Here is a 144,179-nt window from a genome sequence, read left to right on the forward strand (position 1 = left end):
AATAAAGCTTGCTAAAAGATGTTTAATAAAGTTACAGTTTTTCAAAAAAAAAAAAAAAAAACACGTTTAGAAGCATCAAAAGATGACCTTAACTTCTTTCTGTGTGTGTATGAAACACACATAGAAATTGAACTAAAGTTCGCATTTCAATCCTTCTTTGCAATATATTTCACTCTTTGTTTGCAATATGTGACTCGTTTTAGCTGAACGAATGTAGTGTTCCAAACCTCCTTTTATACCAATATGAGTGCACAAATGTTAATTTTGGGTTCAACACTAACTTCCCAACACCCGAAGGCTACAGAGATTGCTAAAAGTTTTGGAGGGCTACTTTTTATCCAAATGGTGCAAAACAATGGAGAGATGTGATATACAAAAGCACAACAGATACACATGGCTCGATGAAGATGCTAATGATGGCAATTGAGTGAATGAGAACTCCACTATAAGCTATGAAGCACGGGTATGGGTACGGGGTGCGAGTACGACACGACACGAGTATGTGGGTACGTGATTTTCCAAAAAAATGGGGTGCGAGTACGTTCGGGTACGCTGAATATAATAATATATTTTAATATTTTATTTTATATTTATAAAAAATTTTAAAAACAATTGGAAAGCAATCAAATAACAATAACATCACCAAAATGGAAAATTCTAATATTACTCTTCATTTCATAAGTGATTAAGTTCCATATTTTATAACATGAGGCATCAATACATCATTTATTTGAAAAAAAGTCTGTCACCAGTGTGTTGACCAGTGCCTAACAAGATAAATTATTTTTAGAGACCAAATTATGAGATTTTTTTTACCGGACTTTTGGGATTTAATAATGTTTGGACATGATAGATTTTATGAATTTTTAAAATTTGAAAAATACCCCACCGTTTGCAAGTTAAGAAAATTAAAATTTTGACCGGACCCTTTTTTGCGAATTTTGTACTACAACAGGAGAGTTGACTTTTTTTCCTTTTAGATTTGGATCTTGGAACTATTTTTAATAAATCCAAATGGGGTATTCCGTTATTTACGTGTAAATCTTAAGTAAATGGACAATCAAATAGTATTTACATGTAAACTATTTTTTACATGTAAATACTAAGTACAGTAAAGGAAAGACAAGAAACAGGAAGGGTTTACAAACCAGGTAAAAGAAGCAGGACGTGTCGGGTGCGCGTGGGTGCGCACCTCTAACGCACCCGACATGCACCCAGTACAAGAAAAAGGCTTTTTATTATTTAATTATGGGGGTACGTACCCGGGACGTACCCAGGGCGTACCCGAACGTACCCGCACCCCATACGTGTCGGGTACGGGTACAGGAGGCCCGGGAGAGTACCCGTGCTTTCTAGACTATAAGCAATAAATAAAGAAGATTCTAATTAATTTCTGTTGACCAATCCAAATTCAGATCAATCATCCCTAGACCATTTTATGAATCTCCTTCCTAATCATTTGTAGAGAGCTAGCTGTAAATTTTGATGAAGGAAAACCTTTTGACTGTTATTGATCAATAGATTTGATTTTTGGTTAGAGCTCAAACAAATTTTAGAGTCGCCACCTAAGTTTGAGTGACTAATTAGAACACTTAGTACAACTCCGCAAAGCTATGCATATGTCATTGGAGACAGATTTGTTCTCTAGTTATGATATTGGAAGGGTTAGGCACCAATTCTGTCCAACCTAGAAGTCGGTCTTTAAGATTTGTCAAGTAAATCAACTAGTCCTTGAAAATTGAGACATCACAATGGAAATTAGATATTTGTGCCAAAATATAGGTCCATCTCTGCAGCATAGATTTGACGTCAGTTAACAAGCAAGCAGATAATCTTGCAAAAGGAGCGGGGATGAGGAGATGGTCATCACAACATTCAGTTCGTAGGGGAAAGTAGGAGTCTGACATATGGACTATTCATAGGGGATGGTTGCCGCACAATGATACTCGAATCTAGAGCAGTTTTACCACGAATGGTGGGAAGGACACCTTAGGTCTCTTCCCAAATTCCAGCAAATAGTGGCTGGATAATGATGGAGATTATGCAGCCCAAATGGTAAGAGAGGCTACTTGTTCTCCCTGTACAGAGAGTCTTCTTCAATGCCTTATTTGTGTCTATCTCTCTTTTATCCAAAGCCGGCTCACATAATTGTTGGCTATATTGAGGAAGACATAAATTCCAAGGAAGTTGTTGCACCTTAGCTGAAGTGGTTAAGGCTTTGTTCTACATCTAGGACGTCGGAAGTTCAAGCCCAACTTAGCTACTAAAAAAAGACATGCATTCCTATACAGAGTCGTTGAAGGTTATCAACAGCAGTGCAGCTGATAATATTCCAGCTTCTGTCATTGCTATAAATTACTGGAGCTTACCAAAGGATGCTACTCTGAAGGATATTGTGACTGTGATAAGAGAGGGTGAAACTCACCATCTACGTCAACCACTTGGCTTCTAACATTCTCTTTCAGGGAAAGGAATTGAAGGAGGCTCTGCTGATTTTTTTTTCTCTTCTTCTATGGATAGAATACTTTATTAACTTGTATATATAGGACAGTGTGTAATGTATTGATAGAGTACTGTATCAAAGAGGTAGTGAAGGCGGTTTGGGGAGTTACTGCTGTAATCACTTTGAGGGATGACTTGTATCCATTGTTTGTATGTATTATGGCTGCTGTTTTTTAAATAAAATCTACTTAAGAACCATTATAGAAAGAAGGTAGTGAAGATATCATTTCCCTTTTGAGAACACAGAGGAAATCAATGTGGCAAAGCTGAGTTTTGAAGAACTCTTAAACCAAAATGAACATTTGCAAACTTGGGTGGCAAAAGTGAGGTTTTCTACTTCAATTTTCATTTCTCTCTGCACAAGTAAATCATAGAAACCATATTAATTAAAATTATAACCAAAATAATAAAAACAATCACCCCCCACAAATTTGCACTCCAGTATTCGCTATAGAAACTCCATTAGTATTTACATTACGCTCAATTTCAAAGCTATTGCTTTCTGAATCCCTCATGATCCCCTGGAACCTCAAAAAACATTAAAAGATAGAACATATCTTAAGCATTCTCTAGGAGCAGCTTATGGATTAATATACTCATTACAAGCTACTATTCATTTAGAAAGGATTCTTGAGAGAGAAACAAAGGGAGAGGAAAAACAGTTATCACTACCCACTAGTGTTAGGTGTTGTAGACCTGCTGGCCCATGCATCCATCACAGTATCCGGCGATGACGGAGTTTTCATAATCAGTCCGACATCATCAGATGTAACATCGACCTGCTCTACCTTCTTCGCCGGGTACTCATCACTCTCAATCCCTCTCAACACCTCCAAAACCTCCTCCATGGCAGGCCTCACGTCCCTGTCCTCTTGCAAACACCTAAAAGCCAACTCTGCCACCAAAGTAATCATCCTTCTTACCCCATAATCCGATTCGAACCCAAGATCCAGGTCCACCAACTCATGCAAGGCATGATTGTGGATCTTTTTGATTGCCATGTAAGCCAAATTGATCTCGTCCCGATGCCTAGAGACGTCCACGGCCGGCTTGGATGATATAAGCTCGACAAGGACCACTCCAAAGCTATAAACATCACTCTTGTCCGTAAGTTGGTAGCACTTGTGATAGTCAGGATCCACATAGCCAGGTGTTCCTTGTGGTGCAGTAGATACATGAGTGACATCCACGGGAAAAAGACGAGATAAACCGAAATCTGCGACTTTGACATGGAAATTGTTGTCTAGAAGAATGTTGTTAGTTTTAACATCACGGTGTATAATTGGATGTTCAATGGCATGGAGGTATGCAAGAGCACCAGCTGTTTCTATGGCAATACTCATTCGGGTAGGCCATGTGACAGGCCCAGTTTGTGCAAGGGCGCCATGGAGATGATCTGCCACGGTGCCGTTGGGGACAAATTCATAGACAAGGAGAAGCTCGCGGCTATGGCGGGAGGTGCACCCATATAGGGAGACAAGGTTCTGGTGGCGCAGGCTGGAGAGGATCTCAACTTCATTCATAAATTGTTCAACACGCTTGTAGTTGTTCTCGTATAGGCGCTTGACTGCGACAGAGCGCCCATCACGGAGCTTGCCTGCATAAAAATCAAACTCTTAGATAAATGACAAATTGAACAATGTAAATTTAAAGAAAAATAATTGTTGTGTTATTTAAGGTCTTGCTTGCAGACCCATTTGGGGTATTTTGTAATCTTAACTAATTGTGGAAGTTCTTGTCACGTAATCTAGGGCGATGATATTTTCACTCCCCCTGCAGTACGCATTCGCTCCCCTTATTAATGCTTTTTGACGTCAAATCAAGTTAAAAGGGGAGCGAATGCGTACTGTAGGGGGAGTGAAAATATCATTGCCCGTAATCTATTGATAGATGGATACTTCTACAATACTAAGTATAAGCAACAGGCCAAAGGAAGATAAACTGAAATAAAAAACGGATGTGATTGACATACCATAGTAAACAGTGCCAAATCCACCTTCTCCGAGTTCTTTAGAGTCGTCAAAATTGTTAGTGGCTTCTTCAAGTTCCTCATAGGTGAAGACATGGGTGTGGAAAAAGTTGCTGTTGCACTTCTCGAGGTCATGTTTGGAAGAGGGTTCTAAAGATTTGCTACTAGAGAGGAGGGCCAATGAAGTGGAACGGAAACGTTTCCGACGGCACCAAAAAAGAGCTATAATACATACTAGGAGGGCCCCAGCCCCTGTTACTACACCTGAAAGAGGAGAGATGATACTTAGAACCATTGTTTAATAGGTGTATTTGTCACCCCTTATTTTGATAGAGAAAAATTAAAGAATTGAATCACAAGATTTCAAATTACCAAGAAAATGAAGCTACTGATCAAAAGTATCAATTATTTTATTGGGGAACCATGAGGTTGATAGTATGGTTCGTAGGTTGTGGAGGGGAAAACAGAGGCAAATGGAAAATTAGGATATAAGCAGTAGAATACCTATAATGGTGTTGGTGTTGGTTTTTCGCTTCCCTCCGCTCGCTGCAGCTGCACAATCAGCATGTAATGAAGATTAGTAGAAAACCAAATCATGACTGAAATCTGGACCTCCTAGAACGTTATAACATCAAAGCTTGTTTAACTAAAACAAAAGAAGAGATCACAGAAAACAATCAACAGAGGCAATTGTGAATCCTGTCAAAACTGTCGATCTGACCATTTTATATTATAATGATTATCCATAAGCATATGCTCTCAGAAAAACCATCTATAACTATAAAATCTCCTTTGCGTTTTTCCAATTCTGCTGGTAACAATTGATGGTGTAGATATGAGAATCATATTTTGCAGAGAATAGGCAAGGATGTGAAAATGGTTTTGTTGATCATCATATGGCAACTGAAACTCTGTCTCCTCTAATATATACCTCCCTCTTGTGACACTTAAAACATTCAGGGAGAAGACCCCATTGAAGAGCAAAACTGAAAGCCAATAGAGAAAAGTGGTCATCATCTGACATGTATTGGTCAAAGAGTGGCAGTAACTCAATCATGGGAAGCTGGAGGACCTAGCAACTACACAGAAGACTGATTCGATGGAGTTTCTGCATGTAACATAGGTTGCAGCTTTTGCAATGAGAGAACATATAATTCTTCGCAGAAATCTTGAGGGAGCTTATAATGATGGTGCTTGAATTTGAAGATGAAGAGAAGTTGATATTTTTTTTAGGCCCCATGAAGGAAAAGATGAGGAAAATCTGATACGGATCTACCTTGAAAGATCCAGTGTCTTGCCTGTCATATAGAATTTTGTAAAGAAAGGCTAGTGTTTTAGAAGAGATGTAATTTCCTGGCATTTTATATGAATAAACTTGAATTTAATATCTATTGAGAAGATTAACTCTATACAAAATATGGAGGGACTGTCAGTTTCAAAAGCTTATCTATTGAGAAAGAAATATGGACCTCCAAGAACATTATAACAACTAAGCTTATTTAACTAAAACAAAATAAGTGATAACATAATTGAAACGACCAATTACTCCAAAAGCTTAAGCTGTTGGAGTAATTGGTACTTTCACATGGTATCAGAGCGAAAGGTCCTCAGTTCAAACCTCCTTGATAGCAAAAAAAATCTACATGCAATGGCCAAACCCAAAAGGGGGCCACATGTGCCATGTGTAGGCCAACGCTAAAAAGAGGGGCCACACGTGAGGGGAAGTGTTAAAGTATAAACGATTAAATAACGCCTTCTCCAATGGCTTATGGTTTTGGAGTAATTCGTCACACATGAAACAATAAACAGAAGCAATTGCACCATGCCAGAATCCTTTCGAAACTGCTGTTCTGACCCTTTTATGTTAAAGTAATTATACATAAGCACATGCTCTTGGAAGGACCATCTATAACGAAAAAATCCCATCTGCTTCTTTTTCAATTCTGCTGGAAACAAGTCAAGTGAAGGTGTAGATATGAGAAGCGTAATTTTCAGAGACATAGGCAAGGGTATGAAAAGGGGTTTACAGTTCATAATATGGCATCTGAAATTATGACTCTTCTCATCTATACTGCAATGACCTCCCTCTTTGTGACACTCAAAACATTCAGGAAGAAGACCCCATTGAAGAGCAAAACTAACAGCCAATAGAGAAAAGAGGCCATCATCTGATATGTATTGGTCAAAGAGTGGCGGTAACTCAATCATGGGAAGGTGAAGGAGCTAACTACACAGAAGACACTGATGTGATAAACTTTCTGCTGGTAATAGAGATTGTAGCTTTTGCAATGGGAGGATATAAAAGTCCTCAAAGAAGATGACTATGAAGGTGTACCATGGTACAAGGTTCAAGAATAGCCTAAGACGCTCTCAAAGATCCTTATATACCCCTGTCAAGCTAGCCGATTACGTAACTCAAGAGTATTGAGCAATATGAACTCCTAGGACTAGTACTCTATTTTTTGTCTATCCCGAGTCTTTGGATCTCCCTCTCTCATGCATCTGAGTTAGGTTTTGCTTCTTGTACTCATAAATGTAACAGTTTTCTTTTTATCTAATAAACCGGTAGGGGTCCCTGCCGAACACTAGCTTACCTATCAAAAAGAAGAAGAAGACAGATGAATTGAGAGGGGGCCAAGAGCTGAATCGTACCAGGAGACAATGCTGGTGGTGGGAATTTAGTGGGGCCCAAGAGCTGAATCGTACCAGGAGACGATGCTGGCGGTGGGGTAGGACACGGGAAGAAGTGATGCGGTTGGCCACTGCAGAAACAGGTTGCGAGTTCTTGAGCAGGAGCTCCTCCTGTTTTAGGAACGCAGAACCCACCAGAGGTGAGGCAATGGCTACACAGCTCACGCCCCACTCTCCATGTTACATTGAAATCCTCTTTCAGAACATCGCCAAAACTCACTTCTCCATGCTCCAAGCGATTCACACCGTCAGTACAAATCCAAACCGAGCTAACAAGGCAATTATCAAGACCCTTGTACTCATTTATTCGAGCCAAGGAAAAGTAGAAATAACTTCCGGGTTTTGTAAGGCATTGAATTTCATGGAATGCAGAGTTTTGAATCGGGGTTGAGCAGTTACTGTATAAGCTGATACTCTGGTATTGACCAGCAGGATAATCGAATAATAAGATATCGATGGTGGTTTTTTCTGGAAACAGAGGGCATGCCATTCCCATGAAATCTTTATCTGCAATCGTTAGGATCCGATTCTTGTAATCGATCTCCTTCACTTGGTATATCCTTGAACCAATCACTATCTGGGGAACATTGTTTGTGCAGGTGATTTCAAACCCTGGATAGCTGCAATTTGGAGGGCGCTTATCAACATGAAAAGGGTAACTAATATAAAGGGTGATGTTTCCACATTGGAAGGGAAAAGGTATACATACAGCGTCTTCTTGGGAAAAAGAAAATGGAGTAAATAGGAGGAAGAGAAAAGAAAATGGTAAGAGAAACTGATGCATTTGGAGAGACTTCCCAACTGGGTTTTCTGTCACTATGCTTTTTGGATCGATTTGCTATGAGAGATAGGCAGATAGCATGAGAAGATATGGAAAGGTATTTAGTGAAAGAAAAGAAATGGAAGACTGCAAAGAAGAGACTAAAATTCTACAGTCAAAATCTCAGTCAAGGATGGATTTTTCCACAAGAGAATAGGAAAGGCGTTTGGTTTGCAAATTTCCACGTAATTGAAGAGTTGGGAGTCTTTCCACGCGCCATTTGGCACGCGTAGGAGTGAATTTAACGACAGGGAAATCCGAACCGGAATTGGTATAGAGACCACATGTGAGCTTGGGAACTTTCTCTTCTCTAATAAAATGCTAAAATGACGGTCCCTGTTGGGCTCTTCCTAACGGATTTAGCCTAAGAGTGCCACGTGGATGTGGTGGGATCCTTTGATAGGACATCCTACTTTGATAGGATCCTTCGAAGACTGAAGAGACAGAGGGTACCAATGAGACTGACAGAGGATAAGAGTGAGAGGATAGAGAAAATTTCACCCATCTTTCCCTCTCAATACCATGGTTTGAAATTTCAGTTTCGGACCTAGCCGAAACCGAAATTTCGGCCAAAATTCAATAAAGGCAGTTGAAATGTTGATTTTTTGGGCCGAAATTTCTGTAATTTCAGCTGAAATTTAGGAAAGGAATAAAAAAAAAATTCCAAATTTAGCCAAAAATTGACGAAATCCCCGAAATTTTGTACGTTTCGCCAATTTCAGTTTCAGTCAAGACCGAAATCCGAAATTTCGGATTTCTTTCGGATTTCAGATGAAATTTAAAACCATGCTCAATACACGAGAAATTTTGGAGGAAAGAAGGCTGACACATGGCATTCCCTTTGTTCCGCAATGAACTTTCGAGGTGTTAGCAAACCAAAGGCATGATTGTGTTTGATCGGAAAAGACCCAATTTTCTATCTACTCTGCGGCTTTTTAAGGGATCCAACCGAACCCTAATTAGTTAGGATAATCCAGATCCTTTTTAGAAGGTAGATATAGAAAAAGCTTATGATAAAATTAGATGGGCAGCCAATGATCTAATTAGTACTAGAACGATACGGACTCTGAGAAGGGGGCACATGTAATCAAGGAGTGTATTAAGGTCCCACCCTAATGAAAATGAAGGTGGAAGTGTTGTCATTTGTAGGAATTAGGAAACGAGTGACTAGGAAAGCAAGAATTCAAATTCAGCTAGAACTTATTTGTTTCCAGTATCTCATTCTCGTTTTTTAGGTGAATTTAGCTTCAAAAGATCACCAACTTTAAAGGGTAATAAATGGCAGAAGCTGCTTACCTGTGTCGAACATAGGCCCATTACAGACGGCAAAATGAGGTCCATCTTTGCAAAAACAAAGTGCTGATCTATCATTCAATGGGTGGTAACCACAGCTCCCATTAGACTTCACGCATTCGCCGCACCACCCATCGCCTGCACTCCAACTGACATTAAAACCATCCGCCAAAACATCGCTCAGATTGCTTGTATCTTCCACCACACGATTCACACCCGTTTCCAACATTGGAACTAGACTAAGTCTGCAATTTATGAACAACCTCGCAATTTCATCAGGGACCTTTGACATCGTGTAGTAAGCATAGTTTCCATCACTTGTGTAGCATGGAACTTGCCTAAATCCCTCTGGGTATCCACCTTGAATCAGGTTTGAGCAGTTGTGGTATAAAGTGACGACGAGAGTTCTCTCAGAATATTGGAAGAGAGAGGATTCAATGGTGATATTTTCCAACGGCAGAGGACATGACTTCCCTATCAAATTCCTATTGATAACTGTTAGGGTCTTGCTCTCGTAATCGATCGCCTTCACTTCTAATGTCTTAGACCCGATTTGTGTGATAAGAGTTTCTTCGTCACAGGTGAGGGTAAACCCTGGATAGCTGCAATTTTGTGAGCGGCCTTGGACGGAGAAAGGATAACTGATGTTGTAGAGGATTCCACAGTTGAATGGGGTAGGTGCACATTCTATGTAACTTTCATCGTCTAACGAGAAGGACGTATGCAGGATGAAGAAGAGGAGGGAGAAGAAGAGGTGTGATGGCAGAAATCTTGGATTGATTTGGAGACACCCCATGAAGGGTTATCTCTGTTCCACGCTCTGTGCTATGGGGCAGAAGATGATAATGCATAGAGATAGAGAGACAGATAGAGATTTGGTTTTTTAAGTCAATAATTCAAATGAGAGAGATGAAGGTTGAAGAGAGGCGGCTATAGATTCGTTTATTCAAATGAGAAAGATGAAAGTTAAAAGAGAGAGAGGCGGCTATGGATCTTTCAAAGGACAAAAAACATGACTGTTAATCTTTTCGTTTGGTAGGAACCATGGGACCCCAGAAAAATAACAGGAAGCCATTACTTAATGTTGGTCATATTACATCTACAAGACATAGAACAACTCCTAATTCTAGTCGCTTTCGCCGGTGCAATTAATTTGTAAACAATCACTTTTTCTAGCTGCAACAAGACAGCATTTAGTTGGCGTGTAGTGAATACTAAATTGACAATTGTTATTTGAAAAATATTCAAGAAATATTCAAAGGGATGATGCCACTAGTAGGGCAGAGGCCAACACAAAATTACAAAGTAGTATTCAACATCGAACAAAACCTTGGATTCTCACAAGAAAATTTAGGGCAAAATAAAATTATATTCCATACGAAAAAATAACTTGTTTTTGTTAGAGTATGTATGCATATATATAGGAATTCCAAACTCGCCAAATCTTGTCAAAAATAGTAAAATTTACGAAAAAAAGAAGAAAAAGCATAAGGCTTTTAAAATAGCTTGTTTGTCCTTAAGTTCGTATAATGCTAGGGAAACCGAGAGTGGGACCAAACAAATTGATTTACACCACAACATCACGTGAGCCAGCCCTTAAGTTAAGGGAAATCAACACAAGTTCTTTTTTTCTTTTTTTTGATCACATGGCATATATATTCTCATTGCAGGTTCCCTGCTAGGTCGCACTCTAGGTCTCAATATCATTTTCCTCTCTTAAAATATTCCTTCTTAGGGGCCGTTTGGATACAAAGATTTTCGAATCCGGGATTTAATTTCTTTAGAATTGTAGCTAAGAGATAAGAGAAGAAGCGGACCAGCCGTCGTTTTTGACTCGTTTTTTATTTCTCGCCCTTCTTTTCGTCAGCAAGAGAGTAGCTGATCCTCCTATATTTCTAGATTTTAGAAATCTCAGGATGCAGGAGAGATATTTAAAACCTGGATTTCTCACTTAAAATCCAAGAAATGTTATCAAGACAGAGTACAACAGCTTGATCATGAACCCTCTTCTACATTGTTTTCAAACTAAAAACCTGGATTCTAAAATCCGGGTATCCAAACGGGCCCCTTTGAAAAGTTGGAATAAAAACTCTCGAATTGGCTAAGATAAAAAATTTACTAAAAATTTTAAAGATAAAAAATTTCCAAAAATAGTAACTTCGAACTAAAAAATTGGAATTTGACGCTCAAGAGTCGCTAACAGTGCTAAGCTGAGATGATTCCAAAGAGTCGGCATAAGCCCTGATTTCGTCGTCAGATCAAAAGTTATGGTGGTTTGGAGTTTTGATCTTGTCCATTAGCAAATTGTTCCATAGAATGTCCTGCATCAACTAGACTAATGGTGGCCAAGTTTTTGGTAGCAACAAAAAGATATAATCCTAAGTCCTAACTATGTTATTCTTCCTATGAAATGAGAAAAATGCCCTTAATTCTTTTTTATAAAAAATTATATGATTGCCTATTTAATTTTTATCAAATTTAGTGACAGAGAATACCCAATCTCAAAATGTCTTCTTTGTGTGTCTGTGTGTGTGTGAGAGAGAGAGAGAGTAGATTTACTCGAATTGTATCTCATGTATATTTCTACGGCCCTTTAAGATTAAAATATGACCCTGAAGTGCCATCATATGTAAGGGCTCATGGGTTCCACCCTAAGAGTAGTATCTATGGCACCCCACAAAGCATAGTGCATTTTCACCAGATCTTTTGATTCTTTTCTATCATTCAAAGTTAACTCAATGTAGAATGGTTAATATACCTTTGGAATTGAGACCAAAAGTTAGCAGAACTCTAACAGACAATCCAAAAACTTAAAACTTTCCTGTAAAGGGGATAACATCCAACTTCCTATTGTTCCCCCTCCTAGATACTGTATCTATGGATTAGATAAGAAATATGCTATGAAGGATTGTAATTTCATAATTATTGAATGAACATGCGATAGACCAGCGTCAAACCCCAGCTTACCTACCAAAAAAATGTTCAAATGATTCATGGATCATTGATTTTGTGGGTGATAACAACAATGGGATGATGAGATATGGTTATTCCTTGAGATACAGGAGAGGGGAGAGACACTTCTGTGACACGCTTAGAGCATGTCTTAGAAAATTGATGTTGTGGCATTTCGTCAAACAGATAGGGTGGAAGAAGAGAGAGTTGGGATATGCCAAAGTGTTTATAGATCAGAAGTGTTTAAACGATTCTGTAACAGTCCCGGTGAAATTAATGTCTACAATTATAACATGGGAGTTGCTAGGGTCCATCGCAAAAGGCAGTCCGCGGCTGGTCTGACATGACATGCGATAGACCAGCTGTGAAATGTCTTTTCCCACGGAGGCCAGGAATTACCTTATAACATTCTTACTAAAATTAAGAGACAAATAAACTACCAAACCCAATTGATTATTCATTCTTAAGAATAAAATAATTTGCAATTTGGTGGTATCCAAAGACGCCCTACACCAACAATGTCGGTGTATCCGAGCGCTCTGAAGTCTGAACATTGTTAGGGTTTTCATATAGCATTCCTCTTAACAATATTGGGATATGATTTAATCTCCCTTATTTTGATATTGGCACCTAATCTTTCTTTTATATTTCTCTCACGGGCGGTCACAGGTCTGAACAAGCTATAAAAAAAACTAATCACGAAAGCATGTAATAAATACCAAGGCAGGCAAAAGGGTCTAGAAGAGCTGGAAATGTATGGTGGAGATGATTATTAACCATTTGTTAAAGAGCAACTAGGAAGACACGTCCGTGTCTAGGAACTTCCTAAAAGCCCTTCTTATCACGGCACTTGCCTAATTTGTAACTGGGGGTTTGCTAGTGTCCATCGCATAGCGTGGTATGTTGCATGTCAGACCAGCCACCAAGCTCGCTTTACAGCAGCTTTTGTCTTCATTCATGAGGTGGCTCATCTCACATGCAATATACCATCTGCGATGGACGGTAGCAGATCCCATGTAACTAATAACCATTTTAGTCACAATAATGCACTCATATTTTAACAAAATATACAGCACGGCATTTTGTTAGGGACAAGTTTGACAAAACCGTGTCTTAGTATGTTTGGGCTAGGAGGAGGACAAGATCAGGGATCACAAATCTGACCAACCCCAGAAAAAGACCCACCCTTTGTGGCTTTGTGGTACAGCCGGGCCCACAGTCCTCAAAACGAACACGACTAACTTAAGACGTATGGGTCCCACTGCAAGCCACCCAAACAACGGTGTTCTCCTTCTGATGTTTTGTTCAGACCCGTCTCACCATTAATTCCCCCAATTCATCTAACACCGGAAGAAAACCAAGCGCTAAAAAGTTAAAAAACGTACCGACGGGACAAGTTCTGGGGTGCGTTCCGTTCTGGCAAATGCAAAGAAAATCCTCACCGGTGGTATTATAACCGCAATACCCCTGAGAGTCTTCACAGACCCTACAATTGATAAGCGGAGTCCAATTCAACAGAAATCCCCGCTGCAAAGCAGTCCAATTCAGCCCATTCCACACTGTCGCCATCACCGGAACCACCACGACCTCCTGGCAATCCCCATTCCAATCCAACGCCACCGGAACATTAGTCTGTAGAGCCACATAAGATAGTCGAGGTAAGTTCTCCAGACATGGCAGAATTTCTGCCGTAGGGAAAGGAATCGTAGTGCAATTGAAGAAGAAGGTAAGGTTCCAATCTTCCCTGTTGTATAACAAGGGCGTATTTTCAAGGGTGACGTTGTAATGCGCCCTTGGACAGCTGCCTGTCGCCAATTCAATATCGACGAGGGTTATGTAATTTTCTACGTAATTGATGTCATCAACGTAGTAATCATGGTTGAGGAGATTAAGAACAGTTCTTGACCCATCACAGGTGAGGCCGAGGTTTGGGTAACCACAGTATTGGTATTGGTTGGTTCCATTGTTGTGCCAGAAAGGATAGCTTATGTTTACACCTCCGCCGCAGCTGTAAGGAGTTTTGCACTGAAGGTAATCTACTGAGTCCCCGCAGGCAGAGGTGAGGAGGAGGAGGAGGAGAAAGACGATGAGTTGGGGAGATTCGGACATGGAAGAGAACATGGTTTGGAGGAGGGAGAGATGTTCTTCAGAGTTGGGGAATTATATTTTGTTTTGTGATCTGGTCAATGCCTTAAAAACAAAGTAGAAGTCTGTGGACGGACGGTGCAGTGCATCTAATATAAAATTGAGAAGAAAAAAAAAAGGTTGGAAATGATATTTCCACTCCGGTTTCTATTATTTTAAAATAGGGCTGGAAGTATCATTTTCTGGGAAGCCTACGCAGACCCAAAGGTATAGACGTTGTAAGGTGATGACGTCCGTTGATTTGGTCATGTGTTATTGATCCCATCCATTGATGATCTCAGCCCTTTGATCCAAGGATATTCTTTGGAGGATTTTGCGAAAAAAAAAATTGATATTACAGATGGGATCTCCTTTAAGAAAGTAGCCAAAACTAATTTAAAACGCGTGGGGTTGGAACGTCAGAACAATGTATTGTTTTTTATCGCCTAGCATATGTTCCGCGCGTAAGCTTAGAATATTTCTTTTTCTTATGGGACGAATAAATCAAGATTAGCATTCAAAAATCAAAACTAGTAGACGGCTTAGTTTTAAGTTCTCTTGCGGTGAACTTTTATTTATATACATATCAGGAATGGTAAACTGAAGGGAACCCTTCCAACAAAAAAGACAGTTATAAGAGTGCCCCGGTTGGGCCATCTCAATAAAATGGACAATTTTAAAATCTGTCCATGTTAACTTCCACAAATTGAAGGGTTAGGATGATCCCATGGAGATGATTTTTTGGGCACACCTTCTCTATATGTCAGAAACCCATCAAATGAATGGTTTGGATCACCCAAATAATAACATACCAGATAAGTTATTTGGACGATTGACCAGAAACACTGGCCGTTTGATTACGCAGATTTTAGAATCCGAGATTTCTTCAAAATTGTAGCTAAGAGATAAGAGAAGAAGAGGACCAGCCGTCGTTTTTTACTTCTCGCCCTTCTTCCCGTCAACAAGAGAGTAGGAGATGCTCCCATATTTCCAGGTTTTAGAAATCTCAGGATGCAGGAGAGATTTTTAAAACCTGAATTTTTTACTTAAAATCCAAGAAACGCTATCAGGACAGCATACAGTAGGTTGATCATAAACCTTCTTTTACACTGTTTTTAAATTAGAAACCTGGATTCTAAAATTCGCGTATCCAAACAGCCCCTTAACCTTATATAAACAGGTGGCTGAGAAAGACTGTGTTTCTGCGGAAGTCCCTAGCAAACCCCTATATACATATACATATAATTAAGTATATCTCCAATATTAATATATCACCTATATATTTTGATATATTGTTAAAAAAAAATTTAAATGTATTCTTTGGAAATATAGGGTTTGTTCGGCATGGCTTCTCATTCTCACCCGACTGAACTGGCAGAAATGGATTTATGGCAATCACTTATTGCCAAGCTGAGATGTTTTTGTCTTCTTCGTATCCTCACTTAAAAAAGCAGTGGGAGCCATTTTAATAATGGTTACTAAGCAAGTCCACAAGGTTTTAGGTAACCAATCCGATTCTTCCTTCTTGAAGAAACAGGTTGGGAGCAAATTTCCTGAAATGAGCTAAGCGAATCGATTTATTTCTTAATCTTCGCCTAAAGTCCTGATCAGGAATAGGAAATCCGCAAAACAGGATCAGGTTTGTCAAACAAGTCTTTTGTTGTTTTTATTAATTATCATATCTTATTGAAAGCAACCAATCTTAGAATGTAAGGCCAAAGACAAAGTCTTATTCCTTATCTTGAAAGTTATTTTCAAATATCTTCTGCATATGCTGTATGACTGTATGAGCAAGACCTTGCATTGCAAACGGGCCCACGTCATTTACCAATGGTGCAAGAAAATTATTTCTCATGGAAAAAGTTTCCAAAGAAATATGTTTCGTCTCCACGATTTAGAGGGAAATGGTATGGTTATGGCTTATTTAGAGGGATATTATTATCAATTGAAGGTCTTCTGTATAAAGCTTGATGAACTACATTTGTTCAAATTACTTTTTCCATTTGTAATCGAGCAGCATGGAAAAATTTGGCTTTTCAAAAATAATTCTTGCAATTCAAACAGGGCATAGTCATGTTGCATGACCATTCAAGGCTGTCCCATCTACCGTTTCGATACAGATCTTTTGTCAAACCTATAATAAATATATTTCATGATGTCCAGAAGCATTTCCTTTTCAAAGAAAAATTTGAACCGAAAAAAGGATAGAGAAATTTTCAATGATAGAAACTGTTAATTTATATCCTCATGTTAGGTCGGAAATCCATACAAAAACTTACTAAGGGAAGAACTTAGCCATCCATACTGTAGGATTTCAAATGGATGGCTGATAAAAATAAGAATGTTTTAAAAATTTCTTCAAATTATAAGGTTAAAATTGTCTTGTACATATGTGATTTTTGGTTCATTACTCACCGACCGTAGGGTCCAATGGATAAATAACTTAGAATGAGAGAGAGAGAGAGAGAGAGAGAGAGAGAGATGAATGGAACCTAGGTAAGGATTTAGTCTTCAGGGGTTTTGAAGGTCAAATGGACTCCATTGGACTCTTAAGTGACTCTTAGGGTCTTCGACTTTGTGTGAACATTTAAGACTCTAGTAGATTTTTTTTAGGGAAGGATATCTGCGCCAAACTGTTTTGCTAAACATGCGCTCCACTTGTCTGTCGTGTAGTATTTAAAGGGATGTCAGAAGATATTACGGTTCTCAAAAAGCTCTTAAAGCCCTTTAAATACTACACGACAAACAAGTGGAGCGCATGTTTATCAAAATACTTTGGCGCAGATATCATTTCCGTTTTTTTTATTTAAATAGAATTTAGAGTCATGCGTACATTGAAATCTTATGTTATTCATCAATTGGAGGTTTAATATTCTATATTTCATTGTTACCCTAAGGGTTTGTCTGTCTTAATTACTAATGGATCCAAATAATATTAGGGTTTTGGGCCCGCTAATAGATCCAAATACAAGTGGCCATTTGTAGGCCCCATCAGTACATAGTGGATAAAGCTCAAATTTCTCTTTGATATGTTTTTTTACTATATTAGAATATGCACTTAAAATGTGCATATACTACAAAATATAGCAATTACAACAAAATATATAAAGGGATATATACAGACAAATGAAGTTCAATCTCCTACTGACCAACCACTACACAAAGGTCCCATCAAGATTTACTATAAAACCACCTATTCTTTCTAAGCCAACTCTTCAATTTAACCTATTATGAAAGAATTAATAATAAGCTGGCAACTAAAATTCAACCCATTAAGGCAGAAATTTAGATGAAACAAACATTGAAATATGTCATTTCCAATGGCTAGTTGTGTAAACTTCCCACATCTTAACGGCCATATTATCTTGCATCAAAATATTTAACTCGAGTTGTTAAGTCTGTGTTTGAAATCTCTACTCAAAATCATAATCTCCATTGTTATTTGGAACATTATAAGGTATTTATTCCTGTGACTCATCAAGTGAGAGCCCATCACAACCACATTCCCTAGTCAAGAAATTATACAAAGCATAGCATGTCATTACTAACTTCACTTGTGTTTTGTTAGGATATGGCAGTACAAAGCATAGCATGTCATTACTAACTTCACTTGTGTTTTGTTAGGATATGGCAGTTGAATCTTAAATAAAGTGAAGCATGGTTTTAATATACAAATATTTGTTCACTGCATTTTTTTGGTGATGAATGATCGACGATGATTGAACACCTTTTTAAGATTTTTGTGGCCGTTGGTTTTTGGCACCATACACTTTCAAATGATAATGTGTACCATCATATGGGGCCAAGAACTTGACCTTATTCAGATTTCAGAATCAATGAAGAAAAACTTAGCTAGATAATTGAGCAGTATTATTATCTAAAATATATTTATTTTGATTTGTCTTAAAACAATAGTAATTTAGAAAATTTTACCCCCTAAAACTCTGAGACCATCATTCCTTATCAGAGCATCTTTCAGGATGCATGCACCATTCACATGCCGCTAATATAATTTGAGCGAGTTTCAATAAGCAAGTGTATCAACCCCATAGACCATAGTTGGAACACAAGTTCCGTCAATGGCCTCAATGTATCCCTACATTAACCATAAAATTAGTAATAATAGACTAGCATAATCATTAAAAATAAGGCTTCTAACATAAATTTGTTAATATCCATCTTAAAATAAGGATTCCAATGGGTGTCATTCAGGATTTTCTCAATCAGCTGGTGGGGGCTCGCCTCTAGGTAGGAGTGATGGTGGTGCCATGAAGCGACGTATGCTACCACTCGGCTCTCAACTCCACAGGGTGGATCGGCTGGTTCGGGTGTCCAAAGATTTCTCGGCACGTGTCATCCTCCCGCTGGCCGGTCGGTTTCATCTCCAACATCATGAAAACAGAAAACGTCGGCCAGTCATTTATCACTTCCCAAAATTCCATTGAAGGGAAATTTTGTCTACTTTATTGTATTGACTAGGTTGTGGTGGTAGAGAGTTACTAGGAAGACACTTCCATGTGGGGATCTGAGGGAACTGCTTGGTAGCCCTCCTTATACTGACTAGGTTGTGGGGTCTCTGTTGAGCTTTTGGTAGAAAATGAATTGGAATCAGCCCGAATAAGACCCAATTTTCTTAAGCTCAATCCGAATTCCCCCAAAAAAATGACCCAGGTTGCACAAGGCTAACATTTCTCCGAATAGAAAATGTGCAAGTCTCATGCACTAGGGCCCTGTTCGTTTTGTACTTTGAGAATTGATTTTAAGTCTAAAACAGGTTATTTTTCTCAAAATTAATCGCATTTGACACCGAGTTTAGGAAGCTTATTCCAAAAGCGCCTTTTCCACAAGTTAGAAAAAATTAATTGCGTGGCACAAGTGGTTGAGGGCTATAACCATTCAAAAAAAGTGGTTGAGGTCTATCAATTTTGGGTCCAATAATCAGTCTTGAGGGCAATGTTTCTTTTCTGTTCAGCCATCTGTTAACATTGCTTTTGAGAGAAAATCCAGCTGGAATAAATACTTGCTTTTCAACTTTTTTTTGTTTTGGTGAGTAATTTGGAGCTAAACACAACTGGCTTTTCTACTAGCTCCCAAAATCCAAAACAAACAGGGCCATGCTCTCTGTGTATAGAATTATTCTCCAACCACTTTAGAATATACTCATTGGGTTGGTTTGGGGCAAATGTTGTTTCACTCGATAAGGATGATCAGGTCAAGAAGTCGTGGAAGGTGGCTCCACTTTGATAGCTAATGGAGTAGCTAATTAACTGCCTCTATGGATACTCTAAAATTTAGGATTTGCTAAGCAATTTTGGGAAAGCCATTTTGCAGAAGAGAGCAGTCACCGCAGAGCCTGTGAGGCCCGTTCTCTCCTGCAAAAGTGAGCTGCAAAATGGCTTTCCGCGAAATTACCCAGCAATCTTATGTGAACATAGTTTCCAAGTTAATTTTACTTATATTGAGAATTATGATTAGAATAGTTTTATAAATGGCATAAAGGCTTTCAAAGTCAATAAAATTAGCTCCAAATTTACATTCTTTTAGCGGGGAATCATGTTTACAATATCATTTCAACCAAGGAGAAATTATTTGGAATTTGAAGAGTATTGTGATCAATAGATGTGATCACATGTGCATCAGAGACTGTTGGGTCCAAAACTTTTGGGGCCAAGGCCCAAGACGATTTTGTTAGCTATGGCCTGCGTGATGAACGGTCCCCGCCACATTCCAAAACACCAGTGGGTCCCACCTTGATTGACCTTAAGCTTCCATTTGATAACCCTTGCTTCGGATCCAATGGCCCTAAAAATCATGTCAATCATCCGATTTTAACATTCACTAACGATTTTTTTTGTACTTAGCAACGGTAAAAGTTACATTTTATTAGATGTTAGATTGCAAGATGGGCGTGATCTTTAGGCCATAAGAGATCCAACGTGAGTCCTATCAGATGTATGGTTCAAATCAATCAAAGGTGGGAATCAATATGTTGTCGTGGGTGCATCAATCAAACGTTTTCATTGATGCCTTCTTGAAGTAAGTTAGAATGTCTATCCTTCGATTGGGCAGTGATGTGTGGACCATGTTGATGTTGAATGGAATGGTTCTTACTTTTGAGTTGTTTTGGATTGTTTTGGAAAAACTCTCGACTTTTTAAATTCGCTTTGGAGCCGTTTGGATACGCAGATTTTAGAATCCGATCTGAATGTTATAGGGTTGATCCTAACCTTCTATAGATCGGAGGGTTAGGATCCACCTATGGAAATAATTTTTGGGGCACAACCTATTTAGGCTGTGGCCCATCTAATAAACAGTTTGGATCATCCTATTTTGTGGGCCATACTGTACATTTAATAAAGCGAGGAGTGCCATCATCAAAATACGGTTGTGCTGATAACATTTCCCTTTATTGTAATCCAATTATAATTTCCTCTTAAGTCCTTTGCCCGCATTGGTAAATAGCTTTTGAGTACTAGAAGAAAAACAACTATACCTGATAAGATTAGGTGAATGCGCAAAATTGTGGTCATTTTATTTCTATCTTCATTTTCTCATATAACCGAAGAATGGATCTCTCCTCTTTTCAGTCTTGCTCATTAGAGTTGATATTTGAATTTTTATTACCTACCAATCTTGTTCAGCAATTTGTTTACAAGTTTGTTCATTTTCACACTATGAGATTTTATATGCCATGTGTGCGTGAAGTCAAGTATTTTTCAAAAATTACAATGTGGCCCACTTCATAGGATGATCCAAATCGCTCATTTATTAGGCCACACACATAAATAGGCTCTGCCCCGCAGATAATTTACATAGGATGATCCTAACCCTCTGATATGCAAAGCGACTGCACATTATAGAAACCTCTATGGATCGGAGGGTTAAGATCATCACATGGAGATGATCTACAAGACATGGTCGTCCATCCTATGTGTCTTCATCTAGCATTTATTGGGTTCAAACTTTTCAATCCCATACATTCTAAGAGGTCAATCAAATGAATGGTTAGCATCACCTTTCAATACCTAATCACTCGTAAATGTACCCACTTCGATAGTTCCCCCTGTTCACAACAAACACAAAATCTTGCCTTTTAAACTGACCACACTAGCCCTAAAAAAATGATCACACATACTATGTCTTTGCCACAAGATTTTGGGGTATTTTGGACATTTCACATGATACTTCCATAAAAGAAACACTTTCCTTGAAGAGAAGAACCGGACACCTTTCCACTTCCCGACTCGACAGGCATTTTCATTTCTTTTCCCAACTCATCTTCACCACACACGTGCCGACATATAATCCTTATGATTATTACAACCGTGTCGTGATCTGAACACTTCAGGTCCCACCAATCACAACGAGGTTAAGTAACATGTTTAGTTAAAACCTAACCCATGATTAAAATAATAATACAAAACCTACTTTACCCTTTAATTCTAAATTAATTCTATTTTTACCATCTTCTTCTTCTTCACCCTGCAATTTATTCCAACATAAACTTAGGTATCAGTGCTCTCCATTTATTTCAAACCCTGATTTCGATTTCCACAAATTTTCTCTAATAAATCCTTCTCGATTCCTTCGTTTTCCTTTGCCCTTTTTCTTTCACTCCAAATCCATCAGAATCCCTCAAATACCGGCGATCCTTTCCTTCTACTTTCCGACTATTTCCTTCTTAGGGTTTTATCCGATTCTTCTTCTGTTTAAGATTTGGATTTCTCGAGCCAGAGAAAGGAGATTCTGATGCTCTGATAATCCGAAAGAATTCGAACACAACCTTTCGGTCGATCGTTTTGTTTCGATCATCCTCTTTAGAATTTTGAAGGATTGGGGTTTTCTGAGGAAATTAGGGTTTTGGTTCTGGAAATTAGGGTATTATAGTGTTCTGATAATCTGACAGAATTTACTTTCAGCCTTTTGTCCTCTCTAGAAGTTTGTAGGATTAGGGTTTTCTGTGGGAATTAGGGTTTTTTTTGGGTGAAATTAGGGTTTTTATTTGTTAGGGTTTTCGGCTGCGGAGATGTTAGGGACGGGATTACAGTTCGGACGAGGCCACGTTGAGGACCGATTTTACAATCAGGAGAAAGCGCTGCGAAATCATTATCATCATCATAACCCTAATTTGCAGAAAGCTCTGAATAATGGCGGTGTTTCCACGAAGGGCAAGGCTGTAATTTCGGACAATCACGAGCCCGAAAATCGAGCCGGATGTGAAGAGGCCGTGCCGGATTCTGGTCCAGAGAGAGCTCCTTGTAGTAACCTAGATCGGTTCTTAGAGTCAACTACACCATCTGTTCCTGCTCAGTATTTCTCTAAGGTTTTCATTTCTCTGTTTCTTTTTCATTTTATTTTTGTGGGTATTTTTCTTTTGTGTTGTTGGGTTTTATTTTAATGGTTTTGCTCTTTGTTTGATAGACGAGTTTGAGGGGGTGGAGGACTTGTGATGTGGAATACCAGCCTTATTTCACACTGGGTGATCTTTGGGAGTCATTCAAGGAGTGGAGTGCATATGGGGCAGGAGTGCCATTGGTGTTGAATGAAAGTGATTGTGTTGTTCAGTATTATGTTCCATACTTGTCTGGTATTCAGATATATGATGAATCGACTAGCCCGGCTGTCAAGTCAAGGTATCCATGTTTGTTGCATTCAGTGATGTTTATTTCAGTTTTGATTTTAGATTTGGGTTCTTTTCCTTTGATATATCAGTAATATTTTGAACATTTTGTTCTTTTATTCTGCTTTGTAATTGGTTACAATTGCGATATGTATGTCCTGTTGAAATGGGGTGTTGCTGCTGATAAGTGATTTTCTTTATAATTGATCATATTGTTGAGTTATCAGGAAGTAAATAATTGGGAGTCTTTTCATACATTGTTACCCTGTTGCCATTCCATATGACAGTTCAGTCCTAACTTGGAATGTTAAGTACCGCTAATTCGTTTAGATGTATTGGTTCAGTCTTGATCTTACTTTTTTTTTGAAAGATGTTATGAAAATGAAATAGTCTTGATCTTACTTACCAGATGTCATTTGGTCTACTGTTTTATTTTTATATTTTGGTTTTGGCCTGTTCTCTTTGTGGATATGAGGGTGAGTAGTTAGTGCCCTGCCTTCTAAATGTTGGACCATTCCAATTAGAGACCATAGAGATCGATTGCTGATTGAAAATTAGCGAGGTCTCATGTCAGGGTTACAGTCTCTAAATTTGCTCAAATTTTGCTTGAGTGCTTTGTTAATGGGATTTTAACTTTTAATTTTTAAATTTTTGTCTGGTCATGTGGATATGACTCAATTGCCCTGCCGGATTTGTGCTTTGTTTTCCATGGTTGGTTTAACTTGCTTAAGTTGTATTAGGTTTTGATATGCCTTTTATTGACCAAGAAAGAAAGAGAAGAGGAAACAAAATAACTTGTTTTGCAGATGAGTAAGCTATGTTGAAGGGTCTTAGATCTTGGATGGCCATTTCTTGAGGGAATCAACAATATGATATGGTTTTTGATTGATAACAGTTCTGCTCCTTGAACAAGTGGATTGGATGAGATGAAAAAAATATTTGCCACAGTTAGTTTCATATCAGAAGCTACCTTATTATGGTTATCTCCTTATTCTTTCTCTGTTGTGGTTCTGAGTTGTCTTTTTTTTACGTGCGAGTATTAGTTGAATTCAGCTCTCTTGTGTTAGTTTATTTTCAGTCCAGCACTCATTTAAATTGTGCATATGAATTGAATATTCTATTACAAAAAGACATGGTGAAGAGCTATGCCGCCTTAAATTATTAGTATGATTTCATTTTGTTCTTTTGGTTACTGGTTGGTTGACATGAATAAAGAGGATCATGCCTTTCCTAGAAATCGAAAATGATTAACTGTTAGTTGTTTTCATTTCTGAATTAGCTAATTGCAAGTGAGAAATGCTTTATTTAGAGAAATAACCAGAATAAAATGTAACGATTAAGAAATCGTAAAAAATGTTTTACCGGAATAAAATTTAATGATAAGGAAATAATAAAAATGTTTTTCTCTTTTCAAAATGAAAATTTGGAATTTCTTGTGAAAGATAAATGCACACTAACTTATGCAGCTGTGCTTTTCTCAAGATTAGTAACGCAAACCTATCGTTCGTAGATTACTTCCTTCAAATTTTGGACCATAAGTTTTAGTTTCAATAAAACAACATGCATTACAAAATCACAAATTATGACGCCCACCCTGACCTTATTGGTCACCGATAGACCTTGTCTTGGCTAACATACTGATTTATCAATTGTCCGTTTTCAAATACCCAATGCGCATCATAAATTGTTTTGAGAAAATCCAAAGGAGATTCCTATGGGTGGGGGGCAATGAAAAGCGCGGGGTTGCTTTGGTCGCCTAGAAGAAAGTTTGTAAGCCTCTTAAGGCAGGGGGCCTTGGATTTAGGAGGATTAAGGAAGTTAATCAAGCTCTCCTTGGTAAATGGCTATGGAGATATGGGGAGGAGAGGTCGCAGCCGTGGGCTAAGGTTATTGATAGCAAATATGGCTTGGCTCCTTGTCATTGGGAGCCAAGGGGGGATAGTTTGGCGCGATGTATTAAAATTCAAGGTCAAATTTTCAGAAGGAATAAGATTCATGGTTTGCGCAGGAGATCGCATCAGATTCTGGTTTGACAAGTGGTGTTCTTCCCTTCCTCTTATGGAGTCCTTCTCTAGGTTATTTGCCTTGGCCTCTTTTAATGAGGCGTTGGTAAAGGATTATATCGAAAGAAGAGGCAATTTGGTGATATGGCTTCCAATATTCAGAAGAAACTTCTTTGATAGGGAACTTGAGGAGGTGGGTAGGCTCTTGGAAACTCTGGAAAGGTGCTACATTAAAGCTTCTGGTGCGGACAGAAGAATATGGATATGGAACTCAGATGGGGAATTCTCGGTCAAATCCTTCTACCATCAGCTTGTATTTTGCCCATTACCTTCAAAAGTAGCCAATGAATGGAACATCCAAGCCCCGCTTAGAGTATGTTCCTTTGGATGGGCGTCGATTCTCCAAAGAATTCAGACGATTGACTTCTTGAGAGTTCGGGGGATGATGATCATTGATCTTGTGATCTATGCATTGAGGTTGGCAGTGGATCATATTCTCATGCATTGCAGGGTGGCCAGAGAAGTATGGAGCAAAATCCTATCTAAATTTGAAATCGCTTGGGCATTCCCAGAAAAACTGTTAGAACTATTGGAGAGTTGGCCTTTGGTCCCATGGAGGAAAAAAGAAAGATACTATGGAATGTATCCCTTCTTGTAACTATTTGAGTGTTGTGGAAGGAGAGAAATGCCAGTGTGTTTAAAGGATATTCAAAGGGATCGTACTACTTTTCAATAAGGTGATAGCTACTACTATCTCATGGGTGAGAATAATTCCATGTTTTAGAGTTGCCTCGGCCCACGACCTATGTTATGGGTGGAAGGAGATCTGTTGTGCTTCGGATAATGGTCCTAAGATTGTCCAAGTGTGGGAACCTCTTGTGCATGGCCTATTGAAGCTAAACTTTGATGGGTCCAGCATGGGGAACCCAGACCCATCTGGTATTGGAGGAGTTCTTAGGGTTGAACTCTGATATGTTATATGGGCTTTTACAGGCCCAATTGAAGTAGCAGATGCAAATGAAGCTGAAGTGTGTGCTATCCACAAAGGAATCAAGTTCTTAGGGTCTGAAGACTTGAATAGAGTTGTGGTGGAAGGGGATTCACTAAATGTGATAAGGTGGCTTAGCGACTCCCACCCTTATCCGTGGAGGTTTGCCCCATATTTTGATGAAACCTGAGATAAGGAAATGGGATCTTCAATTTCCTTCCAACATGTTAGGTGATTGGCTAATGAGGTTGCTGACATATTAGCAAGAGATGGGGTTGCCAGGGTGAGTGTGGAATTATTTGACTTCCTATCACCTTAACACCCTTCTCTCATTGCCTAGGTTCAGGCTTCCTATTGTATTTTCCCTGTTGTTCTTTGTGGTTCCTTGCTTGTATCTATAGACCTCCTCGGTCTCTTTTCCTTTTAATAGAATTGCTTACCATTCAAAAAAACATGCATTACAAAATTAGATTCAACAGGTCATAATAATCAAATCAGCCAAAGGTTTTTGTAGAAATTCTAATCTTTGTATTTCATTCATTAAATAGAAATTAAATAACCTAGGCAAGTCGGATACAATACGCCCAAAAGGAAAACAATAACTAATGGGAAATAATATCAGATCTCAACCGGATCCATAGTTTTAATACTTCCCTTCATCATTGTGGACTCCCCTGAGTCGACTCCCTTTTAACTTGGCGACGTTCCACATTTTGTCATTGTGTTCCGCATTTTGCCCGACAGAGTCAATAAAAAATCCTTTAAAAAATATCCTTTAACTCTCCCGAATTATGACCGCATCAACCTAGTACTCGACTGCGTCGTGCCAAGTCGACTAGGATTTTCTTCGGCTTCGTTCGGCGCCACATCTACTTCTTTAAACACTGACCAAATCTATAAAAGTCTACCTAACTATGGCCCTAATGATATCCACCGGAGTATTTTCTCCTTTTGATAACGTCGAAAGGAGCGTATTTTTTTTTATTTTTTAAAAAGATTATTCAAAACTTAAAAACTTGTAATGAAACTTCTGCGGATCTTTTTTCAAAACTTTACATCAAATCTACACTATACATGTGAAACTATAAATCCCTGAAACATCTTATTCTAATCAATTGTGAAGTCTTTCTTTACCACCTGTAATCCTTACCTATATTAACTCGTCCTCCCTAATCTCATATAACCCCACTCCTTCAATGAGGCTTATTAAATGTTTTATGTTCACTTTCAATGATGCTTCTCACACGCTCACTCTTTACTTTTTTTAGAGCTTATTGCTTCCCATATTTTCTCTTTTCTATACCCTTCGCTTCACACATTTGCTTCCCACTCTGGTAACTATGGTACCATCTCATTCTGTCTTGTGCGGTTTGGTTATCCATGAGTTATTTCTAGATCACTTATATAACAAAATGGGGGGAGCACACATCAATTCAATAGCGCATATTATTCTCATATAGATGGACAAACAGAATGGGTCAATCACAACTTGGAGAATTGCTTGAAATGCGTAGTTGGAGAGAGACCTCATCAATAGAATTTAATTCTATCCCAAGTAGAGTTTTCTTATAATAGTTCCATTGACTGCTCCTTTGAGACCATATGTGGTCTGCCCATTCCTCACGTCTTAGACCGTACCCATATACTGTACCCTGGGAAGCGCAGTCTCATGGCCGATAACTTTGTCTAATGTATAAAGAAGGTACAACAAGAGATGTTAGATAGACTGCGGCCGAGTATTGAGAAGTACGAGAAGATAGCCGATCGACATCAGAGAGATTCTCCCTTCTGCATTGGAGATCGGATGATGAAATTTCTTCGACGTGAGCAATTCTCGACTTGCGTGTAACTTTATCAGTACTGCGGAGACTTGCTAGTGCTCAATGACATCACTTCATTATCGTTCAGTATTTGCATCACTGATGTTAGGATGTCGGATACCCACCGAGGATTTCATAGGAGATATTCAGTTCATTGGCTTAGATGCCCTTTGATGGACTGCTCGTGGATGGATGAGGCTGAGTTACGATGATTTCGTGACCTTGTACCAACTCATTTCGGACGTTTATTCGACGGCCTCAAGTTCTTCCAACATGGGAGGAACTGATGTGATTTAACCTTAGGATTAGTTTGTTTATCGATAATTTATCTGTTTTATTTCACTTAGACACTTTATTTTAGTTATTTTAGTATATTTGACTGGACCTAGATGTTGGGGATGTCTACATCACTGCTCGTGGCCTCACTATCCTTAACCTTCTACTCATAGTTTTAAAACTCCCCTGCATCTGTGTCGACTCCCTCGAGTCGACTACCTTTTACATTGGCCACGTTCCGCATTGCGCCGCATCTACATCTGGCGTTTTGCCCTACAGAGTCAATAAAATCCCCTTTGACTCTCCTGAATTATGACCGCATCAACTGAGTACACGACAATCAAATGGGGGGAAGACCAGTCAACCAACTGTTGCTTCGGCATTCCACTTCATGTGCGGGCCGGATGAACGGTGGAAGCTTTGGGCAGCCTGTTCAGGTTGGTCTTGAAAATTGAAATGGAGGTGAAGGGGCCAGCATCGAATATGCCAGAGCCCAAGTATTCATGGCAGACTGGGCGCTCTTTCACTCGTTGGTGTGCTTCAAAGTAGACTACCGATAGTACTCCATCGGTGTTAGCGGGGAGTCTGGGGAAGAACTGAAGCTGGTGGCTAAAGATTCTAGAAGAGATAGGTTTTGTGCTCCGTTCACCGTGAACAGAGTAGGAAAGGAGAAAACTGCAGATTCCAGTTGTCTTGGTGGTTCTTATGCCGCTGAACTAGCGAGAAATCCGGCTCTGAGATGGGAAATCTCACCGGAGAAGATGAGGGGGGTGGTGCCTCAGACTAAGGAACTAGGAAGGAATGAGGACTATCAAACTGTCTATCGGGGTGATAGTGAGCAAATGTAGCCCGAGGGAATCTGACGGCCCAACGAGAAGCAGGGCGAGGCTGAGCATGGATAGGTTTGTGGCTGTCAGATCGGAAGGGAATATAATCATTCAAACACTGGCACGTTTTAGGAGCCTCTATTTAATGGAATATCGACACATTTGAAGTCTGCCTGTTGAATTGCCTGGGACATCTGCTTCCGCCAGTTGTTTGTAGGGTATAACTGGAAGGGCTGTCAGTTCTTCCATTTTTTTAGCAGAGAGATGCCCAAGTTGTGTTTGGTGCCTGGTGTTGCCAGCCGTGGGGTCGGGTTAGAGGAATCTGTGTACCGAGTGCTACCACCTTTAGACCAAATACAGTTTGGAAATGATCCAGGAGGATCGTGGAATGATCCAAGAGGATCTGTGTGGTTTAATGTGGGCCCTACTAAGGGCACAACACTTGGCAAAGCAAACCATAGCCCACATGTGGTTTGACAAAACATGCATGTGCATGTAGTTGTGAGTTTGCATGTAGGGGACGTTTGGATTTGGGTTGTGCAAATGTGTTGTGATGATTAGCCTCTATGCCATGTGGCAGGCTATGATTAGCAAGGGTTGCAACAAATTGATTTCATATCCTACTTTAATATCCTACTTTATAGGATTAATTATGTATGGCTATATCAAATCCTATTCTATAGGAAGTTGGACGTGAGCCATAGCCAAAAAAGATTGGGAGAACCTATTTTATAGGTCTCTATTCCTAAAAAGCAGGGGAGATAATGTAAAACAGATTATTCATTCCATGCTTTGTATTGACTTTAGGAAAGAGGGAGAAGGGACGTTGGCCCACTCTACATTATTTTGTGTCTGCCATTTTTTTTTTTCATTCTGAAAGAAGAATTTGATTTATTTTGTATTAAAGATCTGATTTGGGAAAAAAGGCTTGGAGGAAGAGATTTCTCCACCCTACATCGGATCAAATGGTATCAAAGCTCAAGTTCATGAGCATCCTGGAAGAAAGTGGTCTATGGTGACCACCCGTGCCCTGCGTAAGTTGCAAGGAGACGATTTCCCAAGCCCTCTTCAAACCGACAGGAAGAGATGATCGAAACCCATGGCTGATGATGGAGTAAACAACAGACTTTCTCAGATGGAGCAGCAGATCGCGAGTCTAACTGTGATGGTGTCACAACTGGTGGCGTTCAAAGAAACATCTACATCCCAACTTAGTGCGGATCTGGCACTCAATGACAAAGATGAGGCAGATCTAGCGATGAGGATAGTGAAGATGATGATGAAGGGCTACCACGTACTACTTGTAATACAAGTAGATCTCAACTCCATCCTTTCAAGATTGAGGCTAAAATAGAAATGTCTCTATATGACGGAAGAGTGGATGCCGAGAAGTTAGATGACTGGTTGGATCGATTGGAGACCTACTTTTCTATCTATGGCTACACTGACTTCCAGAAGGTGAGTTTCGCTCGCCTAAAGCTGACAAGCCATGCTTTGACATGGTGGAATGCCTATATGAAGCGGAATGATGTCTCTGAAGTGTGATGGAAGAGATTTCGAAAACTAATCAAAAAACAGTTTTGTCCGATTGTTTATGAGGAGGATCGTTGGATCAAATGTCAATACCTCCGGCAACGGTTCGAGCAATCCGTCCAGGAGTATACAACTGAGTTCCATAAGCAATCAATGGTGCTGGGAATTTCGGTTGATGAACACGATGTCTTGATGAAGTACATTGGAGGGCTACATGAATACATTAGGAAGGAGTTGAAGATGTTCTCAGTCAAGAGCATTGATGATGCCAGCGTGAAAGCAATGGCCATTGAAAGCAAACACAAGAAGATTGGGAAGAAAGAAGAGCGATCCAAAGAGAAGTATAAGGGCGAGGGGCCACGGCATAAATACAAAGATCCGATAAAGAAGCAAACTAACACGATTCGAAAGAATGATTGTGATCATTGCGATAAGAGTGGTCACGTGAAGGAGAAGTGTTGGAGGCTTCACCCTGAGCTACAACCGAAAAATAATCTGAAGGAGGACAAAAAGGAAAAAGGAAAAGCCACCCTAGCTGTTGCAGAGGTCGAGGAGTTGCCAGAACTACAGGTGGTTGATGAGAAGCTATCACTCGTGGCCAGGCCAACCGAATCCTTAGCGGAGACAGATCAACGGAACTCTTCCGCTTGAAAATCCAAGTAAAGAAGAGCATCGTAGGGGCCATTGTGGATCCTGGCAGTCAAAAGAATTTGATCTCTGAAGGGACTCGTTGTGAAGATGGGTCTAAAGACGACACCTCATCCATGTCCATACCCATTGGGGTAGATAAAAAAGATGTAGAGATGCGGATCACCAAGCAGTTCACCTTCAGATTTGCAATTACGGAAAAATACATTGATGATGTGACTTGCGAAGTAGTCCCTCTAGATTGTTGTCATGTGATTCTAGGCAGCCCTTACCTTTGGGATAGGGATGCAATCCATTACAGACGAATGCGAAAGTATCAATTCATGAAGGATGGAAGGGAGTTCATAATCCACGCAAGCCAAATTCCAGAAGAAAATGCCTCCCTAATTACTGCTACTCAGGCGAAGCGGATGGTGAATGCTTGCAGAAAGTTCGTATTACTAATGATACGACCAAAGGAGTCAAAATTGCAGTCTACAAAACTCTCTCTCGAATCATTGGATTCCAAGCAGAGGCCAATGGTGGAGGCTCTTTTGCAAAGGTTTGATAGTCTCTTACAGGAGGTGCAAGGGTTGCCGCCTAGGAGGAGCGTGGAGCATGATATACAATTGATTGCTGACTCTCCCTTACCCAATCTTGGGTTATACCGAAACTCTGTGGTGGAAAATGATGAGATCAAGAAGCAGATTCAAGCACTACTTGAACAAGGAGTCATCCAACCAAGTTGTTCACCTTGTGGATCACTAGTGGTGTTAGTACCAAAGAAGGATGGTGGATGTGCATCGACTACCGAGCACTTGACAAAATCACTGTTAAGAACCGGTACCACTACCCAGGATCGACGATCTATTAGATTAGTTGCAACCTGCGCAATTCTTTACAAAGCTAGATCTAAAATCTGGTTACCATCATCAGGTCCGGGTTCGAGAAGATGACACATGGAAGATTGCTTTCAAGACAGAGCAAGGATTATTTGAATGGCTAGTTATGCCGTTCGGACTCTGCAACGCTCCAGCCACCTTCATGAGGCTAATGAATGAGGTAGTCCGACGTTTTCTAGATGATTTTGTTATCGTTTACTTGGACGATATTCTGATTTACAGTAGAGAATGGGAAGAACATCTCATGCATGTTGCAAAAGTATTAGAGGTGTTGCAAAAAGAGAAGTTGTGTCTAAACTTAAAAAAGTGTGAAGTTGGTAAACGAACATTATTATATCTTGGGTTTATAGTGGGAGGAGAGTTGAAAATTGACCCCACTAAGATAGAAGTCATTACGAAATGGCCTCGGCCTAAGACTGTATTGGAGGTTAGGAGCTTTATGGGTGCATGTCAGTATATGCGGAAGTTTATTCGGCACTTCTCCCAGATAGCGGCACTTTTACATGCTCTCACTAAAGCCAACCAAAAGTTTGAATGGGGGAGGAAGCAAGATGATACGTTTCAGCTATTGAAGAGAAAGATATGTGAAGCACCCGTGTTGGCCTTGCCGAATTTGCAACGACCATTTGAGGTAGAAGCTGATGCCTCGGGTTATGCACTTGGAGCAGTCCTAATACAGGATGGGAGACCTGGCACTTACCATTAAGAGATGTTTAATGGGGCGGTGATGAATTATCCCACTTATGACAAGGAGCTCTTTCACTACATCAGGCCGTAAAACATTGGCGGGCGTATTTGTTGGGAAAAGAGGTAGTGGTCCACACAGATCACAAACCTCTACAGTTTTTGCAGACTCAGTCAAAACTGCAGCAAGCTCGGCATATGAAATGGATGTCATATTTGCAGCAGCTCAACTTGGTGATCAAATATAAGAAGGGGGTGTCTAATATGGTAGCTGACATGCTATCAAGACCTCCCCAGAGGAGCACGAGTAGTTTGATGGTTGCTTTGCAAATCCAACCACTTTGCCACGAGGAGTACTGGGAGATGTATGCGAATGATGATGATTTCATGTCAAAAATTGAGCAATTAAAGAAAGGACTACCCACAGACTTCTACATGAAGGACGGATTGTTATACAAAGGTATGCAATTATGTGTACCTAGAGAGGCAGATAGATTACAATGGATTAGAGAGGCCCATACGTCCAAAGTGGCAGGACACTTTGGGGTTGGGAAGACCACGTTGAACCTACGGAGTTATGTGGTTTGGCCAAAGATGCAACAAGATGTGTCTTGATTTATCAAGGGATGCGTGTTATGTAGTACATGTAAGCCTTCCAATCGGAAGTTGGGCTTATACACACTACTGCCTGTGCCTAGTCGACCATGGGAGAGCATCTCCATGGATTTTATTGGAGGATTGCCAAAGACCAGAGCTGGACATAACTACCTCTTTGTGATTGTGGATCGCTTCAGCAAGATGGCATGCCTCATTGCTTGTCGAAAAACAGTGACAGGTGAAGAAGCTGCGAAATTATTCTTCCACCATGTTTGGAAGAACATTGGATTACCATCTTCAATCATTTCAGATCGTGACCGTTGATTTCTAAGTCACTTCTGGAATGCGTTGTGGACATTGATGGACACTAAGCTAAAGAGGAGTACTGCCTTCCACCCGCAAACGGATGGGCAGACTGAGGTTGTAAATCGAACTATGGTGCATCTTTTGAGAGGCTACAACTCGAAACATCCAAAAACATGGGATGAGAGCCTGCCATATCTCCAGTTTGCTTACAATCGAGCTATTCATAGCTCTACCCAGAGATCCCCATTTGAAGTTTGTTTGGGATATCTTCCACAAAGTCCATTTGACCTTGAATTCACATTTGGAGATCCCCATAAGACAGGCAAGGAGGAGGAACAACAAGCTAAAGCCCAACGGTTCTTAGAGAAAATCCGAAGGGTTCATAAATTGGTGGAGGCACAATTGCAACGGACACACAACTGCGGTACAAAGAACGGCATGACCAACATCGAGTGAAATGCGATTTCAAAGAAGGGGATCAGGTTTGGCTACAACTGAGCAAGGAACGAATGAAGGGAGAAGCTAAGAAGTTGAAGCCAATCCGATATGGGCCCTTCAAAATCATTAAGAAGGTTGGTGAAAATGCTTTCCAACTGGACCTACCACCATACATGCAAATATACTCAGTGATCAATGCTGAAAATTTGAAGTTGTTCGAACCTTCCATGCTTGATGAGGGCCTTGAGCAAGAAATAGTAGTACCCTCACTCGATGATTTGTTGTTAGAAAAGGAGGATCCATTAATCGATGATTGTATTTTGGAGCGGAAGATTACTGAAGCAAGGCGGGGTAAAATTGAATCTTTTCGTATTGGAAAGAAGGGGCAGCTACCGAGTCGTGCAAAATGGTACAATAAAGAACGGGGGCAGCAAGACTTCCCCCATCTCCAATTTTGATTTAGCAGGAACTAAATCCCCTAACAGAGAGGGAGCCATGATCCAGGAGGATCGTGGAATGATCCAAGAGGATCTGTGTGGTTTAATGTGGGCCCTACTAAGGGCACAACACTTGGCAAAGCAAACCATAGCCCACATGTGGTTTGACAAAACATGCATGTGCATGTAGTTGTGAGTTTGCATGTAGGCGGCGTTTGGATTTGGGTTGTGCAAATGTGTTGTGATGATTAGCCTCAATGCCATGTGGCAGGCTATGATTAGCAAGGGTTGCAACAAATTGATTTCATATCCTACTTTAATATCCTACTTTATAAGATTAATTATGGATGGCTATATCAAATCCTATTCTGTAGGAAGTTGGACGTGAGACATAGCCAAAAAAGATTGGGAGAACCTATTTTATAGGTCTCTATTCCTAAAAAGCAGGGTAGATAATGTAAAACAGATTATTCATTCCATGCTTTGTATTGACTTTTTTTTTCTTTTAGAAAAAAAAAAGAAGGAAAGAGGGAGAAGGGGTGTTGGCCCACTCTACATTATTTTGTGTCTGCCATTTTTTTTTTCATTCTGAAAGAAGAATTTGATTTATTTTGTATTAAAGATCTGGTTTGGGAAAAAAGGCTTGGAGGAAGAGATTTCTCCACCCTACATCGGATCAGTAAATCATGAAGATTTAGCTGAAAGGATTTTGAGAAATGAAATAAATACAGAAACCCGTAGTAATTATGGGTGAATGCTAGGTTATTTATGGGAAATGACTGCTCAATGGGGCTTGACGACAAAGAAGACAAGGTTCCGGTTTTGTCCTAAAAAGAGTTTTGCTAAGCAGTAGGCTCGACAACAGTAGTAGATCTAGGGATGCCAAGAGGCTGAGGGTGCATAGAAGAAGAGTCAGACTGCGACCTAAACTTGTTTTCATAGAAGAAGAAAAGAGGCGGATCTATATCATTTATGGATCAAATCTGTTCAGAAACAGAAGGTAGCAACATATATATGCCATCAGTCAATAAGTAACAGAGAGAAGCGAGGGGGCGGAGAAGGCACCTCGATGCTGGGATCTGAGAGATGTTCTCAGATTGTGAGAAACAACCTACTCTTGTCGCTATCTGAAAGCAAGACATCAAAGGCTCCAGCTGAAAGGGGTTCAAACCAACTAAGAGGCAGGGAGCGCGAGGGGGCATTGAGTAACAGAAGGGAAGCGAATGACCAAGGTTTTAAATGTCGGTTTTGGTGTCAGTTTCAGCCACCACCGAAACTGAAATATTTCGGTTTCAGTGGAAATTTTGGCCAAAATCATGTAAAAATTTTGACAAAAATTTCAGTTTTCTTAAAATTTCCACTTGAAGGTACAAAATTTTGGTGGAAATCTTTTACATTTCGGTAGAAATTTTGTAAATAAGGATTTCGGCGAAATTTTGGAGAAATCATGTAAAAATCCGATTCAATGGATTTCGGCCGAAATTTAAAACTATGTGAATGACTGTCCGGAATCTGCTAGAGGCTCTCCTAATCCAGAGGAGGAAATAATCTGGAAATGATCTACAGTAGGAATACATGCAAGGAGGATCCTTTGGAAGCTGATATAAAAGTGGCCCTGAACGCGGCCGTCAATCAAGGTGATCTTGAATCCTGCGTTTGAGGAAGTGACTAGCTATCAGAACAAGAGGCTACGTCTGAAATGGGAAAGGATCTGGCAATTTTATTCGAAGACTATGAGATGCAGACTTGGTATATGTTGAATGACATTGAAGCCCGGGACAAGGGATATTTGTTTTTTGGAATATAAGGGGATTGAGAGCCGTTGAGAAACAGGTGGCTATTAAAGACATCATCGAAAGGTGTGGGATCGATATTATTGTTGTATTGGAATTGAAGGTGACTAGAGTAACAGATCATCTCATCAACAGCTTTGGGGCAAGAGAAATTGAGGATGGACCGCACTAGATTGCATGGAAACTGCTGAGGGAATCATTATAATGTGGAGGGAAGGCAAATTCTAAATAGAAGAGATCGAGAAAACGGACTTTTCACTTTTGATGTCGGTAATAAATACTAAAAGTAACACCAAATAGAAATTATGGGCGCTTTATGGTCCGTCAAGGGCCAGATTATGTATTCTATTTTGGGTAGAACTCCAAAAGCAGGGGTAATGCTGCGTACATCTAGCCCCTAGCCCTCCCCAGACCCCGCAATGGCGGGAGCCTCGTCCACTGGGCTCTCCTTTTATTCTTCCAAGAGATACATGATCAATAGAGGGTTCCATGGATCATTGGCTGAGACTTCAACATTGTAAGATTTCCCATGAGAGGAGTAGCCCAGGGAGAACCACAATGAGTATGAAGAAGCTATTGTGTCTCATCCAGAAGAGTGAACTTGTAGATTTGACTTTGGAGGGAGCCAAATTCACATGGTCGGATAATCAATCAAATCTTATACAATGAGGAGAGGGAAGATTCTGACTAGTCTAAGCTTTGGAAGACTATCTCTCCCCCCAGGGTAATGACGTTTGCTTGGACGTTGGTGAAAAGAAAAATCAATTCCTGCGATCGTCTTAGGAAGAGGAAGCTTCATCTAGCTAGAAAGTGCATTTTATGTAAAAAAATATGAAGTGTCTGGACCACCTTATGGTGCATTGTTCCTTTGATAATCGGCTATGGCATTCCATCATCAAGCACTAACTGAACACATACATAATAGACCTCCCTAAGGGTCAACATCAAATGGACCCTTTGTTTGCCCATGGACCCCACGATGCCAAATTTCGATGGGCCATGTCTCACGCATGCATCCCTTAATCAGACCCTAATCTGAACCCAAAGTATGCACCCTTGTGGTGTAGCCTTTTATGTTGGCTCATTCCCGTAGTGTAGTCTTCTTAGCCTTTGAAGCATTTGTTGTTTCCAATTGAGCAGCCTAGAAAGTTCAGATTGTATTTGCTTCTTTATCGTGTTAGTTTGCATTTTGCTCATTGAAGTATCTGTCAGTAACCACAGATTTTCAGGAAAAATCTTTATTTTCACATTGTTTTCTTGAATTGATTATATAAATCTCAAGTGTTGCAACTGTTGAATTCTGATGCCTGCCGTGCTTTTATAGACCTGCCCTTCATATTGTGGAAGATCTATGTTATCTTTCATTGTATGTCTTTTTGCTGGTATAATGTTCTAAGATTTGCATGTGGGTAAATTGTCAGTTATGATACATTCTCACTGTCTTGTGTATTTTCTATGATTTTAATATTTGTTTATGTCCTACCTTGGTTCCGAGCATTACAAACTGCAGTGAATTCATATTTTGATTTTGGCATCTTCTGTATGAACTCCACCGCATCTTGGCGTGGCAACTTGTGTATGAACTGCACCGCATCTTGGCGTGGCATCTTGTGGATAAACGGCGTTTTTTTTTTTTTCAAAAAAAAAAAAAAAGTTTTATTGGTTTGCCGTTTAAAACTTTTACAGTGGGAAAAACTCCGTTTTTTGAGGAAAACGTTTTAAACTATGATTTGGCCGTCACTTCGAATTTATTGCTGACTCACGTGTCCTACCGTGTCCGACACGACACGCGTGTCCACACGTGTCGACACTCCTTTGGACACTTCTACTTGTATTGCTAGAAGCCTAGAAGTGTTAGACTTAATGTGGGTGTGTGGACATATTTTTGTATAGTGTCAAGTGTGACATTCTGTTTTTTATTGAATATTGTGTTTACCTCATTTAGACAACTCGTATCCATGTTAAAACTGGACACACAAATCTATATCCACAAATCATGATTACATATACTTTCTATTTTAGTCGTGTCCCCGTTTCTAAAGTTTGGGGGTTTGCTGTGTCCGTGTCAGCAAGCGACACTCGTGTCCGTGTCCACAAATAGGTTTTAAAGGGTTTTGAACGTATTAAACACGTTTTTTTGGCCAAGTTTCCAAGTTTATCCTTGCTATATTTTGTAAATGACGAAGTTTTAAATGCATTTTTTGGTGTTTCAGTTTTTTTGACAACGTTTTTTTTTGAACCAATGCCATATTAAACTCAAATTTTTCCCGTCCTTTTTTTTGCTGTATCACGTTTTTACTAACTATGGGTGTGACAGGCCGCCAGGTGAAGAGAGCAACGGTAACTATTACAGGGATTCAAGTAGTGATGGAAGCAGTGATTGTGAACTTGAAAGCAGCACAAGGGATCAATGGAATAATCACCATGCAGCAAACAAGTCTACTCTTAGAATGGACAGATTGTCTTTGAGAGAAAAACACGCTGCTTTCCAAGAAGGCTTTTCTAGTGATGATGGTGAAGTTGGAAACTCTCAATGTCACCTCCTCTTTGAGTTTCTTGAACAGGACCCTCCTTACAGCCGAGAGCCTCTAGCTGACAAGGTAAGCTCCTTTTTTTTTTTAACCATATGGTAAGCTAATTCTTAAGGCGTCACTTTTTTCTGGTTGCATCCTTTCTTATTGTTCTAATGTATTCCTGTGTCACAGATTTCAGATCTTTCAAATGGCTTCCCTGAATTGAGGACACTAAGAAGTTGTGATTTGTTGTCACCCAGTTGGATCTCGGTGGCATGGTAAGACTTATTCACATACAGGCCATTATCTTCCTTAAGATTTAAAAAGGTATAGTGTATCATTCCTCTATTGGATTTGTTGCAGGTATCCTATATACAGGATACCGACAGGACCAACACTTAGAGACTTGGATGCTTGCTTTTTGACCTTCCACACTCTTTCGACGCCCATGAGAGGTAATCTACTTTTTCTATTTTTAATATTTTCATACTTTTAGGGCGACTTCAACATAGTCACCAGATATATCTTTAAGCTTAGTTGGAGATGATTTCATATAAGGATATGGTTAAATATCTTTTCGTGAAAATCTGTTCCAATCCAGTTATCAAAGAAGAAACATGGGAGGATTTCTGCTTGGAAATGGAAATCTTTTCATAGGTTCAGGCTGGATTTTCTAACTCATATTATTCTCTCTGACATTTTTGTGCCTCTCAAACTACTCTGCCAAATTCTTCTTGCTATGAACCGTGGATTCTGGACATATTGGTGCTATGTCATATCAGTAATTGGATATTTCATTTTCTCAATTTCATCAATTTATTGAGGCTGTTTTCGTAACTCCTCCTCTGTTTCCAACAGGCATTTCTCTCTTGTTGCTATCCATTCCATGAAATTTAATTGACCAATCATTTATTTTGTATAAATTTGTACATACATATTAAGAGCTATGATACCCAGATACGGATACTTACATGGAGGCGTGGCATAATATTTTCTTAATTTGGGGCACGGATATGGGTATACGAGTATCCATGCCATGAGATAAGACACCAAACGCCTATAAATAAACCGTTATAAAATTTAACTACATTTCATTTAGACAATGGAATTCATAATAAATATAAAATAGGATTTGTAAGTCATACTATAAGTTACAATTGGAAATCTAAGGCACTAACAAATAACAAAAATGAAAATAGAGATGCACGTTTGAAAAGATAGTTTTTTGAGCGGTTAAGTGTCAGTTAATTCAAATAGAGGGGCATATGTTTGAAACAAGATTGTTATTTGACCAACAAAAGTATCTATGAAGTATCTGACGGTAAGAATCCCTGTATCATTGCTTAAAAGAAGAAGATGTGTGCTGTGTTTTTAATTGATGACAGTTAGGCCTTTTTAGTCATCTCAATTTTTCTGTAGAGTTGTTTATTGCTTACTGTGAACTTTTTGCAGGTGCTGGAGATTCTCAGGGTCCTGTTGTCACCTATCCCCATGGTTTTGACAGTGCTCCAAAGATTTCTCTCCCTGTTTTTGGTCTAGCCTCTTACAAATTCAAGGGTTCCATGTGGACCCCGAGTGGCGGATGTGAACGTCAACGGGCAAGCTCCCTCTTGCATGATGCTGACAACTGGCTTAGATTCGTTCAGGTGGATCACCCTGATTTCCAGTTCTTTGCTTCGCACAGCACATGCTGCAGGTGAAACCAAAAGAATACTTCCTTTATCATTAGTTTCTACATGAACAATTCACCTACTCGTTTGCATGTGTCAACTGATAGTTGCCATGCTTTAAACTGTGAAAATTATGATGAGGTCGTACGGTGGGTGACTCTGGCGTGTTTTGACTGTGTTCAATGATTTATAAACATTACATTGCAAAAAAAAAAAAACAGCGAAAAAAGGATTAAAATGAAAAAAAAAGTCAAGATATTCCAGAATGGATGGAGGAAAAGGGAAACTCAAAGGAAATAAAATAAAAAAAGAAAAGAAAAGAAATGAAGAAAGGTACAGAAGAGCTTAAATCTCAATGAGAAGGAGATGAGCTGCTGTGCTGCAGCATGGGTAAGTTTCTTCTTGTTTGTTTGATTATGGGTTTACCTGCCTATATATATATGCATGAAATGTACTTTTTCTATGTTATGTGTATATTTAATTCAACTCTTTCAGGGGATTTTGATCTGTTGTATGTGGGCAAAATTCTATGCTGCCCATATGATATCGGTATAATTGGTTTAGGTTTACTTCTTTGTTGTTTGCCCACAAACAGGAAACAATGAAAGACTGACTGTAATGAACTAGTGTTATAAATTAAGAACTCATTTTAGATACTGCTTTGCTGTGTGTTCCCTTTGAGTCTGATGATTTCTTGCATGCTACACAGGAAACCTTTTATTAGTGTTATTTTCATTGGGGTGTTTCTATTTTTTTTTCTTCTTTTTTGTACTTTTGTCCAGTGATTCATCAATATCTTCATATGCAAGGAAGGCGTTGTGAATGCCTTCACCCTTATATTTTAACCGTGTTACGTCTACAAATTAGGGGTGCAACTCGGGTTGATTTTGGAATTTGGGTTGGCCTTTTACCATAAAATGGGATCTAGTTCGGGTTGATTCCAATTCATATTTAAGCAAATAGCTCAACCCAATCTGACCCAAGTTCGCCCCTGTATGAAATATAAGCAGGCATTGGGTTGAGCTTTTTCCATAAAATGTGGTCGGGTTCCGTTTGATTCCAATTCATTTTTTAGCAAAAAAATTCAACCCAATCTGACCCAAGTTCGCCCTATATGAAATATATGCAGGAATTGGAATGGAAAATGAACATGTGAAGTGTCTAGTTAGTAATTCAAATCTGTGAAATGGAAGGAAGAGAGAAGAGTTTGTGAAGGAAAATGGCTCTCCTGCTATGGTTTTTTCACTTTCACTTCTCAGCATATCTGAAGCAGGGACGGTGTGTTTTCTCAAATAATTACAAATGGGTTGCTGCTTAAAACTATTGTGCTGGATAGTTTTTAATCTGTGTGCCTAGGGGCTCTATTAGATTTCGAGAACCGATTTTAATTATTGAACTCAAAATTAAGGATAGCTATTTCATTGTAACTGCAAAAATAGTTAGACCACTTTAGAAACCATTTTATCTGCTTTCATGATTTTTAAGCTTTCAAACATTTAAGCCAAACCATTTTCATTTTTCTTTGAATGAGATATTTTTCTAAGTTCTAGAGAGATGGATAATTGGCATCCCATGGAGCGGTTCAACCCTAATTAATGAGTTTCAATGGCAACTAGCAACACCCATGTCCCTAAAACGCTCATTCTTTTTGTTTGAGAGGTGAAGATAATCCATTTGCATCAAGGCCCATTATATTGGTTGTCTAGCGATGGGCCCATCAAATCAATGGCCATGATCACTACATAGGGTTCAGATCCAAAATGGGGCCACCAACTCTCTAGTAGGTCTGCATTTCCAAGTAGTGATATTAACATTACCTAATTAAAAGTAAAAGACGAAGGGTTTAAGAGTTAAATCCATAATTTGGGATGCCTTACTGAGGCTTGTTTACCATACGATTGCAATTTGAGATTTATTTTATCCTTAAACAGACTTTATTATCCTCTGTTCAGGTTGATCTCTATCCTCGGATAAAATAATTTTCAAACCGTAGGCCCGAATCCGAGAAATGAGCGTGAAATTGACGTTACCCGATACGTTTCTATCTGAAACCAACGAGATATCGCGCATTAAATCAAAACCCCCTCTGAAAGACCAAAGAAAAGTAGCCGTTGCAAATTCAAACGAATAGTTCCCGTTGCTTTTTGCCCCCTTTCTTTTCGTTTGTTTTCTCTCATAAAAAAACACCCTGTAATTCAGCTTATTTCTGTAACGCTCCTCTCACTTTCTCTGCCATTTCTTCATTTCATTTCTCTCCCAACATCTGAAATATCACCTACATTTCAATAAACACGAATCTTACTGGTTTTTCTTGCTGATCTAGAAGATATACCCGGTGCAAGAATCGCGGTTCGAGCCGAGGCTTATCTTCAAAAATTCTGTTAGTATATCTCTCATCTTTCTTGTTTTTCTTGCTTAAAAAATGGACCCACGAAACTTAAAATGGAAACCCCATGGATTTTTGTACGGTTCTGAGGTTTTAGATCTGAAATAGAAAGAGGAAACCCTAGAATTAAAAAGAAAGTGAAAATGTAGTTTGTTATTTGGGTTTGTTAATTTTTTAGTCTATTATCAGTAAAGAAAAGATTAAAGAAATGCTCAAAATGTGAACAGATAAAAAAAAGAATTCAAAGAAAATTCAAAATCTAAATCAGATTGGGAATTTTGGTTTTTTTTTCTTTAAATGGGTGCTGTTTGGATCTCTACTATTTCTTTAGTTACTTCTATTTCGCTTCCGATTGAATGAAGATTTTCACCATTATACATTTATTCAAATAGAGAAATCTGCAACTTCTCATGGAGATCTGTTCATGTAATTGTGTTTGAAATGAAATAGATGAACCCCTAACTCTTTTTCATTAAGGTTTCGTTTCTTTCAACATAAAATGGTCATAAAAAATTGTTTTTACACCCATTTTACACTAAAAATGAGCATACAATTTCTTTTACTTCCATTTTCAATCAAAAGAAACGGAACCTGAGGGGTAGGGATTGCCTGAGTTTTCTGAAAAGAATAAAATGGGGTTTTTTTTGTGCTTTGATTTTCTTTTCTAAATTTCTCCCTCCTGAAATTCATTTTCGAAAATTTTCATTTTAATTTAATTCTATCTATTTTCTTTTCGTGATGTTTTATTGCGAGATTTCTCAGTGGCACACAGTTCTCTTCTTAGTTTCAATTTCTGAGAAACAGGGGGTTTATAAAAACATTCAGTTTTAATTTAATCTTCCATGTTTATTTTGTTCAACATCTTTCTACACACAATATCCCTTTTCTGCTATATTTAACCCTAGTCCTGTTCTTACAGAGATACCCCATGACTAGTAGCAGTTAATAAATAATCCTATTTCTTTTATTTCTGTAACAGATTTTGTTCTCCTACTAACAATTTTTGGAGACTCCAGCCTGTGGATTTTACTTGATCTTTAGATTGCAAGTAAACTGTTTAAGAAAGCCCTTGTATATACGCTTACGAAAATGACGGTTAGGACTCCCAGTACTACTCCAGCTTCAAAGATGGATAGGACACCTCTATCAACCCCAGGAGGGCCCAAAGTTAGGGAGGAAAAGATTTTTGTCACGGTACGTGTGAGGCCGCTGAGCAAAAGAGAACAGGCCCTCAAAGACCAAGTAGCATGGGAATGTGTTGATGATCAGACTATCCTGTTCAAGACTTCTTCACAGGAGCGTTCAAGTTTACCGGTTTCCTACACTTTTGGTAATAAATTCAACATCCCCTTCTAGATTTACGCTGTGTTAGAGATTTGGGTTTTTTTTTTTTAATATCCATTGAATCAAGTACCCATTAGATAGAAGTAGAGAATTTATGGATACAAAATGATGATTTTCTGTCAGATAAAGTGTTTGGACCTGCTTGTTTAACCGAAATGGTTTATGAAGAAGGAGCAAAGGATGTTGCGCTGTCTGCATTAACAGGAATTAATGGTAATATAAAGAGGGATTCTGTTTTTTTTAAAAAAAATAAAATTTAATAAGTGGTTTAATGTTGGAGTCTCATGGGTTTTTTTAAATCTTTCATCCTTTTCAGCTACAATATTCGCCTATGGACAAACTAGCAGTGGAAAGACATACACAATGAGAGGAATCACTGAATGCTCTGTAAATGATATATATCGGCATATATGCAATGTAAGTTTGAGTTAAACTTCTCATTGTTGTTCTTACATGATTTAGTTGATAAACGGAGTTGGATTGATAATAATTCACCATGGGATATTGATGTTCTCAGACAAAGTGACCCTTTCTTTCTCTGATTTTTATATTCTCTTGATATGTTCTCAGACTCCAGAAAGGGATTTTACTATAAAAATTTCTGCCTTGGAAATTTATAATGAGATAGTCAGGGACCTGTTAAATCCAGATTCGGGTCCGCTTCGGCTTTTGGATGACCCAGAGGTACTATATATGGAAAAACCATAAATGTGAATTTTTCATCTTTTTTTTCCTATACTGATTTTATGTATTTATTTGCATGTAGAAAGGAACTGTTGTTGAGAGGCTGATAGAAGAAACAGTAAAGGGTAGTCAGCATCTAAGCCACTTGATCAGTATTTGTGAAGGTATACAAATTAAACTTTAACATTACTTAGGAATACTGATATTTAGGGCATATGTGGCCAGCATGAAATTTTTTCAGGGAATATTAGCTTGCCAAGTGGTAAGACAGGGGTATAAAGAGTGGAGAGGGAGAGAAATGAGAGGGCAGGAATGAGGAAGTGGTGGAAAGTGGCTGAAAAATAGGAAAAATAAAAATCTATTTCGAGTATAGTTTTTCTTTTCCCTGTATAAAGAGTGGAGAGGGAGAGAATTGAGAGGGCAGGAATGAGGAAGTGGTGGAAAGTGGCTGAAAAATAGGAAAAATAAAAATCTATTTTGAGTATAGTTTTTCTTTTCTCTGTTTTTTCAGCTAATTCTCACTCTCTCCTTCTCATGCCCTCTCAATTCTCTCCCACTCCCACCCTCCTTGGCCCTCTCTCATCACTAGATAAACTAACATTCCATGGAAAAAAATTTCATGGCTGTCAAACATGGCCTTAATCTCTCAATATGTTATGTTTGTAATGCATATATCTATATGGGATTTTATGAATTAAATAACTGTTGCATAAGAATTCCATAATGCTGCCCTCTATACTAACTAAGATGTTTTGCAGCTCAAAGGCAGGTTGGTGAAACTTCCCTAAATGATACAAGTTCAAGATCACATCAAATAATGAGGCTGGTGAGTTTAATGACTAATACCCTCTTTCAGAGTGCTCATATAAAGGAATTTTTAGCATATGACTTCATCTAATTTTTTTTTACTGTTAATCCAGACCATAGAGAGCAGCCTCCGTGAAAATACAGGATGTGTAAAATCTTTTGTGGCCAGTCTGGTAATTTCATTTCTATCATCCATTTCCTACTACGAATTTTATGATGAGTTTTAGCTTGGGGATTTTAATTGCTTTTATCTGCTTTCTTGCAGAATTTTGTGGACCTTGCAGGAAGTGAAAGAGCTTCTCAGACACATGCAGATGGTGCTAGACTAAAGGAAGGATGCCATATTAACCGTAGCCTTCTTACTCTCACAACTGTAATAAGAAAGCTCAGGTCAGCGACTTTATTAGAGGGAATATTATTACTAAGAGCTAAATGACTAGGAAGATGGCATGATTTTAGAGGATGACATCACCATTAATAGGTCCAAATATGTCACACTATAAATATCAAGAATGCTGAAAAATAATAGATATTTCCTATTGAATCATTGGCTTATGAGTTGACTATTTACTATTTATTGCGTGCTCTGATGTTAAAACTTGACAATTCTTTTACCTTTGGCATAACAATTCAGATTCCATTTATCTGACTATGATATTTCTGATGTAGTTGATTTTCATTAACAGCTTACCATTATGTAAGACAAAATTATTAGGAAGCAGCATTTGTGGCTGTATTCTTTCTTTTAGCTCAAGAAATGCCCAGGTTTTACAACATATAGCTCTAATGCCTAGGTTTACAACATATAGCTCCATCATTATATTTCTCGACCAGTTGCGTGGTAGGCTTTACAGGCTTATCCTTGATTCAGGATGCTGTAAGAACATTATCTCGCAAGAGGCAGCACAGAAATTGGGGTTGAAAACAGTCCCACGCCCTCAACCCTATAGTTTGGCCTGGTTTGAGTAATGTGAATAAGTGATGAAGCAGAGCCTTGTGAACTTGTTGGTTGGAACTCATTGTTGGGATAATGTTTGGTGTGATATTATTGTTCCAATGGAATGCCAATCATGTTCTACTTGGGAGGCCGTGGTTTGAGTAATAGGCATGCGTTGCATGACAGGAGGAAGAACACTTAAAAATTCATGGCTCACTTTATACCTTGCAGAACTGCGCAACTAAGGTTGCAGATTTGTACTTCAAAGGAGATAGTTCGATACCATGGCACTCTGATAGCATCATTAGGCAGGGATATAAAATTCATAAGACACTTTTGGATGAGTAATGTGAATAAGTGACGAAGCAGAGCCTTGTGAACTTGTTGGTTGGAACTCATTGTTGGGATAATGTTTGGTGTGATATTATTGTTCCAATGGAATGCCAATCATGTTCTACTTGGGAGGCCGTGGTTTGAGTAATAGGCATGCGTTGCATGACAGGAGGAAGAACACTTAAAAATTCATGGCTCACTTTATACCTTGCAGAACTGCGCAACTAAGGTTGCAGATTTGTACTTCAAAGGAGATAGTTCGATACCATGGCACTCTGATAGCATCATTAGGCAGGGGTATAAAATTCATAAGACACTTTTGGATGAGTTTGTGAAAAAAATTAAGAACTGAACTTAAATGTCAGCAGTCCCTACCATTATTAGATAGATGGCTACACTTAAGTTATTAATAGAGGAGCCTGGGAATCTTATTGAGGACTAAGGTAAAATTAGTTGGCAACTGGGACCTTGTTCTTCCAAAGATCGTGTTTGCCTTCAACAAATTAAAGAACAGAACCCCACAGGTTTTCACACCTTCCAATTGGTGTTGGGGAGAAATCCACATTCATACTACTACCTCCGTCTATGATCAACTTAGAAACCTTCTCTCTGCTCTTTTCATCATGGCTTTAAATTTCCACTGAAACTGACATGAAACAACCGAAATGTTTCCATTTCAATCCCCACCGAAACAATACCAAAACTGAAATGCATATCAAAAATCAAAATCGTAAGTACATTAGTGGTATAGTATATCAGTATGTGTTACATAATTTTATTTATAAGAATTGCGTGTCATACATGGCTCATGGCTGTATACATATTCATATGAATTAAATGTGAAATATGGTATATATTGAATTATGACATGTGCGACAATGCGTGTTACTGGGTGTTTGATGTCATCGAACCATCATGAATGGCTTTGTTGCTTATGTGAAGATTTCAATGTGTGCAATTGTCTTTATTCTAGCACTTCTTGAAGTTTTATCTTAGACTTTATATGATTTCCAGCAAAATTTCCAACCAAAACCGAAACGTTTCCATTTCCGTAGTGACCGAACCCAAAATTTAAAACCTTGCTCTTGGCAAGTATGTGAAAGATCATTGCCGACAACCGATTGTCTTTTTCTTCCACTTTAGGTGCTGATAAGATACATCTTACAAGGCTTAAGAAATGACATGTCAATTTCTTCCTCAAAGTCTTAAAGTGGTCCATCCATTGGTTCAACTTCAACAAGTAGACTGATCTACATTCATATGTAAATTTGTCTTTGGACATTGTCCCTAGGAAGGTTCACCAGCCATAGTCTTACCTTTAAAATCAACCGCATTAGAAGGGGCTGGTTCGTAAGACAACCTCACTTAATTGCCTTTCCGGACGGCTGGTTCATGCATTGGTATACAGTCACATGCCTAGTAAAAGGTTGCTTTAAATCTCGCTCTATATCCAATGCTAGTTGAAAGGCTTGATCTGCACTACAGAGCTAATTGGATCTTTATCAATTTCACATCTCACATTCAATTCTTCAAACTTGTTTATGTACTCAGAAGAGTGACTAGGGATCATACATCCAATCATAGTAGTTGGCTGAAAATTATTTCTCCCTTAGCCTTACTTTCATCTCTTCCCGACTAGTTTGGTGGCTGTCCCGAATGATGAGTTTGGTTCTAAACTCCTATCCACCAAATCTAAGCTTGGCTGATCAACTTTATTTTATCGAATATGATCCGTCGGTCTTTCAACATAGCATACCATTTGAAATAATGCCAAATGGAAGCAAGCGAAGCCAATCAGCAAATATCTGATGATTGATTTTTCCTTCAATATCAGGTATTCTACTTGGAGTTTTTGAATAATATTATCCCTGTAATCTCTGCTGTCATCATCTCTTCCTTCAGTCAGTACTTCATGTGTCACCTCACAAAAATATTATCCTTGTTTCTAGCATGAAGTTGTAGGTGTCTCCCTCACAAATGGAGCATGTGACTCCATTGTAGGATGTTAGTTATCACCTAGTTTTGTTTGTTGAACTCTTGAAGAGAGACTATCTTCGTCATTTGTATCATCCAAGAAACATCTCTTTGCTCACCAGGTGTTATGTTTCTAGCTAGATGTTGGAAGCACTCCTTTCTACATTATAAGTCGATTTTACAGCTGTTCAATTTGTTGTCATCATCTCGTTGTCAATCTAATATACCTTCCCCTATCAGCTTGTCCACTTTGAGTAGCCATTGAAAAACAGTAGCTTTAACACCAAAGTTAGTGTGTAGGACAAGTAACAGAAGTTAAAATCAGAATCGAGAATTAGAAAATTACAGCTAAGTGGTTTGTTGTTCACAATGGTGATGTATATACCTTCCCCTATCAGCTTGTCCACTTTGAGTAGCCATTGAAAAACAGTAGCTTTAACACCAAAGTTAGTGTGTAGGACAAGTAACAGAAGTTAAAATCAGCTTGTCCACTTTGAGTAGCCATTGAAAAACAGTAGCTTTAACACCAAAGTTAGTGTGTAGGACAAGTAACAGAAGTTAAAATCAGAATCGAGAATTAGAAAATTACAGCTAAGTGGTTTGTTGTTCGCAATGGTGATGCACTTGTAGGAAATAAAGTTAATCAATCAGATTTACGAAATTTTGATTTGGAATAAGCTTGTTCCACTTTGAGTAGCCATTGAAAAACATTAGCTCTGAGACCAAAGTTAGTATAGGACAAGTAACAGAAGTTAAAATATAAATCTAGAACTAGTTAGTGTGTAGGAAAAACCTTCCCCTATCAGCTTGTCCACTTTGAGTAGCCATTGAAAAACAGTAGCTTTAACACCAAAGTTAGTGTGTAGGACAAGTAACAGAAGTTAAAATCAGCTTGTCCACTTTGAGTAGCCATTGAAAAACAGTAGCTTTAACACCAAAGTTAGTGTGTAGGACAAGTAACAGAAGTTAAAATCAGAATCGAGAATTAGAAAATTACAGCTAAGTGGTTTGTTGTTCGCAATGGTGATGCACTTGTAGGAAATAAAGTTAATCAATCAGATTTACGAAATTTTGATTTGGAATAAGCTTGTTCCACTTTGAGTAGCAATTGAAAAACATTAGCTCTGAGACCAAAGTTAGTATAGGACAAGTAACAGAAGTTAAAATATAAATCTAGAACTAGAAAATTACAGCCAAGTGTTTGTTCACAATGGTGATGCACTTGTAGGAAATAAAGTTAATCAATCAGATTTACGAAATTTTGATTTGGAATAAGCTTGTTCCACTTTGAGTAGCCATTGAAAAACATTAGCTCTGAGACCAAAGTTAGTATAGGACAAGTAGCAGAAGTTAAAATATAAAGCTAGAACTAGAAAATTACAGCCAAGTGTTTGTTCACAATGGTGATGCACTTGAAGGAAATAAAGTTAATCAATCAGATTTACGAAAATTGGATCTGGAATCTTTTGAAGGCTGACAATAAATATAGATGTAGGTTTCAGCAATTACAGAACTAAACATAGATCTGAATCTCAACAACCAAGATCTGAAAACAGATCTGAAAATTTCAGTGACTATCGATCCTAATTACAGCAATTTAAGATCTACAAATTTCACCAACTATAGATCTGCATTTCAGCAACTGGGATCTTCTGTTCACTAGACTAGAATTCAACACAGACAGATCTAAAGTGGATCTGATCTTTAAAGAGCAGGGCAGATCTGAATTTCAGACTAAATAGGACAACCGAGACAATTACAAGTATACCAACAACCAAGATCTGAAAACAGATCTGAAAATTTCAGTGACTATCGATCCTAATTACAGCAATTTAAGATCTACAAATTTCACCAACTATAGATCTGCATTTCAGCAACTGGGATCTTCTGTTCACTAGACTAGAATTCAACACAGACAGATCTAAAGTGGATCTGATCTTTAAAGAGCAGGGCAGATCTGAATTTCAGACTAAATAGGACAACCGAGACAATTACAAGTATACCAACTAAACAAAAGCTAGCTAGGAAAGCTTGTTCTAAGTTCTAACACAGCTAATAGGTTGTTACATTTTGTGAATCATAGAGAACCACATGAGAGTATTAATCTGACCTTTCTTTATCATTCTTTTGTAGACTTTAAGAGGTTGATTTGCTTGATTCCCATCACAGATGCAGTGCACCATGTGTAAGACAAGAATGAGGAAATTGAGTGGATTGCTGAGTAAGAGCATCCGAAGGCTGAGAGACGATCTCAATGGAACCGGGATCGACAACAAACAGATGGATGTGTGCATGTTGTGCCGTGAACATCACACATGTGTAGGCATGAAGAATGAGGCGTGGATTTCCATGACATCAACATGATGTCATGTTGACTATGCATAAGCATGATGTCATGGTGACATGGGCATTCAAGTTGTTTGGTTGGATATTCTACAACCAGGAATCTATCTTAGTTTCTTTAAAAAAAAGAATTCTAGTTTGATTAAGATTTGGAATTCAAGTATGTTTAAGGTATTGGGCCAATACCTTAAACATACTTGAATACCTATATATATATATATATATATATATATATATATATATATATATATATATATATCCACCCCAGAAGGGAGGTACCTTTTGACTTGCATGAAAATTTGGAATTGGAGTTGGAGCTTAGGAGAATTCTAGGAGCTTGTCTTCTCCTTTCTTTTACCAAGACTTGATTACTAAAAGTAGTAGATTCTTAATTACTAAAAATAGTAAGTTGGTATAAGTCTATATTTACTAAAAATAGTAAGTTCATACTAAAATAAGTTATATGAACTGAAATTGATTCTCAACCCCTTCAGAATCTTTTGTTTTCGAATTTGGGAATTGGCGATACATGAATAATTATCCAACATCACTTCCACCGTGCTCAAACACACATTAAATATTTATAGGAAAAGTATAGATAAATAATTGGAGATACATGAATAATTATCCAAGGTCACTTCCACTGTACTGAAACACAGATTAAATATTTATAGGAAAAGTATAGATCATTATGAAAACTTCAAAATAAAGTCATATTAATGTACTAATCTGGTTTTATATAACTGGTAACTGTATTTGATACTTGGTGGGTGCATTTGGACGGTCCTTTAATGAGTCAATAATCCTTTGATTTTGATAATGGGCTTTCTTCTACTTGCAGTGGCGGAAAGAGAAGTGGTCATATACCATACCGGGACTCAAAGCTCACACGTATATTGCAGCTTTCACTTGGTGGAAATGCTCGGACTGCGATTATATGTACCTTGAGTCCGGCGTTAACCCATGTTGAACAGTCACGAAACACTCTCTCCTTTGCTACCAATGCCAAGGAAGTCACTAACACGGCCCAAGTAAACATGGTACTACTTTTTATCTCTTTGGGTCACTTCTAATTGGTTTTCACTCTCTGGTTTGTTTGAATATCTGAAACTGTTGTCTTTCCAGAACGGTTTCCCCAATACCATCTTATCTGACCTTTGTTTTTCAATCAGGTTATTTCAGAGAAGCAATTAGTGAAGCACTTGCAAAAGGAGGTAGCTCGACTTGAAGCGCTCTGTGCCCCGGAAACATCTGCGGCATCTTCAGACTCAGAAGCTATATTGATGGAGAAAGAGTTGAAAATTCAGAAGGTATATATACTATATACTACATTATTATGTAGATATCAGGATTGGAGATTTCTTGAAATGGGTCGAGAGATTAGGAAAATTGTACCCATGACTGTTATCTTTTCTGCTATCCAATGTTCAGATGGAAATGGAAATGGAGGAACTAAGGCGACAGAGAGATATTGCGCAGTCCCAGCTAGATGAATTGCGTAGCAAAGTGCAAGGGGAACAGCCAGTATGAGTCATCTCTCTCTTCCCCCTTCTTTTTTAGTTCCATTTTCCTGTGATCTGCTCTCTGTTTTTTAATTTTTATTTTATGTCTATTTCAGGGGTCTAAACCATTAGGTGGAGTGGCTAAATGTCTTTCATTTTCCGGACTTTCTTCTCCAAACAATGATGTGAAGGGGCTCGTTCGGGGCGAAAGAACGAGAAATACAATGGGGAGGCAGACCATGCGGCAATCTTCCACAGCTCCGTTCGTGCTTAGGCATGAAATTCGTAAACTTGAACAGCTACAAGAACAACTTGGAGAGGAAGCGAACCGAGCTTTAGAAGTGCTTCAGAAAGAGGTTGCCTGCCACAGGCTAGGTAACCAAGATGCAGCTGAGACTATTGCCAAGCTCCAAGCAGAAATAAGGGAAATGCGTACTGTTAGACCTACAACAAAGGAGGTAAATGTTGGAGATGTGGCTGCGGACCAGAGTGTTAGTGCAAGCCTCAAAGAAGATATCACTAGACTTCATTCACAAGGAAATACCATTGCTAATCTTGAGGAGCAACTGGAAAATGTCCAAAAGTCTTTAGATAAGCTGGTGCTGTCACTTCCGAATCAGCCTAATGAGGCGAGTTCTAAATCCAAGTCCCAATCAAAGAAGAAAATGCTTCCATTGACCTTGAGTAACAATTCCAACAGACATATTATAAGATCTCCATGCTCACCTTTGTCGTCAACAAGGCAAGTGTTGGAGTCTGAAACTGAGAATAAGGTTCCAGAGAGTGATGAAGTTGTGGGCCTCGGTGGTGAGGGTTTGATAGGTTCCGAGAAAGCTACTCCAACCAAGAGTGAAGATGGTGGAGATATCTCATCAAGGGAGGGCACACCATGCTACAGGCGCTCAAGTTCAGTTAACATGCGGAAAATGCAGAAAATGTTCCAAACTGCAGCTGAGGAGAATGTTAGGAGCATTAGGGCATACGTCACCGAACTGAAGGAGCGTGTTGCTAAGCTTCAATACCAAAAGCAGCTGCTTGTTTGCCAGGTTAGTTAACAAACTATATGGGAAAAGTGTTTCTGGTCCATTATCTGGTCAGTCGACCAAAAATAGATTGGGCCCACATTGTTTGGGTGATGCAAACCATTCATCTGTTGGGGCCCTGACATAGATTAGGGTGTGCCCAAAAAATCAATCTCCATAGGATCATCGTAACCCTTCAAATTGTGGAAGTTCAAATGGAAGGGTTTAATACTATGTTAAAGTGTTGTTATCAAGTCCTTAATTTTCCATTTCTAATGTGTTTGTGTTGTTAGGTGCTGGAACTAGAAGCAAATGAGACCGAGGGATATGATCCGGCAGAGACCGATGAGAATGCATCTGAATTTCAGAGATCCCCTGCTTCATGGCACTCCATGTTCCTAGAACAAAGGCAGCAGATCATTCAGTTATGGGACATATGCCATGTGTCTATCATCCATCGAACGCAGTTCTATATGTTGTTCAAAGGCGATCCAGCTGATCAAATATATGTGGAGGTAGAGCTGCGGAGATTGACTTGGTTGCAACAACACTTGGAGGAACTTGGTAATGCCAGCCCAGCACATGTTGGAGGAGAACCCGCAATCTCTATATCCTCTAGGTACTAAAGTGATATCCTTGTATTTTTATTATTCACAGAGGAACTAAAGTGATATGCAATCCAATCTAAACAAATTTTCTATCTGTTTGTTTGTCTGTTTTTTTTTGGTGCAGTATGAAAGCATTGAAGAATGAGAGGGACTTCCTTGCAAAGAGGTTGAACTCAAGACTGACTCCAGAGGAGAGACAATTTTTGTACATAAAATGGGAAGTGCCACTCGATGGAAAGCATAGGAGGCTGCAGTTAGTCAACAAGCTATGGACAGATCCGCATGACTCTAACCATGTACAGGAAAGTGCGGAAATAGTGGCCAAGCTCGTCGGGTTTTGTGAAGGTGGTAACGTTTCGAAGGAGATGTTTGAGCTCAACTTTGTCCTTCCAGCAGATAAGAAGCCATGGCTTTTGGCATGGACTCCAATATCAAATCTTTTAAACCTTTAAGAGCCTTATCTTTTAAATCTGTACACACCCATTGCACACTCCATATCAATGGTGTGGATGTGTGATTGCACTGCGGTTCGTTGTACATAGGTAAGTAATTTTTTTGGGGGACGGGGTTCTATTGGGTATTTTTCGGCCATTGTTGTGGCCTAGTATTAAAATTTCCTAGGAATTTGAACTGTCTGCATGAGATGGAATTCGATAAATAATTCAATTTGTTCTCTCTTTCATTCCATATTAAGGAGGATGCCTTCTTCCTAGATGTTTTTTGGTTCTGTGGCTTTCAATTTTCAAGATAAAATTTGCACAACTTTTCTTCGCGCCATTTTCTTCCTGCATCAAAAAACACTGCATCCCCAATTATTAAGATTAGTGTTCAAAACTGTCGTAGATTTCTTTACATGTATATTTCAACTACACTTGAATATCAATGATAGAGACGTTGAATCTGTACCTTTGGTTCTAAAACGTCAGAAAGAAGCCCATTTCTCGGGAGGTTGGTCAAATTTCTTATGGCAATTTCTTGAAAACATTAATGCATGTGTTTGAACCACCTTGTCTCTCCTCCCCCCCCCCCCCCCCCCCCCCAACACACACACACACACACACACACACACACACACACACCTAACTTGGTAATTAATTTATTGTGCAATTTCCTTATTCGAGGTAGAATGAAATATGGATCCTGAAATCATTCATAGTTTATTGGTTTTGTTGAAGTACATACATCAGCATGTTAATGATTCTTCCAATCTTGGAGCAAGAAAAGGTTCCTTGCACTATCATTTGTTGATTCTCGGAAATGGAGTAGCTTTGAGAAGTTTTAAAGAGAAGCCATACCAACCTTTATCATTAATGAACTGTGTAAATTCTTTTGCTTCCATGTCTTTAGGTGGGAATGTTCGAAAGGCTCCGCAAATGTTTTCTAGACACTGGGGTTTAAAGTGATGTTAACAAGAGGAAAAATGATGCCAGATAAAATTAAACAGCCATGTTAGCCATGAGATCGATTGGGCATGGGCCAATCTTAGGGCTTCATAAATTTTCATGTGCTGGGCATGGGCTAAGCAACACCATTAGGGCAAGTCAGGGAGAAGAAGTACGCAGGACAAAAGACATTTATTAGTGTTTCACCATGGGAATTTTCAATGGCCCTGTTTCTTTTGGATTTTTGAGAACCGATTGTGAGTCCAAAACTGATTATGGTACTCAAATTTACATTTAATTTTGAGTCCAACAATCAGCTTTGGGGTGAATTGGTTTGCAAAATCGTGAATTGGTTTGCAAAATCCAATACAAACAGGGCCTAAGGCTGTAAGAACATGAAATTCGATCCATTGAAACATAAACTGCATTTCAGAATTGAAATTAGGCTTCTTTTGGATGAGCTCCTGTCATGGCGAATGCAAGATTGAATGCTTATAGTGGGTGATGAAATCACAATAATAACTAATAATCAAACACCATTTTAACACCCAACAGACCTTATGCAGTAAATAAGCTGAGATTTACATACCAGCAACCATTTACAGGACCCAACAGCTCTGCTACTTCAGAAGGACACAATACTAACTAGATGAAATATAGAAATGATTACAAGTGTATTTCAGTTGGTAAATATTACCCAATATAAAATGAGGCACTAGATGCTCCTAATTTGGCTAGACGACCGCCAAATCATTTGCGCTTGGAATGATAGAAAAAGAGACAGTACCTTATCTTTTATCCCATCCATGAGACTGTCTAGTACTCTAGTCTCCATAGCCTGTAGCAAATCCCTTTAGCCCACAAAATTGTGTTAGAGGAATCTCTTTCTACTTACATCAGCCCATAATACTAACTAGATATATGGTGAAAAGAAAAGGGTACCTTCCAAATGGATTCAACAGTTGGGAAATGGAGTGTTACATGTATCTCCTACCCTCCTTGCACTGGGGTTGTTGACATACCTCTGAAGGCCTGGGTCCTGGAGGTACTTGCAGAGGCAAGGTCTCTGTTGCTGAAACTTGTTACAACACTCTCTACTGGGAGGAGAAGAGGTCATGATGGACCCCGCGCACGGGCTCAGTTCTAAGGGATCACAAGTGACTGATATTGAAAAGGGTGCTTTGCAGAGAAGCAGCACCAGTATAACGGAAGCAACCAAGTATGATACTTTCATCTTCAAACAACCATGGAAGGAGTGGAGGAAGAAGACGGGTATATGTGGTTTGACTTGCTCCCACTTTATAGGGAGAGACCAAAAAGATAAACACTGAAGTTATGGTGCATAATGAACGAAAAGGAGATGGGTACTATGTGGTTTGGCTTGCTACCCACGTCATAGTAAGATACCAATGTGGTTTGGCTTGCTACCCACGTCATAGTAAGAGACCAAAAAAGAAAACAACAAAAGTATGGTGCATATGGAATGAAAAGTCTCCCTTTTGTATACAAGTTTTATCCTGCCGTGTTTGGATGGGAAGGAAAAGATTTGCACGATTTTATTTTATTTTTGGCAAAAACCTTTTCTTTTCGCAATTTAGGGGTGCAACTCGGGTTAGGTCCGGTTGGATTGGGTTGAGGCCAACCCTAGCCCAACACGAGATAGCATTCCCTCAACCCAAAAGAGACCCAACCCGAGCCTCAGGTTGAGGATGGTCAACACTAACCCAGCTCGCCTCTAAATCTCTCAAACCTAACCCAGCCCATCTAACCTGAAATTAGGTCGGGTTGGGTTGGGTTCACCTAGAGCCAAAAAGACTAAATACAAAGGAGGAAAAATACAAAGAAGAGATCACTAGACTTCATTCACAAGGAAATACCATTGCTAATCTTGAGGAGCAACTGGAAAATGTCCAAAAGTCTTTAGATAAACTGGTGCTGTCACTTCCGAATCAGCCTAATGAGGCGATTTCTAAATCCAAGTCCCAATCAAAGAAGAAAATGCTTCCATTGACCTTGAGTAACAATTCCAATAGACATATTATAAGATCTCCATGCTCACCTTTGTCGTCAACAAGGCAAGTGTTGGAGCCTGAAACTGAGAATAAGGTTCCAGAGAGTGATGAAGTTGTGGGCCCCGGTGGTGAGGGTTTGATAGGTTCCGAGAAAGCTACTCCAACCAAGAGTGAAGATGGTGGAGATATCTCATCAAGGGAGGGCACACCATGCTACAGGCGCTCAAGTTCAGTTAACATGCGGAAAATGCAGAAAATGTTCCAAACTGCAGCTGAGGAGAATGTTAGGAGCATTAGGGTATACGTCACCGAACTGAAGGAGCGTGTTGCTAAGCTTCAATACCAAAAGCAGCTGCTTGTTTGCCAGGTTAGTTAATAAACTATATGGGAAAAGTGTTTCTGGTCCATTATCTTGTCAGTCGACCAAAACTAGAGTGGGCCCACATTGTTTGGGTGATGCAAACCATTCATCTGTTGGGGCCCTGACATAGATTAGGGTGTGCGCAAAAAATCATCTCCATAGGATCATCGTAACCCTTCAAATTGTGGAAGTTCAAATGGAAGGGTTTAATACTATGTTAAAGTGTTCTTATCAAGTCCTTAATTTTCCATTTCTAATGTGTTTGTGTCGTTAGATGCTGGAACTAGAAGCAAATGAGACCGAGGGATATGATCCGGCAGAGACCGATGAGAATGCATCTGAATTTCAGAAATCCCCTGCTTCATGGCACTCCATGTTTCTGGAACATAGGCAGCAGATCATTCAGTTATGGGACATATGCCATGTGTCTATCATCCATCGAACGCAGTTCTATATGTTGTTCAAAGGCGATCCAGCTGATCAAATATATGTGGAGGTAGAGCTGCGGAGATTGACTTGGTTGCAACAACACTTGGAGGAACTTGGTAATGCCAGCCCAGCACATGTTGGAGGAGAACCCACAATCTCTATATCCTCTAGGTACTAAAGTGATATCCTTGTATTTTTATTATTCACAGAGGAACTAAAGTGATACTCAATCCAATCTAAACAAATTTTCTATCTATTTGTTTTTTTGTTTTTTTTTTTTGGTGCAGTATGAAAGCATTGAAGAATGAGAGGGACTTCCTTGCAAAGAGGTTGAACTCAAGACTGACTCCAGAGGAGAGACAATTTTTGTACATAAAATGGGAAGTGCCACTCGATGGAAAGCATAGGAGGCTGCAGTTAGTCAACAAGCTATGGACAGATCCGCATGACTCTAACCATGTACAGGAAAGTGCGGAAATAGTGGCCAAGCTCGTCGGGTTTTGTGAAGGTGGTAACGTTTCGAAGGAGATGTTTGAGCTCAACTTTGTCCTTCCAGCAGATAAGAAGCCATGGCTTTTGGCATGGACTCCAATATCAAATCTTTTAAACCTTTAAGAGCCTTATCTTTTAAGTCTGTACACACCCATTGCACACTCCATATCAATGGTGTGGATGTGATTGCACTGCGGTTCGTTGTACATAGGTAAGTAATTTTTTTGAGGGACGGGGTTTTATTGGGTATTTTTCCGTCATTGTTGTGGCCTAGTATTCGTTTAATTCATGATGAATTTTCTTAGGAATTTGAACTGTCTGCATGAGATGGAATTCCAAAAATAATTCAATTTGTTCTCGCTTTCATTCCATATTAAGGATGTCTTCTTCCTAGATGTTTTTTGGTTCTGTGGCTTTCAATTTTCAAGAGAAAATTTGCACAACTTTTCTTCGCGCCATTTTCTTCCTGCTTGAAATTACGATCGCCCTTGTAGTCAGGCATCAAAAAACACAGCATCCCCAATTATTAAGATTAGTGTCCTAAACTGTCGTAGATTTCTTTACATGTATATTTCAACTAGACTTGCATATCAATGATAGAGATGTTGAATCTGTATATATGGCACCTTTGGTTCTAAAACGTCAGAAAAAGCCCATTTCTCGGGAGGTTGGTCAAATTTCTTATGGCAATTTCTTGAAAACATTAATGCATGTGTTTGAACCACCCTGTCACCCTCCCCCGCCGCCCCCCTCCAATAGCTCTGCTACTTCAGAAGGACACAATACTAACTAGATGAAATATAGAAATGATTACTAGTGTATTTCAGTTGGTAAAGATTCCCCAATATAAAATGAGGCACTAGATGCTCCTAATTTCGCTAGATGACCAGCCAAATCATTTGCAGCACCTTATATACTTAGATCTTTTATCTCATCCATGAGACTGTCTAGTCTCCATAGCCCGTCGCAAATCCCTTTAGCCCACAAAATTGTGTTAGAGGAATCGCTTTCTACTTACATCAGCCCATAATACTAACTAGATATATGGTGAAAAGAAAAGGGTACCTTCCAAATGGACTCAACAGTTGGGAAATGGAATGTTACATGTATCTCCTACCCTCCTTGCACTGGGGTTGTTGATATACCTCTGAAGGCCTGGGTCCTGGAGGTACTTGCAGAGGCAAGGTCTCTGTTGCTGAAACTTGTTACAACACTCTCTACTGGGAGGAGCAGAGGTCATGATGGACCCCGCGCACGGGTTCAGTTCTAAGGGATCACAAGTGACTGATATTGAAAAGGGTGCTTTGCAGAGAAGCAGCACCAGTATAACAGGAGCAACCAAGTACGATACTTTCATCTTCAAACAACCATGGATGGAGTGAAGGAAGAAGATGGGTATATGTGGTTTGACTTGCTCCCACCTTATGGAGAGACCAAGAAACACTAAAGTTATGGTGCATAATGACTGAAAAGGAGATGGGTATATGTGTTTTGGCTTGCTACCCACCTTATAGTAAGAGACCAATAAGAAAACAACAAAAGTTTGGTGCGTATGGAATGAAAAGTCTCCATTTTGTATACAAGTTTTATCCTGCCGTGTTTGGTTGGCAAGGAAAAGATTTGGAGGATTTTTTTTTGGGAAAAACCTTTTCTTTTCACAATTTAGAGTAGGGGTGCAACTAGGGTTGGGTTGGGTTGGGTTGGATCGGGTTGAGGCCAACCCTAGCCCAACACGAGATAGCATTCCCTCAACCCTAAACAGACCCAACCCGAGCCTCGGGTTGAGGATGGTCAACCCTAACCCAACTCGCCTCTAAATCTCTCAAACCTAACCCAGCCCGTCTAACCTGATATTGGGTCGGGTTGGGTTCGGGTTCACCTAGGGCCAAACAATAAAATACAAGGAAAAACCATAACAAAAAAAAAGAAGAAGATAAAATTAGAGGATGGAGATCGGGTTTGGGTCGGGTCCGGTTGCCAAGGCCTCAACCCTAACCCAAACCGAAACTAAATCGGGTTAGCTTTTCCCAACCCAAGCGTAACCCAACCCAAGGAAGCCAACCCAACCCGAGCCAAAATTGTGTTGAATCCGTCGGGTTCGAGTTGAGCCCAACCCAAGTTGCACCCCTATTTTAGAGGAAAATAATATGGTTATGGTTAATTTAGAGGGATATCACCATAAATTGAAAGTCCCTCTAAATAAAAATTGAAGAGGGATGGATCATCTTTTTCCTCATGTCAAAAAATGTGTAAAATGAGTAGGGACCTAAATTATGTTTCGGTTCCAAAGAAAATTCCTGCAATCCAAACATTAGACTTGAAAATTCCAAAAACTTTTGACCGAAGAAAATTCAGAAAGAGGAAAACTATAAAAAACTTTCCAGGAAAATATCACATTCCATAATTTTCTTTTCCCTAGATCCAAACATTCCCTTAGGTTTTTTGTTTTGTAAAGACGTCCCTTTGAACCTTCTATAATGTAATAACATCCTATTAAACTTAAAAAACAATGTAACAAACTAGTTGCTTTTTCCATAATTTTAAAAAATACCCTTACTGAAGGATGAGAAATTTTTAGGGATTCTTTGGATACCTCTAAAAATTATTTCAATTTAATCTTTTACTAGCATCCCAAGAGGCTTTTAATTTACAAAATATTGGAATATTGGAAAAAGCCTAAAGATATTGTGAAGGGTATTATAGTTGTTTTGCCAAAATACGAGCACATTATTCTCAATGTTGGCACAATCATTTTATAAGAAAATGCTGATGGGTTCATTTTGGTAGAGTAAACATATGGAGAAATTATATGGTGGGGCGGAGAGAGAAAATATCAACCCCCTTGATTTTTGGAGAAATTATATGGTTGCCGACTGTGAAATCACAAGGCAGAGAGAGAGAGAGAGAGAGAGAGAGAGAGAGAGAGAGAGAGAGAGAGAGAGAGAGAGAGAGAGAGAGAGAGGAAACCTGCCACCTTGATTTTAGATCTAAAGAAAAGTCAAAAGGGGGGGCTTTTGATGGATTTAAAATCAAGGGACGGGTGTTTTCTCTCTTCGACCTTTACATGTAAAGGTTAGCCACCATATAAAATCTCTGATTTTTTATGAAAGGGAAAGTCGAAAAAGAGAGTTTGACCTGGATAAAAAATCAAGGGAGTGAGTTTTTTTTCTCTCTGCCCTTGTTGTTTGACGGTTGGCCACCATATAAATTCTCAAACATATGAATAGTTAGTCATTAACGATGAGTGTACTTTAGATTTATTTAAAAATGAAGGGCTTAGCTATAATTTCTAAGCTCAGGAGGATGTTATTGCACTATAGAAGGTTCATGGAGACTTCGTTGTAGAATATCCTGTTTTACTTTTACAAAGAATCATAGGCAGCTCAAAATTTACTAAGAGAGAGAGAGAGAGAGAGAGAGAGAGAGAGAGAGCACAGGATACATGACATTTATTAAGTTTCCCCGTTGGAATCTTGGGCCTGTTCGTTTCAGATTGTGACAACCGATGGTGTGGGCCCCTCAGATTGTGACAACGGATGGTGTGGCCCCAACCAATTTTTGGCTAAAAATTAATCAGTTGGGAAACACACCATAGGTTGTCACAATCTGAAATGAACAGGGCCTCAGGATTTTGAGAACCGATTGTGAGTCCAAGACTGATTATGAGGCTCAAAATTATATTTAATTTTGAGTCCAATAATCAGCTTTAGCCTGAATTGCTTATCAAAGTCCAAAAACAAACATGACCTAAGGATATAAGAACATGAAATTCGATCCTATGAAACATGGACTGCACTTCAGAATTGAAATTAGACTTCTTTTGGATGAGTTCCTCTCATTGCGAATGCAAGATTGAATGCTTGGCAATAATAATTAATAATCAAACACCATTTCAACACCCAACAGACCATATGCAGTAAGTAAGCTGAAATTCAGATACAATGACACCAATGCAGTACCCATTAGCTCTGCTACTTCAGAAGGACACAATACTAACAAAAGGGTCCCTTAAAATCGATTCAACAGTAGGGAGGTAATGGAGTGTTACATGTATTTGATACTTCCTTTGCATTAGGGTTGTTAGCATACATCTGAAGGGCTGAGTACTGGAGGTACTTGCAGAAGCAAGGCTTATGTTGCTGCAACTTACTGCAACACTCTCTACTGGGAGGAGCCGAGGTGAAAAAGGCCTTTGCGCATAAGCTCATTTGTAAGGGATGGCATGTGACCGACATCGAAACAGGTGGTTCGCCGAGAAGCAGCACCAGTACAACAGAAGCAACAAAGCATGTTACTTTCATCTTAAAACAACAATGATGGAGGGAGTGGAGGAAGAAGATGGGGAATATGTAGTTTGGCTTGCTACCCACTTTATAGGGAGAGACCAGTAAGAAAAAAAAAACAGAAACTTTGGTGCTTTTGGAATGGAAAGTCACTGGAAAAACCGACTTAGCGAATCGCTTCCACATTGGCTTGCTTCAATCTCAAAAGCCAACCGGGTCATGTGTTCTTCGTTTATGCTCTCGACAATCTCAACAGTGGAGAAAACTGATATGATTGCCTTTTCTTTCTTAAACAGAAAAGACAAGGTTAATGCAATTATTAAAACATGGTTGTGCCAATATCAGTTGCCTTTTTTTTTTAGAAAAAAAACTTTCTTTTCACAATTTAGAGAAAACTGATATGATTGTGGTTAATTTAGAGGGAGATCATCAGAAATTGAAAGTCTCACTAAATACATGTTGCATAGGAATGGTTGAAGTTATCTTTTTGTCTTTTGTAAAAATTGTAGGGATCATTCAAAAAAAGTGAAAAAAGATTAAGGACTAAGAAATATGTTTCGGTTCCAAAGAAAATTCCTGAAATTTAAATTTGCCTCTAGGTTTTTTGTTTTGTAAAGAAGTCCCTATGAACCTTTTATATTGAAATAACATCATATTAAACTTAAAAAAATTGTAACTAACTAGTAGTTTTTTACATAATTTGAAAAATACCCTTACTTAAGGATGAGAAAATCTTTAGGGACTCTTTGGATACCTCTAAAAATTATTTCCATTTAATCTTTTACCCAAATAGTAGCATCCCAAGTGGCTCTTAATTTACAAAATATCTGGAATATTGGAAAACAAAACTGAAGGTATTGTGGAGGGTATTATAGTTGTTTTGCGAAAATATGAGCACATGCACAATCATTTTATAAGAAAATGTTGATGGGTTCATTTTGGTAGTGCAAAAATATGTATAGTAAGTTATTAAAGATAAGGGTATTTTAGATGTATTTAAAATGAAGGGCTTAACTATAATTTCTAAGGTTAAGGGGATGTTATTACAGAGAAATTATATGTGGCCGCCCTTTACATATAAAGAGAAAATATCATCCCCCTTGATTTTTTATCAAGGGGAAAGTCAAAAGGGGGGTTTGACCAGGATAAAAAATCAAGGGGGAGAGTTTTTTCTCTCTCTGCCCTTGTTGTTTGACGGTCGGCCACCATATAAATTCTCTGTTATTACAATATAGAAGGTTCATTGAGACTTCCTCGAAAAATATCCCGCTCTACTTTTACAAAGGCTAAAAATTTTCCACTACAATAATTGTGCCTAATCATGAATTTTAATATGGGTCTATCGATGGAAAGCAAATCATTATGATGAGTGGATTGAGTAAGTAGGTCCATCAAAGTATTAAGATAAGGAGTGGTTTGAATAAGTGGCTCAATCAAAGCATTAAGATAAGACGTGGATTGATTAATTAAGTGTGCCTTGCAATCTTTTTAGGTTATAGGGAAGGATGTTTGAAAATGGAATGGATAAAATGGTGTGTGTGTGTGTGTGTGTGTGTGTGGAGGGGGGGAATGGGATAATTTGCCCCATGTAAGTCCCCACTCACCCTGTTTTACTTTTTTTAATGGTCGGTGCCACAGCCCCACTGAGAGGTACTTGATCGGTCCAACGTGGTTACGGCCACGGCCACGGCCACGGCCACTACCCCTTCCCCAACTGGAAGGTAACGTTACTCAAGGTACCACATGAACTATCCCAAGGTTGCGCGTTCGACCTATCTATTTGACCACATACCAGTGCCACAACCCACTGCCAGGTAACGATATCAAAGGTACCATGTGAACTATCCCAAGCATATGGCCTAGTCTAATAATACGCATGGTCAAACCACGACCCAAAGGCCAAAACCAACTCCATGTAATTAACAATATATTGAGAAAAATTATATGAAAATGATTTTTGGGATCATCCTATGGAAATGATTTTTGGTGCACAACCTATTTACGTGTGGCCCACAAATGGACGGTTTGGATCATCATATGGAGTGGGCCATACTGTACTATTTAAAAATCAAGTGTTCGCATGACCACCCATCATATAATTTCTTGTATATTATAAATATTTCCACCACATAAACATGCACACATGCTTGATCAAATTTTCAAAAATACAATATGCCCAAAATATGATTTCTTCTAAAACATGATTTCAAAAATACAATTTACCCTGTTGGAAGTCTGAACCAGAGGTTTTTGGAGGATTTGTTTTCAGGATCCGGGCGACCAAACCTTCAAACGGGCGCCGGATTGACCTCTTTGGGAACATCTTAGGTATACTCTGTGAGATTGACATTATTGGTGTGATGTATTGGGAATGCCCATACTATTGATTTTTGGTAATTGAGGAATATAGTAAGGAGGACATCGAACTCCAATGGAGGTGAGTAATAAGGAACTTCTCTAGTAGTTTTTGACTAAACTCTTTTTCTATATTAATGATTATTTGCCCTTGTGTACCCAACTTGATTTGTACCTTTCCGTTGGCAATCCTTGGGTCTAGCATGCATCTGTCTGTCAATGACTCGTATTTCATACTTTGTAAGATTTGGCCTACCATCTTATGACCACGATGTGCTAGACGTATTGCCATATTACTTTTGATACCCTCAGTATACATTGTTTATTAACATGCAAATGAACATACTCTATGTTATTGTTGCATCCATGGTTTTAAATTTCGGTTTTGCTAAAATTTCGGACTTATCCGAAACCGAAATTTCAGTCGAAATCTTGAAATTTCGGCCGAAATTTGGTACAAGCGCATGAAATGGCTGATTTTTAATTCGAAATTTCAATCGGAAGTTTGTAAAGGAATAAAAAAATTAACATTTATAAAAGATTTCGCCGAAATTGCTTAAATTTCGACCAAAATTTTAGAAATTTGTAAATTTGGGCTATTTCGGTTTCGGAACATTTCGGTCTTGACCGAAATCCGAAATTTCGGACTGATTTCGGTCTGAAATCTGAAATTTCATATTTCGGTCGAAATTTAAAACCATGGTTGCATCGTTTGATTGACATTTCTAGAGAGGCTGAGGCTTAGGCTTAGGTTCAATTTGTGGGGTTCACGGCATTCAGAACGATCGCAACCGTTCGAGTAGATCAAGCAGCGTTGTTCCTTGATTTCCTCTTCAAAGAGGCATTTCTTTATATTTAATTAACATAATTAACTAATTTAGACTCTAGGAACTTGGGCAAAAGAAAAATCGAAAAGAAAATTTAAAGTTCTATGCATTTTTTGTTCCGCTGTACATAGCGATCTAACCGCTGCAACTTATTGCAACACTCTCTATTGGGAGAACCAGAGGTTAAGATGGCCCCCACGCATGAGCTCAGTTCTAAGGGGTCGCATGTGACCGACATCGAAACTGGCGTTTCACCGAGAAGCAGCACCAGTATAACAGAAGCAGTAAATTATGATACTTTCATCTTAAAACAACCATGGAAGGGGCCGAGGAAGAAGATGGGAATATGTAGTTTAATTTGGTCTGTTACCCACTTTACAGGGAGAGACCCATGAGAAAAAAATTAAGGATTGCTTATGAATATGACATGGACTCCTTGTCTCATCTTTTTCTTTCCTAGAGAATGATGTCATCTCTCTTTCTCTCTCCTCCCTCCCCATATTTGGTAATGACACTCCTAAATTTTGACGGGCATTTTAGGAATTGTAGGGAAAAAAAAAAAACCTATCAAATACTGTTGACTTCGCTGTTGGGATTAAAAAGCTCATAGGATAAAAATTTTACTGGCAACCAAACGGAGCTAGCAAACACGGAACGGAAAGTTCGGCACCGGAAAACCCAACTTAGCGAATCGCTTCCACATTGGCTTGCATCAATCTTCAATGGGCGTCTTGTGTACCTCATTTATGCTCTTGGAAGTAGAGAAAAAATGATATGATTGTCCTTTCTCTGCAGTAGTTTTCTCTACTGATATGATTATCCTTTCTTTCTTATCAAGCTGTCAAAGTTTATTACAGTTCCCAAAAAGCCGTTAGAAGCCAATTAAAAAGAAAAGACAAGGTGAGTTAGTGCATTTATTAAAACACGGTTGTGCCAATATCAGTTCCTTTTTTTGGGAAAGAAATTCTTTTTCACAATTTAGAGAAAACTGATATGATTGTGGTTAATTTAGAGGGAGATTATCATAAATTGGAAGTCTCAGAAAAAGAGAAAAATGATTAAGGACTAAGAAATATGTTTCAGTTCTGCAATCCAAATTTGGCCTTTAGGTTTTTTGTTTTGTAAAGAAGTTCCTATGAACCTTCTATATCGTAATAACATCACATTACACTTAAAATTGTAACTAACTAGTTGCCTTTTACATAATTTGAAAAATGCCCTTACTTAGGGATTCTTTGGATACCTCTAGAGACCCACTTAAAAACGGGCAGTTCATCGGAGGGAGTCACAATCGGTTGGGTTGGGTTGGGTTGGGTTGAGAGAGTGATGGTTCATTGGAGGACCCACTTAAAAACGGACGTGACGGGGTGGAAGGTCAAAGGAACAAAACTTGGCTCCGAACCGGTCTCGAGGAAGTTCCTCCAAACCCTCTAATAGCAGGGGTGTGGAAATATCAAATCCATGGCTGCTTTTTATTTTCAAAAGGAATTGATATTTCCACACCCCTTGCTATTACACTAGCAGCAAGGGGTCTGGAGGAACTTCCAAAATTTATTCAGGTCGAAGGGCGGATTTAACATTATAAGGGATTCTTTGGATACTCCTAAAAATTATTTTCATTTTATCTTTTACCTAAATAGTAGTATCCCGAGTGTCTCTTAATTTACAAAATATCTGGAATATTGGAAAACAAAACTGAAGGTATTGTGAAGGGTATTAGAGTTGTTTTGCCAAAACATGAGTACCTGCACAATCATTTTATAAGAAAATGTTGATTTGTTTATTTTGATAGTGTAAAAATATGCATAGCTAGTTATAAAGATAAGGGTATTTTAGATTTATTTTAAATAAAGGGCTTAACTATGATTTCTAAGGTTAAGGGGATGTTATTACAATATAGAAGGTTCATGGAGACTTCCTTGTAAAATATCCCATTCTAATATTACAAAGGCTCAAAATTTCCACTACAATTATTGTGCATAAGTGAATTTTAGTACGGGTCTCTCGATAGAAAGCAAAGCTAGGGTCTCCCGACCCACTCCGCAGGGCCCGTCCCTTGGAGATGCCGAAAACGTGTCTACACAGGGAGAGAGAGAGAATCCACATATATAGCCCATAAACTTTTCCTCCCTTTCTGACGTAGGATCTCATTGTAAACTATCACGCCCCGAACTGGGGATCACCACAGCATCGTGCGCCCATGACCCAACCACACGAGCGCATGAGTCCAAACAGATCAAATCATCACCTATACCACAAGACAGATACGCAGAGCAATTTCAAATTTTATATGAAATTAAATACCATTAAGTTTTACATCCAACCATCACAAATACTTCCAATTAAAAGGTTCCAACAATAAATGAAATCACCAATAAATCATTTGTGCTAAAGTCTCTAAATAAACGAATATGAGATAATTGTCTAAACTACTCCGCACTCGCCCCAATCCCGCGTCATATGCCATGACTATTCTTCATGATCTGAAAAACATAGATATATTGGAATGAGCGAATGCCCAGAAAGTACCAAATCCCTATAATAGGTAGATCAAGCATGCAAGTAAAATATGATCATAAACACGATAAATCATCACAGATATATACATATGTCAAATCATACATCATGGAGAGAGAAATATAGACAATATTTTCCAGTGGTAAGTCAAACCAATATGCAATAAACATCAAAACATATAACAAGCAATTATATCGCTTAGACTTCACCATGGTCATTGCCACAACCCCATTGGCAGGTAATTGTTCGGTCCAATGAGGTCACAGCCAGTGCCACAACTCTAACTGGCAGGTAATGATACTTAATGTACCAAGGGAACTAACCAAGGCTTACACATTCGACCGATCTACGTGACCATGTACTAGTGCCACAGCCGTACTGGCAGGTAACAATACTAAAGGTATCACGGGAATATCCCAAGCATGTGGCTAGTCTAATAATATGCATGGTCAAACCATGACCCAAAGGCCAAAACTAATTCCATGGAATTAATAGTATATTAAAATCAGTAAATCTTTCCACTTTCAAAAGTATAATATGCCCCCAGAATATAATTTCTTCTAAAACATGATTTCATGAATACATATCAAAATACAACATTTGAACATATAATCACGAAAACACAATAACACTTAAACAACATGGGTTCAAACACCCTGGTATAGAGATAAGGTACTTATATTGATCAATTTCTTTCGAAAGTGAAAATCCGACAATTGGGATGATTCAACTCCTAACAAATGGACGGTTTGGATCCAACAATCAATGGTTTAGATCTTTGAAGAAGGTGGACATCATAAAAGGGTATTTTTTAAAAAACAAATCACTTGTACCCTCCTGGTTTGAAGATTCAACCTGTTCATTTGTTGAGCCCATCTAAAGTGGACCCTCTTGGTTCGAAGATCCAATCCGTTCACTTACACTTTCCCACTATTTTTTTTTTTAAATGCCTAGATACAGACATCATATAAAGCATATTTATTAGAAAATTCATTGTGGCCCACGTTATTCCAAAGTTCAAACACTTTGGGGCCAATGTAAATAGGCCTTTTCCTAAAAATCATCCTATATGATGATCCAAACTCTCCCAGAGGATGATCGGAGGGTTTTGATCATGGAGATGATTTTATGTGCAAGGTCTATGTTTGGCAGATGAAGTGGACTATGATTTCGCTATCATACTTACTAATTACTTGCCAATGGCCTCGTATGACTGATTGAAGCAAAAAAGGACCGGTAGTTTAAATTGTATGGACAAATCTTCGCCAATTGGATGGGTAGGATTAATCTATCAATGATATTGCTAATTGAGGCCCATCTACAGTGGGCCCCACAAGATTAATAATTCCCCTCATTTTATAACGTTTGTTTTTGGTTGGAAAATACAATTTTTGTAAGCCCATTAAGTCTATCTTTCAAAAAGTTCTATACAGCTTACACCATGGGATGATCCAAACCGTCCATTTGATGGGCCACAACGTATATAGGTTGTGCCCAAATGGATGGCTTGGATCATCCCCTGGTGTAAGCCGGACATTACTTTTTGAAAAATACTTGCTGAAAAAAATAGGTCGTTTTCCTTTCATAAATACTAGTAAAAATGAACGAGCCATGCAGGTACTATCCATTTAAATTATCCATTTAAAATTGTACATACCACATCATAGGTTGATCTAAACCGTCCATGTGATGGAACACAACATCAATAGGTTGTGCCCGTAAAATCATTTCCATAGACTGATCCTAGCTAGGGTGAGCATTCGGTTTAAACCGAACCGAATTAACCGAATTGAGCAAACTGAAATTTTTTCAGTTACTTAAATTTCTAAACCGAAACCGAACCGATTTGGTGATGAACCAAACCGATTTGGTGATTACGGTTGTTCGGTTTTTTCGGTTCAAACCGAATAGTGAGTTCTAACAGAGTCCAAGCTTTTCAAAAAAATAAGGAAGAAGAAGAATAACCCATGAATAAGCGGATAAACTGTTCAGGTTGAGTAGCTTCTTTGGTGAGATTGCTATGTACCGACCTCCTTTTTCCTAGCCGGTGCTTGAAAAAAGGAAAAAGCGACGAGTTTGAAACTGCGACGGTTATCGCCATTTCTATGCCGGATTTCTTCAGAGCTCCGGCATTAGTAAGGACAACATTCTGTTTCGTCATCTAATAAAAACCAAAAACCCAGTTTGATTTTACTCCAATGCTTGATAAAAATCAATAGGATAGAGCTTATATATGAGAAAAAATAATACCTTTCTTTGCTCTGTTTGTTAAAGTTTCAAATGAAAAGAAAAAAACCCTGCACTTTCTAAGAGAAAACAGTTGGAAAATGGAGAAGAGAAGAAAGCTCTGGGCTTCTTCTTCTTCATCGTCTTGGGTTAAGAAAACTAGGGTTATTATGATATATTCTCAATTCACCCATTTTACTTGGGACACCCCCTGACAGCCACCACTTTGAATATCATACTCAACCTCTGACAGCCACCACTTTTGAATATTATATTCACCCCCTGACAGCCACCATTACTAATGACTACTCTTTTATTATTTTTTATTCTAGTGGACCTAGTGGTGGCACTTTGAAAGTTTGAATATCATATTCATTATTCACCCCTGACAACCACCACTTTGAATATCATGTTCACGCCACCATTATCAACGCCTATTCTTTTAGCCTTTTTTTATTCTAGTGGACAATCCTCCCCATTCGGTTTTTCGGCTCTAACCGAATTATTTTATAAAAAACCGACACCGAAACCGAAAACCGAGATTTAATAGAAATAGGAACCGAAACCGAACCGAAATATCATTTAACCGAGCCGAAATAACCGACTGAATTCGGTTCAGTCGGTTATTTCGGTTTTAACCGATTAATGCACACCCCTAATCCTAGCCCTCCAATTTATAGAGGTTTCCATGATTGTTGTTCCTCTTAAGGTGCCCAGAATTCGTCAATTTTTTTACAGATGTCCTGTATTCGTAATGTCAACATTTCTGTAATTTGACCCGCACATAGTGAATGAGGAAAAGTAGTATTTTCGTCATCGTTAGGGGTGCAACTTGGGTGTCAACTCGACCCAATTCGGGTTGGGTTGGGTCGGGCTGACCCGATTTGATATGGTACCAATTGTTGACCACCTCAGCTCAAGCCGAGTTGTTTTGGATTTTGAGAACCAATAGTGAGTCACCAATAATAATTTTTTAACTCTCAATCGGTTCTCAAAATCCAAACCAAACAGGGACTAACAATTAACAAAGGGAAATATTACCCGCACTACTATATTTTGATGATCACACTCCTCAGTTTATTCAAGTACGGTATGGCCCGCAGCATAGGATTATCCAAACCGTCCATTGTGGGCTGTGGAGACTATTTCAATGTTGAAAAAGAAAAACACACATATACAGAACTTCTTCATATGGAACCCAAATTCGGGCTTCGGGTCAGGTCGGGTTGCCCGACAGCCCAACCTGATTTCCAATTGGGGTTGATTTTTCCCAACCCAGCCCAACCCGCTTTACGAAAAGCTTAACCCAACCCAACCCAAATTCAGGTTGAACCCGTCGGGTTCGGGTTGAACCTGACCTGCGTGGGAACATCCAAGTAACAACGACGGTTTGAAATTATATATAGTGCTAATGTCCTCTATGAGGTATATGTGGACCCCGATCCGAGGACGGTGAGGGAACGGGTCCCTAACACCCTCGGATCTCCACAACGTGAAGGATAGCTCTACCAAGGAACTCTCGAAATTGTTGCCACCTCACAGCATAGCATGAGTGGCGATATAAAAAGAAAGAGATACATCCTGATCCGGAGCCAGGGCTCGAAACCAAGATATATCTAAAAATAACTCAGAGTCGCCATCCATGGACACGCCATGGAACCAAAACAAATGCTCTGTTTGCAATGGATAACCAGAGATACAAAAGGTCCGTGCCTGATGACGAATGGAGAAGGTCCGAAGAGCGCCCCCGATTCGCCCGAGTGCGAACACTTGGTCTCTTATGCCATTTATTATTAACCTTGAAGAGTTTCAAGCGAAAATCATATGAAATGGGAACACGCATCTCCGAGAAAACGTCTATCTAATCATGCATGTCTCGGAGATGAAAATAAGCACACACAAAAGAATCGAAATAAATGTCACCTAATGATAACTAGGTTATGAGTGACATGCCTAATGGGTGTCTAAGTTCTGATGTGCAAACACATGCAAGCTACAGCTAAAGGTATAAGATCAGTACAAGAGAATAAGAAAACACATCAAAACATACAATAACAACACAGCAAATCCTAAGACTCTAAATGATTAAGCCCGAGTCCTCGGATGGCCTAGTATTCATCAAAAGAAGCTTACGTATTCCCGCCTCCACGAGAATCAAGGCAACGTAGTTCTTCGCACCTATTCTAAACTAGGATGCCTAAGACACCTAGACCTCTATCTTAGACTCGATCTAAAAGACCGGACTAGTTATTAAAGTTTCTTATACGATTATTTAAATTCCAGTGAATTGTGAATTTTAGGACGCCCTATATGCCCTAACTAAATGCAGATTAGCCCTAAGCTAATGCAGGTGGTTCCTACAACCTATGTGTAACTAGGCTGTGCTTCCTAAGGAAAACCATAGGATTGCTAACGCATCTTAGACCTAGTCATCAGTCGGCGATGTGAATCCCCAACTGACCGGATAGAGGCGCAACAGACTCCTAACTCTAACACAAACACAAACAAAACACACAACAATCAAACAACATACCAAGGACGAAACTCTTAACTCTAAAACAAACGCAAACAAGCACATAACAAATCAAAGACTAAAACTAAAGACAAACCCCTAACTCTAAAGGAAGATTTTTTGAAAACAGGTTTATGAAATATTTTTGTACTTTTTTTTAAAGAGTTTGAATGATTTATTTACAAAGGTTTGGCTAGACCTGGGATAAGAATCCCAAGCTGCACTACGTACCTCGTGGAAGAGGATCAAGCCAACGTAGTTCGAAACGAACTTTCCTAATTAAAACCTGACAATCCAAATAATTTAAGGGTTTTAATATTTTTCAAATGTTTTTTATATTTTTAAAGCTTTCAAATGTTTTTTGAGTTTCAAATTTCTAATGTTTTTGGATTTTAAAGTTTTTTCCAATGTTTCGGACCTTTAAATGTTTTCACTCTTAAAGGGAACACGCAAGTAACACCACAAACTAGGGCAAAGCCCTAAATCCAAAGGGGAAACCCCGAACAAACAACAAGCGTCTCATAGAGACGAACCACGACATGCAAAGAAGTGCCCCAAGAACAGAGAAAACAATCTAAGATCCCAAGCAGGGAAGGCTCTATATGACTGAGTTAGTCTCTAATGGAAAAACTCCTAACTAATAACACTAGGGAGGGAGTATAAATGAGTCAGAGACTCTCTAATAACACTACCAGGCCAAAGACTCGCTCTAAAAGAGGAGGCCACTCTATCATGAGGCTATGTAAGCCTCCTAGAGGGAAAACTCTCTATATGAGACAAGGCTTGTCTCTGAGACACAAATGACGTAAACAAGGATTCTGATGAGATTGGGCAAGTCTCCTATATACAAAGGAGATGAGCGCTACTTGGACTGAGCAAGTCTCCTAAGGATAGGCTTGGGCTAGCGCCTTCATCGCCAGCACATTCTCTTTCTTAGCATAAATAGAATGTGCTCGGAATAATAGGCTCAAACATCGAGCTCTATGATTCGAACATCCTCTGATAAGACGGCTAAAGTAGTAAAATCGCCTTGTCCATAATTTAAAGACGGCTATACTTTCACTTCTGCAACTTCGGATTTTGCAGAGCCGGGCACTTGCGAAAATATTCCCGCTCTCTACGCCGGACAGCAATCATGTCAACACTCTTGTTAGTGTCTTCAAGAATATATAAGGGAGAACTATTGCAGAGATAGTGTATAGAAAACCAAAACTCATCAACAACCAAAAATAAAAAATAAAAAATAAAGGATGCACAACGGCTGAAATCATCCAATCTATTAGGCTGGTCATAAAACCACCTCGAATAAGCCTGATGTGATGCGCTAGCTAATAAGCTTTTGGTTGACACTCTTCATACTCTTCTTGGAACCTGAAATGATCCTTTTTTTTTATAACACTATACCCATTTCAATCTCTGCTGCCTCACTAGCCCATGATAATAATCACTTCCACAGACTACATTCAATTCCATCTTCCATCTCATGACTAATTTTCACGAATTGAAATAAGAACTTTGAAAAGATTTTGAGGAACCAACCTAAAAATAAATAAACTGAGACATGAACGAAGACTGACATGACTTAAATTCTCTTTCCATCCTGGGCTTCCATAAAGGGGAAATGATGCCAAAGCAACCATGTTTTGCTAGACACTAACTCCCCTTGCCTTTTAATGCTGGAAGAGCTGCCAGAAGGTTCTATCCACCATTGTGAAAGGGGCAAGCCACACGAAACAAGCTAACATAGTGCACTCAATAAAACATGTCTATGTTACGATTGTGTTGGCATTCTTTAAACATAGAAAATCAAACAACCTACAGACCATGGGTTAACAAGATTTGTATTACGGATGAGATCAAAATATCTATCATTTTAACTATCTTGCTATTTTGTTGAACAGGCCTGAAGATCTTTGAAAAGAAATTATGAGCACATACAACACTCGGGATAAATAATTTGTTACTCTAAGCATGCAATTTCCAGAAAACAATTCAAGTGATAATTACAATACATTCTGCTTTTTATGAAGAGAAACAACATTTCGTAGCATAATTATTTTGACCGAAATATAAAAATTCTTACCAGAATGAAAGAAATTCACTAGCTAATCAATTTTAGCCAAAAGAGATAGCAAGATCTAAGATGTTACCTGAAATGTCAGCCGAGAAAAATGAAAATTAGACTCTGAAATACTTGAAGTTGGTGAAATTGCCAAAGACAAGACAATGAACAGATTCAGAATCTGTTATAGCAAATTTTCTGCTAAAATTCCTCGGAGAAGATGGGATATGGGTTGGGGTAATGGGATTTGGAAATGGGTTTGGTATATGTGGGTTTTGATGGCTGTTGGGAAGAGAAATGGAGGTAGGAGAAGAAAATGGTGGAGGAGGTGTTGGAGAAAATGAAGTGGGGTTGAAGAAGGTTTGAAGAATATGGGTTTAGGTGATGGGGTTTGATGGCTGTTGGGAAGAGAAATGGAGGTAGGAGAAGAAAATGGTGGAGGAGGTGGTGGAGAAAATGAAGTGGGGTTGAAGAAGGTTTGAAGAATATGGGTTTAGGTGATGGGGTTTGATCGGTTTTAATGGGGTTACCAGATTCCGGTGGGTTATTGCCGGATTCCGGTGGTATGGATTTTAGTGGGTTGTGAAGAAGAAGAGGACGGTGGAAATGGGTTTCAGATGGGAATGGGTTTTGGATAAAACAGATGATTGTGGTACCCTGATCCCGCGAGAGGGGCGTGGGGCGAGCCGCCGCGCTCTCTTCTCTTGGTCTCTCGTATCCACGTGATTGGCGTGTGCATTTTAATATTGATTTGAATTCATCTTTCATGTGAACTTGGGATCACTAAGGCAATCCGAACTCCACACGAAAGAGAATGACAGAGTCGCCACCTAGATGTGGGATCTAGGACCCGAAATTAACCAGAAATCTAGACTCGCTACCTGGTTACGAGAATGGAAGGTATGGGGAGTTATCCGCCACATGCACCATTCTTGCCCGATAATCGGTCTTCGATTCCAAAAGCTAACTCTTTTAAATTTATTTTAAATGGCTCATTCAACTCTATGTTAATGTGCGAACTAAGTGATATGCATCCTATGATCTAATTTCAATGTGAATCCTAGATGTGTATCTTGATTTATTAATTTGTCTGGATTCAATCTAAGTGAAAGTTCTCCTAGAATTCTAATTTCATGGAAAGCCCTAAATGATTTGATTAAGCATTTACAAGAAAATTAATATACAAAACACCACAATTTGTTTGTGGTGCTGTGGGACATGATCCCGCGAGAGGGGCGTGGGGCGCGAGCCGCCGCGCGCTCTCCTTTGGTCTCTCGTTCCACGCGATTGGCGTGTGTTTTTTAATTGTTGATTTGAATTCGTCTTTCCTGTGGACTTGGGATCACTAAGGCAATCCGAATTCCACACGAAAGAGACTGACAGAGTCGCCACCTAGATGTGGGATCTAGGACCCATAATTAACCAGAAATCTAGACTCGCTACCTGGTTACGAGAATGGAAGGTATGGGGAGTTATCCACCACATGCACCATTCTTGTCCGATAATCGGTCTTCGATTCCAAAAGCTAACTCTTTTAAATTTATTTTAAATGGCTCATTCAACTCTATGTTAATGTGCGAACTAAGTGACATGCATCCTAGAATCTAATTTCAATGTGAATCCTAGATGTGTATCTTGATTTATTAATTTGTCTGGATTCATTCTACGTGAAAGTTCTCCTAGAATTCTAATTTCATGGAAAACCCTAACTGATTTGATTAAGTATTTACAAGAAAATTAATATCCAAAACACCACAATTTGTTGTGGTGCCGACTCGCGGGTGGTATGCCGTCAGACATCCAAGCTGCCTACGTACCCAAGCCTCACTGGGATCAGAGTCGACGTAGTTCGGTGCACCTAAGCTAAGCTACATATGCCTAACTCAACTAAGACACCGACCTAGACGGGATTGACTGTTTCAACAGTTTTAAGAGAAGTTGTTTAATTCAAGTTGAGGATTTTATTATCTTAGGATTTCATCGAAGATGCTATATGATTCTTATCTAAATGCAAGTTGTCCCTTAGACTAATGCAGGTTAGCCTACATCCTAGTCTACTAGGCATGTCTTAGGGAAAGATGAGGTGACTAGTGTAACTAGACCTATGGTACGGTTGCTATACATAGCAAGCGTCCGTGATGAGGCTGGACTCCTAACTCTAGGACTCCCTAAAACTTAGGACACGACACAACACTAGTGTTCCTAAATTGGGCTCTAATGGTTCTTAGATTGGAAACCATAATCCAATGGTTCCGGAAGACTCGAGACAAATCAATTCAAATTCTTGAAGTTAATTAATTTCAGATTTCATGGATTTTCGATTTATGGACACTTGAGGATTACCAATGGTTCTAGGGTTCACCAATTTCGGCCCAGAATAGCATCCAAGGAAGGGAATCGTGCGTTCTTTCCTTGCGCAATTTAATACTTAGGTTATAACATCTTATTGCCTGGCATATCTCAGGATTTCCGTGGACAGTAACCTCGGAGCCAACAACATGCTATAGCTTAAGTATTCAAATTGTCAAAGATCGGTTGCAATTGGGATACGATTATGGATGCACTGGCCATTTTTCCAGGAAAATCTAAAGATCCTAAAATTTCTGTTTCAATGGATTAAGGAGTGAACATGTGACAAAATTTAAGGTTCTTTGGAAATTTTCACAATGATTTTTAATTAATTTCGAATTTTCAATGGATTTTATCAATTTTAAGCATATGAGTGATTTTACAAGTGAAATTATTGCAAACAAATTCGAAATGAGTTGAAATTTCTACAGCAGCAAGATATGATGAAATGTAGCTTACGGGAAGAGTTTTACAGATTTTTACATTAAGCTCATATTTAATTTCGATTTAACAATTGATTGACCAGATTGCACAAATAACACAGAAACCACTAGAAATATGAATCTAAATTCAATGAAATTTCTACAGTAATAAGATATAAGTAAAAATAACATACGGAGAAATTTTCATAAATTTTGGAAACCATTTACTATCAGTTTCAGATTTTTTAATTTTCAGACCAGATTATGAATTAACCCTACATCCCATATGAAAACAGATCCAAATCACTTGAAACTTTTACAGTAACTAGAAATGTGAGATTGAAGACTACTGTAAAAATTTTAAGAATTTTAGTTGTGATCTGATGTCAGTAACAATTCCTTCAAAAGCTGGTAAATTTCAAAGAAAGCATAAAATAATATACCAAACAAATTCTACAAATTCTCAAAATTTCATGGTAGAATGTACTGGTATCATATTAGTTTCCCACGAAATTTCATTAATTTTGGAATTCATTTAGTATATATTTTATTTTCGAAACACTCATGGAGATCATGATTTTGAGCATACATATTTAATTTTCAACTAAATCCAATTAAATACTAAAAATCATGCAAATATACCAAATAATTCTAGAAAAATCTAAAAATTAAGTACCTACCTGTGATCGAAATCCTCGTCGAATCCGAGAGCCGAAAAATTCGAAAATCGCACCGCCGCTTGATCCGCTTCCGCTTTCTTTCTCTTTTTCTTTGTTTTATTTTCTTTTATATTTTTTTTTATATGGAACAAGGGAGAGAGATGGGGAGAAACAAATAAGGAGAGAAAGTAGATAATGATAGTGTGAGAGTGAGAGAGTGAGAGATATTGAGGGAGGGAGATATTGAGGGAGAGAAAGAGAAAACTATCCAAAAACAATGTGTTGTTTTTCTCCTCTTTTCTTCCTCTCATCACCTCTCTTTATATAGTGAAAAACTTAGTGGAGAGGTGGAAATAAAAAATGAGAATGGTGGGTGTGGTGGAGAATAATGGAATATATAATGGTAATGGTGGGAATTGTGGTGGGGAATAATGGAATATATAATGTGAATGGTGGGTGTGGTGGAGAATAATGGAAATAAACAATGGTAATTGTGGGAATGGTGGTGGGAATAATGGAATATATAATGGTAATGGTGGGAATGGTGGTGGGAATAATGGAATATATAATGGTAATGGTGGGAATGGTGGTGGGGATAATGGAATATATAATGGTAATGGTGGGAATGGTGGTGGGAATAATGGAATATATAATGGTAATGGTGGGAATGGTGGTGGGGATAATGGAATATATAATGGTAATGGTGGGAATGGTGGTGGGGATAATGGAATATATAATGGTAATGGAGATAATGGTGTTATTTTAAAGGGAAAAATGAAGTTAGTGGAAATGGTAGAGAAAGTTAAGTCATGCTAATGGTGAGTCCCACATCAGCGGGTTCCGCACAAGCGGACATCAGCGGGCCCTACACAAGCGGGTCCCACATCAGCGGGTCCCACACAAACGGGTCCCACATCAGCGGGTCCCACACAAACGGGTCCCACACTAGCAGGTCCCACACTAGCAGGTCCCACACCAGCGGGTCCCACACAAACGGGTCCCACACTAGCAGGTCCCACACTAGCAGGTCCCACACCAGCGGGTCCCACACAAACGGGTACAAATTCTCCCTAGTTTAGATTTTTCTGAATAATCCTTCTCAACATTTAGCGGGAAAATGCGAAACACGACGGAAATGACCAAAAATATTTAGAAATGTAACAAACGGATGCGGGAAAGAAAGACATTGGAAAACCGACGGAAAACAAACCCTAATTTCTTTATCGATTAAGGTAGAGCAAAATGGGGTGTCTACAGATGCCCCTCTTTGGTAGAGATGACGTAGTCATCGAATACCAAAGTCAAAATGACAGAGCCATTTTGCGTAGCTTTAATCGACAAAAGACTCTACACAAAACGGAGCCTAGACGCAAACATTTACTACCTAATGCAAGACCCTAAATGAAATCCTAGAATTAGAACATAATAAGAAATCCTGATGCGGTGCCGTTCACAAACGGGCAACGAGAGAATGAGATACCAGTTTCGAATGGATTCCGAAGAGAAAGAACAAAGATCGTTCTCAAGCGGTTTTTAAAAGAAAATGAGACATCTTTCACAAGCGGGCTCAAGGAGGATAAGAGACCATTCACAAATGGACTCAGAAAATGAGGTACCGTTTACAAACGGGCTCAAAGAGAACACGGGACCATTCACAAATGGACTCGAGAAACGAGGCACCGTTCACAAACGGGCTCAAGGAGAACATGAGACCATTCACAAATGGACTCAGAAAATGAGGTACCGTTCACAAACGGGCTTAAGGAGAGGACGAGACCATTCACAAATGGACTCGAGAAACGAGGCACTGTTCACAAACGTGCTCAAGGAGAACATGAGACCATTCACAAATAGACTCAGAAAATGAGGTACCGTTCACAAACGGGCTCAAAGAGAAGACGAGACCATTCACAAATGGACTCGAGAAACGAGGCACCGTTCACAAACGGGTTTAAGGAGAACATGAGACCATTCATAAATGGACTCGAGAAATGAGGCACCGTTCACAAATGGGCTCAAAGAAACAAGATAGCTTCAACCACGAAGAATTTAGAGATTTTTCATAAACTTGAATTTGACGTAGGATTGGATTTGATGAATTTTTGATTTTTCAGAAATAAGGCAGCGTCCACAAACGGGCTCAAGGAGGACATGAGACCATTCACAAATAGACTCAGAAAATGAAGTACCGTTCACAAACGGGCTTAAGGAGAAGACGGGACCATTTACAAATGGACTCGAGAAATGAGGCACCGTTCACAAACGGGCTCAAAGAAACAAGATAGCTTTGATTGATGAACTCAACAACGAAGAATTTAGAGTTTTTTCATGAACTTGAATTTGACATAGGATTGGATTTGATGAATTTTTTTATTTTTCAGAAATAAGGCACCGTCCACAAACGGGCTCAAGGAGGACATGAGACCGTAAATGGACTCAGAAAAATGAGACACCGTTCACAAACGGGTTCAAGGAGAAGACGAGACCATTTACAAATGGACTCGAGAAAAGAGGCACCGTTCACAAACAGGCTCAAAGAAACAAGATAGCTTTGATTGATGAATTCAACAACGAAGAATTTAGAGTTTTTTCATGAACTTGAATTTGACATAGGATTGGATTTGATGAATTTTTGATTTTTCAGAAATAAGGCACCGTCCACAAACGGGCTCAAGGAGGACATGAGACCGTAAATGGACTCAGAAAAATGAGACACCGTTCACAAACGGGTTCAAGGAGAAGACGAGACCATTTACAAATGGACTCGAGAAAAGAGGCACCGTTCACAAACAGGCTCAAAGAAACAAGATAGCTTTGATTGATGAATTCAATAACGAAGAATTTAGAGATTTTTCATGAACTTGAATTTGACATAGGATTGGATTTGATGAATTTTTGATTTTTTTGAACTTAATGAAATCGAGGATGTTATAGATCGTGCCTGACAAAGATATCGGAAACTAGGACTTTGACGAATGATGAAACGGCAAACCGAAGAACCATTACTAACAAGAATGGATTAGAAACACTTTTATGAAACTTCAACAAGATTTTTCTCAAAGAGACTGCTGGTCTTGTCTTTGGGGATTTGGATGACTGAAACCTTGAACAAGACACTTGAAATTGGTAATCTAGAACAACGGCTCTCTTGGATATAATCATGGAAAGGTGGGACTTGCCTCTTGATAGGTGTTTAGATAAACATTTCTTGACCAGGAAAGTATTTAACTAACTGGAAGGAAATTCTGAATTTTAACGGTTCATCTTTCTGAGAAATTGGCTCGACCATCATTGCATCTGAGGCTCTTCCAAGCTTAAGATGCCTTCCTGGGGTATGATCTTTTTACGGAAGCTGGGCTTTCTGATGTTTCTACTTCTGAACTCTTCTGAGTTGATCATCTTTGAAATGAAGCTGTTTGACTGGATTCTCAAGCTCTTTCAGGTACAATCGCAGGGAGCTGACGAAGCCGGGCCTCCTTCACCGAGACAGTTGCATCATTTGGACATATGGATGACGATTGACTCTTTTTAAATAGAAAACTTAGATAAAAGGCACTACTCAAAGGATTGAGGAGCTCTAAAGGAGTGAACATAGAATAACAACGATTGATTAACTACACTGACAGACACAGTAATGCTTCTGACTTAGTTAACGTTTTATTTGGTAAGTCTATCCTTTCAAGGAATATTTTTTTCAATTGGTAAACACTGGACTTTTTCCTTAAAACAGTAATGCCTCAATGATTTAATTACAACTCCTAGGATTGCTTAGCTCCAATGCCCCCAGTTTTGAGGATGTCACTTGAATTTATTTGAACTTCAATTGATCTTCAGTCCTGATACCGGCTGTAACCTTCTTATAAATTTGCTTGAACTTCAGTTGATCTTCAGTCTTGATACTGGCTGTAGCCTTCTTACAATGATTCTCTTACCATGACCAAGTCACCTCTTCAGGGTTTTTAACTTGGCGGACCGTGGTAGCCTTAACTTTTGCCTGAACCGTCTTTCTAGGTTTTCGATTCAGCAGGCTATCCCCTTAGCTTTTGCCTAAGCCGCCCTTTCGGGTTTTCAACTTAACAGGGGAATGATCTTAAATTTTGCCTAAACCGCCCTTTCAGGTTTTCAGTCTAGCAGATCTTCAAACTCCATTTTTTTTATTCATCATCATTTTTTTTTTTGTTTCGGGACCTAGATCATTAGTTCTGAACACCGGAAGGACTTTATAGGTAGGATAGGGCTTTTCAAAGAATGGCTTAAGGTTCAACAAAGATTTCGACCGAACCTGTGAATAGGTTGCCTACATATCCCAAGGTAGGAATCAGGTCGTGTATAGTTCAGGGCGAATGCCCCTAGTTTGAAGATAAATTGTTCGAAAGTTTATTGATTTTTCTTTTTTTTCTTCTTTCTAGAATAATTGACTTCTCTTCTTTAGGAACTTGTCCCCTTTTTTTTTTTCTGAAAGGATTGAATTTCTTTTTTTTTTTGGATTGATTGAATTGCTTTTCTTTTTTGAATTGACCGAACTCAGTTTAACCGAGCTGCCTACGTACCCCAGTGTAGGGATCAGGTCTCGCGTAGTTCGGGGCGAATGCCCCTAGTTTGATGGGTTTTCAAGAAAATTTCATTTAGGCTCGAAGGGTTTGCAAACCAGTATTCTTTTGACGTTGGGTTCTGATTTTGGGATTTATTCGGCCAAAGGAGGCCTTCCGATGTTCAGATTGGGAGTCGATCTAGTTTACTAGAGTCCCTCTGGTACTGATTATTTATTTTTTTATTTTCTTTTTCTTTTTTTTACGGAGTTTGACGGCATTTCCAGGTAAGAGATAATATATCTTCTTCTTTCAAGATTCTAATACGCGCCTTCGACTTTCATAGAGCAAAACTTGTTCTTCGACATCCTCCATCTATGGATTTGTAACTCTTGATATCTGATGATCACTTTTCAATGCTTGCTCTTGAACTTCTTATCTCGAATTTGATGGCTTCATGTTATGAATTTGAGAACCAAGGTCATCGATTGGAAATATGAAAGTTGTTTCCACTCCATGCCCCTTGCATAGCATATGATATTCACTTCATTCTTTCTTGAACCTTCTATCTGGGTCTTTCTCTTGGCATTAATGGTAACGCTTACCGGACCATCTTTTTATCCTCAAAATGGGTTTACCAATTCTTCACACTCTTCAGAGGGTAATGTATTTTCAATCGGTATTTACTGGATCAAGGTTTTAGTGCCAGTGTTTACCACTTCAATTTCATCTTTGAAAGGCTGAGATTGGCGCTCCTCCTCTTGTTCAAGTAATTGCTGTGACTCAAGTGGAGTTTCGTCAATTTTGTCCTCATTTGAGGAGGGAGTCTTACTTTAAGATCAGAAGCATACTTAAGAAACAGACACAAGTGAACTATTGAAACTTGAAATTTTATTTAAAGGAAAGGCTGTTACATCTGACGACCTATCCTGAACATGCTCAGGATTCACAACTCTGAATAAAGAGAAAAGCAAACGATAACTTGCCTGGACTAGGCATTAACCTTGAACTGTAGAACCGGACTCAACAATTGTACTGACCATGATGGCTGACTCAAAATAAAATAATAAACGACTAAAACTTTAACTGCCGCAACTGTCTAGCTTCGGAGGCTCGGCGAAAGCTGGCTCATAAATGGTACTTTCAACTTCTGATTCTTTTCATTGCAACCGGACCTGTGCCCCTTTGAACCTTCAGTTATTTAAGCATTGCGAACGGCTGGCGGCAGTACTGCATGATTTGATAATGGGTTATTGGTAGCAACGGGACTTGGCTCAAACACAAGGCTTTTATTGTCGAGCAACCTCTGGATTCTGAATTTTAGGGCAATGCAATTATCAGTGAGATGGCCAGAATTTCTATGGTATTCGCAGTGTTGATCTGTTCGCCAATTTGCTGGTAAAGGATTAGGAAGAGCCCTAATGTCGGGCAGGATTATGCGACCTGAGGCTAGACACTCCTTGAGTATCACAGATGGTGGAAGAGGGAGAGGGGTAAATTCTGTCTGGGCCTGTGGCCGAGGTGCGACAGCAGGTTGGGTATAATCCATCACCATGGGGTTCTGAGGTTTTGAAGGCTGAGGCTTGGAGCGGGAAAGGTTATTAATTTCAGCTGATGGAGGCTTCCTGAATTCTTTGGTATTCGGGTTACTTCGGTTGAACACACCTTGAGCCATAGCCTCCTCTATTTGGGTGCCTGCCACGATAAAGTGTTTGAAGTCCGGATAATACTGCAACGACATGTGATACAGGAGCTGGGGGGAAATATTTTTCATGATTATTTGGACCTGCTCTTCCTCAGAAGGGCGCTCCATCATCTGAGCTGCTATTCTCCTCCATCTTTTCACAAAGGTCAGAAAGGATTCCCTCAAGTCTTGCTTTGTCCTTTCCAAATCCTTTCTGGTGATTTCTGTCCCGTCATCATATTTGAATTGCCTGATGAACTGCTCGCCGATATCCTTCCATGTCCTGTAACGAGTCTTGTCCAAGACCATGAACCACCTCCTGGCAACCTTGGTTAGGGAAACCGGGAACAATTGAGCCATTTGCTCAGAAGATAAGCCTTGAGGCTGACACATGATGGTGAACATTTGCAAATGTGTGATTGGACAACCCACACCATCATATTTATCAAAGTCCGGCATTTGAAAATTGGCTGGGAGACGGATTTCTGGGAACAGTGTGAGGTCACTTGGATTGAAACCACCCTGGTCCTGAAACTGAATGTCCTGAACCTTCCTGGTAAGACTTTCTAATTTCTCCATAACTACTTTATCAACCATGGACTGAGAAGGCCTGCTGCGATCTTCGCTGTATTGCTCTTTTTCAAAATCTTCTTCAGTTTTGTCAGGGATAGGAATGAACACTGGCTGGGCAGGTGCGGCTGAAGTAACTGTATGGTGCATGGACCCTTTATCTTTGGACAACGATGGCCCCAACTTTTCAGAAAGCTGGGCCTTGATAACTTGGTTCTCTTCTTTGAGTTCTTGAAGCTGCCGGAGAATCAAGGTGAGAGTATCGGTAATAGCAGCGGGTGGAAGACTGTTGTTCTGGTTTTCTGCCATTGGGGAGGATGAGGATGGGAAAGAAGGAGATGCTGGGGTCCTCAGAGAAGGTGGCGGGGAGACAGATTTCCTCTGCAATCGAGAAGAGATCCGAACCCAAGGAATAGTAGGGTTAGCTATGGTGTTTAGTGCCCTGTCATGGAAATAATGAACACGAGGTATATGAGCTTGACATTCATGGAGTGTTTCTTCTCAATGACTGAAAAATATTACACATTTAAGCAAGTAATTGGGACAATAGAATGAATCCAAATGATGAGGGGAATGCCCTTAGTTCAAGGATTATGAGAGTAAACTCTGAAGGATTTAGCAGAAATATTCTTGAAAAAGGTAGCCCCTAGAGGAGGAAGAGATCAAGGGTACAGGCAAGATTGGATCATCAAGATTGCACGATCAAATGATTGAGACACAATTTCCGCCAATGAAGACACAATCGAATCCCACAAGAGACGAATGATAGACACATGATCAAAATGTGAGATTGCATAGGATTACTTTCAACGGGTAGATCAAGAATAACTAATCCTATGAGATCTTTGGAAATGATGGGATTTATATCCTAACCCCAAAGGAAAAGTTTTTAGTCTTCGCACATTTTAACAGTGTTACCTGAAGGCATCAACCCTAATCCTAATCTAGCGGAGTGGAGAGAGAATCTCGACTCATGACTTTGTTTGTGTACCTAGGACCGATCGTAGCCATTGGAAGATGGACTACGGCCTAATCTAGACACAAATGGGTAAGATATCCTAAACTAGGCTCACACATGTGGTGCACATGTGTTCGTATACTGCATGCATGTGTGGGTTAATCTAGGGGTAAGGCCAAGAGTCCCCTTAGCGCGAATCCATGTTCGATATACTGTACCAGTGTCCGGCGTATCAGTACGTGAACAAGAGATCCGTTTACGCACCATAAAGGTACTAGGCTAAGGGTGGAATGCTTCTCTAGCACAGAGGCACCAGGTGATGAAATCCCAGTCAACCATGCTAGATAACACTCCGGGTTCCTAAAATAGGACGTGTGTGCATGTGAAATGCAAGGGTTTAGATGCAAGTGATGTAAGTGTGTGCAATAAGTTCGCGCAATCTATGATGCCTTCAGGTTTTGTTAACTTAAGTTCGAGTAAAATGTGATGAGAAAATAAAACGAGACAAACTAATCTAACAAGTATAGAGTTTTTATGAGCCAGTTAAATTAAATTCAAATGAATTATCTTTTGAAATTTTAATGAAGTTAGGTGGTCCCCAGCAGAGTCGCCAGACTGTGGGACATGATCCCGCGAGAGGGGCGTGGGGCGCGAGCCGCCGCGCGCTCTCCTTTGGTCTCTCGTTCCACGCGATTGGCGTGTGTTTTTTAATTGTTGATTTGAATTCGTCTTTCCTGTGGACTTGGGATCACTAAGGCAATCCGAATTCCACACGAAAGAGACTGACAGAGTCGCCACCTAGATGTGGGATCTAGGACCCATAATTAACCAGAAATCTAGACTCGCTACCTGGTTACGAGAATGGAAGGTATGGGGAGTTATCCACCACATGCACCATTCTTGTCCGATAATCGGTCTTCGATTCCAAAAGCTAACTCTTTTAAATTTATTTTAAATGGCTCATTCAACTCTATGTTAATGTGCGAACTAAGTGACATGCATCCTAGAATCTAATTTCAATGTGAATCCTAGATGTGTATCTTGATTTATTAATTTGTCTGGATTCATTCTACGTGAAAGTTCTCCTAGAATTCTAATTTCATGGAAAACCCTAACTGATTTGATTAAGTATTTACAAGAAAATTAATATCCAAAACACCACAATTTGTTGTGGTGCCGACTCGCGGGTGGTATGCCGTCAGACATCCAAGCTGCCTACGTACCCAAGCCTCACTGGGATCAGAGTCGACGTAGTTCGGTGCACCTAAGCTAAGCTACATATGCCTAACTCAACTAAGACACCGACCTAGACGGGATTGACTGTTTCAACAGTTTTAAGAGAAGTTGTTTAATTCAAGTTGAGGATTTTATTATCTTAGGATTTCATCGAAGATGCTATATGATTCTTATCTAAATGCAAGTTGTCCCTTAGACTAATGCAGGTTAGCCTACATCCTAGTCTACTAGGCATGTCTTAGGGAAAGATGAGGTGACTAGTGTAACTAGACCTATGGTACGGTTGCTATACATAGCAAGCGTCCGTGATGAGGCTGGACTCCTAACTCTAGGACTCCCTAAAACTTAGGACACGACACAACACTAGTGTTCCTAAATTGGGCTCTAATGGTTCTTAGATTGGAAACCATAATCCAATGGTTCCGGAAGACTCGAGACAAATCAATTCAAATTCTTGAAGTTAATTAATTTCAGATTTCATGGATTTTCGATTTATGGACACTTGAGGATTACCAATGGTTCTAGGGTTCACCAATTTCGGCCCAGAATAGCATCCAAGGAAGGGAATCGTGCGTTCTTTCCTTGCGCAATTTAATACTTAGGTTATAACATCTTATTGCCTGGCATATCTCAGGATTTCCGTGGACAGTAACCTCGGAGCCAACAAATGCTATAGCTTAAGTATTCAAATTGTCAAAGATCGGTTGCAATTGGGATACGATTATGGATGCACTGGCCATTTTTCCAGGAAAATCTAAAGATCCTAAAATTTCTGTTTCAATGGATTAAGGAGTGAACATGTGACAAAATTTAAGGTTCTTTGGAAATTTTCACAATGATTTTTAATTAATTTCGAATTTTCAATGGATTTTATCAATTTTAAGCATATGAGTGATTTTACAAGTGAAATTATTGCAAACAAATTCGAAATGAGTTGAAATTTCTACAGCAGCAAGATATGATGAAATGTAGCTTACGGGAAGAGTTTTACAGATTTTTACATTAAGCTCATATTTAATTTCGATTTAACAATTGATTGACCAGATTGCACAAATAACACAGAAACCACTAGAAATATGAATCTAAATTCAATGAAATTTCTACAGTAATAAGATATAAGTAAAAATAACATACGGAGAAATTTTCATAAATTTTGGAAACCATTTACTATCAGTTTCAGATTTTTTAATTTTCAGACCAGATTATGAATTAACCCTACATCCCATATGAAAACAGATCCAAATCACTTGAAACTTTTACAGTAACTAGAAATGTGAGATTGAAGACTACTGTAAAAATTTTAAGAATTTTAGTTGTGATCTGATGTCAGTAACAATTCCTTCAAAAGCTGGTAAATTTCAAAGAAAGCATAAAATAATATACCAAACAAATTCTACAAATTCTCAAAATTTCATGGTAGAATGTACTGGTATCATATTAGTTTCCCACGAAATTTCATTAATTTTGGAATTCATTTAGTATATATTTTATTTTCGAAACACTCATGGAGATCATGATTTTGAGCATACATATTTAATTTTCAACTAAATCCAATTAAATACTAAAAATCATGCAAATATACCAAATAATTCTAGAAAAATCTAAAAATTAAGTACCTACCTGTGATCGAAATCCTCGTCGAATCCGAGAGCCGAAAAATTCGAAAATCGCACCGCCGCTTGATCCGCTTCCGCTTTCTTTCTCTTTTTCTTTGTTTTATTTTCTTTTATATTTTTTTTTATATGGAACAAGGGAGAGAGATGGGGAGAAACAAATAAGGAGAGAAAGTAGATAATGATAGTGTGAGAGTGAGAGAGTGAGAGATATTGAGGGAGGGAGATATTGAGGGAGAGAAAGAGAAAACTATCCAAAAACAATGTGTTGTTTTTCTCCTCTTTTCTTCCTCTCATCACCTCTCTTTATATAGTGAAAAACTTAGTGGAGAGGTGGAAATAAAAAATGAGAATGGTGGGTGTGGTGGAGAATAATGGAATATATAATGGTAATGGTGGGAATTGTGGTGGGGAATAATGGAATATATAATGTGAATGGTGGGTGTGGTGGAGAATAATGGAAATAAACAATGGTAATTGTGGGAATGGTGGTGGGAATAATGGAATATATAATGGTAATGGTGGGAATGGTGGTGGGAATAATGGAATATATAATGGTAATGGTGGGAATGGTGGTGGGGATAATGGAATATATAATGGTAATGGTGGGAATGGTGGTGGGAATAATGGAATATATAATGGTAATGGTGGGAATGGTGGTGGGGATAATGGAATATATAATGGTAATGGTGGGAATGGTGGTGGGGATAATGGAATATATAATGGTAATGGAGATAATGGTGTTATTTTAAAGGGAAAAATGAAGTTAGTGGAAATGGTAGAGAAAGTTAAGTCATGCTAATGGTGAGTCCCACATCAGCGGGTTCCGCACAAGCGGACATCAGCGGGCCCTACACAAGCGGGTCCCACATCAGCGGGTCCCACACAAACGGGTCCCACATCAGCGGGTCCCACACAAACGGGTCCCACACTAGCAGGTCCCACACTAGCAGGTCCCACACCAGCGGGTCCCACACAAACGGGTCCCACACTAGCAGGTCCCACACTAGCAGGTCCCACACCAGCGGGTCCCACACAAACGGGTACAAATTCTCCCTAGTTTAGATTTTTCTGAATAATCCTTCTCAACATTTAGCGGGAAAATGCGAAACACGACGGAAATGACCAAAAATATTTAGAAATGTAACAAACGGATGCGGGAAAGAAAGACATTGGAAAACCGACGGAAAACAAACCCTAATTTCTTTATCGATTAAGGTAGAGCAAAATGGGGTGTCTACAGGTGCCGACTCGCGGGTGGTATGCCATCAGACATCCAAGCTGCCTACGTACCCAAGCCTTACTGGGATCAGAGTCGACGTAGTTCGGTGCACCTAAGCTAAGCTACTTATGCCTAACTCAACTAGGACACCGACCTAGACGGGATTGACTGTTTCAACAGTTTTAGGAGAAGTTATTTAATTCAAGTTGAGGATTTTATTATCTTAGGATTTCATCTAAGATGCTATATGATTCTCATCTAAATGCAAATGGTCCCTTAGACTAATGCAGGTTTGCCTACATCCTAGTTTACTAGGCTTGTCCTAGGGAAAGATTGGGTGACTAGTGTAACTAGACCTATGGCACGGTTGCTATACATAGCAAACGTCCGTGATGAGGCTGGACTCCTAACTCTAGGACTCTCTAAAACTTAGGACACGACACGACACCGGTGTTCCTAAATTGGGCTCTAAGGGTCCTTACGACGGAAACCATAATCCAATGGTTCCGAGAGACACGAGATGAATCGAGATGATGAATAGTGTGAGGGAATGGGAAAGATAGAGAAAGGTGCGACTGAACTTGGGAGTGCCAAATTGCCTACGTACCCCGTGATGGGGATCAAGCCACACGTAGTTCCACTGGGGAGGTTGCTTGGATTTTGGAAAACAGGTTTGGTATTTGGATCAGGAATCGGGTTTGTATTTGAGCATTGGACTTGAGATTCAAAAACATTGATATAGCAATGGGATTTTGGAATTGGGAATTTGCATCAAAGAATTGAGCATATTGGAATCATCAAGGGTTTGAATTTTCGGAATTCAAAGTGGGCGGGCTTATGAGATTCGGCCAAATGGATTCAGACATGCGACTCGGATTGTGTTGGGATATGACTTGGTTGGATTGGGTTAATGGTTAGGGTCAAGTGAGTCGGGTCTAAGTTAGGAGCAAACCCGAGACTTGCCATGGTCTAACTAGGAGGAAGCAGGGTACAAACCAGGGTGCGGACCAGGGTGCACCAGGGTGCGAACCAGCAAGGAACCAGGGTGCGAACCAGCAGGGAACCAGGGTGCGAACCAGCAGGGGAACCAGGGTGCAACCAGCAGGGAACCTGGGTGCAACCAGCAGCGAACCTGGGTGCAACCAGGGTCTAACCAGAGTGCGAACCAGCAGGGAACCAGGGTGCGAACCAATATCGAACCAGGGTGCGAACCAGTAGGGAACCAGGGTGCAACCAGCAGGGAAGCAGGGTGCGAACCAGTAGGGAACCAGGGTGCGAACCAGTAGGGAACCAGGGTGCAACCAGCAGGGAACCAGGGTGCGAATCAGTAGGGAACCAGGGTGCAACCAGCATCGAACCTGGGTGCAACCAGCAGCGAACCTGGGTGCAACCAGGGTCTAACCAGAGGCTAACCAGGGGGAAAACAGACCCTACATGCTTCCTAACATGGTTTTTCTTTTAAAGTAAAAGATATGCATGAAAACAGACCCTACATAGAATTGAAATAAATGCCTACCTCTTTGGAAACCCACTTTGTGTTTGATTTTTCTTTGATGGTAATTCCTTGAAGATGATTCCTTGCTTGATAATGACTGCTTTTGATATATATCACCCAACGTATAAAATCACCCGATCCGGCAAGGATGGCCGAACCCTTGAAGAGATGAGGGAGAGGGATGAATTTTCTAAGAGAGGGGTTCTTTTTCTTCTTTTTCTTGGATGGTGGGATGAGAGGGTATTTATAGGAGAATGGGATAGGAGGTTAGGTGAGGTTAGGTGAGGTTAGGTAAGGTTAGGTGAGGTTAGGTGGTTAGGTGAGGTTAGGTGAGGTTAGGTGAGGTTTGGATGGTTAGGATGAGAGGAGAGGTTAGGTGAGGTTAGGTGAGGTTTGGATGGTTAGGATGAGAGGAGAGGTTAGGTGGTTTTGGATGGTTAGACCCAGGTCAAGGTCTGCCATTGATCTAACGATTTACGGAAATCGGGTCTCGGAATGGAATCAGGGTCCGGGCTATGAAGTGACCCTAGCTTATTTTGTCCCGATTGATGATCCGTAAAGTCAGATCAAGATATTAATGACCTAAAACATATAAATCAATGATAGAGGGGGTTCTCACATGGATTTAACACACTAATTTATTTGTTGATTAAAACAAAACAAAATGGGGTGTCTACAGATGCCCCTCTTTGGTAGAGATGACGTAGTCATTGAATACCAAAGTTAAAAATGACAGAACCATTTTGCGTAGCTTTAATCGACAAAGGACTCTCTAGACACAACGCACCTTAACATAATGCAAAACCTTAGATGAAACCCTAGAACTTGAATAATAAAAAAAACTCGATGCGGCGCCGTTCACAAACGGGCAATTAGAGAATGAGATATCATTTTCGAATGGATTCTGAAGGGAAAGGACAAAGATCGCTCTCAAACAGTTTTTAGAAGGAGATGAGACGCCGCTCACAAGCGGGTTCAACGAGGATAAGAAGCATTCCCAAATGGACTTGGATAATGAGGCACCGTTCACAAACGGCCTCAAGGAGGATAGAAAACCATTCACAGATGGACTCGAGAAATGAGGCACCGTTCACAAACGGGCTCAAGGAGAAGACAAGACCATTCACAGATGGACTCGAGAAATGAGGCACCGTTCACAAACGGGCTCAAGGAGAAGACAAGACCATTCACAAATGGACTCGAGAAATGAGGCACCGTTCACAAACGGGCTCAAGGAGGACGATACCATTCACAAATGGATTCGAGAAAAGAGGCACCATTCACAAACGGACTCAAAGATAAGACAAGACCATTCACAAATGGACTCGAGAAATGGGGCACCATTCACAAACGGGCTCAAGGAGAAGACGAGACCATTCACAAATGGACTCGAGAAATGAGGCACCGTTCACAAACGGGCTCAAGGAGAAGACGAGACCATTCACAAATGGATTCGAGAAATGAGGCACCGTTCACAAACGGGTTCAAGGAGAAGACGAGACCATTCACAAATGGACTCGAGAAATGAGGCACCTTTCACAAGAGGGCTCAAAGAGGACATGAGACCATTCACAAATGGACTCAGAAAATGAGACACCGTTCACAAACGGGTTCAAGGAGAAGACGAGACCATTCACCAATGGACTAGAGAAATGAGGCACCATTCACAAACGGGCTCAAGGAGGACATGAGACCATTCACAAATGGACTCAAAAAATGAGACACCGTTCACAAACGGGTTCAAGAAGAAGACGAGACCATTCACAAATGGACTCGAGAAATGAGGCGGCCCCCGTTCACAAACGGGCTCGAAGAATTTAGAGATTTTTTATGAACTTGAATTTGACGTAGAATTGGATTTGATGAATTTGAGGAATTTGAATTTGACGTAGAATTAGATTGTATGGACTCGAAGAGAATGGAATAGCGTATTTTTACGGAGTTCCAAAGAAATGAGTTATCTTATTTGTATGATGCTCAAAGGGAATAAGTGAACATTTTGAATGGACTTAGAAGAGAATGGAATACCATATTTTTACGGAGTTCCAAAGAAATGAGGTATCATATTTGTATGATGCTCAAAGAGAATAAGAAAACATTTTTGAATGGACTCAGAAGAGAATGGAATACCATATTTTTACGGAGTTCCAAAGAAATGAGGTATCATATTTGTATGATGCTCAAAGAGAATAAGAAAACATTTTTGAATGGACTCAGAAGAGAATGGAATACCGTATTTTTACGGAGTTCCAAGGAAATGAGGTATCATATTTGTATGATGCTCAAAGAGAATAAGAGAACATTTTTGAATGGACTCAGAAGAGAATGGAATACCGTATTTTTACGGAGTTCCAAGGAAATGAGGTATCATATTTGTATGATGCTCAAAGGGAATAAGAGAACATTTTGAATGGACTCAGAAGAGAATGGAATACCGTATTTTTACGGAGTTCCAAGGAAATGAGGTATCATATTTATATGATGCTCAAAGAGAATAAGAGAACATTTTTGAATGAACTCAGAATGAAATACCGTATTTGTACGGCTTCCAAGGAAATGAGACATCATATTTGTATGATGCTCAAAGAGAATAAGAGACCGTAGTTGTATGGACTCGAAGAGAATGGAACACCATATTTTTACGGAGTTCCAAGGAAATGAGACATCACATTTGTATGATGCTCAAAGAGAATAAGAGAACATTTTTGAATGAACTCAGAATGAAATACCGTATTTGTACGGCTTCCAAGGAAATGAGACATCATATTTGTATGATGCTCAAAGAGAATAAGAGACCATAGTTGTATGGACTCGAAATGAAATACCGTATTTGTACGGCTTCCAAGGAAATGAGGTATCATATTTGTATGATGCTCAAAGAGAATAAGAGAACATTTTTGAATGGACTCAGAACAGAATGGAATACCGTATTTTTACGGAGTTCCAAGGAAATGAGGTATCATATTTGTATGATGCTCAAAGAGAATAAGAGAACATTTTTGAATGGACTCAGAATGAAATACCGTATTTTTACGGCTTCAACTTCGGTTGAGATGAATTAATGAATTTGACAATGAAGAATTTGGAGATTTTTCATGAATTTGAATTTGACGTAGAATTGGATTTGATGAATTTGGGGAATTTGAATTTGACGTAGAATTAGATTTGATGAATTTTGGGAATTTGAATTTGACGTAGAATTGGATTTGATGAATTTTGGATTTTTTATTTTTTTTTGGATTTGATGAATTTTGGATTTTTTTTTTTTTGAACTCAATGAAATCGGGGATATTATAGATCGTGCCTGACAAAGATATCGGAAACTAGGACTTTGACGAATGATGAAACGGCAAACCTTAGGAACGAAGAACCATTACTAACAAGAATGGATCAGAAACACTTTTATGAAACTTCAACAAGATTTTTCTCAAAGAGACTGCTGGTCTTGTCTTTGGGGATTTGGATAACTGAAACCTTGAACAAGACACTTGAAATTGGTAATCTAGAACAACGGCTCTCTTGGATATAACCAAACTAACTGGAAGGAAATTCTGAATTTTAACGGTTCATCTTTCTGAGAAATTGGGTCGACCATCATTGCATCTGAAGCTCTTCCAAGCTTAAGATGCCTTCCTGGGGTATGACATTTTTATGGAAGCTGGGCTTTCTGATGTTTCTACTTCTGAATTCTTCTGAGTTGATCTTCTTTGAAATGTAGCTGTTTGACTAGATTCTCGAACTCTTTCAGGTACAATCGCAGGGAGCTGACGAGGTCGGGCCTCCTTCACCGAGACAGTTGCATCATTTGGACATATGGATGACGATTGACTCCTTTTAAAGAGAAAACTTAGATGAAAGACACTAGTCAAAGGATTGAGCAGCTCTGAAGGAGTGAACATAGAATGACAAAGATTGACTAACTACACAGACAGACACGGTAATGCTTCTGACTTAGTTAACATTTTATTTGGTAAGTCCATCCTTTCGAGGAATTTTTTTTCAATTGGTAAACACTGGACTTTTTCCTTAAAACAGTAATGCTTCAAGGATTTAATTACGACCCCTAAGATTGCTTAGCTTCAATGCCCCCAGTTTTGAGGATGTCATTTGAATTTGCTTGAACTTCGGTTGATCCTCAGTCTTGATACCGGCTGTAGCCTTCTTATAAATTTGCTTGAACTTCAGTTGATCTTCAGTCTTGATACCGGCTGTAGCCTTCTTATAATGATTCTCTTACCGTGACCAAGTCACCTCTTCAGGGTTTTTAACTTGGCGGACCGTGCTAGCCTTAACTTTTGCCTGAACCGCCCTTCTAGGTTTTCGATTCAGCAGGCTATCCCCTTAGCTTTTGCCTAAGCCGCTGTGGTACCTGATCCCGCGAGAGGGGTGGGGCGCGAGCCGCCGCGCTCTCTCTCTTGGTCTCCCGTACCCACGCGATTGGCGTGTGCATTTAATTATTGATTTGAATTCGTCTTTCATGTGAACTTGGGATCACTAAGGCAATCCGAATTCCACACGAAAGAGACTGACAGAGTCGCCACCTAGATGTGGGATCTAGGACCCGAAATTAACCAGAAATCTAGACTCGCTACCTGGTTACGAGAATGGAAGGTATGGGGAGTTATCCACCACATGCACCATTCCTGCCCGATAATCGGTCTTCGATTCCAAAAGCTAACTCTTTTAAATTTATTTTAAATGGCTCATTCAACTCTATGTTAATGTGCGAACTAAGTGGCATGCATCCTATGATCTAATTTCAATGTGAATCCTAGATGTGTATCTTGATTTATTAATTTGTCTGGATTCAATCTAAGTGAAAGTTCTCCTAGAATTCTAATTTCATGGAAAATCCTAAGTGATTTGATTAAGCATTTACAAGAAAATTAATATACAAAACACCACAATTTGTTTGTGGTGCCGACTCGCGGGTGGTATGCCATCAGACATCCAGGCTGCCTACGTACCCAAGCCTCACTGGGATCAGAGTCGACGTAGTTCGGTGCACCTAAGCTAAGCTACTTATGCCTAACTCAACTAGGACACCGACCTAGACGAGATTGACTGTTTCAACAGTTTTAGGAGAAGTTATTTAATTCAAGTTGAGGATTTTATTATCTTAAGATTTCATCTAAGATGCTATATGATTCTCATCTAAATGCAAATGGTCCCTTAGACTAATGCAGGTTTGCCTTACATCCTAGTTTACTAGGCTTGTCCTAGGGAAAGATTGGGTGACTAGTGTAACTAGACCTATGGCACGGTTGCTATACATAGCAAGCGTCCGTGATGAGGCCGGACTCCTGACTCTAGGACTCCCTAAAACCTAAGACTCCCTAAAACTTAGGACACGACACGACACGACACCAGTGTTCCTAAATTGGGCTCTAAGGGTTCCTAAAGGAATTTTGAATCCACCGGCTCTTGGGAATCTCGAATTCTTTTGGGTTTGTGGAAACTTTTAGAGTTTTCTTGAAGCTTTTATTATCTGAAGGTATTTAGTGTGTTTGGTAGCTTTTAAAGTTGTTTATTTAGAAGGTTTTAGTTTCATTTGAAATTTTTAGTGGTCTTTTGGTTAATGGCTTTTAACGGATTTTTATCAGTGGATTTTAAATGGGTGAATTTTAGTTTTGTTAATTTTAGGTTGGATGTACTTTAGATTAATGTCTTTCGATTTTGGTTTGGAAAATGACGTTAACACAACCAAGTTTTGACAATTGCACAAATTCGACAAACCATTGACCATTAAAAGATCTGACAAATGCAGCCCACTAAAACTGTCGTAACTCTTTAACCGCTTGGCCAAATTCAACGTACAAACATGCGTTGGAAAGATCTTTTATAGGGCTACAACTTTGTAGTTCTCCATTGTTTGTAAATCTGTGATTTAGAGGTTCGAATTTGTGTTGCAAACAAAAGGACAGCAACATTAAACTGGAAATGCCTAAAGGTGTGCCGCAACCATTTTGGACTTAACTTTTTAACCGCTCGCTGTCTGATCTAGCACGAATACTCGTTGGAAACGGCACGAAAATATCTACGACTTTGTAGTTAACCATTTCCCACGATTCTGTTGTTTAGAGGTCGAAAAATCTGTTTAAAGTCTAACAGCTAGCACTATGACGGGAATGATATTGGCACCCCCATGTTTTCTTTTGATAGTTCTTATTTTTTTAGTGATTAAAAGACGGTGAATATGAAAAATGGCTTGAATGGGCCTGAGATTAGATTCAAATGGGATGTTTGAAAAAGGGGTTGTTTTTATCTACTTGGCAAGGTGGGGTATGAATATTGGGTTCTTGAGATTGAGTGGGGGCTGTTGTTATCAAATTGGAGTGGGGGCTGTTGTTATCAATTGAAAGATGGAGGTTTTGTAAGCCAAATTAAATGGGTTTTGATAATTCATGTAAAATTCAAGTTTTCTTTCTTGTAAATGTTCAAAATTTTTAATGAATTGTTTTCCCAAAAGAAATCTAAATTCCCTAACAAGCCAATGATTTCAACATCCCATTGCAAATAGGTTCTAATGACCCTAACACATTAATTATATTTAGCATAAGTGAGAACATGACCAAGGCCAAACTAGTACAAAATTAAACATGACATCAACCAAAATATACGCAAAACAACACTCAATCCTACAAATATAGAAAAGAAAATAAAATTCCAAAAGACATACCTTTTTGTAGACGATATTCCATGCAAACTTATGGAGAAGAGGGATTTGGTCTAGAGAGAGGGCTTGAATTTTCTAAGAGAGGGGTTCTCTCCTCTTTTCTTTTTTTTCCTCCTTTTCTTTGGTGAGATGAGAGGGTATTTATAGGAGAATGGGATAGGAGGTTAGGTGAGGTTAGGTGAGGTTAGGTGAGGTTAGGTGATGTTAGGTGAGGTTAGGTGAGGTTAGGTGAGGTTTGGATGGTTATGATGGGAGGAGAGGTTAGGTGAGGTTAGGTGAGGTTTGAATGGTTAGGATGAGAGGAGAGGTTAGGTGGTTTTGGATGGTTAGACCAGGTCATGATCTGCCATTGATCTAACGATTTACGGAAATCGGGTCTCGGAATGGAATCAGGGTCCGGGCTATGAAGTGACCCTAGCTTATTTTGTCCCGATTGATGATCCGTAAAGTCAGATCAAGATATTAATGACCTAAAACATATAAATCAATGATAGAGGGGGTTCTCACATGGATTTAACACACTAATTTATTTATTGATTAAAACAAAACAAAATGGGGTGTCTACAGATGCCCCTCTTTGGTAGAGATGACGTAGTCATTGAATACCAAAGTTAAAAATGACAGAACCATTTTGCGTAGTTTTAATCGACAAAGGACTCTCTAGACACAACGCACCTTAACATAATGCAAAACCTTAGATGAAACCCTAGAACTTGAATAATAATAAAAACTCGATGCGGCGCCGTTCACAAACGGGCAATTAGAGAATGAGATATCATTTTCGAATGGATTCTGAAGGGAAAGGACAAAGATCGCTCTCAAACAGTTTTTAGAAGGAGATGAGACGCCGCTCACAAGCGGGTTCAACGAGGATAAGAAGCATTCCCAAATGGACTTGGATAATGAGGCACCGTTCACAAACGGCCTCAAGGAGGATAGAAAACCATTCACAAATGGACTCGAGAAAAGAGGCACCGTTCACAAACGGGCTCAAGGAGAAGACAAGACCATTCACAAATGGACTCGAGAAATGAGGCACCGTTCACAAACGGGCTCAAGGAGGAAGATACCATTCACAAATGGATTCGAGAAAAGAGGCACCGTTCACAAACGGGCTCAAGGAGAAGACAAGACCATTCACAAATGGACTCGAGAAATGAGGCACCATTCACAAACAGGCTCAAGGAGAAGACGAGACCATTCACAAATGGATTCGAGAAATGAGGCACCGTTCACAAACGGGCTCAAGGAGAAGACAAGACCATTCACAAATGGATTCGAGAAATGAGGCACCGTTCACAAACGGGCTCAAGGAGAAGACAAGACCATTCACAAATGGACTCGAGAAATGAGGCACCGTTCACAAACGGGCTCAAAGAGGACACGAGACCATTCACAAATGGACTCAGAAAATGAGGCACCGTTCACAAACGGGCTCAAGGAGAAGATGAGACCATTCACAAATGGACTCAGAGAATGAGACACCTGTTCACAAACGGGCTCAAGGAGGACATGAGACCATTCACAAATGGACTCAAAAAATGAGACACCGTTCACAAACGGGTTCAAGAAGAAGACGAGACCATTCACAAATGGACTCGAGAAATGAGGCGGCCCCCGTTCACAAACGGGCTCGAAGAATTTAGAGATTTTTTATGAACTTGAATTTGACGTAGGATTGGATTTTTTATTTTTTATTTAATTAAGGATTTGGATTTGATAATTTTTTTTTATTTTTGGAAAATGAGGTACCGTCCGCAAACGGGCTCAAGGAGAAGATGAGACCATTCACAAATGGCCTCGAGAAAAGAGGCACCGTTCACAAACGGGCGGCTCAAAGAGGACATGAGACCATTCACAAATGGACTCAGAGAATGAGAAACCTGTTCACAAACGGGTTCAAGGAGAAGACGAGACCATTCACAAATGGACTCGAGAAATGATGCACCTTTCACAAAAGGGCTTAAAGAGGACATGAGATTTTTCATGAACTTGAATTTGACGTAAGATTGGATTTGTTTGAATCGGGGATTGGATTTGATGAATTTTTTTTATTTTTGAGAAATGAGGTACCGTCCGCAAACGGGCTCAAGGAAAAGACGAGACCATTCACAAATGGCCTCGAGAAAAGAGGCACCGTTCACAAACGGGCTCAAAGAATTTAGAGGTTTTCATGAATTTGAATTCGACGTAGAATTGGATTTTTTTTTAATTAAGGATTTGGATTTGATGAATTTTTATTTTTGGGAAATGAGGTACCGTCCGCAAACGGGCTCAAGGAGAAGACGAGACCATTCACAAATGGGCTCGAGAAATGAGGCACCGTTCACAAACGGGCTCGACGACACAAGATAGCTTTGATTGATGAATTCAACAATGAAAAATTTAGAGATTTTTATGAATTTGAATTTGACGTAGGATTGGATTTTTTGAATTGGGGATTGGATTTGATGAATTTTTGATTTTTTGAGAAATGAGGCACCGTCCACAAACGGGCTCAAGGAGGACATGAGACCATTCATAAATGAACTCAGAAAATGAGGCACCGTTCACAAATGGGCTCAAGGAGAAGACGAAACCATTCACAAATGGACTCGAGAGATGAGGCACCGTTCACAAACGGGCTCAAGGAGAAGACGAGGCCATTTGCAAATGGGCTCGAGAAAAGAGGTACCGTTCACAAACGGGCTCGAAGAATTTAGAGATTTTCCATGAACTTGAATTTGACGTAAGATTGGATTTGATGAATTTTTTATTTTTTTGAACTCAATGAAATCGGGGATATTATGGATCGTGCCCGACAAAGATGTTGGAAACTAGGACTTTGACGAATGATGAAACGGCAAACCTTTGGAACGAAGAACCATTACTAGCAAGAATGGATTAGGAACATTTTTATGAAACTTCAACAAGATTTTTCTCAAAGAGACTGCTGGTCTTGTCTTCTGGGGATTTTGATAACTGAAACCTTGAACAAGACATTTGAGATTGGTAATTTAGAACAACGACTCTCTTGGATATTAACATGGAAAAGCGGGATCTGCTTCTTGACAGGTGTTTAGATAAACATTTCTTGACCAGGATAACTAACCGGAAGGGAATTATGAATTTGAATGGTTCATCTTTCTGAGAAATTGGCTCAACCACCATTGCATCTGAGGTTCTTCCAAGCTTAAGGTGCCTTCCTGGGGTATGATCTTTTTACGGAAGCTGGGCTTTCTGATGTTTCTACTTCTGAATTTTTCTGAGCTGATCTTCTTTGAAATGAAGTTGTTTGACTAAATTCTCGAGCTCTTTCAGGTATAATTGCAGGGAGCTGCCTAGGCCTGGCCTCCTTCACCAAGACAGTTACATCATTTGGACATAGGAACGACAATTGACTCTTTCTAAAGAGAAAACTTAGATGAAAGGCACTACTCAAAGGATTGAGCAGCCCTGAAGGAGTGAACTTAGAATAATAAAGATTGACTGACTATACTGACAAACATAGTGATGCTTCTGACTTAGTTAATGTTTTGTTTGGTAAGTCTATCCTTTCAAGGAATAGTTTTTCAATTGGTAAACACCGGACTTCTTCCTCGAAACAGTAATGCCTCAAGAATTTAATTACGACCCCTAAGATTGCTTAGCTTCAATGCCCCCAGTTTTGAGGATATCACTTGAATTTGCTTGAACTTCAGTTGATCTTCAGTCTTGATACCGGCTGTTGCCTTCTTATACTGATTCTCTTACCGTGACCAAGTCACCTCTTCAGGGTTTTTAACTTGGCGGACCGCGCTAGCCTTAACTTTTGCCTGAACCACCTTTCTAGGTTTTCGATCCAGCAGGCTATCCCCTTAGCTTTTGCCTAAGCCGCCCTTTCGGGTTTTCAACTTAGCAGGGGAATGATCTTAAATTTTGCCTAGACCGCCCTTTCAGGTTTTCAGTCTAGCAGATCTTCAAACTCCGTTATTTTTCTTATTCATCATCATTTCATTTTTTTATTGTATCTCAGGACCTAGCTCATTAGTTCTGAACACCAGAAGGACTTTTATAGGTAGGATAGGGCTTTTCAAAGAATGGCTTAAGGCTCAACAAAGATTTCGACCGAACCTGTGAACAGGTCGCCTACATATCCCAAGGTAGGAATCAGGTCGTGTGTAGTTCAGGGCGAATGCCCCTAGTTTGAAGATAAATTGTTTGATTTTTTTTTCCTTTTTTCTTTTCTTTCTGGAACAATTAACTTCTCTTCTTTTGGAGCTTGTCCCTCTCTTTTTTTTTTGAAAGGATTGAATTTCTTTTCCTTTTTGAATCGACCGAACTCGGTTCAACCGAGTTGCCTACGTACCCCAGTATAGGGATCAGGTCTCGCGTAGTTCGGGGGAATGCCCCAAGTTTGATGGGTTTTCAAGAAAATTTGATTTAGGCTCGAAGGGTTTGCAAATCGGTATTCTTTTGACATTGGGTTTTGATTTTGGGATTTAATCGGCCAAAGGAGGCCTTTCGATGTTCAGATTGGGAATCGATCTAGGTTACTAGAGTCCCTCTGGTACTGATTATTTTTTTTTTCTCTTTTGTTTTTTTTTTTTCGCGGAGTTTGACGGCATTTCCAGGTAAGAGATAATGGATCTTCTTCTTTCAAGATTCTAATACGTGCTTTTGACTTTCATAGAGCGAAACTTGTTCTTTGACATCCTCCATCTATGGATTCGTACTCTCGATATCTGATGATCACTTTTCATTGTTTGCTTTTGAACTTTTCATCTTGAATTTGTTGGCTTTATGAATTTGAGAACCAAGGTCATTGATTGGAAATATGAAAGTTGTTTCCACTCTATGCCCCTTGTATAGCATATATCTTCTCACTTTCTTCATTTTCTTTGAGCTTTCCATCTATGTCTTGCCCCTGGTATCGGTTGTAGCTTTTCTAGACAATCTTCTTATTCTTGAAATAATTTTATCAATTCTTCACACTCTTTAGAGGGTAATGTATTTTCAATCGGCATTCACTGAATCAAAGTTTCAGTGCCAGTGTTTATCATTTTAATTTCATCTTTGAAAGGTTGGGATTGGCGCTCCTCCTCTCGTTCAAGTAATTGCTGTGACTCAAGTGGAGTTTCGTCAATTTTGTCCTCATTTGAGGAGGGAGTCTTATTTTAAGATCAGAAGCACACTTAAGAACAGACACAAGTGAACTTTTTGGAACTGACTGAAATTTTATTTAAAGAAAAGCTATTACATCAGACGACCTATCCTGAACATGCTCACGATTCACAACTCTAAATAAGAAAGAGAAACAGAAGATAACTTGCCTGGACTAGGCATTGACCTTTAACTGTAAGACCGGACTCAACAATTATACTGACCATGATGACTGACTCAACATAAAATAGTAAGTGACTAAAACTTTAACTGCTGCAACTGTTTGGCGTTGAAGGCTCGGCGAAGGCTGGTTCGTTCTGAACATCATCATGGCTGATACTTTCAATTTTGGACAATGATGACTGATTCGCATAGGGAAATGCCCCTAGCTCAATGATTCTGAGAGTGAACTCTGAAGGACTTAGCAAAATAATCTTGAAAAAGGTAGCCCCTAGAGGAGGAACAGACCAGGGGTACAAGCAAGATTGGATTATCTGGACCAGGCATGATCAGATCATGAGAACGCATAATCGAAAGATTGTGAGATTCTGCATCTGCCAGTTAGGGGATGGCATGAAGATACGATCGAATCGTATGACAGAAGAACGAAAGACGCACGATCAAAAGATTAGATGAGATAGCATAAGATTGCTTTCAACGGATAGATCATGAATGACTAATCCTATGAGATCTTTGAAAATTATGGGATTTATATCCTAACCCAAAGGGAATTTTTTTTTTTTTTTTTTTTTCACATTTTATCAGTGTTACCTGAAGGCATCAACCCTAATCCTAATCTATCGGAGTGGAGAGAGAATCTCGACTCATGACTTTGTTCGTGTATCTAAGGACCGATCGTGACCATTGGAAGATGGACCACGGCCTAATCTAGACACCAATGGGTAGGATATCCTAAACTAGGCTCACACACATGATGCACATGTGTTCGTATACTACATGCATGTGTGGGTTAATCTAGGGTTAAGGCCAAGAGTTCCCTTAGCGCGAATCCCTGTTCGATATACTGTACCAGTGTCCGGCGTATCAGTACGTGAACAAGAGATCCGTTTACGTACCATAAAGGTACTAGGCTAAGGGTGGAATGCTTCTATAGCACAGAGGCACCAGGTGATGAAATCCCAGTCAACCATGCTAGATAACACTCCGGGTTCCTAAAATAGGACGTGTGTGCACGTGAGATGCAAGAGTTTAGATGCAAGTGATGTAAGTGTGTGCAATATGTTTGCGCAATCTATGATGCCCTCAGGTTTTGTTAGGTTAAGTTCGAGTAAAATGTGATGAGAAAATAAAACAAGACAAACTAATCTAACAAGTATAGAGTTTTTATGAGCCAGTTAAATTAAATTCAAATGAATTATCTTTTGAAATTTTAATGAAGTTAGGTGGTCCCCAGCAGAGTCGCCAGACTGTGGTACCTGATCCCGCGAGAGGGGTGGGGCGCGAGCCGCCGCGCTCTCTCTCTTGGTCTCCCGTACCCACGCGATTGGCGTGTGCATTTAATTATTGATTTGAATTCGTCTTTCATGTGAACTTGGGATCACTAAGGCAATCCGAATTCCACACGAAAGAGACTGACAGAGTCGCCACCTAGATGTGGGATCTAGGACCCGAAATTAACCAGAAATCTAGACTCGCTACCTGGTTACGAGAATGGAAGGTATGGGGAGTTATCCACCACATGCACCATTCCTGCCCGATAATCGGTCTTCGATTCCAAAAGCTAACTCTTTTAAATTTATTTTAAATGGCTCATTCAACTCTATGTTAATGTGCGAACTAAGTGGCATGCATCCTATGATCTAATTTCAATGTGAATCCTAGATGTGTATCTTGATTTATTAATTTGTCTGGATTCAATCTAAGTGAAAGTTCTCCTAGAATTCTAATTTCATGGAAAATCCTAAGTGATTTGATTAAGCATTTACAAGAAAATTAATATACAAAACACCACAATTTGTTTGTGGTGCCGACTCGCGGGTGGTATGCCATCAGACATCCAGGCTGCCTACGTACCCAAGCCTCACTGGGATCAGAGTCGACGTAGTTCGGTGCACCTAAGCTAAGCTACTTATGCCTAACTCAACTAGGACACCGACCTAGACGAGATTGACTGTTTCAACAGTTTTAGGAGAAGTTATTTAATTCAAGTTGAGGATTTTATTATCTTAAGATTTCATCTAAGATGCTATATGATTCTCATCTAAATGCAAATGGTCCCTTAGACTAATGCAGGTTTGCCTTACATCCTAGTTTACTAGGCTTGTCCTAGGGAAAGATTGGGTGACTAGTGTAACTAGACCTATGGCACGGTTGCTATACATAGCAAGCGTCCGTGATGAGGCCGGACTCCTGACTCTAGGACTCCCTAAAACCTAAGACTCCCTAAAACTTAGGACACGACACGACACGACACCAGTGTTCCTAAATTGGGCTCTAAGGGTTCCTAAAGGAATTTTGAATCCACCGGCTCTTGGGAATCTCGAATTCTTTTGGGTTTGTGGAAACTTTTAGAGTTTTCTTGAAGCTTTTATTATCTGAAGGTATTTAGTGTGTTTGGTAGCTTTTAAAGTTGTTTATTTAGAAGGTTTTAGTTTCATTTGAAATTTTTAGTGGTCTTTTGGTTAATGGCTTTTAACGGATTTTTATCAGTGGATTTTAAATGGGTGAATTTTAGTTTTGTTAATTTTAGGTTGGATGTACTTTAGATTAATGTCTTTCGATTTTGGTTTGGAAAATGACGTTAACACAACCAAGTTTTGACAATTGCACAAATTCGACAAACCATTGACCATTAAAAGATCTGACAAATGCAGCCCACTAAAACTGTCGTAACTCTTTAACCGCTTGGCCAAATTCAACGTACAAACATGCGTTGGAAAGATCTTTTATAGGGCTACAACTTTGTAGTTCTCCATTGTTTGTAAATCTGTGATTTAGAGGTTCGAATTTGTGTTGCAAACAAAAGGACAGCAACATTAAACTGGAAATGCCTAAAGGTGTGCCGCAACCATTTTGGACTTAACTTTTTAACCGCTCGCTGTCTGATCTAGCACGAATACTCGTTGGAAACGGCACGAAAATATCTACGACTTTGTAGTTAACCATTTCCCACGATTCTGTTGTTTAGAGGTCGAAAAATCTGTTTAAAGTCTAACAGCTAGCACTATGACGGGAATGATATTGGCACCCCCATGTTTTCTTTTGATAGTTCTTATTTTTTTAGTGATTAAAAGACGGTGAATATGAAAAATGGCTTGAATGGGCCTGAGATTAGATTCAAATGGGATGTTTGAAAAAGGGGTTGTTTTTATCTACTTGGCAAGGTGGGGTATGAATATTGGGTTCTTGAGATTGAGTGGGGGCTGTTGTTATCAAATTGGAGTGGGGGCTGTTGTTATCAATTGAAAGATGGAGGTTTTGTAAGCCAAATTAAATGGGTTTTGATAATTCATGTAAAATTCAAGTTTTCTTTCTTGTAAATGTTCAAAATTTTTAATGAATTGTTTTCCCAAAAGAAATCTAAATTCCCTAACAAGCCAATGATTTCAACATCCCATTGCAAATAGGTTCTAATGACCCTAACACATTAATTATATTTAGCATAAGTGAGAACATGACCAAGGCCAAACTAGTACAAAATTAAACATGACATCAACCAAAATATACGCAAAACAACACTCAATCCTACAAATATAGAAAAGAAAATAAAATTCCAAAAGACATACCTTTTTGTAGACGATATTCCATGCAAACTTATGGAGAAGAGGGATTTGGTCTAGAGAGAGGGCTTGAATTTTCTAAGAGAGGGGTTCTCTCCTCTTTTCTTTTTTTTCCTCCTTTTCTTTGGTGAGATGAGAGGGTATTTATAGGAGAATGGGATAGGAGGTTAGGTGAGGTTAGGTGAGGTTAGGTGAGGTTAGGTGATGTTAGGTGAGGTTAGGTGAGGTTAGGTGAGGTTTGGATGGTTATGATGGGAGGAGAGGTTAGGTGAGGTTAGGTGAGGTTTGAATGGTTAGGATGAGAGGAGAGGTTAGGTGGTTTTGGATGGTTAGACCAGGTCATGATCTGCCATTGATCTAACGATTTACGGAAATCGGGTCTCGGAATGGAATCAGGGTCCGGGCTATGAAGTGACCCTAGCTTATTTTGTCCCGATTGATGATCCGTAAAGTCAGATCAAGATATTAATGACCTAAAACATATAAATCAATGATAGAGGGGGTTCTCACATGGATTTAACACACTAATTTATTTATTGATTAAAACAAAACAAAATGGGGTGTCTACAGCCGCCCTTTCGGGTTTTCAACTTAGCAGGGGAATGATCTTAAATTTTGCCTAAACCGCCCTTTCAGGTTTTCAGTCTAGCAGATCTTCAAACTCCATTTTTTTATTCATCATCATTTTTTTTCTTTTTGTGTTTCGGGACCTAGATCATTAGTTCTGAACACCGGAAGGACTTTATAGGTAGGATAGGGCTTTTCAAAGAATGGCTTAAGGTTCAACAAAGATTTCGACCGAACCTGTGAACATGTTGCCTACATATCCCAAGGTAGGAATCAGGTCGTGTGTAGTTTAGGGCGAATGCCCCTAGTTTGAAGATAGATTACTTGAAGGTTAATTGATTTTTCATTTTTCTTTTCTTTCTGGAATAATTGACTTCTCTTCTTTTGGAAGTTGTCCCCCTTTTTTCTGAAAGGATTGAATTTCTTTTTTTTTTGGATCGATTGAATTGCTTTTCTTTTTTGAATTGACCGAACTCAGTTTAACCGAGCTGCCTACGTACCCCAGTGTAGGGATCAGGTCTCGCGTAGTTCGGGGCGAATGCCCCTAGTTTGATGGGTTTTCAAGAAAATTTCATTCAGGCTCAAAGGGTTTGCAAACAGGTATTTGTTTTGACATTGGGTTCTGATTTTGGGATTTATCGGCCAAAGGAGGCCTTTCGATGTTCAGATTGGGAGTCGATCTAGCTTACTAGAGTCCCTCTGGTACTGATTATTTATTTTTTATTATTTTTTTTTCTTTTTTTTTTCGGAGTTTGACGGCATTTCCAGGTAAGAGATAATTGATCTTCTTCTTTCAAGATTCTAATACGCGATTTCGACTTTCATAGAGCGAAACTTGTTCTTTGACATCCTCCATCTATGGATTTGTAACTCTTGATATCCGATAATCACTTTTCAATGCTTGCTCTTGAACTTCTTATCTTGAATTTGTTGGCTTCATGCTATGAGTTTGAGAACCAAGGTTATTGATTGGAAATATGAAAGTTGTTTCCACTCCATGCCCCTTGCATAGCATATGATATTCACTTCATTCTTTCTTGAACCTTCTATCTGGGTCTTTCTCTTGGCATTAATGGTAACGCTTACCGGACCATCTTTTTATCCTCAAAATGGGTTTACCAACTCTTCACACTCTTTAGAGGGTAATGTATTTTCAATCGGCATTTACTGGATCAAGGTTTCAGTGCCAGTGTTTACCACTTCAATTTCATCTTTGAAAGGCTGAGATTGGCGCTCCTCCTCTTGTTCAAGTAATCGTTGTGACTCAAGTGGAGTTTCGTCAATTTTGTCCTCATTTGAGGAGGGAGTCTTATTTTAAGATCAGAAGCACACTTAAGAAACGGACACAAGTGAATTATTGGGACTTCCAATTTCATTTAAAGAGAAAGTTCTTACATCTGACAACCTATTCTGAACATGCTCAGGATTCACGACCCTAAAATAGAAAAATCAAAAGATAACTTGCCTGGACTAGGCATTGACCTTGAATTGTAAGACCGGACTCAACAATTATACTGACCATGATGACTGACTCAACATAAAATAGTAAGTGACTAAAACTTTAACTGCTGCAACTGTTTGGCGTTGAAGGCTCGGCGAAGGCTGGTTCGTTCTGAACATCATCATGGCTGATACTTTCAATTTTGGACAATGATGACTGATTCGCATAGGGAAATGCCCCTAGCTCAATGATTCTGAGAGTGAACTCTGAAGGACTTAGCAAAATAATCTTGAAAAAGGTAGCCCCTAGAGGAGGAACAGACCAGGGGTACAAGCAAGATTGGATTATCTGGACCAGGCATGATCAGATCATGAGAACGCATAATCGAAAGATTGTGAGATTCTGCATCTGCCAGTTAGGGGATGGCATGAAGATACGATCGAATCGTATGACAGAAGAACGAAAGACGCACGATCAAAAGATTAGATGAGATAGCATAAGATTGCTTTCAACGGATAGATCATGAATGACTAATCCTATGAGATCTTTGAAAATTATGGGATTTATATCCTAACCCAAAGGGAAATTTTTTTTTTTTTTTTTTTTTCACATTTTATCAGTGTTACCTGAAGGCATCAACCCTAATCCTAATCTATCGGAGTGGAGAGAGAATCTCGACTCATGACTTTGTTCGTGTATCTAAGGACCGATCGTGACCATTGGAAGATGGACCACGGCCTAATCTAGACACCAATGGGTAGGATATCCTAAACTAGGCTCACACACATGATGCACATGTGTTCGTATACTACATGCATGTGTGGGTTAATCTAGGGGTAAGGCCAAGAGTTCCCTTAGCGCGAATCCCTGTTCGATATACTGTACCAGTGTCCGGCGTATCAGTACGTGAACAAGAGATCCGTTTACGTACCATAAAGGTACTAGGCTAAGGGTGGAATGCTTCTCTAGCACAGAGGCACCAGGTGATGAAATCCCAGTCAACCATGCTAGATAACACTCCGGGTTCCTAAAATAGGACGTGTGTGCACGTGAGATGCAAGAGTTTAGATGCAAGTGATGTAAGTGTGTGCAATATGTTTGCGCAATCTATGATGCCCTCAGGTTTTGTTAGGTTAAGTTCGAGTAAAATGTGATGAGAAAATAAAACAAGACAAACTAATCTAACAAGTATAGAGTTTTTATGAGCCAGTTAAATTAAATTCAAATGAATTATCTTTTGAAATTTTAATGAAGTTAGGTGGTCCCCAGCAGAGTCGCCAGACTGTGGTACCCTGATCCCGCGAGAGGGGCGTGGGGCGAGCCGCCGCGCTCTCTTCTCTTGGTATCTCGTATCCACGTGATTGGCGTGTGCATTTTAATATTGATTTGAATTCATCTTTCATGTGAACTTGGGATCACTAAGGCAATCCGAACTCCACACGAAAGAGAATGACAGAGTCGCCACCTAGATGTGGGATCTAGGACCCGAAATTAACCAGAAATCTAGACTCGCTACCTGGTTACGAGAATGGAAGGTATGGGGAGTTATCCGCCACATGCACCATTCTTGCCCGATAATCGGTCTTCGATTCCAAAAGCTAACTCTTTTAAATTTATTTTAAATGGCTCATTCAACTCTATGTTAATGTGCGAACTAAGTGATATGCATCCTATGATCTAATTTCAATGTGAATCCTAGATGTGTATCTTGATTTATTAATTTGTCTGGATTCAATCTAAGTGAAAGTTCTCCTAGAATTCTAATTTCATGGAAAGCCCTAAATGATTTGATTAAGCATTTACAAGAAAATTAATATACAAAACACCACAATTTGTTTGTGGTGCCGACTCGCGGGTGGTATGCCATCAGACATCCAAGCTGCCTACGTACCCAAGCCTTACTGGGATCAGAGTCGACGTAGTTCGGTGCACCTAAGCTAAGCTACTTATGCCTAACTCAACTAGGACACCGACCTAGACGGGATTGACTGTTTCAACAGTTTTAGGAGAAGTTATTTAATTCAAGTTGAGGATTTTATTATCTTAGGATTTCATCTAAGATGCTATATGATTCTCATCTAAATGCAAATGGTCCCTTAGACTAATGCAGGTTTGCCTACATCCTAGTTTACTAGGCTTGTCCTAGGGAAAGATTGGGTGACTAGTGTAACTAGACCTATGGCACGGTTGCTATACATAGCAAACGTCCGTGATGAGGCTGGACTCCTAACTCTAGGACTCTCTAAAACTTAGGACACGACACGACACCGGTGTTCCTAAATTGGGCTCTAAGGGTCCTTACGACGGAAACCATAATCCAATGGTTCCGAGAGACACGAGATGAATCGAGATGATGAATAGTGTGAGGGAATGGGAAAGATAGAGAAAGGTGCGACTGAACTTGGGAGTGCCAAATTGCCTACGTACCCCGTGATGGGGATCAAGCCACACGTAGTTCCACTGGGGAGGTTGCTTGGATTTTGGAAAACAGGTTTGGTATTTGGATCAGGAATCGGGTTTGTATTTGAGCATTGGACTTGAGATTCAAAAACATTGATATAGCAATGGGATTTTGGAATTGGGAATTTGCATCAAAGAATTGAGCATATTGGAATCATCAAGGGTTTGAATTTTCGGAATTCAAAGTGGGCGGGCTTATGAGATTCGGCCAAATGGATTCAGACATGCGACTCGGATTGTGTTGGGATATGACTTGGTTGGATTGGGTTAATGGTTAGGGTCAAGTGAGTCGGGTCTAAGTTAGGAGCAAACCCGAGACTTGCCATGGTCTAACTAGGAGGAAGCAGGGTACAAACCAGGGTGCGGACCAGGGTGCACCAGGGTGCGAACCAGCAAGGAACCAGGGTGCGAACCAGCAGGGAACCAGGGTGCGAACCAGCAGGGGAACCAGGGTGCAACCAGCAGGGAACCTGGGTGCAACCAGCAGCGAACCTGGGTGCAACCAGGGTCTAACCAGAGTGCGAACCAGCAGGGAACCAGGGTGCGAACCAATATCGAACCAGGGTGCGAACCAGTAGGGAACCAGGGTGCAACCAGCAGGGAAGCAGGGTGCGAACCAGTAGGGAACCAGGGTGCGAACCAGTAGGGAACCAGGGTGCAACCAGCAGGGAACCAGGGTGCGAATCAGTAGGGAACCAGGGTGCAACCAGCATCGAACCTGGGTGCAACCAGCAGCGAACCTGGGTGCAACCAGGGTCTAACCAGAGGCTAACCAGGGGGAAAACAGACCCTACATGCTTCCTAACATGGTTTTTCTTTTAAAGTAAAAGATATGCATGAAAACAGACCCTACATAGAATTGAAATAAATGCCTACCTCTTTGGAAACCCACTTTGTGTTTGATTTTTCTTTGATGGTAATTCCTTGAAGATGATTCCTTGCTTGATAATGACTGCTTTTGATATATATCACCCAACGTATAAAATCACCCGATCCGGCAAGGATGGCCGAACCCTTGAAGAGATGAGGGAGAGGGATGAATTTTCTAAGAGAGGGGTTCTTTTTCTTCTTTTTCTTGGATGGTGGGATGAGAGGGTATTTATAGGAGAATGGGATAGGAGGTTAGGTGAGGTTAGGTGAGGTTAGGTAAGGTTAGGTGAGGTTAGGTGGTTAGGTGAGGTTAGGTGAGGTTAGGTGAGGTTTGGATGGTTAGGATGAGAGGAGAGGTTAGGTGAGGTTAGGTGAGGTTTGGATGGTTAGGATGAGAGGAGAGGTTAGGTGGTTTTGGATGGTTAGACCCAGGTCAAGATCTGCCATTGATCTAACGATTTACGGAAATCGGGTCTCGGAATGGAATCAGGGTCCGGGCTATGAAGTGACCCTAGCTTATTTTGTCCCGATTGATGATCCGTAAAGTCAGATCAAGATATTAATGACCTAAAACATATAAATCAATGATAGAGGGGGTTCTCACATGGATTTAACACACTAATTTATTTGTTGATTAAAACAAAACAAAATGGGGTGTCTACAATGATGGGTGTGAGATGGTGGTAGAAGAAGGAGAAAATGGCGAGCATGGGGTGGCTGTGAGGTACCTTAGCCGGATTCCGGCAATCCGGCCTGAGAAGATGGTGGTGCCGGTGAAGGAGGTGGCTCGGCCGTTGTTGATGGAAGAAGAAGAAGAAAAAGATAATGGTGGTGGCTCCTCTCCTCTCCCTCTCTGTTTTTCTCTCCCTCCCTCTCTGCTTTTTCAGAAAATGGGTTTCAAGGTGGAGGTAGGTTGCAGATGGTTTAGGGAATGGGTTAATGGTGGAGGTGGCTTGCCGGAGTTGGGAGAGGTTGAAGAAATGAGATGGGTTTTGATCGGATTTAATGGGGGGTACCGGATTTCGGGGAGATGGGTTGGTGGAGAAGAAAGGGTTTTGATGTGAAAATGAGGTTGCTGCTATGGGGAGGAGAATGGGGTTAAATCTGGGTGGGGTTGAAGATGGTAGATCCGGTCGGATTTGGGGATTTTTCACCGGAGAAGATGGTGGTGGGTGTGGGGTTGGTCGGTTGATGGTGGTAAAAAGGGGGTTGGGCAAAATGGGTTTTGGGGATGGAAAAAGCAAATGAAGAAGAAGAAGAAGGAGGTGGTGGGGGATGGGGTTCGCCGGAGAAGGGAGAAGGGGAAAATGGCCGAGCCTCTCTCTCTCTCTCTCTCTCTCTGTGTTTTCTCTCCCTCTGTGTGTGTTTTCTCTCCCTCTCTGCTCTTTTCTTTTTCTTTTTTTCTTTTTTTTTCTTTCGCCTGCTACCTCCTCCCCTCCCACGAGAATAGGGGTTTTCCCTTTTATATAAAGAGGGAAAAGATGGATTCACACCCCCCCTCCTTACCTAGACAACCCCATGTAGTGCATTTGCGACCCATCTTTTGTTCTATGGGGGGGGGGGGGGGGGGGGGGGCTCGGGTAAGACAAACCCAAGCAAAATAAATTGACCCTTCACCTTCCAGGGACAGCACCTCCCTAGTCCATTTATAACAACTATTATATTAGCAGGGGGGCCTAAGTAGAAAATAGGGGGGAAAAATCTTTGCAAAAATATCTTTTCTCTCTTTGATCTCAACCCTCCAAATTACCTTTTTCGTTCAAGGGCCAAGATCAAAAGAAACATAACCAACTAAGATTCCCTCTAACTAATCATAGTCCTAACCATCTCACTAACCTAGCTTAGAGCTTAATGGTGACTTGGAGGGGAAGAAAAGCATCTTCGCAAATTACGAAATTGCCCTGGTTCAGGATAATACACCCCTAATTACGTTACACATTAATCCGTATACCCCTATATCTTCCTGGACAGCCCACCACGGAAAATTTGAACTGGTTTTCTAGGTTCCTGCGCACCCCCGTTTCTGGCTGAATCGCCACCCTTATTCCTACACTACACTACTCTACAAATGCCGTCCGTTTGCTAGGCAGACCACGACGGATTTTGATGAAATTTTATGGGGATTCTAGTGGGACCCTAACCTAGCTTGGGAACAAATTTGGGACACTAAAACACTAGTTTGATAGGGTTTTTATCCTACCGACGCTTATTAGGGTTCGGTCAAAATGGGGTGTCTACAGTATAGCCCCTACCCTGTGTCAGTACTTTTCATATGTAGATTGCGATTTTACCCTAAAATAATTTCTCATAGAGATAGATGTTAGATATCAGAAAAGGGGTTAATGGTAAAAGAGTAATGCTGATGTGTAAATCCTAGACAAAAAGAAAAGAAACTTCTTTTGGATGGGCCACTTCCTACATAGGTTGTGCCCCAAAGATAATTTTCATATGTTGATCCGAACCCTCCGATCTATAGAAACCGTCCATGTGATGGAACACAACATCAATCGGTTGTGCCTGTAAAACCATTTCCATTGGTTGATCCTAGCCTTCCAATCGATATAAGCTGATCCTAGCCCTCCAATCGATAGGGGTTTCAACTTTCCATAATTGTTGTTCCTCTTCAGGTGCCCGGAATCCATCAATATTTTGCAAGTGTCCTGCATGAGTAATATTAAAGTTACTCTTTCATCATTATCATATGTCTTTACCTCTTCTTGGTAGTTTTTTGCCATAATTGTCATAGACAGGTACCCATGTCGGTACTTTTCGTATGTAGATTACGATTTTACCCTCAAATAATTTCTCATAAAGATAGATGTTAGATATTAGCAAAGGGGTTAATGGTAAAAGAGTAATGCTGACGTGTGGATCAAAAGGGGGGAGACAAGCGGAAATAACGGCCAAGGGTAGAAGAACTTAACCCATCATTTTGCCTTTATATAGATTAGATTAGATTAGATTAGATTAGACTAGATAGTAGTTAGATTAGATTAGATTAGATTAGATAGATTTGTTGTCGGTACAAAGGAAAGTCAACAATAAGAAACTTGGAAAGGGCTTTCTGAAAACCATTTAGACCTATTGGGCATGGGCAGGTCATGGGCTGAGCAACACCATTAGGGCATTTCAGGCTTGTGAGAGAGAACTAATGGGCACAACACAAGACGTTAATTAATATTTCCCCATTGGAATTTTACAACACCTTGTTTGTTTTGGATTTTGAGAAGAGATTGCGAGTCCAAAACTGATTGCTGGACTCAAAATTACGTTTAATTCGTAATTTTGAGTCCAATAGTCAATTTTGGGCTCACAATCTTTTCTCAAAATCCAGTGAAACGTAGACTGCATTTCAGAATTGAACTTAGGCTTCCTCTGGATGAGTTCCTATCATGGAATGCAAGATTGAATGCTTATAGTTCTTCTAATCTTCCCATGGCAGTTTCATAGCGGCGGATAAAATTGCAATATTTATTAATAATCAAACACCATTTTAAGAGTTTTTATATGGTGTAAGCCTGTATAGCCCAATATTTTTTTCATAGAGTACTGTCCGGCTTACACCATAGGATGATCCAAACCGTCCATTCAGTATTTTTTTGTTGTGCCTCATAAATCATTTTCATAGGACGATCCTAGCCCTCCATCTATATATAGAGTTCTTCATAATATGCCGTTCCTCTATAGATCCGTTCCTCTATAGATCAGAGGGCTAGGATCATCCTACGGAAACGATTTTGGGCGCACAACATATTTACATTGTGGCCCGTCAAATGGACGGTTTGGGTCATCCTATAGTGTAAGTCGTACAGTACTTTTTGAAAAATATTGGATTCTATGGGCTTATATCATATAAAATCTCCCATTTAATACCTCAACACACCTTATTTGTTAACAAGCCGAAAGAACATACAGTAATACTAAACCAGCAACCATTTACAGGACGCAATAGCACTGCTACTTCAAAAGGACACAATACTAGTTACATATATTGTAGTAGGAAAAGGGACCCTTGGAAATCGATTTAACAGGAGGGAGGTAATGGAGTGTTACATATATTTGTTGCCCTCCTCGAAAGGGGGGAGTTGATATACTTCTCAAGGCTTGGGTCCTGGAGGTACGTGCAGAAGCAAGGCCTTTGTTGCTGGTACTTGTTGCAACACTCTCTACTAGGTTGTCCCCCGAGCAAGGTGGCCCCGGCACATGAGGTCAGTTCTATGGGGTCACAAGTGACCGCCATGGAAACAGGCGCTTCGCCGTGAAGAAGCACAAACATAACAAAAGCAACAAAGTAAGAAACTTTCATCTTCAAACAACAAGGGAAGGAGATGGAGGAAGATGATGGGTATCTGTGCTTTTGTTTGCTACCCAATTTATAGGCAGATACTAATAAGAAAATATAAATGTTAGATGCCTAATGAATGAAAAGTCAACTGCTATTTTCTATATTAAGTTGGAGAGTTTTTATATGATGCCCGACCGTGAGCATTACAAGGGCCCCTTGATTTTTGATCTCTTAAGTTGGAAGGAAAAGAAAAATATAGTGGCCTACCTTGTTCAAAGATCTATTAAACAGTTCAATTGTTGGGCCCAATCAAAGGTTCATGGTAAAAGGATTAAGATGCGTGATCATATAGGGATTAGAAGCATGAACTTCTTCATATAATATAATATGATCAGGATGGGAATCATAAACCTCATCTTGCACCTCTTGTTTACATCTAGTACACAGAATCCCATCATATTCAGCTTTGTATTTTTTTCATCCATCTAGTTATTTTTTTCACTCAAGGCAGGATATTTTTCTATCTTGTCCTAGGTCATAACCAAGAATAGTCATGTCTACATTCGATGGATGAAAATAATTTAATGGGCATAGGACCAAAACTTGGTCTCCTTTTACATTTCCGTGTTGACCCCATTGTTGGACGAATTGGGTTCATCCTCTAACTTGGTATTCGTGGGAGTTAAAGAAGTACAGTAACTGCTATTAACTCCTATGACAGATGGAAAAGGATTTTTATCAACCAACCACACCCCCTTTTCCTTCTTAGAGAACTTCAATCTCCCTTCAGTAATATATTTCTGTACGACATTACGAAGAACACAATTATTAGAATTATGACTCAAAAAATTGTGCCATCTACAATGCCTTTTATTTTTAAAGTTTTTCAACCGATCGAGGGAATGACATGCTCTCTTAGCAACTCCAGTACTTTATACTTGAGTAAATGATCAAAAATTTGTTCGCCCTTGGCAATATCAAGTTAATACTGTTTCCCAACTTAATAATGATTTTTTGACCGAATCAGAAACATTTCCAGAAGGTTTATTACCCATAAGTCCAGACATGCTAATTTTGGTCTGATTAAGAGATTTGCCATCACTATTTTTTTTCTTTTGATGACATAGGGTATCCCCACGCAATTTTAGGGTGGGACTAATCCCTATGGATGCACGCAATCACATGTAAACCACGTGCATTGAGCAATTCCGAGGGTACTCAAACTCACATCGATGTGGAATAATCTCTTATTCACCCTCACTAAACAGTCTCTTTTAATCACTGTAATCTCTTATTTGGGATCTCTATAATAAGTTCCATTAGAGGAATTTTTTTGACCGGTAAGCTAGAGTTAGATAGACCCCTACTAGAATATTAAATAAAGGAAGATAATACAATAGCAGGAGCAATACCACTGCCCAATCCATAGAACAATGTCTAAGGAAAAGGGCAGAACAACAAGGGTCATGGTACCCTTGAAGACAAACTCAAAACAAGCAACAGAAAAGGAAATACACGAGTTTGACACTTGAACCCTAGAGCAGGACCCCTTACTCAGGTGAAGCCTTGTTTAATGTAATCCGGGAGATCTATCATCTTCTGGTTATACTTCCTTATTATCTAGCTTTTCCTCAACTCCTAAACCACTGGAGGTTGACTCGTTAATCTCATTTGGATGGAAAATGGCCCACTTGTTGGCAAAGATTGGAAGGAGGTGGAAGTAAATTTTCCTTTTTCCTTTGGACTTTTTGCAATGAGTCTTCTTTAGTTGGATTGGATTCCAATCGGAAGAAAGGTCATTTCATATTCCGGTTTTCTTCTACACTATGGGATGTCCCTTCCTCTAGGGTATCTAGCATGCCTATTTCATATTCCGGTTTTCTTCTTCACTGTGGGATGTCCCTTCCTCCAGGGTATCTAGCATGCCTAGAACAGAGTATGAGTTGCGGGTTTGGATATCCGGGAGCTTTGCATCCGTTTCTGATTGAACGGATTGGACATTCGGTTATGGATTAGTTATCTTCTTTTCTGATTTTGATTGCTCGGCTGATTCTGACACATCAAAGCTGTGGATTTCTTTCCTCTGGATTGATCTCCATACCCTTTTGGTGGGATGATCTTTCTTTATTTCCAATTTCGGACAGGAAGCTGGTGAATGACTGGAGGATTTGCACGAGTGGCATGGCGAAGGCTTTCAATTGCAACATATTGCATGATTGTCCCTGTGGGAGTCTTGATTTCAATTAGAGGAAATTTTTTGTTGATCCTCTTCTTTGATCAAATGTTCATATCGAGAAGCCTGAGAGGCTAAGTGATACAAGTCCATAAACTCTTGTCCTAGAAATCTCTTTGTCATTTCTAAGTTAACCCCATTTTGTAGGTTGTTAAGCATGAAGCGCGTATAGAACCGCTCAGCCGAGCTATTATGGGTGAGGCGCATAGGAGCACTCGGGAAGGCTATTACGCACGAGGTGCATGTAGAAGCACTCAGCCGGGCAGTTACGCTTGAGACACATAGGAAAACTTGGGGAAACTATTACGCATGATGTGCGTGTAGAAGCACTGAGTCGAGTTGTTATGTGTGAGCACTCGGGGAGGCTGTTATACATGAGGTGCGTGTAGAAGCACTCACTTGGGTTTTTATGCGTGAGGCACATAGGAGCACTCAAGGAGGCCGTTACACATGAGGTGCGTGTAGAAGAACTCAAACAGGCTGTTACGTGTGAGGTACTTGTAGAAGAACTCAGACAGGCTATTACGCGTGAGGTGGGTAGGAGTATTCAGGGAGGCTATTACGCACGAGGAGCGCACTTCATAGTTGAGTGCGGGGTCAGATGTGGGGTCGAACTGTACTTCACAGGAGGGCTAATGTCATGATCGGACATGGGAATGTGTTGTTATGTATTTCTAGAGATACCCTCATTCGATGACTTCCTCGATCTGATCTTTTAGTTGAGAGCACTCTTCTGTGTCGTGCTTAAAGCTGTGATGGAGCTGGAAGTACTAGCTTTTGTCGACCCTCTACCCTCCGGAACGGAATCTGGCTGGTCATCACACTTGGTTCTCTTCGTCCATTTTCGAGAGAATTCTTTATTGAGAGGTGCCCATTGGGATGTAACTTTTTGGTCGGCCGATGGATTCACCTTCTCTTTGCGTGGCTATTCCGTCTATATCAAGTTTTCCTCCTCTCCTAGGTTGTCAGGCGGGGGTTTTCATCTGTTTCTTCCTACGTGAGCGGGCATTCTTCATAGTCAATGTACTTTTTGGCGCGTGTACGAAGATGTGATGATGGCCCCAATCCCTCCTTGAAGGCGAGTAGGGCCATTGGATGGGTTAGATACTTGATCTCGAGGGTTCTGGCATTGTATTAGGCAACATAACTCTTCAAGGATTCTCTTTCTGGCGCTTGGGGCCATCAAGGGGGACAAAGTCCCCTGATGTTCTTTGCTGGCCATGAAGTGATCGATGAATAGCTTGCCTAGCTATTTGAAGGATTTGATAGAGCTAGGTTGGAGCGATGTGAACTATGATTATTCTGTCCTTTTCAGGGTGGCGGGAAAGGTTCGGCACATAATGACGTCCTCTGCCCCGTCGATTGACATCATGCATGGTTTTGAAAGTGTTCAGGTGCTCCCTCGGGTCATTGGAGCTGTCATAAGGCTCAAGCGGCATCATCCCGAAGTCTCTGGAGATTGGGGTCCCTATAATCTTGGGGATAAAGGGGTGGTCGTCAGTCTCGTCTCGGACGGGAATGGATGCTAAGCTGGAGAAGTCACCTTCCCGAGGGGTTGGGGCGGGTGCATGAAGCCTTGTAATGATCCGTGCAGATCCGTGCAATACACTCGTCGAGCTAGCTCTTATGTGTTTAGATGCTGGCTAGCAGCTGCCAAGTAATGATCTTTAGTTGATTGCATGCCCGACGCATGGTCGGAATGTTAGAGGAATTAGGTCAAGCAAGAGGTTGCTTGAAGCATTACACCCAAGGTATCTAGTTTGGAATACCAAGTTTGTTACCTCCAGCCCCTATATATATCAACAAACTTAGTATTCCAAACTAGATACCTTGGGTGTAATGCTTCAAGCAACCTCTTGCTTGACCTAATTCATATATATATATATATATATATACACACACATACACACACACACACACTAGGGTTTTAATAGGTTAATGGGCTGTAGCCCAAGTAGGCCCACTACACTGGTCCATTATCTTATTGGGCTTATATTAGAACATAATAGGGTTATATTATATACCCAACAATATCCTCATATGTTCTACATATAGCACAATCCAATAGATAGTTAATGTGATGTCCAAACAAAATTATTGAATCATCCATATCACCATATCAATAAAGAACTGTAATCCAACTGAAAACAAGAATACTTTTAAGACTAACCAAGAGTTTTAAAAATAATCTAAACTCAAACGAATGGTAGTTTCACATATAAGTGAACCCCACCGATCTTAGATAAATTCATTCATGGGGTATGATTCTCATCGAGATCCAAAATAAAGTTCAACAAAAAAGTGAACTCGATACATACTAAAATGAAAACATAGTCTTTATGACTTTAGAAGATTTACTCATCAAGTAAGTCATCCTCATCAAAGTCCAAATCAAGACAAGCTCCTCCTTTTTCGCCAATCCATGTGAATTATCAAATATGGATTTCATAAAAATGAATCCAACCAATATTATAAACATGAAAGTATCTAGTTCTACTTAAAGAAGAACTTAGTACAATTTCATAATTCACGAAAGTATCTAGTTCTACCTGAAGAAGAACTTAGTACAATTCTAAAATGGCTGAAAAAGTATCAGTATCACTCTCACCATAAGCATCATTGTCAAGTTTCAATAAAGAACAAGACCTAAATAGCTTCTTTTGCAAAGAACCATTACTAATTTTCAAGTTTCAATAAAGAACAAGACCAAATAGTTTCTTTTGCAAATAACCATTTCATGTTTCTTTTTGGAATGTTACAATCATCTTATCCATATTTGAGTTAAGATATATCATCAAGTTTAAAATGTACAACATTTTTCAAAAAGGACATGTCATCAAATGTGGAATGACATACAACAACTGTAAACATCATCGAAACATATCAAGTGCCTATCTTGGCCAAGAGAGGGAGATTCGAAAAATTCAAAATACATTGGATGTAGGTCAAGACATGTCTACACGCTCTTTAACCCCATCTCCCTCACAATTTTGAATATTCGATCTTTGGTCAGTACCTTTTGTGAGAGCTTCGGCCTATTATTCTTCAATTTCGTATCAATCAAAGTGATAATCCCGTGTGCTTGAGATAATTCAGCATATGGCATGTTTCAGCCTAAGATGTCTCATCTTACCATTAAAGAGTGAGTTCTTCACAACCATTGTTGTAGCTTGATTATCACAGAACACACATAAGGAACTAATCCTTAACCCACTAAAGAACTAATCTTTAACCGGGTTAGAGAAATTAGGTCAAGCAAGCGGTTGCTTGAAGCATTACACCCAAGGTTTCTAGTTTGGAATACCAAGTTTGTTGCCTCCAGCCCCTATATATACACACACACACACACACACACACACACACACACTAGGTTTTTAATAGGTTAATGGGCTCTAGCCCAAGTAGGCCCACTACACCGGTCCATTATCTTATTGGGCTTATGTTAGAACATAATAAGGTTATATTATATACCCAACACGGAATCTAGAATGGTTTGGTTGCCTCTCTCACGCATTCACATTGTAGTCGGTTGCAAGTGGTTGGCCAACGACTGAGGGCTCTCCTCTCGGCCAAGGTGGTAGCGAGGCCGCGTGGTAGTACTCGGTGTTGGACCTCAGCCTCGAGGGCCCCTCTCGGCCAAGCTCTTTTGGTTCCGGACTCCACAAAGCGGAGTGTCTAGTGGCGCTCCATCGGGCCATGAGGTGGCCCGACTGGTTCAAGTGTCTGGGGGCTTCTAGCCCCGCGTTGTTATGCTGTGGCGGACCGGATTTTACGCCCAACACTTCCCACGGCAGTCTCATAATGGCAGATAAAATCACAATATTAATGAATAATCAAACACCATTTTAATACCCCAACACACCAAATTTCCTAAATAAGCCAAAAATATATACATTAATACTAAACAAGATCCTCACCTGCTTCAAAAGCACACAATACTAGATAGATATATGGTAGAAAGAAACATGGTTTTAAATTTCAACCGAAATCTGAAAGGGAAATGATCCTTAACGTTATTCGTTAAGTTTTAAAGGCAAAGAAAATGTTAAAGGGGTTGAATTTATCCTCAAGCAGTTAACCGTTCTCACAGAAACCGTTAAGGGGGGATTTTATCCATTTTGGTGGGGAAAGTATCATTTCCCATCTAATAGGGTATACTCAAAATGTTTCAAGATTTCGGTGCTGAAAATTTGAAATTTTAAATTTCGTCCGAAATTTAAGTAATGTCACGCAAAAATCTTGATTTTTTTCATTATTTAATATTTACGGCGGAAATTTTGTATGAGATAAAATATTATTTTAATTGATTTCATCGGATTTTAGTAGGATTTCAAAATTTCAGCCGAAACTCTGTGAGGACTGAGTCGAGACACATTCCGAAACCGAAATTGGAAACCATGGAAAGAAAAGGGTCACTTGGAATTCGATTCGACAGTTGGGATATGTTTACTCTAAAAAGAAAAAAACAGTTGGGATATGGAGTGTTACATGTAATTCCTACTTTCCTCGCGCTAGGGGAGTTGATGTACCTCTCAAGGCTTCGGTCCTTCACGTACGTAAAGAGGCAAGGCCTTTGTTGCTGAAACTCGTTACAACACTCTCTACTGGGTGGAGCCGAGGTGAAGATGGCCCCGCGCATGAGCTCAGTTCTAAGGGATTGCATGTGACCGCCATTACAAGCGGTTCTCCGAGAAGCAGCACGAACATAACACAAGCAGCTAAGTATTATACCTTCATCTTCAAACAACCATGGAAGGAAGAAGATGGGTATATGTGGTTTGGCTTGCTAGGCAGGGACAAGTATGAAAAAACAAAAGTTTGGTGCGTATGGAATGAAAAGTCAGTCTCCACGCAAGTTCTTCACGTTGGGTTTTTTTGTTTTTCAAAGAAGGCCCTATTAACCTTCTACATTGTCTTTGCAACTACATCCTCTATAAAGACCAAAACAAATTGTAACTAGGCTGTTGCTTTTTTCTAATTTTAAAAATGTACTTAGGCCCTGTTTGGATTCCAGGATTTTTTCGGAAAGAGAAACTGAGGAAGCATAGGAAGACTGAGAGTATGACCGAGCAGGGGATCAAACAAATAGCTTCTCGCCACAACATCACAGGTGATGTAAGACTGACCTTAGGTTTAGGAAGAAAAAAAAAAAAGGTAAATTTTTTGCACACATGGCAAATTCTCATTGTTGGGCTCTCCCATTGGTCCTACGCACGGTCTCCATATCATTTTCCTTTTGGAAAAGTTTGGAAAAGAATTTTTTTTCCTAGGCCTTGTTTCGTTTGCAAGAATTTTCTAGAAAAGTTGGGAATGAAAAAACATTTCTAAAAGTACCTACTTTATTTTACATATGGTAAAAGATCATTTGGGCAAACCATAGATAAATTTTACTTGGAGAGACCTTCAGTTTATTATAATATCCCTGTAAAGTAACGATAATCATATCATTTCCCTCTAAATTCCCTCGAAAAAATTTTCTGTCAGAAACATTTTTTCTTGCAATCCAAACGGTGACTAAATTTCATGCTTTAACATAATTTTCTTCATTCTTTAGGGCCTCTTTGGATGGATAACTCAAAAAATTACTTGCATTTACTCTTTTATTACAAAATATTTGGAATATTGGAAAAAAAAATTGAAGGCATTGTAAAAGAATTTTAGTCATTTTACAAAAATATGGCCAGATTACTCTGAACGTTGTCACCGTCAATTTGTTAGAAAATGTTAAGATTCATTTTGGTCGTGTAAAAATAAGGATACTTGGTAATTAAAGATAGGGTAATTTAGATTTATTTGGAAAAGAAGGGCTTAACTATATTTTATTGCAAATCTAGAAGGTTGACGGAGAATTAATCCTTATAAAATATCCCGTTCTACTTTTGACTAGGGCTGCAACTCGAGCCGGGTTTTACCCAACCCGCATCGACCTGACCCGAAAATAGCCTGGGTCGGGTTCAGGTTTCATGGGTTTCGGGTCGAGCCGGGTTCAGCATTCAAAAGCCCGCATGAATCTCGGGTCGAGCCGGGTTTGAAGGGGCCCGACCCGACCTGACCCGAGTTACATAAGTTATAGTATGTACATTTTTTTCTATTATTAGTTAAAAGTTAAAGGGATAATTACATTTACACCCCCTCTAGTTTCTGACACATCCACTTCCACCCCTATAGTTTAAAACGTGACAAATACACCCTTGTAGTTTCAATTTGTTTAAGGTAGGCCCCCTCAGCTGAAGGTTCGTCCATAGATTGAAGGGTTAGGATGATCCGATGGAGCTGATTTTTTGGGCACACCCTATCTATGTCAGGACCCATCAAATGAACGCTTTGGATCATCCAAACAATGTGGGCCCACATTATTTGGATGATCCAAAGCGTTCATTTGATGGGTCCTGACATAGATATGGTGTGCCCAAAAAATCAGCTCCATCGGATCATCCTAACCCTTCAATCTATGGACGAACCTTCAGCTGAGGGGGCAAACCTTAAACAAATTGAAACTACAGAGGTGTATTTGTCACGTTTTAAACTATAGGGGTGGAAGTGGATGTGTCAGAAACTAGAGGGCATGTAAATGTAATTATCCCAAAGTTAAAAGTGAAAACCCACGCACCCACTGTTACTGTATGTGAGTGTAATTTCTGCTTCTATGAGTTGAGTTGATTCAAGTGTTTGATTCAGCATTGTTTGATTGTAATTACAACATTGTTTGATTACAGCATTGTTTGATTCAAGTGTGATGTGAGTGTAATTACATCATTGTTTGATTCAAGTGTAATGTGAGTGTAATTTCTGCTTCTATGAGTTGAGTTGCCTTGCCAAACAAGAATTTTCCTTAAAAATTTGCGTCAACGTGAAAAAACCCGACCCGACCCGACCCGAACCGACCCGAGATTTATCATGGGTAGGGCCGGGTTTGGGAATCGTGGGTTTTCCGAAAAAAAACCCGACCCGACCCGACCCGAGATATTTCTCGGGTAGGGTTGGGTTCTCCAAAACCCGACCCGCCGGACCCGAGTTGCAGCCCTACTTTTGACAGGTTTCGTAGGCGGCTCAAAATTTCCAAAGTCATTGAAATCATTATACCTAAGTATTAAAATCTAACACGGACCTCATAGAAATCAAAGCATTAAGTTAAAATATTGAGTTACCCCGTTCTCTCCCTCAACATAACCTTTGGTGGCCCCAACAAAGGAATGGTTTTGATCTTTGAACAAGGTGGGCATCACAATACTTTTTCTTTTGATAAAAAAAAAATATGTGCACATGCATGCCTACATCATATAAAGTGTATTTTTAAAAAAAGGAAATCACTTGGGCTCTCCTTATTTGAAGATCCAAACGGTTCATTTGTTGTGCCACAAAGTAAATATGGCTTTACCCCCGAAGCCTTCTCCATAGGATGATCCTAACTCTTTCGTATGTAGAAGTTTATATATGAGGAAATGAACAGTTTTGATGTTTGAACAAGATGAGTCCAATGAATTTTCTAATAAATACGCATTACATGGTGTCCATATGTAGGGGCACTATTTTTTCTTAAAAAATAATAGAGTGGGGCCCACCTTGTTCAAAGATCTAAACCATTCCGTTGTTATACCCCGATTTAAGTAGTTTGTACCCTGAAAATCATATCTGAGGGACGTCCGATCTATAAATATTTCTATTTTGTGTAGTTTGTCTAGAGATTAGAGGGTTAGGATCATCCTATAAAGATGATTTTTATGGCACAATTTATATGCATAGGTGAATAGTTTAAATCTTCGAACAAGGTGGGCTGCAATGTATTTTAAGAATATAAGTGCCAGTACGCAGTCAGGCTCACATATTATGTCGGTTGTTTAACCTCAGTATAAAAGGTTGTGTTCTAAAAATCATCTTAACCCTCTGATATGTAGACAGACAGCACAATACATAAAATTACAATATTAATTAACAATCAACTACCATTTGAACACCCCCAACACACCTTAATCAGTAAAAAGGCCAAAAAGGCACACGGGAAAAAAGGAGAATGATATCCTCCCCTCCCAAAAGAAAACCGAAACGGATAAAATCCCCCTCTTTGACGGCTGTGAGAATGGTTCCATGTTAGCTTGAGAATAAATTCACCCCTAACATGATTTTCTTTGCCTTCAAAACTTAACGAATAACATTAGGGGGTGGGGGGATTTTATCCATCAGAGGGAATTTGAACTCAAAATTTTGGGAGGAAGATTCAAAGTAAAGAATCTCCCTTTTCTTTTTAGAGAAATTATATGGTGCCGACTGTCAAGTCCCTTGTTGGTGGTACATCAAAAGTATCACCCTTGATGTTTGATCCAACAACGACCTCCTAAAAAGGGGTATGTTGTTGGACCAAACATCAAGGGTGGTACTAATCACAAGGGACTTGACTGTCAGGCACCAAGACTCTTTTTTTTCAAGTCTATTTTTCTTTATATTGTCTTGAGACTTGAACGCAAAACCAAGTGTGATGTGTGAATGGCATTGAGCTCCAACGCATGCTTTTTAGTTCCACATTGGAAAGTAGAAGAAACTTCCCCCTCCTTATAAGAGGTAGTGTGGAGACAAAAGCTTGCGCCTTTCAGCGGGCATTAGAATTTGTTGGGTGGCTTAATTTTACATGAACTAAAGTTCATAAATACATGCGCGCACGTGGGACCAGGTCTGGGCCTAAGTTCGTGCTTGGGGTTTGATAAATAAAATAAATCACTTTATTACAAAAAAATGGTTTTCGTTTTCCTAATTAGCAGTTACTATTTTTAATGTAAAATCTTGTGGTGTTATTTTCCTCAACAGTTTTTTTTATTATGTCCTTTAATTTTACTGCCATTTTGAACAATTACGACCTTTAACTTTTGTGCTATCCAAACAGCCATAAGATTTGCATTCTTCGTCCATGCTCCTTCCTAAGTCTTTGTTTCGTGTCAGAGCACAGTTCTAAGGTGATTCAAAGTGGATCAGAAAGTGAGTGCACGTCTACTGAAACCTGTTAGAGCTATTTTATCTTGAAGCATCGATTCTCGAATCATTGTTGCGTCGCATGAGGTAAACACGATTCTTAAAGAGAGTGACCAAGTGGTACGACTGAGCCGTTCTTCCTTCCTCTTCAACAACCGGATTTTATAAATGGTTTTTTATCTTCAAATTGAGAAGTACAATCTGCCTTCTCCAATTTTTTTCTTATTTTGATTTTACAACAGTATCCAAATTTGGGTTTGGATAGCACAAAAGTTCGGTTCTAATTAGCCAAAAATCAATACATTTTCTATATTTTCCAATAATTTTATGAATAATAGTTGTGATCTTATGGTTTCCAAGAACCCCAATTTGAGTTCTAATGTTTCCACCTCCGTTACGGATAAAATCATATCCATTTTTCTTGATTTCTCAAAAATCAAACAATTTAATGGTTCGAATTATAAACGATGGAAACACCCGATTTTATTTGCACTTAAGCAAATTGGGGCGGCTTTGGCACTTAACTAACTGAAACCAATAGAAGATAGTGGTGATCTGAATGCTTGGAATCATGCTGATTATGTTTGCAAGAATCATATATTGAATGGATTGTCAAACAAACTATACAATGTCTAGTATTCCTATTCGCATGCAGTTGATATTTGGAATGCTTTAATTACAATGTATGAACTTGAAGATACCAAAAAATAGGAAATATGTTGTAGAAAAAATTCTGAATTTTGCTATGAGAATGATAAAGGTATGCATGCATAAATTGATGAGTATCAATTCTTGGTTGGTAAATTGGCTAAGGTAGGTATGAAATTACTTGATGCATGCGTGACTGGTTCTCTTGTAGAGAAATTGTCATTGTCCTGGATGGGTTTCAAAACTGGAATGAAATACAAGACAAAGGAATGTACTTTAGATGTAATGTTCCTTTTTAGGAACATTGATCACGTATTATGGATCGAATGGAAACACAAGGATTGGGTCGTGTGGGACCACTCAGTGGGCCGAAGATCAGACAAAGGTGCAAGGTTTGAGCCGTGTGGGGCCCCTTTTGTGTGTTTGGGGATCATCCGCGGGGCCGGATCATGTGGAGGTGGTCCACTTGTAGGGCATATGGAGTGGGAGACCCTCTCTAGAATACGGGCCAAGGTGCCATCTAGTGTTAAAGAGGCTATGTCATAGGCCATGTTTTGAACTATTTATGCTTCCGTGCTGAAATGATAGGGGCACCCCTTTTTGTTGTCCATTGGGGGCAAAGGCCCCTCTTGTGGTTGCTTTCAAGAGGGCATTAAATTGGTAGAGGCACTCCATATGTTTTGGGTAGGTGTAATTGGGGAGTTATAAGTGCCATGTGGTAAAGGGAGAAGAGATTATGCATGTTTTTATCTTTCCTTTGTAACCAAGAACACCCTACGACTAGTGAAGTCGTGTGTTAGCAAGAGGAATGAACAGTGAGTTCTACTTCCTCTAGCAATTGGTGCAGTGAGCACCCCATCTATTCACCCTTCCTCCTTGTGGCAGTGTGCACTTGGAGCATATCCTTTCCATCACCACTTTAAGTGGTTACCTCTTCCATCCCACCAAATTCCATGATGGAGCTAGCAAACTTCTCCATCTCAAGATCTAATGTTCTCCTTTTGTTGCTTTTCACTTTTGTAATTGACGAATTTGGACCTCTCCAGTCATCATCTTAAGGAAGCTATAGCTGTATTTTCTTTGTAATACCATGTTTGGTGGGTTGAATTAAAGGGAAATGCAAAACAGTCCTCTATATATTCACTTACTGAAAGTGCTTGCTGAAATGTCTGAGTGAATTGTCATGCATTTTATGTGTTAACAAGCTTGGGAGAAAGGCCATAGAATCATAGTTTTTTGGGGTCATTACATTAGACCTTCGGGTTAAAATTGAAGAAACGAACAGGCTCAAAGATAAAACAAGAGAAAGCCAAACAGTTTATCTCTAAGACAAACATGTTGAAATTAAAATAAAGAATGACAGGTTTAAGAACAGGAAAATGAAAAGGGAAAATAAGTTCAAGAAAGCTACACCAAAGAAGAAAAATAATTGTTTTGACTGTGAAAAACACGAACACCAAAGGAAGGATTGCTGACACCGAAAGAAATTTGGTTCGTCTAGTTCTAAGATTAATTTAATCGAGGCTATTATGATTGCAATGGTTATGACAAAGGTGAATTTGGTAGAAAATCCAAAAGAGTTGGTGCTGGATGAGACTGAAATTCCTTCTACAACTATTCCACAGTTAAAGGAGGAGGTCAAGTCTTCATGTGCAACTCACAATCATCTAAAGTTGAATCGTTCTCTATTGGTTGTCATTCGATCACATATGATTGGTACAACTGATTAGATAAAGTCGGATCATGATAATCGACCTAGATCTATATCTGAAAATTTTTAAGGTGTCTAATTGCACCTTGAGACGATATGTATGGGCTAAGTGCGTCAAAAAATTCCACATATGCCTCTATCGCCCTAAACCCAAAGTAAAAATCATAAGTGAGAAGCTTTATATAATATATACTCTTCTCCACCTCTTCAAACTTTTTTTTCCTATAGGTAAAGCTTGGATTGAACCTCCGACCGCCTGGTCAGAGAACAAAGCCTTGACCATTGAGCTACAGGCTCAATCCCTCCTTTTTCAAACTTCTAATGTGAAACTAAACTATTAGTCCTCACAAGCTTTTTGCAAAAAGATTTTAGAAAACCTATTCAAATTTACGTCTAATTGAGTCCAAAAATCAGTTTTGGGCTCACAATCGGTTCTCAAAATCCAAAACAAACAGGGCCTAAGGCAGTAAGAACATGAAATTCGATCCATTGAAACATACACTGCGTCTGGGAATTGAAATTATGCTTCTTCTGGAGGAGTTCCTGCCATGACGAATTCAAGATTGAATGCTTATAGTTCTTCTAGTCTTCCCATGGCAGTCTCATATTTGCAGATAAAATCACAATATGAATTAATAATTAAATACCATTTTAATACCTCAACACACCTTAATTCATTAAATTAGCCGAAAAAAACATACTGCAATACTAAACTAACCATTATCAGGACCCAATTGCTCTGATGCTTAAAAAAGACACAATATTAGCTAGATACATGGCAGAAAGAAAAGGGTCCCTTTGAAATTGACTCAACAGTTGGGATATGGAGTGTTACATGTATCTCCTATTTTCCTCGCACTGGGTGAATTGATATACCTCTGAAGGCTTCTGTCGCTAACGTATGTGCAGAGACAAGGCCTTTGTTGCTGGAACTTGTTACAACACTCTTTACTGGGAGGAGTCGAGGCAAATATGGCCCCCGCACATGAGCTCAGTTCTAAGGGATCGCAAGTGACCGCCATCGAAACAGGCGATTCCCCGAGAAGCAGCACCAATATAACATAAGCAGCAAAGTGTGATGCCTTCATCTTCAAAGAATCATGGAAAGAGATGGAGGAAGAAGAGGGGTATATGTGGTTTGGTTTGCTAGGCAGGGACAAGTAGGAAAAAACAAAAGTTAGGCGCATATGGAATGGAAAGTCAATAATTGCCATTTTTTAAGAGTAAGTTTTCAACTTTGGGTATTTTGTTGGCTAATGATAAATTCGCACCGTTTCAAAGGAGTTTATGTGGCAGACTTTAACGCTTTTTAACCTGGGTTCACATTTAATGTGGTGCGAATTATCCTGCAGGGATGCGAATTTGTCAATGCCCTTTTTGTTTTGTAAAGAAGTCCCTATGAGCCTTCTAGAACATCTTCAAAAAACCTACAGCTAAGCTGTTGCTTTTTACATAATTTTAAAAAGGCCCTTAATTAATAATCATTTTACAATTGTCATTCTCGTTTTGCTAAAAATTGTTTAAGATTCATTTTGGTCGTGTAATAATATGGATAGTTGGTAATTAAAGATAGGGCAGTGATAAATCTATCCCCAATATCTTAAATCGACCCCCTATCTCTCTTTCTCTCTCCTCTGGGTTAGAGAGAGAGAGAGAGAGCGGGGGTCGATTTAAGATATATGGGGGTTGATTTATTACTCCCCTTAAAAATAGGGTAATTTACATTAATTTGAAAATGAAGGGTTTAGCTGTATTTTCTAAGTCTACGATGATATTATTACAATATTCCTTTCTACTTTTAACTTTTAAGAGCATTAGTAGGCGGCTCAAAATTTTCAAGTCATTGCAATGTCTGAACATGAATTCTAACACGGGACCTCGTAGAAATCAAAGCATTAATGGATTGACCAAGTGGGTCCAAATGGGTCGTGCAATAGAAATTATATGGAGTGGGCCTACAAACACGTACTCATCATCCCACCCTTGATATTTGATCCAACAGCAGCTCACTTTCTGAGAGGCTGCTGTTGGATCAAATATCAAGGGTGGTAGTTCCACCGCATCACTTTTACGTGTTTATATTCCCATTCATCGTATAATTTCTCTTTTTTAGGTTATAAGAACACCCCCTTGGCCCATGTTTGGATTGCATGATTTTTAAAAAAAAAGTGTTTGGAAAAGAATTTTTTTCCTAAATTTCATGCTTTTCCGTGGTTTGATTACATATGAAAAAAGTTATTAGGACCACTGCAGTTCAAGTTTTATTTGTGGTTTATTTTTAATTTATAAGGATGTCACTAAAGGAGTAGTTTGGATACACTGATTTTAGAATCTTGAATTTCCTCAAAATCCTAGATGGGAGATGAGAGGAGAAGGAGACCGTCCGTCATTTTCTGATTTCTCGCCCTTCTTTCCGTTGAGCAAGAGAGTAGGAGATCATCCCGTTTCCAAGTTTTGCAAGTCACAGGATGGGAGGAGAGATTTCTAAAACCTAGATTTTGATAGATCCAAAAATTATTTGCATCTACTCTTTTATGAAAATGGGGTCACTTAATTTACAAAATATCTGGAATATTGGAAAAAAACTGAAAACATTGTTAGAGTATTATAGTCATTTTATAAAAATATCGGCACATTATTCTCAGTGGTGTCACCTTCATTTTGTTTGAAAATGTTAAGATTCATTTTGGTCCTTTATAGTACAGCGGGATGGGGGTTTCACTGTTCATGCTGACGCGGACAGTCCCCCCATCCGGCATCAGCCTGACGTGGCATACCCATTCATAAAAAGCATAAAAAACCCTAAAAAAATCTTATCTATCAACTAAAAATCAGAACCTTGATCAAGTTTCTCGGTTTCAATAGATTTGTAAACTCTTTCCACTCTTTCGCTCCTATCTCCACTTGAATTCCCTCATAGTATTATAGTAATTGTTGTGTAATGCCTTCTAATAAGAGTGTGAAATTAGTTATTAATGTGTGCTTATGCAAGGAAGGTGAGTTAAGCGAAATGTAGATAACAAATTAGCAATTAGGGATGCAACTTGCGTCGTGCTCAACCCGACCCGACGGGTTCAATCCAATTTTGGCTCGGGTTAGGTTGGCATTTCCTTTGGTTGGGTTGGGTTAAGTTTGAGGTCTTGGCAACCCAACCCAATCTGACCCCGACCACCGTCGTCTAAGTTTATCTTGATTTTCATAGGGTTATTGTATTTTTCTGTTTGGCCCAAGGTGAACCCGAACCAACCCGACTCAACCCAACCCAATTTTGGGTTAAATGGGTTGGGTTAGGGTTGGCCTCAACCCAATCCAACCCAACCTGAGTTGCACCCCTACTTAGGAGAATGAGGGGTGCAACTTGGGGGCTAGAAATTTCATTTGTAATAAAAAAAAATGGTTTACAGGAGTATGCAAGCGTCATATTCAGCATAGCTTCCATTATCTTCTTCTTCCATTTCAGGGTTTATTTTCTTTTGCATTTCCATCTTACATCTCACATTTTTTCTGGATTTTTCAGTTATGCATTATTTGCCCTTTTGTAGAGATAGAAGAAAAATATACAAATTGGGCTAGATTTATAGAGAAAATGATAAGATTCTTCAAAGCCTAAAATGAAAACATATTTTGATCAATTGGCAGTCCATTTTTTAACTATTTGACAGGGAAACAACAAACCTCCGTAGAGATATTTATTGATATTGATCTTTTCTTAATATCACGAATAAGATCCAAGAATAAGATTAGTTGATGGTCTTTCACTGAAATTCAAAACTTTTATAATCTATTGTGTGTAATATTGATTGCTCTAGGATGCCCAACAGAAAAAAAAATGCAAAAAGTTAGAGCTGACACTAGGGGTGCAACTCCGGTAAGGTTGGATCAGGTTGACGTCAACCCTAACCCAACCCGAGATAGCATTCCCGCAGCCAAGGTTTCAAATTTCGGCCGAAATCCGAAATTTCGAGTTTCAGTCTAGACCAAAACCGAAATTGGGTGAAGTCAAAACGTTTCAAAATTTCGACCGAAATTTCGATCGAAATTTCATTATCCCCGAAATTTCGGGCCGAAATGCAAGGAATATCCCTAAAAATCTGAACTTTATTCGTTATTTAATATTATCTCAAAATTTCAGCCGAAATTTTGTACGGGATAATATATTACTTTATTTTATTTCGACGGATTTCAAACGAAATTTCGCCTGAAATTTCGGTTTCGGTGAGGAGCGAAACACATTCCGAAACCGAAATTTAAAACCTTGCAACCCTCACCCAACCCGAGCCTCGGGTTGAGGATGGCCAACCCTAACCTAACCCACCTCTAAATCTCTCAACCCTAACCAAAACCATCTAATAACCCAAAATCGGGTCGGGTCGAGTCGGGTTCACCTTGGAATTAAATCGGGTTAGCTTTTCCCAACCCAGAGAGATGTGCATTTAGAGAGTTCAACCTTAATAATAATAATAATAAAACACTCTCAAGGAGTACCCTTTGTCATTTTATTCTTGATAGTGTTATATTTAACCTATTTAGATGTTAGATATGTGTTGTGTTCTATCAATTGTTATATTTAACATGGTAAATATTTGTTTGGTTCTTTATCTTCCTCTTTATGACCCCACCTAAGTTTGTTCTTCTAAACCTTGCACCTCACGGTTGGTACCACTTGTTTATATTTATTTGAAAATGAAGGGTTAGCTATAATTTTTAAGTCTAAGAGGTGTCATTAAAATATAGAAGGTTCATGGAGACTTCCTTATAAAATATCCCCTTCTGCTTTTAACAGGATTCGTAGGTGGCTCAAAATTTCCAAGTGCCTAAACATGAATTAGAATAACGGGGAAGCTGATAATCAAAGCACCAATGAATCAAGTTGGTCTTACAATCTTCTTAGTTTATAGGAAAGGATGTTTAAGAAAATCAAATAAAATAACGGGGAAACTGATAAATTCACCCCCTACAAGTCCCCCTTCATAGGGGTGTAAGTGGACCTAGATGGTCCGATGGACAATCCAAATCGGAACTTTAGCGGACAGGACACGTTACCATGTTACCAGGATCCATGGACACACTTCAGGACCCTATTATAGGATCCAAAATGATTACCAATCGGATTCAGGCAACAAACAACCCATCGGGCAATCCTAAATCCTATTTATTATACTATTTTACAAAAATACCGTCTAATTTCTATAACTTCAAATGTTATTTCAGGGGTATTTTAGTAAAAACAACCCATAGGCATTTTTTGAACTATTGCTATTTATTTTTATTTTTTTTCATACATCTCTCTCAATTCTGGAGTCAGCCTCTTCTCTTCATTCTCTAACCATCGACCCGAAGTCCCTAGCCCAGGGCATCGCTGCTGTTATGGCTCACACTCGTACGTGCTCGCCCTCTTTTGAGAATTTTAACTCTGTAAAGTGTGAGTAGGACCTACTAGGACACTCCAATGGAGGGTCTTATTTGAAATGAATTATGACCAAGACACAGGAAGTAGGATCCAAAGAACACTCTGAATCTGATCCGACCGATAAGAGATTTGAATGGATCGTGACTAAGACATAGGTTGATCCTATCCAAAGTGCATCAGTTGACACGCCTACTCCTTCACCCTCCTTTACCTTGTGCAGCCGGTCATAGGTTGTTGTCAATCTCTCTCCTAGATCTCCTAGTTACGGGTGTAAATGGATATTCGAAAATTCGATTACCGTCCGCATCCGAATCCGTTTAAAGCGAATATTATCCGGATCCGTTTCAAGCGGATATTATCCGAATCCGTTTATGAGATATTCGGCTCTAAGCGGATGCGAATCTGGTAAATAGTATATCCGATCCGTTTAACATCCGAATCCGAGAAGTAAATTCTTTTTATTTATTATTAATAATATCATTAATATTTATTTTTAGTAATGACACACTATCTTTTGTTTCTAAAAGAAAAGTAAATTTTCTTTTTAGAAAAAAAAAAAACAAAAAGTGTTTTGGGTAGGAAATGATGTAATCTCTCATTTTAAAGGCATTCTTGGAGTTTGACATAGCGTCTTTATGAAGCAACAAATGTGGGCTGTAGGATGAAAGAGACAAATGAGTGGTGGTGATTGAAAGAAGATGTCATAGTTTCTAGAGAATTCTAAAGCAAAAAGGCCATCTAGGTCATTGATGGTAAATGGATGGCTCAGATCAATTTCCCAACTTATGGTTATATAAAAACTCAAAATGCAATTAAAAGAGGGGACTTCTAAGGTTTATAAAGAGAAGCAAGAGAGAGGAGAAAGGAGGAGGCTGAGACACCATCTTCGGCATTCCTTGGTGCCTCCAACCCACCAAAATCCGCCGCCGCCCCTCTCCACCTTCTCACAGCCACCTCCATCACCGCCAGTCACCTCCATCTTTAACCCAATCCCCATCTCCATCCTCACTTCTCTTCATCTTCCACAATCAGCACTCCCACTTCCCCTGTTCAAAATAGCCCAAACTCATTCCATCATATACAAAAAAAAAAAAAAAAAAAAACCCAAAGACCACTACCAACACCATGATCCATCCTCATCGCCTCTTTCTCTGCCTTTGTTTTAAAAGGAAGAAGATGATCTCATATATTTTAGTTTGAGAGTTAATTTTGTGAAGAGAAAGTAAAGGTCTGGTTTTAGGGTTTGGAAAATTCATTCGAGGGGTAAGAAGGAGAAGAAAGATAAAGTGCTGGAATAAAATGTTTGAATTTACCGGATAAACGGATACGAATAATATCCGAATTCGAATAATATCCGGCGGATACGAATTCGGTAATAGATATTAAATATCCGTCAAATTCGAATCCGAATCCGAATTCGGATAGTCTATATAGTAATCGAATTCGGATATAGCCATATATATCCGATTCGAATTCGATCCGTTTACACCCCTACTCCTAGTTAATAAGGAGACCATTAGAGATACCTTTCCGGAAATAGAGTAGCACTATAGTTATACTTATAGTGATAGTTAGGCAATATTCTTAATTTGTATATATAGTTCACTTTTCATTATAGGATGCCACTATATTTATCAATATCTTTCGTATTAGTGGCATTGCCTAAAATGTGTACACATTCATTCTATATAATGGAACTCTCCAATGCAAGAACGAGCAAGAGAAATACAAATCAAATCAAGCCTTTTCTATTCTTTACAAGGTAACACATACGGTAGCATATCTACTCTCTCTCTCTCTCTCTCTCTCTCTCTCTCTCTCTCCATTTCTCTTCCTTCTTCCAACTCAAGCACCTCTTCCCCACTCACAACAAATTCCCCTTTGGCTGATTCTCCTCTGTTGGTCGCAACATCTCAACCATCCTTCACCCCTCTTGGCCATCTTCATCATGCGATCTCCCTCAAACTCGATCGCAATAATTATCTCCTTAGGAAATCCCAGTTTCTTCCAATCCTCAGAGCTCATGATCTCCTTGGATTTGTCCCTGGAGAATCTATTTGCCCACCAAAACTCCTGCTATCCTCTTATGTTGATGCTTCTCCTACCGTTAACCCAACATATTAAGCCTGGCTTTGTCAGGATCAATTGATCCTCAGTTGGATACTATCTCCACTCACTGAAGGATCGTTATCACATGTAGTCCGTCTCTCATCTTCTTTGACAATCTGGCTATGAAAACCAGCCTCCAAGATTGGCTTTTTGTGGGCTTATTTACTTTGGATTTTGAAAATCTACCTAAAGTCTAAAATCTTGGAAAATCTTAGAAACTAGGTTTGAAATCTTCCTTCATCAGATACATATCTGATGATCTGAGATAGAGTTGCCACCTAGGGATGGGCTTGGGACCCTTCTATATATGACTGTCTTAAGTCAAGATAGCCTATCAAATATCTAGGTTTACCTAGATTACATGAATGGAAGGTGTTAAGGACCATTCAGGCCCAGGAAATCCAGGTCTCCAAATTCGATCTGCTTTATTTTAAAAAACTCTACTCTTAAATTCGAAAATCTCACTTTAAAACTAATAAATTTGGAAATCTTGTTATGTGGAAAAAATCGTACCAGCGTCAGATCTGTTCCCTCCAAAATCAAATTTGAAATTGCCTGGGAAACTCAAATCGTATGAATTCAAATCATACGACCATAAATCATATGATCTGAATTCTAGTCGTACGTTTTGAATTTCGTAGAGAATTTGCACAATTCTCTGAGATTTCTGAGATCTGAGAGCCAACAAAGTTATTAGGAGTCATTTAACACCTATTTACTACTGAATCACTTACTAGATCTCTCTAGATTTTCTAATTACATTGAGGGCCCGTTTGGATGCCGAGAAGATTTTGATTTGGATTTCTCACATTTGCAGCCTTTTTTGCATTGTAATTTGGAACGGATCAAATTCTTGGATTTCTAATTTAGCAGCTGACAGTGAAAAAAATCAGATTTCTAAATTTGCTGTGGAAATAAGAGATTGGAAATCCACAGATCTGGAAGTTTCCTTCACCCTCTTTGCTCCTCAACCTCTCCCCTCCACTAGGAAGTTACGCCCTTCCCTCTCTGTCTCCCTCTACATGAGCTGCCGGATCTATTCAATTTGTGTTCAAAACTCAATTCCAAATCCAAATACAAATACAAAATGAGAGGTATCCAAACGGGCCCTGAATTCCGTTGGGGATCCGTGAGAATTATAGAATGATCCTCCACAGTTATCATGATCCAGCATTAGATCTTAGAATTTGAAATAAAATGAAAAATTAGCCTAGAAAAATCTAATCCTAAACCTAAATCTAGTGGAGATGCTTGGCACACGAAAAATAGGAAGGTGAAACCTAGTGTCCCTATAAAAACTCTCAGCCTTTCTAGACATGCTTTTGGCCGACTAAGGAAAGTAGTTGAAAAGAGGTACCATCCTTGGAAAGATAAGCAAACTATCACCAGCAAGAAACGCAGGTCATACATGCTTCCCGAGTCGCGACTAACGAATGTAGCTTTTGGAATATTGTTTTTTTTAACAGAATGTAATGACAATATTAATGTTAATCTTTTAAATTATCATAACGTCCCTTAATTTTGCCTAATATTTTTCAAGGTTCGATTATGCAGTGAAAGCAGGCAAGCTGGAGGAGGACATTTAGCTTATCATGTCAAAGACTCAGTTAATCCTGAGTTCATGGGGAGTTTACGAGAAAAGGTTGCGACAATGCGAGGATTTCAGTTAATCTGTCCTTTGTAAGATTTTGATTGGGGATCAGCAGCAGGCCAGCAGATGAACTGTTGATAGATCCTCTGTCGTTCTAAGAGGCCTGTTTAAGTGGGCACCTTTGGAGGGCAAAAGAAAAAAAAAATCAGTGTTTCTGAATGAACTGTTTTAGCATAGAAGTACATTTTGTTGGAACTGCCATTTAAAAATTGAGGTTAAATGATTTTTACAGTTGGATGTGAAAGGAAAAGAAATGGTCTGTTGGCTGGGTGTGCAGACCTTCTATGTCAATTGCGGTTTTGTTCTATTTGGATGAAATCTTTTTCATGGGATGGACCTTCTTGGCTCTTTGCATGATCTGAAAACTGACTTGTTTCACATCATTCAGACATGTAGCTTTTCTATTCCATAAATTAGTTTATACATTTTCATTATATTTTGGGAAATGTTATCAGTAGTACTGTGTTTTGATGATCACACTCCTCACTTTATTAAAAGTAAGGTATGGCCCGTACCATAGGATGATCCAAACCGTCCATTAGATAGGCCACAGCCTAAATAGGTTGTGCCCCATAAATTATTTCCATAGGTTGAACCTAACCCTCCGATCTATAGAGTGTTAGGATCAGCCATTCAGATCGGAGGGTTAGGATCAAACTATGGAAATGATTTTTGGGGCACAATGTATTTAGGCTGTGGACCATCTAGTGGACGGTTTGGATCATCCTATGGTGCGGGTCATACCATACTTTTAATAAAGTGAGGAGTGCGATCATCAAAATATAGTAGCGCCCATAACATTTCCCATATTTTATCCAAAGATACTTTGAGGGAACAAATATTTCGAAGCTCACTGGAGTGGAATCAAGCCTATTAAACATAACTACTTTCACTTCTTAAAAAAACTTTTAAAGCCCAATGGCATGGACTGTGGTTTATAATGGCTGAAACCACTTTAGTTTATTTTCTTTTTACTAAAAATTCCATTTGGATTTCTAAAACTAGTTGTATGGAGGCTAAAAAGGTAATTTGCAAAATTAGTTTACCATTTTTTTAATTTCTAAACTTGAGCTTGAACAAAAATCTAACCCTCTGTCAGGATGTTTGGTTTCAGGAGCCAAACTCTGTTTTGGCTGGAGTTGGAGGCCATTCCCTGTATCTGGTAACCACATGTCATTTATCATGAAGTTGTGTTCTTGCATGTTGATTGAAGCAGAAGATAAGTAGTCCTCCATGATTGGTGATGGGTGCTAAGTCTTCAAGTGTCCTATCAGTAGGCGTAGGCCCCAAATTTCTTCCCTATTCTGTCAGCTTTATGCCATGGACTTTGTTTCTCTTTTAACTGAAACCATATATATGTATGCTCACTGAAACCATATACATGTGTGAGTGCAGCTTTACATTACAAAGACAGAGCCATCTTCATAAGATCTTATGGATTATAACAGTGTAGCTTCAGATCTAATTTACCAGCACATGAAAGAGGAAGATATTGATTTGGGTCTGAGTCTAAGCACCTCTTTGCAACAAGAAACATGCCTTCATCCATCAGGACACTGTATGATTTCTTTGTTCCATTTTCTTAATTATTAGTTTATGTCTTCTCTTTCTTTCTGTTAGTCTTTATCATTGTTTATAAATTACTCAATTACTTGTTATACGGATTCTTCTGAATGGGTAAAGTATCCGTGTTGGACATGTGCGGATTGGAGTACATCAGGATTCTTTAGCACTTCCATATCTCTTATATGTGTTTTTTTCTTAATCCTACAATCACAACTTTACAATTGCCACTTGTTTCGAGTTTTATCCATCCTAATAGTAAGTTTTTTATATGGGTGTAAAACATTTTATTTACTTAACTTATTTAAATTTTCAATATATTATTATATTCATATTACTACTATATTAGGGATTTCTCAAACAATTTTGCAGAATGCCATTTCGTGGCTGACTTATGCGTGAAAGAACAGCCACCTTGATTGATTAAACGAATAAGAAAATTTTCAAAAAAGTGAACCTGTGTAGTACTCTCATGCAAAAATCAGCCGCAAAATGGCTTTCGACAAAATGGCCTAGCAAACCCCTTGATATTATTATGTAAAAAATTATAATTCAAGTATAATTAAACCATTTTGGTCAATTGACGAATCTTTTTTTTTTGTTTTTAAGTTTGCCCAATCCAACACTATATTTGTGTTGGTTTCTGATACTCATATCATATCCATAGTGATACAACATAGTCAATTACTAATGATGGATTTGGTATTGCAAATTAAGTATACTACTGGCTCAGAATCCATTGTTTTTGTTGTTCTTACAACTTGGAATTGGGTGCATCAGTTCTAAACTCAACAGAATATGGGGAGATGGGTTGGCCTCTGCTGAACCCATACCTGAAAAGATCGAGGATCAGCTGTCCGATGATTCAGGACGACGATGATAACGAAACACAAGGAGCACAGAGCAAAGAGAGGTGGTCTTACGTGAAAGCTAACATGGAGGGTGCTGTCATCGGTCGAAAAGTCTGCATTTTCGACCATTCCAATTACTCCAGCCTTGCACTCGAACTGGAAGACATGTTTGGTATGTATATTCTTGACTGTATTTTCACAGTTGTAAAACAAATGGAACTAAGGTTGGATTCCATTTCAGGTAGATATTGCACGTCTGGGTTACGATTATCCGATGACGACTCAGGATTTTGCTTGTTTTATCAGGACAGAAATGATAATTGGAGGAATGTGGGCGATGTCCCATGGGAGTAAGTTTTAATTTAACTGCCTTTTAGTTCATATTCAACAGATAAAGTTCCTTATCAATTTCCAGGCATGCCCAATCGATGTTGGGTCCCACAATAATGGATGGTACAGATCAATTTTTCCAATAAATTCTTACATATTACTGATTTTAATGTTGCTATATATTAGAGACTAATTGTTATTGGCAACCTTTTGAGTACAGCCAGATGTGTGTTCTTATGATAAACTTTGAAAAACTCCAAAACAATCTTTTAGGCTATGCTTGGCAACCATAATCTTTTTCCATGGAATATTAGTTTATTAAGGGGTGTAGGACGGCTAGGGAAGGTGGGAGATGAAGAGAGTTGAGATGGCATGACTAAGGAGAAGGTACGAAGTGGCTAAAATGCGGGGAAAAAATAAAAAAAAATAAATTGTATTTTGATCAGTCTTTCCTTTCCTTGTTTTTCAGCCTTTCTCACCCTTTCCACACTCATTCTCTCTTTACTCTTCTTCCCCCAACTAAAATTCCATGGAAAAAAGGTTTTCTTAGAGAAAAAAAACCATACTTAGAATTGATTGAGGGGTACCTTTTATCTACAAAATTCTGTTGCAATATTCAATGGGAGTATTTTTCAAAAAGTTGGCCTTTGTAACCATTTCATAATTCTCAATGACTACAAGGGAACTACTTTTCAAATTTGGAATTTATAAACAAAGTCTAAAAGAACTAGTCCAGTGTGCAGATTCAAAGACCAAAACTCCTTCCTGTGATGGTTACTTTGATATCATAAGAACAAGTTTTGGGAAATTTTAATCAGCCATAATTTAGACACTTCTACGCATGTCGGTTTGTCTTATGTGAAATACTTTATATTTCTTTAATATATTAGAGAAATCTAAAATTTTAATCACCCATAATTTAGACCAAGTACGGTGGTGATTGGGTCTGAATCTTTTCCACGATCACGAGCCGGGCCAATTGCCCCTGGTCCTACCATCATCAGATGATCTTAATCCCTAGCCATTGATCAT

The 144,179-nt window shown here is 39.3% G+C and overlaps 6 protein-coding genes and 4 long non-coding RNA genes across 17 annotated transcripts in view; 4 read left to right on the forward strand and 6 right to left on the reverse strand.

Annotated features, from left to right (window-relative positions):
* Positions 1-2,870: 2,870 nt before the first annotated feature.
* Positions 2,871-14,423, reverse strand: LOC143854009 (LEAF RUST 10 DISEASE-RESISTANCE LOCUS RECEPTOR-LIKE PROTEIN KINASE-like 1.2). 4 transcript variants are annotated; one of them, XM_077363711.1, is made up of 4 exons: positions 13,613-14,423; positions 4,976-5,023; positions 4,475-4,735; positions 2,871-4,099 (listed from the first exon to the last, which is right to left on the reverse strand). In XM_077363711.1, the coding sequence occupies exons 1-4, from the start codon at positions 14,346-14,348 to the stop codon at positions 3,171-3,173; spliced, it is 1,974 nt and encodes a 657-aa protein (XP_077219826.1). In that variant the 5' UTR covers positions 14,349-14,423; the 3' UTR covers positions 2,871-3,170. The 4 variants fall into 4 exon arrangements, with proteins under 4 accessions (XP_077219826.1, XP_077219823.1, XP_077219822.1 ...); XM_077363708.1 differs by lacking the exon at positions 13,613-14,423 and adding an exon at positions 9,279-13,592; XM_077363707.1 differs by lacking the exon at positions 13,613-14,423 and adding an exon at positions 7,124-8,678.
* A 7,390-nt stretch (positions 14,424-21,813) lies between these two features.
* Positions 21,814-41,039, forward strand: LOC143855178 (uncharacterized). Its single transcript, XM_077365400.1, has 6 exons — positions 21,814-22,674; positions 22,773-22,984; positions 38,520-38,802; positions 38,908-38,993; positions 39,079-39,170; positions 40,168-41,039. The coding sequence occupies exons 1-6, from the start codon at positions 22,378-22,380 to the stop codon at positions 40,413-40,415; spliced, it is 1,218 nt and encodes a 405-aa protein (XP_077221515.1). The 5' UTR covers positions 21,814-22,377; the 3' UTR covers positions 40,416-41,039.
* Positions 41,040-41,202: 163 nt separating this feature from the next.
* LOC143855177 (kinesin-like protein NACK1) lies at positions 41,203-55,012 on the forward strand. Of its 3 annotated transcripts, none has more exons than XM_077365397.1 (15): positions 41,203-42,765; positions 43,788-44,101; positions 44,239-44,328; positions 44,432-44,532; positions 44,686-44,799; positions 44,882-44,963; positions 45,558-45,625; positions 45,720-45,779; positions 45,872-45,996; positions 52,035-52,233; positions 52,366-52,503; positions 52,625-52,717; positions 52,812-53,741; positions 54,011-54,336; positions 54,450-55,012. In XM_077365397.1, the coding sequence occupies exons 2-15, from the start codon at positions 43,861-43,863 to the stop codon at positions 54,775-54,777; spliced, it is 2,895 nt and encodes a 964-aa protein (XP_077221512.1). In that variant the 5' UTR covers positions 41,203-42,765; positions 43,788-43,860; the 3' UTR covers positions 54,778-55,012. The 3 variants fall into 3 exon arrangements, with proteins under 3 accessions (XP_077221512.1, XP_077221511.1, XP_077221513.1); XM_077365396.1 differs by having other exon boundaries at positions 41,204-42,765; positions 43,751-44,101; XM_077365398.1 differs by having other exon boundaries at positions 41,204-42,765; positions 43,881-44,101.
* On the reverse strand, positions 46,331-56,661 carry LOC143855180 (uncharacterized). Of its 2 annotated transcripts, none has more exons than XR_013237717.1 (2): positions 56,297-56,661; positions 46,331-47,522 (listed from the first exon to the last, which is right to left on the reverse strand). It is a non-coding gene; the product is annotated as an uncharacterized LOC143855180 (long non-coding RNA). The 2 variants fall into 2 exon arrangements; XR_013237716.1 differs by having other exon boundaries at positions 46,331-47,579.
* On the reverse strand, positions 52,834-55,350 carry LOC143855181 (uncharacterized). The gene is made up of 2 exons (XR_013237718.1): positions 55,232-55,350; positions 52,834-55,125 (listed from the first exon to the last, which is right to left on the reverse strand). It is a non-coding gene; the product is annotated as an uncharacterized LOC143855181 (long non-coding RNA).
* A 1,044-nt stretch (positions 56,662-57,705) lies between the features above and the next one.
* Positions 57,706-59,291, forward strand: LOC143855179 (kinesin-like protein NACK1). The gene is made up of 3 exons (XM_077365401.1): positions 57,706-58,086; positions 58,355-58,680; positions 58,797-59,291. Exons 1-3 carry the CDS (start codon positions 57,706-57,708, stop codon positions 59,122-59,124), a joined length of 1,035 nt encoding a protein of 344 aa, XP_077221516.1. The 3' UTR covers positions 59,125-59,291.
* Positions 59,292-68,285: 8,994 nt separating this feature from the next.
* On the reverse strand, positions 68,286-71,406 carry LOC143854793 (uncharacterized). 2 transcript variants are annotated; one of them, XR_013237590.1, is made up of 3 exons: positions 71,234-71,406; positions 70,949-71,144; positions 68,286-68,714 (listed from the first exon to the last, which is right to left on the reverse strand). It is a non-coding gene; the product is annotated as an uncharacterized LOC143854793 (long non-coding RNA). The 2 variants fall into 2 exon arrangements; XR_013237589.1 differs by lacking the exon at positions 68,286-68,714 and adding an exon at positions 68,734-68,949.
* A 4,453-nt stretch (positions 71,407-75,859) lies between these two features.
* LOC143853745 (uncharacterized) lies at positions 75,860-92,948 on the reverse strand. Its single transcript, XM_077363482.1, has 3 exons — positions 89,811-92,948; positions 85,295-86,438; positions 75,860-75,871 (listed from the first exon to the last, which is right to left on the reverse strand). Exons 1-3 carry the CDS (start codon positions 90,098-90,100, stop codon positions 75,860-75,862), a joined length of 1,446 nt encoding a protein of 481 aa, XP_077219597.1. The 5' UTR covers positions 90,101-92,948.
* Positions 92,949-109,978: 17,030 nt separating this feature from the next.
* LOC143855235 (uncharacterized) lies at positions 109,979-113,878 on the reverse strand. The gene is made up of 2 exons (XR_013237746.1): positions 113,402-113,878; positions 109,979-110,318 (listed from the first exon to the last, which is right to left on the reverse strand). It is a non-coding gene; the product is annotated as an uncharacterized LOC143855235 (long non-coding RNA).
* Positions 113,879-141,801: 27,923 nt separating this feature from the next.
* LOC143855114 (auxin-responsive protein IAA32-like) overlaps positions 141,802-144,179 on the forward strand; it is a 2,868-nt gene continuing 490 nt past the window's right edge. The window contains exons 1-3 of the mRNA XM_077365305.1: positions 141,802-141,961; positions 142,747-142,989; positions 143,059-143,167. Coding sequence (XP_077221420.1) covers positions 141,838-141,961; positions 142,747-142,989; positions 143,059-143,167 — 476 coding nt within the window. The 5' untranslated portion in view covers positions 141,802-141,837. The remainder of the gene's footprint in view (positions 141,962-142,746; positions 142,990-143,058; positions 143,168-144,179) is intronic.

Source organism: Tasmannia lanceolata, unplaced genomic scaffold (assembly GCF_043159265.1).
Source record: "Tasmannia lanceolata isolate RefF3 unplaced genomic scaffold, GAP_Taslan_0.1 ptg000020l, whole genome shotgun sequence".
NCBI classification, from domain to species: domain Eukaryota; kingdom Viridiplantae; phylum Streptophyta; class Magnoliopsida; order Canellales; family Winteraceae; genus Tasmannia; species Tasmannia lanceolata.

Bases quoted from the DNA above. Each gene is read 5' to 3' on its own strand.
- LOC143853745 (XM_077363482.1), bottom strand. From the start codon at position 90,100: ATGAGAGGAAGAAAAGAGGAGAAAAACAACACATTGTTTTTGGATAGT. The intron at 86,439-89,810 runs GTAGGTACTTAA...TTTCCATGACAG, and splicing joins GACGAGGATTTCGATCACAG to GGCACTAAACACCATAGCTA.
- LOC143855177 (XM_077365397.1), top strand. From the start codon at position 43,861: ATGACGGTTAGGACTCCCAGTACTACTCCAGCTTCAAAGATGGATAGG. The intron at 44,329-44,431 runs GTAATATAAAGA...CATCCTTTTCAG, and splicing joins TGCATTAACAGGAATTAATG to CTACAATATTCGCCTATGGA. The intron at 45,626-45,719 runs GTGAGTTTAATG...CTGTTAATCCAG, and splicing joins CACATCAAATAATGAGGCTG to ACCATAGAGAGCAGCCTCCG.
- LOC143854009 (XM_077363707.1), bottom strand. From the start codon at position 7,946: ATGCATCAGTTTCTCTTACCATTTTCTTTTCTCTTCCTCCTATTTACT. The intron at 5,024-7,123 runs GTACGATTCAGC...CTGATTGTGCAG, and splicing joins ACCACCAGCATTGTCTCCTG to CTGCAGCGAGCGGAGGGAAG. The intron at 4,736-4,975 runs GTATTCTACTGC...CTCCTCTTTCAG, and splicing joins CAACACCAACACCATTATAG to GTGTAGTAACAGGGGCTGGG.
- LOC143855178 (XM_077365400.1), top strand. From the start codon at position 22,378: ATGTTAGGGACGGGATTACAGTTCGGACGAGGCCACGTTGAGGACCGA. The intron at 22,985-38,519 runs GTATCCATGTTT...TGGGTGTGACAG, and splicing joins AGCCCGGCTGTCAAGTCAAG to GCCGCCAGGTGAAGAGAGCA. The intron at 38,803-38,907 runs GTAAGCTCCTTT...CCTGTGTCACAG, and splicing joins GAGAGCCTCTAGCTGACAAG to ATTTCAGATCTTTCAAATGG.
- LOC143855179 (XM_077365401.1), top strand. From the start codon at position 57,706: ATGCTTCCATTGACCTTGAGTAACAATTCCAATAGACATATTATAAGA. The intron at 58,087-58,354 runs GTTAGTTAATAA...TTGTGTCGTTAG, and splicing joins AGCAGCTGCTTGTTTGCCAG to ATGCTGGAACTAGAAGCAAA. The intron at 58,681-58,796 runs GTACTAAAGTGA...TTTTTGGTGCAG, and splicing joins ACAATCTCTATATCCTCTAG to TATGAAAGCATTGAAGAATG.